Source organism: Hemicordylus capensis, chromosome 1 (genome assembly GCF_027244095.1).
Source record: "Hemicordylus capensis ecotype Gifberg chromosome 1, rHemCap1.1.pri, whole genome shotgun sequence".
Lineage (NCBI taxonomy): Eukaryota > Metazoa > Chordata > Lepidosauria > Squamata > Cordylidae > Hemicordylus > Hemicordylus capensis.
In genome coordinates this window covers 22,974,499-23,118,677 of record NC_069657.1, presented here as the reverse complement: position 1 = coordinate 23,118,677, position 144,179 = coordinate 22,974,499, and the positions used below count along the sequence as shown (strand labels likewise).

Here is a 144,179-nt window from a genome sequence, read left to right as displayed (position 1 = left end):
CACATTCATAATATACAAAATATAACTTATTCAAAGCCAAGGGCAAAGGAAATATCCAAATGATTTTCTTCAAGTAGTTAACCATTTAATCCACTTCCTCCATACGTGATGTGTCATCATCTCCTTCAAGTGGTGGCATCTCTTCAGCAACTGCTGGGCTAGTTTCTTCTGCAGCAGTATCATCTTCATCTATGCCTGTACAAGAATATGAAATCACAGCATTTGTTTTAGCAAGGTATAGTCCACTTTCCCCACAATTATTCTCAAAACAGGTTACAGTAAAATAAAAAAATAAAAGTCACAGCAACATCACCACATTGTAACTAAATTTTGTATCGCCAAAGACTTAATAGGGTTTCAGTGAATAACACATTTCCCCACAGAGCCTTACAACCCTTAAATTTAAATTGAAGTGTTTGAGATAAACTTACCCAGACCAAGTTTGATCATTCTATAAATACGGTTGGCATGTGTCTGGGGATCCTCTAGACTGAAACCAGAAGACAGGAGAGCAGTCTCATACAGCAGGATGACCAGGTCCTTCACAGACTTGTCGTTCTTGTCTGCTTCAGCCTTCTGCCTCAGTGTCTCAATGATTGAGTGGTCAGGATTTATCTCCAGGTGCTTCTTGGCAGCCATATAGCCCATTGTGGAGTTGTCCCTGAGTGCTTGTGCCTTCATAATCCTCTCCATGTTTGCAGTCCAGCCATATGTACTGGTCACAATGCAGCATGGAGAAGTCACCAGTCGGTTGGAGACCACAACCTGCAGGAAGTTGTTATGAGTAGACCTTTATGGAGGATTCTATACAGTTTCAGAGATTACAATATCAATATTTGCTTATGCATAGCATTTGCATAGAAACATTTAGGGTTTCTGGGGAGATACAATACTATGAGAATGCCAGTTTGGAGAGATGTGATTGACCCAGAGTCACCCAGCAAGTTCCATGGTGACTCTGGGCCAGTCATGTATCTCCCAGCCTAAGCTACCTCACAGGGCTGTCGTGAGGATAAAAATAACCATTTACACCATTCCGGGCTCCTTGGAGAAAGAGCAGGATATAAATGTAAAAATAAAACATTAACGTTCTCTGCCCACAACTTTTGATGCTTTGCATCCAGAAGCCTTGCAAAAAGTAAAGCCCCATCCCTGTCATTTCCAATTAGTCCGAGGTCCTAGGACTGGGAGAGACTGCTGCCAGACTTTTAAAAGATGTTGCAGTTTGGGTACAGTACTAGATAGCTGGACCAATAGTCTGACAGTACTTTGAAGTACCTTCATATGATCTGTTCGCTCCCTCAGAGATATTACATAGGTATTAGTTTACCTTCTCTACTTTCTTTTCAAGTATGTCTTTCATGATCTTGCAGAGGCTTTCAAACTTTGCTTTCTTCTCCTCCTGTTTCTTTTTCTCTTCTTCATCTTCAGGAAGCTCAAGACCCTCCTTTGTTACTGAAACCAAAGTCTTTCCTTCAAATTCTTTTAGTTGCTGTACACAGTATTCATCAATAGGCTCAATCATGTAGATAACCTCCAAACCATGTTTACGAAGACGCTCCACAAAAGCAGAATTTGCTACTTGATCTTTGGTTTCACCTACCAAAAACAAAACAGCTTCAGTCAAATTTCACTACCTTAAGTGAAACCCTGTAGAATTCACAAGGCCAATTCTGCCCCCTCCCCAAGTGGAATAACTGCCAATACATGAATGAATACTTTTGACTCCCAATGCCAGTTATAGATACTTAAGGCCACGTACAGCAAAGCCACTACAAGCCCTCTCTGCAATGATCCACCCTGTTGGTCACCATTTACAAGCGCAATTTTTCTTTCCCTCACTCCACTTTGGCCATGGGGCTTCCCAACAATCTTCAGTTATTCAATATTAATACAATGAACATTTAATAAACTGCTTTTCAGCAAACATTCCCAAAGCGGTTTATACATATACAATAAATAAAATGGCTCCCTGTACCCAAAGGGCTCACAATCTAAAAAATACACCAGCAACCACCACTGGATGGATGCTCTGCTGGGGATGGATAGGGCCAGTTGCTCTTCCCCTTCTCCATAGAGAGAACCACCACTTTAAACGGTGCCCCTTTGCTCAGTTAGCAATTCAAGGTAGCAGTGTCTCCTTTAACCACCAAAATCTGCAACTATCTTTGAGAGGAGAGTTCCGCTATAGCTAGAAACCCTATTCATTAGTATCTAGACTATTTTAAATTAGGTGTACCTGTTTAGTTTATTGTATTTACGGTCACTGACCAAAGGAAGTGTACCTGTAATATAGTATACATGTTTCTGGTTTTCCTTCATCCGAGTGCAGTAATCCTTTAGTGACACCATCTCATCCCCAGATGCAGAAGTGTAGTATCTTAATAATTCTGAGAGTTTCTTGCGATTCTGAGAATCCTCATGTATGCCAAGCTAAAAAAAGATTGTATTTTATTAGCTATTGCAAGGCATTCTATCAAAGACAAAGTCTCACATGAAGCCAAGTGCATACTCTGATTCAACTAACCTTAATGTTTTTGGAGAACTGCTCATAGAACTTCTTATAGTTTTCTTTATCTTCGGCCAACTCAGTAAACAGTTCTAAGCATTTCTTGACCAAATTCTTCCGGATCACTTTCAGAATCTTGCTCTGCTGTAGCATTTCACGAGAAATGTTTAGAGGCAAGTCTTCTGAATCAACCACACCTCGCATGAAATCTGTGAAGATGACCTTGATTAATCTATCATTCTGCACAGTGATAATCCAAGTTATTCCTACACACTTTTAAGATTCCAACACTGTACACACAGCTTTCAAAATACCGTTAGAATAGAGGTGCAAAGGAAAATTTAGAGAATTAGTTCTGTTAAGGAAAGAAATTCCTACATAAAAATAAACCTACAGCACTTATTGCTACAAGATGTGGCAACAGCAGGTTCAAACTCATGGAGGACAAGCCTATCAATGGCAGCTAAAATGACACTTCAGGCTTGAAAACCATACACAACCAAGTATCAACCAATTAAGAACTTCTGCCTTCATACCTTCTAGGATGCTGCCAAGAAATATCTGGCTAGTTGCTACTGAGCTAGATGAAATTTTGGTCCGAATTCAGCAGGATTCTTTTTTTAGAAGTTGCTAAGTTTACATGTGCTTTTAAAATGTTACTAGCTGAACCTGCACAGAGCATCTGTGCAGTAGTTTACTTACTTTTAGGAGTTTCATTGGGAGAATTTGATTGGTTGATTGTTTCTTCTACACTCCCCCCCACCTCCCGCCCAAGTCTCTCCCCACTGCCTCCCGCCCAAGTCTCTCTTCCTACCCTCCCTCCCCCCACCTCCTGCCCCAGTCTCTCTTCCTGCCCTGCCTCCCCATTCCTCTCCTGACCCGGCCTCCACTGCCAACTGCCCCGCCCCCCCAAACGCACTCTCCACATCAAGACGGGCACATCTATGAGGATTAAATATATAGACAGGCCCTATGAAAGCTCTAGAGGCAGCAAGAGCTTTCATCTTAGATAGATATTCCTAGCACATGTAGGAGTTATTTACTCACTCAAATATTCAGGAATTAGTTCTTCACAGTTATCCATGATAAACACTCTGCGCACATACAGTTTGATGTTATTCTTTTTCTTTCGGTTTTCAAACAAGTCAAAAGGTGCACGCCTTGGGACAAACAGGAGTGCTCTGAATTCCAGCTGCCCTTCCACAGAGAAGTGCTGCAAAAATATGATTTAGTTAAATTTGGGTGAGGTGGTTAAGTTTATGTTTCAGCTACATGCTACAAATAAAAATGTACTGAGAACTGTGAAGACAGCATGCATTTCTAAACTAAACAGAAACAGTAAAGAAACAAGTCTTGGTTATTGATTTCTCTTCAGAGTATCTGTTTATTAATAAACAAGTCATTTTATACTGCTTGCAATATGTCTTTATAGAGCACAGGCACAAGAGCTAATGCTTAAAAGCAACTCTTTAAAATCTGATCTCTGTACCACTTTATATATATAATCTAAATTCAAATAAAGATGCTTAACAACTGCACCAGGTTTCCAAAGAAGCAGCCATCTTACTTTTACTGCTAGGTGGTCTTCCCAGTCATTAGTCAGACTCTTGTAAAATTCTCCATATTCCTCATTAGTAATGTCATCTGGGTTCCTGGTCCAAATTGGCTTTGTCTTGTTGAGCTCTTCCTGGTCAATATACTTCTCCTTTATCTTTTTCTTCTTCTTCTTGTCACCATCTTTCTTTTCTTCTTCTTCATCAGAGCCAACATCCTCAATCTCTGGCTTATCTTCAGTTTTTTCTTCCTTTTCCTCCTTCTCTTCCTCCTTTTCCTCTGCTTCATCATCACTAACCTCCTTATCACGTTCTTTCTCCACCTGCACAACAGAAATGTAGAGATGACTGACAGCCAGCATCACCTAATTCACAACTCTTTATTGTAATTCTGCCTCTGGAGCAAGAGAAGAGAGATGACCCATCTTGGGTGCCCTGCATCAAGGAGAATGAGAGGAGTAACCCTCTCAATTCTCATGCAAAGAGTACTTGGTTATTCTGACAACTGGTCCAGGAACTAAAGTTCACCCTCATACAAAGATGTGGTACTGAAGTTATCATTACCATAAGATTAACAAACCTTATATTCTAGGCATAGTTTTTGCATAACTAGCCATTCTGAAATGCACCTCAGTATTTCCAGCTATCAGAATTTTTTTTAATCTGATCATAAAAACATCACAGGCTCAACACAAATACATGATACTGCTGGACATTAACTGAAGCCAAGAAGAACAGTGCTCAGAGTGTTTGATGCTGGTTAGGTACAAGACTAATAAGCTTCAAAAGAACACTTACAAAGAGTGTTATTGGATAGCCAATGAACTGAGAATGCTTCTTGACTATTTCCTTAACCCGCCTTTCCTCCAAGTACTCCGTCTGATCTTCCTTCAGATGCAAGATAACCTTTGTACCACGGCCTAGAGGCTCACCTGCAACAGAATTCAGCCACCATTACCAGTCAGACACAGTGTTGTTGTTACTAGCAAGTTTATACTGTGTTGTTAACTAGCAAGTTTATACTGTTCCAAAAGTCAAGTTTAGAATATTTGAGAGGTAAGCATACACCACAGTATATAAGCTGTATCTGCAGAAAGAGTTGTGTCCACACTAGTATCAACTTGAAATTTTAGAACATTAATAAAAATCCAGCCAGGTATTTTAGTACTTCTGCTTCCCTACTATTCCTTACCACATTATTAGACAACAAAAAGACATCATAGTTACTGTGGTTCTAGCAAGACATTACCTACTAGCACTGTGCCTTTTATCACCTGCTTAATAGTGTTTATGAAAAAAATTGGTAACAAACGAACAGCTCTTACCATTGTCCAGCCTGACAGTGAATGATCCACCAGCTGAAGACTCCCAAGCATACTGCTCATCATCATTGTGTTTGGTGATCACTGTCACTTTTTCAGCAACCAAGTATGCAGAATAGAAGCCAACACCAAACTGACCAATCATGGAGATATCAGCACCAGCCTGCAGGGCCTCCATGAAGGCTTTGGTACCAGACTTGGCAATGGTACCCAGGTTATTCACCAGGTCAGCTTTGGTCATCCCTATGCCAGTATCCACAATGGTCAGGGAACGATCATGCTTGTTAGGAATCAGATTGATCTTCAGGTCCTTTCCAGAATCCAGTTTGCTTGGATCTGTCAAACTTTCATATCTGATTTTATCCAGGGCCTACAAAAAGACAGGGATTGCTTTTTCAGTACACAGAAAACTTTAGCAGAGATGAGCCTTGGATTACTAACACCCTTGAGAATTTACTTACATCTGATGAGTTAGAAATCAGCTCCCTAAGGAAGATTTCCTTGTTGGAATAGAAAGTGTTGATAATCAAGGACATCAACTGAGCTATTTCTGCCTGAAAGGCAAAGGTCTCTACTTCCTCCTCCATTGGTTGATCTTGTGTTTGCACTTCCTCTGGCATCTACCAACAAAACAAAACAAGACTTCCAGTACACAGTACTTGCATGGATAACATGTTTAACACACTAAGGAAACGCTTTACTACTCTGACGAGAACATCACTTTCTCCAGAGTGATGTTAAGTTTCATTTCCCTTTCCCACACTGTATCTTTATGATTAGCATTTTTTAAGCCAGTGCATGTTTGTCTCTCATACTAGGCTGTTCATGCTAGCAAATTCCTTGAGCATTTCATTAGTCTCAAAGTTTGTATGAGAATGAGTATAGAGGTGCTTTCACAGTTACAAATAAGATTTAAGAGACAATTGGAGGATCTCCAGTTTAAGTAACCTTCTTTAGACCAGATCAAAAAACCTCCATGTAAGTAATCCAATCTTTTTCAGGTAAGCACTTGCCTAACACAGACTACATGGTGCAAACCACACTGGACATATAATTTTGAAAAAAATATATGTGAAAGTAAGACAGTTTTATGGGTTTGGCAAAATCTGCTACTGTCTGCTTTGAACATCAAGTGAATACTAACAAACTTATACATTATAAGCAATGATTTTTTTTTAAACTGAAGTTGCAATCCGATGCACATTTTACTTGCTGTTAAGTCCCACTGAACTCAAGGCTTAGCTTATGAACAACCAGCTATAGAACCGGGCAGAAGGTTCTACTTTTTATTTCTATCCATTTTAAGAGACATTCCACACACTAAGTACTCCCCCCCCCTTAATTCTAGAAGACCTTCACTGAACTACAGCTCTCGACAAGAGCACACGCCAGCTTTGTCTCTGCTAAGCGTGCAAGGGAAGGGGGCCCTCCCTCGAATCGAGGAAAAAGAAACCGAATGAATGAACCAACCAGCCAGCCAAGACTGCCGTTGCTGCGCCACCTGCCGGCCCTGAAGTGGGACGTCTCCAGGTTTCTAGAAACTGCTAGAGTCTTCTCCGCCCCCACCCACCCGCCGCGCGTCGGTCGCCCCCACCTCTCTCCAGCCCCCTCCCTCCACCAGGGCTCTGACAAGCCCTCTCGCCGACGCGGTGCAGCCAGGGAGGGAGAGGCTTCACGTGCACGCGCCGCCACAGGCAGGGGCGCCCCCTCCTCGCCTTCTCTCCCCCCCCCGCTAGCCCCCACTCACAGACGGTGGGGCTTCACCCCTCCAGCGGCGCCTCCATCCTTTCCCCTCGTCGCCGCCAGCCCATCGGGCGTGAAGCCTTAGCGCAGCCGGCAGAGTCTCCCGCCCGACCTAGGGCCGCGGCCAGGTCTGCAAACATCCCCCCACCTCCGCTGCAAGTAACCTCTATGGAAGCGCGGGTGGGGAAACGAGCTGCAGCCGCCCTCGTCTCCTTCACAAACGCCTCGCCGCGGGACGATGCTCGCCCTCCAGGCTCCCTCCCTCCTCCTCGCCTCCGCAGACACGCGAATGCTGCATTCGGCTCCTCGCGCGGTTCTTTCCCTCCCTGTAACGACCGGGTGGCCTCCCCTCCCCCGCTTGAGGGCTCGCGGATGCGCCCCTTGCCGCCTGCAACGACTCCATCTCGCGCCCCCTCCTGCTGCCACCCGTCACCAGGTTCGCTGGTTCTCCCCCCACCCGTCACCCTGGGGGGAGCGGGGGGGGGTCTCCGCTTCGTGCGGGAGAGCAAAGGTCATCTCCCAAGATAATAATCCCGGGCATTCCCATCGCCGCCTACCTTGATTGAGTCTCGAGTACCGGCAAAAGGATGGTTTGCCCAGAGCGTTCGCCCGCCGCTAATACAACCGCTCCACTCACCACACCAGCTGCACTGCGCGGCGTCCCGGCGTCCCGCTCCTTTATATAGCCGCGCCCCCGCCTCTTTCCAGAACCATCGGGAACCTTCACTTGACAGAGAAGGGAGAGGGCGGGGACTCCTTCGCGTCGTCTCCCGCGAGGGAAGAGGGGCGGGGCCAGGCGGCAGAGAGCGAGGGGAAGGCGCCCTGGAGTGAAAGATTGCGCATGCCCGGCCTCCCCCTCCCGAGTCCGACTCTCAAGCGTTTTCAGCTGGCCTCCGCGCTCGAAAGTAGTTGGGCTACCGCGCATGCTCTCGAGCGCGAAGCCCGGTGGGCTGGGACGCACGCCCCGGGGTTGTGGAAGAGGTACTGCGCGTGCGCGAAAGCGGACTGCCCCGCCTCTTCAAGGCGGGCGAAGGGGGGAAATCCATACAGGTTCGTCCGATTATACTGTCATAACCGTAGCCGTCAATCTCGCAATACAGCTGAGGTCGGGGGAGGAGCTATGAGAGCTGCTTGTGCGGTACCCGCCCTTTTGGAAGGGCGGGACTCCGCATTGTTCCGTAGTAGGTGGCTCCTCCAGGCTTTCCCCTCCCCGCAGTGCCCTCAGAATGTCCTAGAAGCAGCGCGGGGGCGGGGGGAGTCCTTACCACGTGTCCCTTCCTTCCCGTTTGAGAACTGTCTAGAAACCAAGATGTTGCTCTGCATCATCCTTTACGACGAGACGCCATTGTGGCCCCTTTAAAGAGCACAATCCAGAACGCATGTTCACTCAGAGAGAGTAACTCCCACCGTCGTCAAGGGGGCTCATTCTTAGGTCAATGAGCTGTACGCATTTACAGGGGAGTGAGCCCCGTTGAGCACAGAGGAACCGGGCTCCGAATACTAATTATGCGCAAAACTGCACTGCACTGTTCATGCAAACGTGACATAATGGAACTTACTTCTGAGTAAACGTCCCTCGGATTGGGCGTCAAGTTATGACAATTGTATCTCCCTGAGACCTTGCGGGGGAAGCGGGGAGTCTATATCCTTTTCTTTAACCCCACTTGCCAGGGGTTAGCAGGGAAAGTGGGTGTGCAGCTTTGTGTGCTAGAACTACATTTAGAACGTAGGTGGAACCCAGTGACAGCTGGTGTTGCTAGCTGACCTGACAGGGTTGTTGTGAGGACAAACATAACCATGTACCCTGCTCTGAGCTATTCAAAAGAAGAGCGGCATATAAATGTAATATGTATTATAAATGTATTGTTTTTATGCCTGTATTTTATATGTTTTAATTTTTTTTAGCTTGATGTTTTATTGCCTTTTTATTGTATGTTTTAACTTTTTAAAACCGCCTTGGGGTTGTCTTTTAATGAAAGGCGGTATATAAATGCAACAATAAATAAATAAGTAAAATAAAGGTCAGTAGTTATCCCCACACATTGAAACAGGTGCTGTGGTCATTCAGTTACCCCACTTAAAGCCCTTCCATGCAGCAGGACAAAGCAGTCTACTTCAGGCAGCAGCAGCTTCTGAGGCGCAGTGTGAAAGGGCAAAAAGCACTCGCACCATCATGGCCCACAAAAGAACGAGGGCAAAATGGCACTGTGCTGCTTTTCTTCATGCCCTTTTCTTCCTTTCTTGTTAGGGGAGATGTAGAAGTGATCCGAACAAGGAAAAGAGAGATAAAGGGGTGGGAAAGGAGGGTGGGTCGTTTGTTGCTTTGCCCCAAGCTACAAAATGGTTACGTTATGTAACCAGGGTAAGTTGCATATTTTGAAGATCAGTGATGTTCAGTCTTGAGGGTAAGGTTGAAAACTGGCTCAAAGCTTAGCAATAGAACATGTAGAAATGATCAAGTATCTCAAAGTTTAGGCCACCTAAAACAAGACACTTGTCTGTCAACTATATTGCCTCAATTCTACTGCCCCCAAAACTGACCAATCCGAGGGACGTTTAGGAATGTTTAGGATTGGAGAGCATGTGGCTAGAAGTCAACATAAATATGTATATGTTATAAGACACACATCCTATTCTTCCTCCCAAGAGTTTAGGGTCCTGTATGTTTTCGTCCTCCTCCCCACTTTTATCCTCACAACAGTCCTGTGAGGCAGGTTTGGAGAAGAGAGAGAGAGAGTGTCTCACCTAAAGTTCCACAGTGAGTTTCATGACTGAATGGGGAACGCAAGTCCCCCATTCCTAGTCTTAAAACACTAGACCACAGTGGTTCTCAATTGTGTGGGTATTGATTGCAGGAGAAATCTGTTGCACGAGAAAAAGGAGATTAATTTTTAGCTGTGAAGTTAACTAGTGAGGAGGAGAGTTTTGAATACCTTTAGAGATCAAGAAAGGGTTTAATTATCAAAATGTGGGGAGGCTGTGGGCCTCAGCCAGGCCCTGTGGGCCCAAACCCTGGATCTTTTAAGTACATAGCAAAACATCTGCAAGAGAGAGGAGAGAGTGGAAGGATTGTCCATGCAAAATCTGGTATTGGCAGGTATGTCGTTCAGAATTTGTTCCAATAAATTAAAAATTTTCAATCTTCCCCTAAGTGTATTTTGGTGTAAAAAGTAGTGTATTTAGATAATTTAATTGGCAGGGCAAGGGGAGGGGGGAGGGGGGAGAAAGGGAATGAGATAAAAAGTGGGAGGATGAGTGCATTTGTAAATGTACTATGCTTGAATTTGCAGTCCAGAAGGACTGAGTGAGAACTGTGAAGCAAGGGGCATGTGTTGGACTTTTAACTTTTTCCCTTACAGATGCACTATATGTCCAAGCTGGTTGGACATGTCCAAAAATCTTTCACACACACTATTTACATAGTATTCCATCAGTCAGTATGATTCTGTAATCATATGAAATGTTAAGGGGGTCTCACACATGCTGACTTGCCCCCAGCCCCACACACGCCTAGAGATGGCACTGCTTACTTCACATCCCCTTATCCTATTTGGATGGGAGTCCCTAAGGGTGGAAATATGTCTTTTAATGAGGAAAGGTAAATAGGTGAAGGATTCCAGAGTAGATTATGCCAGAAACATTTTGGATGTTATTTCTACAAATGCAATTCTATGCTCTTCTTGTGTTAATAAAACTAACTTCTTAGCTAAGTAAACCTGTGTGTTTTGATCTGTGGCATGCTGATTTAACCTTTAATGCATTTTGACCTTTTGCACAAAGCAAATAAAGTAGTAAGTAAAAGTAGAAACATGTTGAGAAAGAACAATTTTCTCATCTATTTTGCTATTTAAGCCATTTTGAGAACCTTGTTACTTTAACAAAATTAATATTGTCATAAGGAAAAAACAAAACAAATCAACCACACACAGAGACCAGATTAGAGCTATAAGCAACACAATAGCCAGCAGCACATGCTAAACCAAGGCAGGAACACAAATAAATCCATTTTGTTAGAGCATTTCTTCTTCTTTTTTTACAATTTTAAATACTTTTGCACTGACTAATTTCCTCACAAGAAGGTATATTGTTGGGATGGGGAAGGTTTTTCTTACAGAAGTTTGTACAGAAATTTGTACAGTTCTGGCCTATATTGTACTTTGAAAATGACTTTTTTTTAGTTTACAACTCTCTCTCTCACACACACACACTAGAAACAAACACAGGGACACAAATGGAGATTTTCAAGTGAGTTTGGGGCTTCTCTCACATGTGCACACATACAGATACAGGGGGAGGGGAAAGAGAAATACAGTGGCTTAAGCAGGGCAAACAAATACACCCAAACAAAACAAAAAACATTCAGATAAAGGTTGGGAGTTCATATATTTTACATTCCTCAATGGAGAGAAGCCCACAGCCCGCTTCCTTCCACTTCCTCCATTACCATTCATCTGCTAGTGCTTAATCCAAATCCCTGATTCCTCCCAGCTTTCTCCTTCTTGCTCTAAAATTGCAGGTGGCAAGGGCGGGGGAGGAGCACAAGACTCTGCGAGAACCAATCAGGTGGCTCTAGATGCTCTTGCTGGGGGAGGGCTGGAGGACAGGCAGCAAGAAGAGAAGAGTTAACTCTTTTTTGTCTCTGCTGCTGCCAAGGAATTGCCTGCCGCTGTGAATAGAAATTCACAGGGAGAAGAGTTGTTGCTCCTGTAGTCCGGAGGAGCAGTGACCAAGAAGGGACAGGCTGCCAAGCACTGCGGGGCCTGTCCCAGTGCAGGGCCAGGGGCAATTGCCCCGCTTGCCCCACCCTAAGGATGGCCCTGGAAGTAAGGTAAAACACAATTTTCATTCCTTGTCTCAATTACCAGTACCCCTCTCATCCTGATGTGCATTAAAAACAATGGATTAACTACACAGGGCTGTTTCAAATATTATGAACTCACTACATGGATATTAGGAAATGTGTACACCATCATGAGTGCATTTGTTTTGCTACGTGTACGCACCCGGGAGAACCCACTACCAATCAAAGTTCCTTCTCCTACATATATTATTAGAAGTTAGAATTCTAAATCCTTGCTCTTAGCACTGCAGTAACCTCTTCTGGCCAATAGAGGCATGAGGAGTTATGAGAATAGGTCTTTTTTGGTCAGTTAAGAATAGAGATGTACATGAATCATTTTTTGCTATCAATTCAACCTTGAATTACGGTATATCGAAAATTCACCAAAATAGCAATAGCAGTAGCACTTACATTTATATACTGCTCTATCGCCGGAGCTCTCTAAGCGGTTTACAATGATTTAGCATATTGCCCCCAACATTCTGGGTACTCATTTTACCGACCTCGGAAGGATGGAAGGCTGAGTCAACCTTGAGCCCCTGGTCAGGATCGAACTTGTAACCTTCTGGTTACAGGGTGGCAGTTTTACCACTGCACCACCAGGGGCTCAAAAAGATTTGCGGTTCACCCATAGAGAACAATTAGTAACTTTAATCACCCCATTGTTCCCCATGGGTAGGTCCCTTCCCCATGGGTAGGTCCACCCCATTGTTCCCCATGGGTAGGTCCATGGGTAGATCCTTGGTCCTCTTAGACCAAGCCCTGTCTAAGAGCTACATAATGGATAGAGGTGGGGTGTGGGGAGATGTTTCTATCTACCCTCCAAGAAGAAAGGAAGTGGACTGACTCCTCACAGGAAATTCTGAGGAGTCAAGGCAGAGGTCACAAAGCAGAGGTAAGGCAGGGACAGGTATGGAGACCCTCACTAACTACCTCTACTCCCAATGCCCTAAGTTGTCATTAGAATAGTTGGTGCAAAAGGCCAATGCACAGGAACTCCATCTCCTACAGTAAAATCATTCACTAAGCTATTGATAAAAAACAATGCATTGTGTATTAAGTAGACCACAGAGAGCTGCACACTTATCTCCAGAGCAGGAGCAGAAAAATAAGTGTCCTTGGGAGTGCCTTGCTTTGCAATTCACTAGGACCAGGTGCCTCTGAGTACCATTTGCGGGGGAGTAACAGCAGGAGAGAGGACTCCTGCCTGTGGCTTCCAGCGGCATCTGGTGGTCCACTGTGCGAAACGGGATGCTGGACTAGATGGGCTTCTTTGGGCCTGATCCAGCAGGGCTGTTCTTATGTTCTTATGACTCAGCACTGTGCACTATACATGAAGCCGCCAGACAACAACATCAGAAATAAGGAAGTCTGCGTAGCTAAGGTGTCTACAACATTTCTGAAGGAAAGGATAATGCAGCATCCATAGTATAATGCACTCAGGCTTTTCCTTCCCTCCCTCCCTCTCTCTTTCTCTCTTTATGTTTTACAGAAGTAATGAGGTATTTGAGGCCTATTACAGGGGTGAAGCAACCTGCCTAGAGAGGAGGAGGCTGTTGGTTCGAATCCCTGCTGGTGTGTTTCCCAGAATATGGGAAACTCCTATATCGGGCAGCAGCAATATAGGAAGGTGCTTGCTGAAAGGCATCATCTCCTACTGCGTGGGAGAAGGCAATGGTAAACCCCTCCTGTATTCTACCAAGAAAACCACATGGCTCTGTGGTTGCCAGGAGTCGACACTGACTCGACGGAACAATCTTTCCTTTTCCTAATGTGATGTCTTAGGGCAGAACTAGAAGTGTCCCACAACATGGGGGAGCCGTCCATGGCACTGGCAGCAGCCCTGTGTCTAGTTTGGCCTCACACTAATCTTGCACCAGGCAGGGAAATCACACATACCAGTCTGAGGAAAATATTACAGGGACCAGTTGGAACAGTGCTTAGAGCCAGGGGTCGCCCCATGAAACTGAAGGTAAGGAAATTTAGGACCGACAAGCAGAAGTACTTTTTCACACAGTGCATAATTAATCTACGGAATTCTTTGCCATGGGATGTGGTGATGGCCACCAGCTTAGATGACTTTAAAAGGGGCTTAGACAAATTCACAAAGGAAGGTCTCTATCAATGGCTACTAGTCCGGTGGCGATAAGCCACCTCCAGCCTCAGAGGCACAATGCCTCTCAATACCAGTTGCAGGGGAGCAACAGCAAGAGCGAGGGCATGCACATACCTCTTGCCTGTGGGCTCCCCAGAGGCATCTGGTGGGCCATTGTATGAAACAGGATGCTGGACTAGATAGGCCTTGGGCCTGATACAGCAGGGATGTTCTTAAGACCAGCCATCCTCCCCAGCTTTCCTGTCCTCAGAGATTGCAGACACTGTGCAGAAAAGGTGCTGGAACACCACAAGCGGTTGTTTATTCAACACCTCATTTTCTGCAGCCCCCATCACAACATTCTCTCCAGCTCCATTAACAGCACATGCTCTTGCAAAGAATAGGTGCTTTGAGCAGCTGAGGCCTGTCTAGTAGTAGGTAGTAGTTGATTGAATGCTATTCTTCTTTGCTACAAATGCTTTGTACATCTTAGAAACTGGTGAATATCCATACAATGCAAAGGTTTGGTTTTAAAACAACAACCCCACAACAAAATCAGTAGTGCAGAGGGTAGGATTGGTTCCGTCCATCTCATTTTTCCAGACTTCTGCTTACATGCCTGTGCATCTGTAAGCTAATATTTGTTTTATGAATCATTTACAAAGCCTTTTCTATTTTAGTTTTGTTTTAGCTTCAGTTGTAGCTACAGCTAGAAGTACAAGTTTTCCAAGTTTTTATAGTATCATTTATGCTGCTTATTCATAACAAGTAACATTTTATGTTTGGAGAATGACATTTTCCAAGTCTGTTCTGGTCAGTTCTCAATCTGGATATGATCATTTGGAAAATCCTTAACTTTTCAGAGCAAACATTTAATTCCCTTTGTGGGAGTAACAGGAACAAACCAAAAATCAAATTGATCAGATAGTTTTTAATTTCCTTTTGGATAACTGTGATGGAATCAACCGACCAGCTAATATTTTAAAGAATATAAGTGAACAAAGACCAAAATGTTTGTTTATAATTCTAAAGTGTAGATATATTAAGAATATTTATATATTGCTTTTCAACAAAATGATTTACATCAAGGAATGAGAGAATGGTTCTCTGACCCAAAGGAGCTCACAATCTAAACATGTGATTTAATATTTATTACATGGATAAATTAAGGCAGGGGAGGAATAGTCTATTTTTTATTCACACATCTTTTACACTTACGACTATCCACTCCTAAATCCCCAGATAATAGTAATCTCAGCAGATCTAGACACTAAATGCTTTTTGGAAAAAGACATCAGAGTTCCATTAATGGAACCCTGATGAAAATATGGTACTCTGAAATAAGAGATACAATAATGGAATTCCCACTTCACAAGACCTTTGGAGGGGCAAGCAAGGGCTGATTCCATTTGATTCTAACAACACTCCGAGAAAAGTATGTTAGGGTATGTTGACACATGCCTAGCCCAAAGCCACCTCTTGAGATTTATGGTTGAATGAGGATTCCAACCAAGGTCTCCCCAGTCCATGTTCAACACTGTTACTTCAGTAGCTCTCAACATAGCAAACACAGTTGCGAATTGGCTTAAGGGCAAACTGGCTTCTGTTGACACAGCGGGTCCTGCTCAGGCATGTAGCCATATTCTTGAAAGTTCTCCAGCCACAGAACCTGATTCTGCAGCCAGCACAAGAGTGGTGTGGCATGAATAGCAGAAATAGGCAGGACTAGGGCCGCGTCAGTCATACCTCATAGGATTAAACAAACTACTCTGAAAAGGTTTGCAACTAAGAGTTAGCAGATGCTGACACAAAGAGTGTTAGAACATAAGAACCGCCCTGCTGGATCTGGTCTAACATCCTGTTTCACACAGTGGCCCAGCAGATGCCTCTGGGAAGCCCACAGGCAAGAGGCGAGTGCATGCCCTCTCTCTTGCTGTTGCTCCCCTGCAACTGTTATTTGGAGGCATCTTGCCTCCGAGGCTGGAGGTGGCCTGTAGTCACTAGACTAGTAGCCATTGATAGAACTGTCCTCCATGAATTTGTCTAAGCCCCTTTAAAAGCCATCCAAGCTAATGGCCATCACCACATCCCATGGCAGAGAATTCTATAGATTAATTATGCACTGTGTGAAAAAGTACTTCCTTTTGTCAGTCATAAATCTCCTGATCTTCAGTTTAATGGGACGAACCCTGGTGCCAGTGTTGTGAGAGAGAGAGAGAGAGAGAGAGAGAGAGAGAGAGAAAATTCTCTGTCCACTCTCTCTCCATGAACACATTTATACACTTCTGTCATGTCTCCCCATGTGTTCACCTGCAAGTCGGCTGATATAAAGCATAGGGCGCATAATCCACAAATGAGTGGATATTAATACTACAGAGAAACTGGAAAGAAGCAAGAAGAGCAATATAGGCAGCAGTTGCAATGCTAACCATGCTTTTCTGAAAGCACCAGCAAATACTGCAGTCAGAGAAGGCTTTACCTTTTCTGACTTCAGCATTTGCTGGCACTTTCAGAAATGCAAAGGCATGAAACCCACATGCACTCCAGATGGTATCTCAGCAAAACCAGTGCAACTCTACCCACCCACGAGAATAGAGAAGGAATAGCATGCTTTCAATAAGCATGCAGGCATATGTGGTGTCAGAGGCAGCCAGCACACTTCCCACAGTGGCACCATTCTCTCTCTTTTGTAAGTCTGGTGAATTAGGAAGGTGAAAAGAACATATTCAGATACAACTAGAGCAGAGATATGGCACTGCACAAACATTGCACAGGTCACAGAAAAGCATAGCAGATGCTGCACAGAATTGTAGGCAAGAATAAAATGGTTGGTGCTCTAAAGAGCACTAAAGATAACGGCTTATGAAATATGCAAGACAAAGCTACATGATTTGCAGAGTGGGACTACGACTGGGGGGATGTGGCAATGGAAAGTGTAATGGGCATCATGTGTTTGGTATTTGAAATGGTCACCTTTCAGAGGCATGGTCCATTGGGTTGTAACCCAACCCTATGCATAGTTACTTAGCCATGAAGCTAGAATATTTCTCCCACTTTTCAACCAAAAGTTCACTAAAACACTGTTAATGTAGCAAAAGGTGCAAGATGATGGTTCCTTGCCCCAAAGGCACTCACAAGGAGCCAACCACAGGTATAGCAAGAATGTAGTGGGTCCTAAGAACATAAGAACAGCCCTGCTGGATCAGACCCAAGGCCCATCTAGTCCAGCATCCTGTTTTGCACAGTGGCCCACCAGATGCCGCTGGAAGCCACAGACAGGAGATTGAGGGCATGCCCTCTCTCCTGCCATTACTCCCCTGCAACTGGTTCTCAGAGGCATCCTGCCTTTGAGGCTGGAGATGGCCCACAGCCCTCCGACTAGTGATTGATAGACCTCTCCTCCATGAAGTCATCCAAACCCCTCTTATCCAGGTTGTTGGCTGTCACCACATCCTGTGGCAGAGAGTTCCACAAGTGGATCACAGGTTGTGTGACAAAGTATTTCCGTTTGTTGGTCCTAGACCTCCTGGGTGCCCCCCTGCCTTCTTCACCTCCCCCCATCTTTGCTCCAGAAGGGTGAGCTATCACCCAGTTGGAGCCCCGTCTCCCCCTCATGGGCCCAGGGACATTTGTCCCCCCCCATCCTTTGCAATTATGGGTATGCCCCTGCAACCATCAGCCACCGGGGGGATATTTTGCCAAGTGAAACAGTACAGTTGTTCTTGCCCTGCTAAGTATAGGAGAGCCACCAGGTGCCCCTTTGCCCAGTTAGTGGGAGTCCAGTAAGCCCTCCTCGCTGCCCAGGGGTTGAGCACAAGGGTTCAGAGGATTGCAGCCATATTGATAGTCATGGGATTGGCATCCCCTCAGCATTTCCTGGATTAAAACAGGGATATGCATATGCGTATGCATGTGTGTAGGAGGCATAGCATACAATTCTATCAACACAGCCCGAATGGAAAGCAGGAAACATGCAGAACATATTATTCCAGATTACCAGAGCACACGAGCGGAAGCCACACCCTCCAAGGTTTTGCAGATGAACATGGGGATACACCTGTAGAAACTAGTTCTTATGCCAAGCTCTCTGCTCCCGATCAGACATTACCAAGGACTGAACTCCCAGGGGTGTAGATATAATTGAGCGGATGGCAGGGGCGTAGCAAGGTTGGAGTGGGCCCAGAGACAAGATTTTGAAATGGGCCCCTCGCTGATATACACACACACAAACACACTTCACAATATATAGTGCACTCACACTCACATCCCCATTATGAATACGGTGAATATCTAGTTCACAGGGGTCGATCCCGCAGGAAATTACAGGGGGTGCAACAAGAATTCCCCCCATAAAAGATTTCCCCCCTATATAAATATTGGGACTTGGATTTTCTCTCTCTTGCAAATGCACTATGCCAGGGGGTGTCAAACTAAAATTTGGTGGTGGGCCAGATTAGATTCTGATGTACCTCTGGTGAGCCACACATAGCCTTGCGCCCACCTCACACCACCTATCTTCCTCCTCCTCCTCCCTGCTCTTTCTCTCATTCCTTTTCTCCCCCCCCCCTTAAATTAGCTGAATTCACTACTTTTTACACTAAAACATTCAGGGAAAGATTGATTTTTTTTATTTTTAGAAGGAATGTTGAACATACCTGCTAATACCAGCTTTTGCCTGGAAAATCCTATCACTCTTCCTCTCTCCCTTACAGAGGTGTTGCTAGGTACTTAAAAGATCCAGGGGGTGCAACACGGTGCGGGCGAGGAAGTCATGTGACATGCCTCTGGGGGGGCCCTTGAGGCAGTGGGGGCCCGAGACAACCGTCTCCCCTTGCCTAATGGTAGTTACGCCCCTGGCAGATGGGTTCAAAGAACCTGGGGGCCCCAGCTCCTGAGGGCCCTCCAGCTCCACTGCTCACTATTTTCTTCATTATCTCCCTCACTCCGAGGGACCACCAGGGAAAGGGGTGAACACAAGCCCTCTCTCCCCTAGCTACGCCCCTGTGAACTCCACTTGCTATATGCTGTGCATTGTGTACTGTCTAGAGTCATCTACCCATTGAAAAGCAGGTGCACTGGAGATGTAGTTTCCAGACACTCTGGGAAGGGAGACAAAAGACAGTGATTTAGCCAGGACAGATTCTATAAAAGAGGACAGTGAGATCATGGAATGGCTGTCTCGCCAATGATCTAGCACACTGTAATTGCCAATGATGGATATTCCATAGTGCTACCAGCTTCTATCTGCATTTCAAGGGAGAAGCAGAGACCTACAAAAGGCAAGCCATCTGTTAAGCCATATGGGTGAAGAATGCTGTTGAATTTATACACAGCACTTGTGGCTTCCTGTCCCTTCCTTTTGAATAGAGGTAGGGGTGGGGGGAGAGAAGGTGGTAGCCCCCGTGTTCAACACTTGGGGGTTGGCCACATGTTGCTCAAAGCATGTGTTTGGTAAGGTATTTCCAGATAATTACTCCAATAATGAACACAAATTAAGAGATTTTCTGGGAGCATCTAAATGCCAAGTGACATGGTACAATTCCTTAGCACCATCTGCTGACAGAGGAAGAACAGGTTATACCTGCATTTACTTGAAAAGGACAGGACTCCCAAGTTTTAAGATTATCTCTGATTTCTAATATAAAAAAACTTGGAACACACCTAGTCTTAGATTCAGGTAAATACAGTACTACTTTTCAAAGTACTCTATTTACCTGAATTCAGTACTAGGGCATTTCCTTATTTGGTTAGAAATGGGAGAATCCTCTTAAATCCAGAGTTCTCTCCCTTTGGGGTAAATACAGTAATAGGTATAACCTGTATTTAAGGTGGTTGTCTATGTTTAACGGACTATGGGAAACACCTATATTGGGTAGCAGCGATATAGGAAGATACTGAAAGGCATCATCTCATACTGTGAGGGAGATACAGTGGCAATGGTAAACCCCTCCTGTATTCTACCAAAGACAACCACAGGGCGCTGTGGTTGCCAGTCAGTAGGCATCGACTCAATGGCACACTTTACCTTTACTTCAGAGTAGTCTTGTATTCAAGTAAATATGGCATTTTCCCAACAAGTTTTTGCACAGATTGTCAGCCGATGGCAGTAAGAAACAGTACTATGCCCCTTGACATCTGGGGGAAATGTCTCATTGCAATTTGTGTTCATGGTAAAAAAAAAAACTTCCATCTGGATGTGTCCAGAAGCACTTTTAGTTGTTTGGCAATCTGATGGGGCGAGGGTCCCACAGATTGGAACTACAGTAGGGCAAAAGAAAGAGGTATTTAACGCTGTTCCCTTGCTATAATCTGTCACTTTTCCATGATTATTTGCTATGAGAGAGAGCAGCACTAACTGGCACCCCTCCTTCCCAAGAACTTTCCCCTTTGATAGAAGGTGCAGAATGTGGGAAAGGGCAGATCCCAAATTAAAGCCTCCTCTCACCACAGTCCTGATCTGCAGGGACATAGATCTAATATTTAGTCAATACACTTTGAGTAGCAGTTTTTGTGTTTTGAAGGATGCTCCTAAGGAGTTATTTCCAGCCCAATAATATGCCTATCTTAAATTAGGCCACTATTTTAATGTTAGGAAGAGATGTGTGTGTAATGCAGGCAATACAGGTATGAAAAAGCCTACTATATATAGTGAGCCAGGGATATAAAAATCAGGTGGTAGAAGTTCAACTCAAAATGGAGGGATTTGCTCTACAGCACAACAGTTAAGCATAAGAGAACAGTAATCAAATACCAACCAACTATGCAGTCGCATATGATTTTTTATTCAGGATTATTAAACACATGAGCTTAAGCCTAAGTATACAGAACACACAAGTCTTTTGCATTACATCTTAGACATGTTCCTTGTCTGGACTGAAGAGAAACACAGGATTTGCAAGATGCAAGGCAAAAGTCACAATAGCCAGAATTTCTGGCCCAAAAAAGCATGCATCCAGCTTTATACTAATTAGATTATCTTTATTATCGTAAAATCAAGTAGCCCAATAGGATGTATGCTTTCCAGAGACTCATTTTCAACCAGTGGCTTCTGTTGAAGACTGCACTGGACAGATGAACAGAATCAGAACAGTCAAGTACATTTTTCATTCTCAGATCCATTCTTTGTTCTGTGTTATCCAGACAAGAGAAGCCATTTTCACCAGTTTCTTGCACATTTGTGGCCTTATCTTCAAATGACGGCATTGCCTCCAAGACTACAGACTAGTTTCTTCAGCATACCCATCAAGGCCTGTGACAGAACAGAAATATCGGGTCGTTGGAATATCTTCTTACACAGCCATACTAATCCAAGTTAGGAACATAGGAAGCTGCCATATACCAAGTCAGACCATAGGTCCATCTAGCTCAGTATTGTCTACACAGACTGGCAGTGGCTTCTCCAAGGTTGCAGGCAGAAATCTCTCTCAGCCCTATCTTGGAGATGCCAAGGAGGAAACTTGGAACCTAGATGCTCTTCCCAGAGTGGCTCTGTCCCCTAAGGGGATTATCTTACAGTGCAAACACTTCTAGTCTCCCTTTCATATGCAACCAGGGTGGACCCTGCTTAAGCTTAAGGGGACAAGTCATGCTTGCTACCACAAGACCAGCGCACTTCTCAAGAGCTTACAGCGTTTCTAAAACATGGATGGAGCTGCTCTGGGAAGATCATCTAGGTTCCAAGTTCCCTCTCTGGCATCTCCAAGATAGGGCTGAGACAGATTCCTACCTGGAACCTTGGAGAAGCTGCTGCCTGTCTGTTTAGACAATACTAAGCTAGATGAACCTATGGTCTGACTCAGTATATGGGTCACCTATGTACCACACAGAAACCAGTCTTGTGAGAAGTTGTCTACTTATTAATTCTAGCATGTGCAACAAGGTGCAGGGAGAAGAGTCCCACTTACCCAGACCATATTTGATGATGCTGTAAATATGTCTGGCATGTATCTGGGGATCTTCTGCCCTGAAGCCAGACGACAGGAGAGCAGTCTCATACAGCAAGATGGCCAGGTATCTCACAGCTTTGTCATTCGGGTCCACTGCTGCCTTCCGTCTTAGTACTTCAATGATTGAGTGGTCAGGATTTATCTCCAGGAGCCTCACGGAAAGCATATATTTCACTGCATCGTTTGTTAGGACTTGTGCCTTTATGATCCTCTCTGTATTGGCAGTCCAGCCAAATCCACCACTCACGATGCAGCATGGAGAAGTCACCAGTCGATTCGAGACCACAACCTGTCAACCACGGGAGTTGTAAAGATGGACAGCTACATAAACATCCTTGTACAGGAATAAAGTTCCACCTTCCAAGAGTTGCACTTTTAGAAATACCCGATGTACATACATCTGGGAACCCCCAATTAAGCCAGGGTTCACAGATGCATTTATTAGGTGTGCTGGAGACCATTTTAAACACCTGGAAATACACTATTAATCTTTTTGAACTCATGTAACACACTGTTCTTATAACAATAGGACAGAGTTTCCCAGTCTTTAACAAGCGTACACCTTCTGTTGGAAGCCTTCAATTCAAGTACCCTAGAAGCACACATATGCTTACATTTTAACTTTATGGTATGAGAGTGCATGTACACATATGTAAACACACTTAAGTATTACAGTTAGCGAGATGGGCTACTCAGATTAGACATTGGATCCCACACCCCCGTGGCATGATCATAAGCCATCGAATTTCCTCTTTTTTTTTTGGAGCTGCCACATCCATAATTATCTGGCAAACTGAAGTTTATCTGCAATTGAGTAGCTTTGCTTTTTAAAATGGGAGTGCCACAGTGGCATAAGAAGGTCAGAAGAGACCTATCCAACACATTGGCCCCTCAATTTTTTCCACCAGAGAAGCCAGATGTTTTTGCAGCAAAGCCCACTGCAAATGCCACACACCCCTGCCCCATATTTTACTGCGGCTGGTCCCGTCACCACTTCTTGCTTTCTTGTCCACATGCCCTGCTGCCACCACTCCTGCTGCTGCCAGCCCTGCTCACCAGCCAGCTTGCATGCTGGTAAGAAGCTGCATGGGCTCTTTCCTGTTTCCAGTGAGTTCCCAGCATGCAAGCCAAGTGGCTAGGGTGGAGACCAGACTAGGGCTGTTCTATTTACCTCGGACACATGACTTAAACCATTTCACTGTAATGGTTACCCTTTTAAGACTTCTTTGGGGTGGGCAGATCTCAGTCAGCCCCTTCAGAACTGCTTCCAGGGCAATAAGGGCAGAAGTGTTCACTGCTCTGCCCACTCACTGCCTTTCCCCTCAATCCCCCACCCCAACATTCCAGCTTCAGTTAGCATGGCAGATCTTTTTTTGTAAGTTGGTAGAAATTAAACAAGCCCATGGAAGGCCCTCCTACAGAAGACAAACCATCTAAAGAGGCCTTCCCTAAAGAAACTGAGTCAGTCTGTGCTTCCCTATTTGAATGCAGAGAGTCTCATTTGATATATATTATGGGGTGGCAAAGACCCAGCTGTGGTCTTGACATTTATGTCTGCTTTTTGACTTGCCATCTCCCTGTGGATTTGATAAATGACACTTTCTGCACATGAAGGAGGGTCAAAATGCCCCTTTGTTTCTCACACACCTTAGCATTATTTGTGCTCAAAGTGATAGATACTCTTTTACCTCTCCACCCATAATACACAGGCACTCCTGTGCAATAAAGTATATGAACAAAAATTCACTCCAGGTTTTTTTTTAAACTCATCAAAAGTTAGGCATTGTACTACAAATGACTAAGTAACTGCACCAAGGTCTCTCTCTCTCGGTCACACACACACACACACACACACACACACAAAACCTTACTTTATTGACTCTCCTTCCCAGCTCCTTTTCTAGGATTTTGCAGAGGTCTTCTAGCTTTGCTTTCTTCTCTTCCCGTTCTGCCTTTTCCTTGGTGGTCTCTGGAAAGGTCAAACCTGCTCTTGCTATAGAGAAGAATGGTTTCCCCGCAAAGGCCTTCAGTTGCTTCATGCAGTACTCATCAGCCGGTTCGGTCATGTAGATGATCTCTAAGCCGCGTCTGCGGAGGCGCTCCCCCAAAGCGGAATTCTCTACCTGCTTTAAGGTTTCACCTGCCAGAGTTTGTTTATTTAGTACATTTCTATAATGCCCCTTTTTTTTTAAAAAAAAAAGTGTCCCTGGGCGGTTGACAATCTAAAAGCTACCATTAAACACAATATGATTAAGACAATTTAAAAACACAAATAAGAACTCTAAAACCCAAAGCTTTAAGTTTAGAGATGGTCTTTGGTATCAATTCATGTAGAGTTCACGTTTAATGTTAGCAAGTTGTCATAATATCGTAACATGGTAGAGAAGCAACTCTATTAACGAGCAATTTGACAGAGTATGGGAGTTCATGGTAATGGCAAGATATTGTATATTAAATGTTCCATGAACTCAGCTTAAAGAGATTTTTCTTGAAATTGTGACCTTTCCTCAATTTTGATTGAAATGAACTCCCATATTCAAGACCTAAGATAATTCAATATTCCTCTGATGAAAAGTTATTTGAGGTGACTCTAGACTAACTTGTTTGGGGGAACAAAGGAATGGCAAAGAAGATTTATGGGAGTAAGGATTGCGTTACACATTAAATACTTAGAGGTTCCCCCAAAGCTGGCTAATAAGCATATTGCAATCCTATGTGGACAGAGTTGTTATATGATCTCTGGCTCTGGTTGGCTAAAGAGCCCTATGGTCTCTTGCCATGTATTACAATGACCAAGCATTAGAGAACAGCTATTGTAGGACAAAAAGCTCCTTATATTCATGAAACACTTAGAGCAGTGTTCCCCCTGACAAGGATATCCAGATGTTGTTGACTACAACTCCCATAATCCCCAAGCAAAAGCCATTGCAGCTGGGGATTCTGGGAGTTGTCACCAACAACATCTGGGAATCCTTGTTAGAGGGAACACTGACCCAGATCCCCAGAATTGGTCCTTGAATGGTCATAACTTATAGCAGGTTAACTCTTAAGTATCTGGGTATTCTTCCAAACCCCTGAAAACTTGGCCAAGAGGCACCGTTTAATGTGGTGATTCTCTTTATTTATCAGGGAGAGAGTAACTAGCCCTATCCACCCCCAGCACAGGACCTCCAGTGACTGTTGCTGGTGTCTATCTTATGTTTATTTTTAGACTGTGAGCCTTAAGGGAACAGGGATCCATCTTATTTATTTATTATTTCTCTGTATAAACTGCCCTGAGCCATTTTTGGAATGGTGGTATAGAAATAGGATGAATATTTCAGTTGGCCCATTATGTGCCCAATGCAGTCCTCCATCAGGAAGCAGGTATTCTTAAGGTGGAACTGGATTATGGATAAGCATTTTTGACTACTGGTTAAAGCCCATTTTCTTCCCACTAGGATTAGCACCATTTGTTCCAACTGATCAGTTTGACACAAGTTGGAAAAGATCTCGCCAAAAGAAGCTGCAGTCCTATGGATGCTCTACTAGTATTGGGTTTTAACTGGGCCAAACAGTGCTTGGACAATGGATTATAGACTCGGAAAGGAGAATAGAGTAGTCTCACAACTAGAAGAAGTAGTCTTTTTGGTTAACCAATCCTTTAGCCTTAGGCCAGCCAGATGTTTAAACCAAATCAGTGTTGAAATATTGAAGGGCATTAACATTAGCTCATTCAGTGTTTTTTTCCCATGGCTGCTTTGGAAGCAAAATAAGAATATTCCTTATGCAGTTGCCTTTGCCCGTGTGGCGTGGGTGCCATGTGGTTCATGGCAAGTACAGTGGCTAGCAGTTTTTAAAACAAAATCCCCAAGGATCCTCAGGTTTTGTTTCTGTATGTCTGTTGTAATTTGAGAATGCTTGTTCCTTTTTTTAAAAAAAAGAGTTAAACACAAGCTTGTCTGGAGTATACCAAGCCTTGCAGACCTAACACAGATACACATGGGCTATGGGAAGCAGACCTCAGCACTACCATTTTTGTGGCAGGAAGTTGAACTTCAAGGGCCCCCATGGGAGCACCAGTCCCATATCTCTAACCTCTGTCAAGGTCATGTTGCGAGACCCTTCTAGGAGTGCCTCTGCTTTCAGTGAGAAAGCAGCTGGCAACTGGGGAAAGGCCTTTCCAGTGGTGGCACCTGAACTTTGCTATCCCCTTCCAAACTATGTATTCAGTAGTTGCTTCTTGCAACAAAGGAAGCCCATTCTGTTCTCTAGCATTTTACAAAATCAGTTGTCCATATGCTGGTGTGGAGTACTGCAGAGGCAGCTCTTGGGCAGCAGTGTCAAGTGTCAGAAGCTGAGGGGAGAGAGTTTGTTCACTTTTCCTCCTCTTGTGGGACCAATTTCACCCTTGCCCTGGAGGCCCCTGGCCTGCTCTGTCCACCCCTAGCCCCTGCCTGCTTAAACAGAGCTGTGCATTCCCTATAAGCATCTCCCAGCCCCACTTCTAGCCTCTTCCTCACCCAGAGCAGCCTTCTGCCACCCCAAATCTCACCCTGCTTTGCTGCTTGGTGAAGGCTCCCCATTCAGGTCTGTCAAGCCTGGAGGTCCCACCTCTGCTTCTGGTCACAGCCAGCAGTAAAGATGCTGCTGATGGTGCAGAGAAAGTCCTATAGCAGAATACTGCCACTTTGAAAGCTCAGGGTGGCATGGGGGGGGGGGACACGACAGTTTTTAATTGATTTGCATGTTACTCACTGCATTCTTAAGCTGCCTTTTAATAGCTATATTTTGTTTACTGCTGTGCCTTCTACATGATTCCCACCACACGTTAAGGTCATCTGAGGAGGTCCGCCTCCAGTTACCACCTATTCATCTGTTGGCGACTCAGAGGTGGGCCTTCTCTGTAGTTGCCCCGGGGCTGTGGAATGCACTGCCAGTAGAAATCCATAAGCAGAATTCATTGCTGGCCTTAAGGAGAGCCCTTAAAACCTATCTATTTGGCCTGGCCTTCCAAGATGTTTGATTTGTTGTAAATGGTTTTTAATTGCTGTAGATGTTCAGCCTGATTCTCCAGCGTTTTTAACTGTTTATATGTTTTAATGGTTAATTAGTTTTATGCTGTTTTTATAGTTATGTTTTATAGTTATATTGTTCACCCAGGCTTTTAATTAGATACTGTTTTAATTGTGTTGTAATAGTTAACTTCTCGATTTTAATTGTTGAAATGTTTCAATCTTTTATTGGCTGTTTTTATTCTTTTGTAAACCGCCCAGTGAACTTGTGTTCTGGGCGGTATAGAAATGCTTATGTAAATAAGTGGTTTTAGTTGTTTTATTTTGATGTCAACCACCCTGAGCCATTTTTGGAAGGGCGGTATATAAATCAAACAAACAGGGGTGTTTCATCATTGTGTTAGCCACCTTTACGCTAAGTGGATAAGGTGAGCTATAAGTTCCTTACTAAGTGTTTGGAAAATATATTTGGACACCAACTGGAGAAGCCATATTTGCTCCAATTTGGGAAGGTGGCAGAAGCTGCCATTCTCGTGCATCATTTGTCCATGTCACAGAACCACTCTTCCCCCCACTCTGGGAAAGAAAAGGAAAATATGTAAGTGTTGCCTGCACAAATGCAAGGGTTGATGGGAGCTGGTAGTCTCCCAACAGATCTGGGGAACGAACGTTGGGAATCTCTGAAGTACTTAAAGCCTTGCGGAACAGAACTGGTGGGAGAGAGGGATTCAACTACAAGATGTCAGAGTGCAAGACATGAGCACCAGCACCTTATCCTCTGCCTTTAGAATGGTGGTATCCAGTCCAGATGCATGTAAAAATATACAGCAAGGATAGTAGCTTTGGTACTCCAGGAGCATCTTAATTTTTTTAGTCAACATAAATTAGCCAACAACCTAAAGAGCACAACTGTATGTCAACGGCATTAACTTATACCAAATTGGGGGGGGGGGAGGTTGAATATTATATTGGATCTTATTCCAGCAGTTAAGAAAATACTCCAGTTCTACACATATTGTCTAGCTTTGCACAAATAAGTTGATTTAACTATAGCTATAAGGCCCCACATTCTGACCAACCAGTTATCCCACAAAGGGTGAAGGGGGAAAATCAGCAAGTTGGTTAACTTATTACCATTCTTGCAGCAATTAATGCTAGCAAGCTCTTGATCTACAGAACAAATTGTTGAGGGGAAATTACCAGGAGCATAGCTAGGGCAGAGGGACCTGTGTTTGCCCCTATCCCTGGGGGTCCTCTGAGTGAAGGAGATAATGGGGGGGGGTGGAGTTGGGGGACCCAGGTTCTCTGAACCCATCTGCTCAGTTATAGCACCACCCCTTAAAATTACAATATAATATGGCCAGTATGTTTAATGGTAGTTTATATCCAGCTCCTTTGAGAAGTCCATAATGCTGGAGAAAGTTGAAAGAAAGAGGACGACCAGCAACAAGGTGGACTCAATTACATCAGCAATGAATGCACCACTGAGATCCCTTAAAGGCCAAATTGAAGACAGATCATCTTGGAGAAAATTTATCTATGTGGTTGCTAAGAGTCAACACTGACTTGAGGGCACTTAATCATATCCAGTCATTTCCTCACCATTAAGAACTCTGACCCAGAAATCTTTAACCTTAGAACAGTTCCAGTACACATGTAGAATGTCACCTTGCTCACTCCCACATTTCCATGGATCAATATGCAATATCATGCATTGGTACTTAACACCACTCTGGCTCATTTTTTAAAAAATCATTTAGATTGGCACTTAAAATTTTAGTAACATTCCATCTTTGACACCATGTTCTGTCAGTAATATGGTCAACCAGGTTGATTGGCAGTCTGGCTTGCTAGGAATGTTAATTTTTATTTAGTGTCATCCAGCTATACTATATGCAGAACTTTGAGGCAGCAAGGTTCAAGCTCAAGCTGCTTGGAGCGGTGAGGCCTACCACTTGCTCTCTTGACCCTTGCCCAACGTGGCTTTTTCTGTCTAGCAGGGAGACTGTTGCAGGTGGCCTGGTGGAAATCATAAATGCCTCTCTGAGGGAGGGCAAGATGCCTCCTTGTCTCAAGGAGGCAATTTTTAGACCTCTTCTAAAGAAGCCTGCGTTAGATCCCTCAGAGTTGAGCAATTATAGGCCTGTTTCCAACCTCCCATGGTTGGGCAAGGTAATTGAGAGGGTGGTGGCCTCTCAGCTCCAGGCGGTCTTGGAGGAAACTGATTATCTAGATAGACCCATTTCAAACTGGTTTTCGGGTGCGCTACGGGGTGGAGACTGCCTTGATCAGCCTGATGGATGATCTCCAGTTGGGAATTGACAGAGGAAGTGTGACTCTGTTGGTCCTCTTGGATCTCTCGGCGGTTTTCGATACTATCGACCATAGTATCCTTCTGGAATGTCTGTTGGGGTGGGAGGCATTGTTTTACAGTGGTTCTGCTCCTACCTCTCGGACAGATCCCAGATAGTATCGTTTGGAGATGGTTGCTCTTCGAGATCTGAGCTTAAGTATGGTGTCCCTCAAAGCTCCGTACTTTTTCTAATGCTTTTTAATATCTAAATGAAACCGCTGGGAGAGATCATCAGGGGATTTGGAGCTGGGTGTTACCAGTAGGCCGATGACATCCAGATCTACTTCTCCATGTCAACTTTTTCAGGAGCTGGAATATAGCAATAGCACTTACATTTATATACCGCTCTATAGCTGGAGCTTTCTAAGCGGTTTACAGTGATTTTTAGCATATTGCCCCCAACATTCTGGGTACTCATTTTACCGACCTCGGAAGGATGGAAGGCTGAGTCAACCTTGAGCCCCTGGTCAGGATTGAACTTGTAACCTTCTGGTTACAGGGCGGCAGTTTTACCACTGCGCCACCAGGGGTTTTACCACTGCGCCACCAGGGGCATATCCTCCCTAAATGCCTAACTGGAAGCAGTAATGGGCTGGATGAGGGAGAATAAACTGAAGCTGAATCCAGATAAGTCGGAGGTACTTATTGTGCGGTACATATTCACACCTCTCCCTGGTTTCTCAGGTTGAGGCGGTGGCCAGGGGTGCTTTCTATCAGCTCCAGCTGATACGCCAGCTGCACCCATTTCTTGAGATTAATGACCTCAAGACAGTGGTACATTTGTTGGTAACCTCCAGACTTGACTTCTGTAATGCACTCTATGTGGGGCTGTCTTTGTATGTAGTCCGGAAACTTCAGTTGGTTCAGAGTGCAGCAGCCAAGTTGGTCTCTGGGTCATCTTGGAGAGACCATGTTACTCCTTTGTTGATGGAGTTACACTGGCTGCCTATAGGTTTCCAGGCAAAATACAAAGTGCTAGTTATAACTTATAAAGCCCTAAATGGCTTAGGCCCTGAGTATTTGAGAGAACGTCTTCTTCATTATAAGCCCCACTGTCCATTGCGGTCATCTCTGGAGGTCCGTCTCCAATTGCCGCCAGTTCGTCTGGTGGCCACACAGAGACGGGACTTCTCGGTTGCTGCCCCAGGACTATGGAATGCACTCCCTATTGCGATACGATCCTCCCCATCTCTGACAATTTTTTAAAAAAATTTAAAAACCCATCTTTTTACTCAGGCTTTTCCAGCTTCTTAATGTATAGTTTTTAATTCTGTGATTGATTTTTAAATTGATAGTTTTTAATTGTTTTTATATGTGTTTTTAACTCTTTTATCATTGTGAACCGCCCAGAGACATGAGTGTGGGGCGGTATAAAAGTGAAATAAATAAATAAATAATAAAAAGCATTATAGGAAATCTTACCAGCAAGGTAGTATATCAGAGTCTGGTTTTCCTTCATCCGGGTGCAGTAGTCTTTCAGGGACACCATCTCATCTCCAGATACAGAAGTGAAATACCTCAACAGCTCTGACAGTTTCTCGAAGTTCTGAGGCTCTTCATATATGCACAGCTGGAATACCAGAGTACCACCATAATTAATATTGGCATGTTAAGTTGTGATCTTACTGCCAGGGGTTCTCAAACATGGATCCCCAGATAATGTTGGACTCCAGCTGCCAATGTATTTGGCCACAATGGCAGCTGTAGTCCCATCAATATCTGGGGACCCAAGTTTGAGAACACCTGAGTCAAAACAAGGAGACTAGACAGCAGAGACCTTTATGTTTTCAGAGAAGATCTTGTAGAACTTCATGTAATTTTCTTTATTTTCTGCCAGCTCAGCTAAGAGTTCCAGACATTTCCTGACCAGGTTATTCCGGATCTCGTGCAGAACCTGGCTCCGCTGTAGCTTGTCACGGGCAATGTATAAAGGCAAGTCTTCAGAATTCACCACACCCCACACAAAATCTGCAAGTAAGATTGCAAGACATTTGGCTTCTGGTAAGACATGATGCAGCTGAACTGGTGAGTGACTTGTGTCACTTCATGCCTACTCCTAGTATCCATGGACACCCCTCCTCTGACCTGCAGGGGCTGGGACCACCTCCAAACTCTGATGCCTAATTCACGAGGGATTTCTCAACCATTTACTCAATTGAGGAATCAAGTAACTATCAGTAATTTGATTAAGAAAATATCCAGCTAGTATAACAATGCATTAGTATTTTGAAAGGTAACAGTTTTTCTATTGACAGCTCTATAGTTTTCAGTTCTGAGCTTTCACTTTAGGGACTTCAGAAGACTGAAATCTTGCATTAACTGGAACAAGCTTCTCATTCTTATGTGGATTCCACTCTTGATTTTTTAAAGAGACAAGATTAAACAAGTTATAAAACGGGATTAGCCACCACCTAAGTTTTGGAACATGCTATCTGCAGAGCTACAAGGGTTAACCTTGAGATCCAGTAATTAGTGGTATACAGGTGTACTAAATAAAGGCCATTGACAAGTCTTAGGAGGGGCAAGATAGTTGCTTACTCAGATATTCAGGCAGGAGCTCCTCACAGTTATCCATGATTAGCACTCTGCGGACGTAGAGCTTGATATTCTTCCTTAGCTTTTTCTGCCTCACTGCATGAAGGAGACTAAGAGGGGCATGCCTTGGGATAAAAAGGAGTGCTTGGAATTCCAGCTGTCCTTCTACTGCAAAGTGCTGTGTGAAGAGAGACACAAGTCTTGTTGGCTTTGCAAGAACCTGGCCCCGTCTGTTACATGCACAAGCTACACAGTTGCACATACTTCCCAACATTTTACAGATCAATAGGTTCACAGAGGTTGGATTCTCTTTCCTATAGTAGATGGGTCAGCTGGGGTGGTCGGTATTATCTGGAGGAACGAATGCTTAATGTGATCTTGACAAGAAATAGGCAAGAGACTGCAAGATTCTGCACATTAACAAGCTTTTATTGCCTTGACCATCAGGCCTGCAGCAGTCAAGTTCAGTGGTGTTTTTAAAATTAAGTGTTTTAAAGCCACAAACTATATCAAATTTGATCCGTGCTGCCAGAGACATACATGGAAATGACAGTTGTCAGGAACTGCCTGCAATTGGTTCATATTACCCTAATCCTTTCTTCTGTGCAAAAAAAATGACTGCAGACCCCAATGGTTTGGGGGTAGGGATAAAGGGATGGTAACAGAGAAAGCTGTAAATGCAACAATGCCATCATCCATTGTCCATCTTGATGGGGTAGGGAGATACAGTAGGTGTTGCCCAAAACGTCACTATGAGCATTCATCCCCCATGATGGTACTTATGGTCAAAGTTGGTGGGCTTGGCTCATGGACTAGCATGGGAAGGTCATTGTGCACACCTGAGATTCTGCTCATGTTCTGTCTGTTTATTCTGCAATGGCTATTGCAATGCCTATTAGGAGCCAAGCTCTTTTCATTAAAGATATTAGAAAAGAATCGTCTTTGATAAGTTGCCATCACAGGTCAGTATACCTCACTATATCAGTAGTGTGGGAAGCAGGGTTATGAAGTAGTCACCCAGGGCCCCATATTGTAGCACAGCAGTAGAGATCTTGCTAGCTTTGGCCTGGCCAGTAGGATATTGATTTACCATGTACACCCAGCTATTTTTGCCCTGGGTCCTGCACAAGTGAGAGAGGCAGCCTGGATGGGGAGTAGGAAGTTGCATACTGCATGGTGCTTCTGAACCAACCCAGATATAACACTAAATGCAGTGCTCCCTACTTGCCTTTAAGTAGCAGCCACAAGAGAGGAAGAGATCAGCATTGGAGAAATTCAGATGCCTGTGTTGCCACAGGAGCATTACAGTTATAGAATGCATGCAAGTAGGAAAGTCACATTATAATTGGGTCAGTTTTCCCATTTACCTTAAACAAAATTCAATTAGCAGAGCCTAGTCGGTAACCAATAATTAGGAATTGTAGACAGAGGTCTAGCTCAGTCTATGGCAAATGAGATGCTGGCAGTTGGTTTGTCCATTTCCTGGTTTTGCTCTGTACTGATGAAAGACAGAAATGGTCTCCCACAAAGGGACCTTGCATTCAGTCCTTCCAATTCAATCCTGGAACCTAGCTGAAAACAATGGTCTTTTTACCCAATGGGTTTAAACAAACATTTATATACCACTTTTCAACAAAAGTTTCCAAAGCGGTTTACATAGAGAAATAAATAAGATGTCTAGTCATCTATCTAAAAGACCTATGAGAGCTAATTTGCCTGTGTGGCAATAAAGTTACTTAGCTTTGGACATTCTCATTTGAATAAACCGGGATGAAAATCAACTACCAGCATCTCATTGACTAGCTCAGTCTGTAGACAAGCCACAACCGTGATCACAGAATAGGTTCAGCTAATTTAGTTCTGTTTAAGGTGAACAGGAAGTTTGACCTAAATGGCTTTCCTTCTTGCATTCATTCTATACCCAAGTTCCCATGACAATACAATGCCTCCCCTTTCTCCTCACTGTGGAATAGCCTACTTCCCCACCCACCCCCGCAAAAGCTGCTACTAACCCCAGAAGGAAAGCTTCTATTAAAGTTTAATGCACCCCTCAAAAATCCCAGTCCCACTCCCATGGCTTCTACTTAAACAGAGAAGAGTGCAAACAGAAGCAATATGTTAAACATAAGATCTCGTTTGATCCTTTGTATTATTGTGAGCATCTATATGCAAGAGCTTTCTACTTCTTCCTACACAGGACAAGCAGATACTCTACCACTGACCTATAGCCCCATCCCTGGGTCTAGCAATTCACGCTAACAAGGAATAAAGGAATGAGGCTTTTTCCAACAACAATGACTTTTGTGTGTGTGTTCTGCATGATCCCCACTGCACATTAAGATCATCAAGAGAGGTCTGACTCTGTATACCACTAGCTCATCTGCTGGTGACTTCAGAGTAGGCCTTCTCATAGTTGCTCCTGAGCTGTGGAATGTGCTCCCTATATATTATTATGATTATTAATAATGTTAACAACATTTCTAGACCACCCCATCCAAAGGCTCTGGGTGGTGCACCATAAGTTTAATACATTAAAAAAAAAAGACACCATTTGAAACATACTGCTTAAAATATAAACTCAATTTCAACACAATTCAGAACCATTTAAAACCAATTAAGATACTTTAACACAATTTAAAAACCTTGGAAGGCCAGGCCAGACCAGTCAATCTTTAGGGCTCTCTTGAAGGCCAACAATGAGCCTAGACTAGGGATGTGCCTGAACCGGTTCAGAGGCCATGCTGGAAGCCTCCGAACTGGTCCGGTTCCGAGCCGGTCCAGCAGCTCGGCACGGAGGAAGGTTGTAGCTTTAAGGGCAGGGGGTAGTACTTACCCCCCCCCGCTGCTCTTCCCCCCCCAGTACTGTGGTTTTTGTAGAAGTTTCTGGGGCGGCAGCATTCCTCCCTGCCACCCCTGGCCCCGTCGTTAGCCTTCCAGAGCTCAAGTACGCTACATGCATGCGCCCGTGCGCAATCACCACCGCATGCGCTCTGTACATGTCACACATCGACGTGTGACATGTACAGAGTGTGCGCGCGGCGGCGAGTGCGCGCGCCGGAACAGGCGCATGCGTGTAGCGTACTTGAGCTTTGGAAGGCTAACAAAGGGCCACTGCAGGTTGTGCATGTTGACTGTCTCAGGTACAATCCTTGGCAGCATCTCCAGGTAGGGCTGGGAAAGACTCTTCCCTGAAGCTCTGGGGGAAGTGCTGCTGGTCACTGTAGACAACACTGAGCTAGATGGACCAAGGGTCTGACTTGGTAAGGCAACTTCCTATGTTCCTAAAACAGGAAGAATGGTAATAAGATCGATTATAGTCTGATATTCAGTGATGTAGGAGCCCCTGGTGGCGCAGTGGTAGAACTGCTGCCCTGTAACCAGAAGGTTGCAAGTTCGATGCTGACCAAGGGCTCAAGGTTGACTCAGCCTTCCATCCTTCCGAGGTCGGTAAAATGAGTACCCAGAATGTTGGGGGGCAATATGCTAAATCATTGTAAACCGCTTAGAGAGCTTCCAGCTATAGAGCAGTATATAAATATAAGTGCTATTGTAAGTGCTATTGCTATGTAACAAGTGGTTGGAACAGCAAAAGCAGCACTTTTCCATGTAGACATTAGGGGGCTTTGTGTCCCTGCAGGGAGAAAGTACCAGGACTGCATCCCTGCAGCACTACATCACTAATTGAGGCCTTCAGCTTTGTGGCTCCAGGGCAGTTGGCACCAGTCATCTTTCCAATATGCCTTTAAAGCAGTAGACCAAAAAAAGATATGTTTTAAATCAACAGTTTAGTTGGTCCCACATCACCACTTCATGTTTGGGTTCAATACAGGTCAAGCTATTTGATCACTATCCCAAGTTTCCAAAGAAGCAGCCACCTTACTTTTACGGCCAGGTAGTCCTCCCAGTCATTGGTCAGGCTCCTGTAGAGTGCTCTATATTCCTCATTAGTAATGTCGTCTGGGTTCTTGGTCCAGATTGGCTCTCTGGTGTTGAGCACTTCCTGGTCAATGTACTTCTCCAGGATCTTTTTTCTGTCACCAACTTGCTTTTCCTCCTTCTCAAAGCTAGCATCTGCAGTATCTGGCTTATCTTCAGCCTTCTCTTCTCCCTCCATCCTTTCCCTCTGTTCTTCCATTTTCTCTGGAACAATAACTTCCTTTTCATGTTCTCTCTCCACCTGCATGACAGAAACACAGATCAAAGCCAGTGCATGAATCTTTAGTCTAGCCCTGGCTCTGGAAAGGACCAATCCTGGATGATCTCCTGCACCAGAGAATGGGAGTAGTAACCCTTTCAAGGACACCCCTCCAATCATGGTCTAGACGTTGGTGTGACCAGCAAAGTGGCCAGATTTGCAGATAACACTAAACTATTTAGGGTAGTGAAATCCACAATGGATTGTGAGGAGCTCTAAAAAGATCTCTCCAAACTGGGGGACTGGGCAACAAAATGGCAAATTCAGTGTAAGCAAGTGTAAAGTGACACACATTGGGGCAAAACACATCAACTTCACATATATACCAATGGGATCTGAACTGTCAGTGACTGACTAGGAGAGAGATCTTGAGGTCATGGTGGACAGCTCATTGAAAGTCTCATCTCAGTGTGCAGCATCTGTGAAAAAGGCTAATTCCATGCTAGGAGTAATTAGGAAGTGGGTTGAAATTAAAAATGCTAATATTATAATGCCCTTATACAAATCTATGGTGTGGCCACATCTGGAGTACTGTGTACAACTTTAGTCACTGTATCTTAAGAAGGATATTGTAGAACTGGAAAAGATGCAGGGCAACCAAAATGATCAGGGGCCTGGAGCACCTTAAGCTAGGCTACAGCATCTGGGGCTCTTTACCTTGGAAAAGAGGCGACTAAAGGGAGACATGATCGAGGTGTATAAAATTATGCATGGTGGAGAGGGTGGACAGAGAAATTTTCTTCCCTCTCTCACAACCCTAGAACCAGGGGTCATCCCATGAAGCTGAAGGTCAGGAAGTTTAGGACCAACAAGCAGAAGTACTTATTCACACAGCATATAATTAATCTATGGAATTCTTTGCCATGGGATGTGGTGATGGCCACCAGCTTGGATGGCTTTAAAAGGGGCTTAGACAGATTCATGTCTATCAATGGCTACTAGACTGGGGGCTACAGACCACCTCCAGCCTCAGAGGCATGATGTCACTCAATACCAGTTGCAGGGGAACACCATCAGGAGAGAGGGTGTGGACTCCCCAGAGACATCTGGTGGGCTACTGTGTGAAACAGGATACTGGACTAGATGGGCCTTGTGCCTGATCGAGCAGGGCCGTTCTTATCTACTCAGAGACTGCTTGGTCATCTCACCCACCAGACCATACAACAGCAGCAGCAGCAGCTATAGTTCACACTTATACAAGGACATAGTAAGATCAGTGATGCTACAGTTCCAGTTAAGTCTATTTACTGCAGAGCAGTTCTTAACCTTTCTGTATCTATGGACCACCTAGACCTCCAAGCATTACCCATAGACCTCAATTGCATCTATACACTATTTGTGTTGGGCTCCACTAGACACCCCCCCAGTTAAGAACAGGTCCTCAGGATAGTTATTTTCAAGAACTTTATTCTGGTTCATTACCAGGCCCCACTCCATGGATCTCAGGCTAAGAACCCCTGTTCCAGTGAGAGGTTCATATTTTGTAAACTGCCCGGAGATGAAAGTTTGGGGAAGTCTACAAATAAAATAGGTTCCAAAGCATAGCCTTTGCATTAGTAGCCATCCTATCACAGTTAATCTCATGCACTGCATCCTAATCTTATCCTACACCAGAATGCCACCCACCAAGTCCCCTCTAACAGGAAATTTCCAAGTATTGGTATATTTCCAGTTGGGCAACACACTTCACTAGCTCATAGTGGACATGGTCCTGCTGCACATCAGCTGATGATTCCAAGCAGAATTAGGAGTTTTTGAAATTAGTAAGGCATAACATTGATGTGAGAGCACTTACGAAGAGTGTTATCGGATAGACAATGAACCGAGAATACTTCTTGACTATTGCCTTGAGCCACCTTTCCTCCGAGTACTTGGTCTGGTCTTCTGTCAGATACAGGATAATCTTTGTGCCACGGCCAAGAGGCTCACCTGCAACAGAATTCTAGAATTCAGGCACGGCTACCAGTCATGTCCCAGATACAGCGTGTCATTAGCTAGCAAGTTGGCACTGCTTCAAGAGCCCATTTTAGAATCCAAGAGCCCAGCATGTACCAATGTAGCTCCACCTCTGGTGCAGACGGCTGCAGATAGCCATGTCTGCACCACAGTCCATTTCAAAAATTATCTAGCATGTAAGGCCAGCATGATACTGCAGTAATACTTCTGTTTCCCTGCTATTCCTTACCATATTACTACAAAGAGCAACAAGAGATATGGCATCATAATTAGAACTGTCCTAACAAATCTGCTCACACTGTGACTTCTGTAGTTCTCCAGTTTAGAAGTGGTGGCAAGAAGGAGCCCTTACCATGGTCCAGCCTGATAATGAATGATCCACCAGCCGAAGACTCCCAAGCATACTGTTCATCATCATTGTGTTTGGTGATCACTGTCACTTTCTCAGCAACCAAGTAGGCAGCGTAGAAGCCAACACCAAACTGATCAACCACAGAGATATCTGCACCAGCCTTCAGGGCGTCCATGAACTCTTTTGCACCAGACTTGGCAATGGTACCCAGGTTCACCAGGTCAGCTCTGGTCATCCCTATGCCGGTATCCACAATGGTCAGGGTACAATCATACTTATTAGGAATCAGATTGATCTTCAGGTCCTTCCCAGAATCCAGTTTGCTTGGGTCTGTCAGACTCTCATATCTGATTTTATCCAGGGCCTGCAAGAGACAGGGGCTGCTTTTTCAGTATACAGGAGACCTTAGCAGAGGTGAGCATATGAATTCTACCACTTTTGCAGGATATTTACTTACATCAGATGAATTTTTGATCAGCTCCCTAAGAAAAGTTTCCTTCTTGAAAAAGAAAGTGTTGATGATCAAGGACATCAACTGATCTACTTCTGCTGCAAAGGCAAAGACCTCTGCCTTTTTCTCTTCCTTGGAATTGGCCATCTTGAGGTTGACTTCAGCCTAAGGAAGAGATTTGTCTGATTCATTCCATTGCAAACCTTTACATTAAGACTTTTCATACATAAGCTGACATTTTAATTTCTGTTACAAACAACTTAAGCCAAAGCCCATTTAATAGCCCTAAATACAATATTCCTGATAAGGAGTCCCATATAACCCAATCATTCTCAAGATTCATAGGGTCATGTTGCAACCTGGTTTGGGTGTAGTGTCCTAAGACAGTATTATATTACTACAAATATACTGCTGCTTTTCAAAATTATATGATATGAATTAGAACACCTGGAATTTTTTGTATAGGTGGACCTCTGCACATGTGGTCCTAGCAATCATGTTTTCATGTACCTGCAGTTAGGCAATTGACACCCAACTTCTATGTTAATCTCACCACCTAGAGATTTACATATCAGGTAGTATAACAATATGATTGATAGATAAATAAATAAATAAATAAATAAATAAATAAATAAATAAATGTGTGGGAGGAGGTTCTTAAAAGGTTGATTTTTGCACATCTGCAGTTTGGAGGGTGACTAGAAACTACTTCTGAGGTTATTTCCTGCCATCGTGGCTCATGTGAAAAAATATTTCTGTGATTTTTCATGGAAAAGTAGGCAAAACCAGCATTTTGGGGGTATTGCTGGACAGCTGGGGACCCAGCAAGCATGGCAGGGCACTTAACCCTCCCCTCCAATCTCTGCTGTTATTAGGCCCAAGAACAGACTTGCTTGTGAGAACTGCTAGCTCAGAAAATACATTCAGACACTGCAATTGAAGTAGAACCACCATAAAAGGCTCCTCCTAGTAAGCATTCTTGGTGTTGAGCTAGCTGCTCCCATGGCAATGCTACACAGGGAGGGTTATAGGAACATAGGTCCATCTCGCTCAGTATTGTCTACATAGACTGGCAGTGGCTTCTCCAATGTTGCAGGCAGGAATCTCTCTCAGCCCTATCTTGGAGATGCTGCTAGGGAGGGAACCTGGAACCTAGATGCTCTTCCCAGAGCAGCTCCATCCTCTAAGGGGAATATTTTACAGTGCTCACACATCAAGTCTCCTATTCATATGCAACCAGGTCAGACCCTGCTTAGCTAAGTGGACAAGTCATGCTTGCTACCACAAGACCAGCTCTCCTTTCCAAGACAGTTTCTCAGACAGACAGAGAGTTAATTGACATGGAGGGCAACCAATCAAAAATGGAGAGAATAGGCAAATACATTAATGCAGTGCAGCTGCATTTTAGGCAAGGCAGGCAGCTTAGCAGCACTGCCCACAGAATGCAGGCCACGCCAGGCCAAAGGAGGAGCACAGCGGGGCTGGGCTCCTAGTTTCACTGTGACTTAAGTGAGCAAGGGGGCTCCCAAGTTATTCTGAGGGTCCTACCTTGGTTAGTAAAAGGCAGAGAATGAGAAGAAAATCCTATCCTAGCATGGACTTCTAGTGAGTGAGGCTTCACAATTACCCATCTGGCAGCTTTTCCTAGGTTTGCGAACATGGAGAAGGAGAAATCTCCTGGGGGGGGACTCTAGGTGGTGAATGTGTGGTTAGCAAGCAGTAGAGGTGCCCCAAAGCAAAGCTATTTCAGCTCACCAAGTCTCAGCATGAGAATCTCTGGGACACATCCACAGAATGCACTCTTTTCTGGCTGAAGTGAGGTGGGTGGTCCAAGTTAGTGATTTAGCTCAGAAGTGAGCAGCATCGATCCTTGGGATCAGCTCAGTGGGAGACATGGAGTCCTAGATGTTGAGTGGTTGAACACTGAACTCGCCTTTTGAAAGTTTAATACCTTTTTAGGGCAAAAAGCTTTGCTTCTCATTGGAATGGCTCAAGGGTTGAGAGTTCACTATGGGTGTGACTTTTCCCTCGGGGACACTTTCAGGTGATTTACACAGTGAGTAGGAAAAGTGGATCTTATCACATAGATAAAGATAGATAAGAGAATACATACTTCTAGTGATTGAATTTCCCCTAAGGTGGCTCTACAATAGTATGCATACCAATCTGGTTACTTTGCTTCTAGGGTCCTCCCAAGTCTCCAGATGTGCTGGGGACATGTTCAGCCCTTATAGTTAATGTAAATTTCAGGGGAGAAGTACTCTGCTGCAGTCAAAACCTTTTCTCGCCTTCCATTGGTTTTATTCTGTTTGGTGTCTGGTATTGTCAATATACTCTCAAAGGTCCTGGTATCACTTGGGAGACTCATATGCTGGGCTGGAAAGGGGCATGCTCCTAACACTGGTGCATTTTAAGCCCCTATTCTATTTTCTGTCTGAGCTTGTAAGTAACTCTACAATGATACACTCAACATAATGCTGCCCACTCTTAAAGGGACAACTTCAAAAGCAAATTGGTAACTGACAAAGTTTAGCTCTATGCTCCGAAGATCTTCACCAGCATCTTCTTGCAGACAAAACCCTGTTAGAGGCACAGAAGGACACCAGATGTTGCCAAAGCCACCTAACCCAACCTCACCCAGGGGCCAGTTATGTCAGTTATTCATTGTTGCCAGCTACTACATCTGAAGTGCTTACACCTGCACCTCTAAAAGCATTTGGTATCTACAGTATCTTAGATTGAGACTTAAAGATTTACACCAGTTCTGTGAGAAATATTTGTGTTGGGTAGGATAAGGGAGACTGAAGTATTCTTTCAAGTGCCTTCCGCTGACTTAGATAAATTCTAAGTATAGAATCTAATAATCATTGCAGCATCAGGAGTTTCATCAAGGCACTTAATTAGGCAGAGACCTAAATTGGAGTGTAGGAGTTAACTCCCAGTAAGAAGAACTGAAAAGAATATTAAGCAACAAGGGGCATTAAACAACAAGCTACTGGTTTGCCATAAGAGAGTGGCTCACAATATTTCAGACACTTACCACCCACCCCAACAGCAGATACCTGGCTCAATTTCAGCAGTCTAGCGGACTACCACTTTAGAAGACAATTCAGTGTAGAAAGCCTCCTAGAGAGTACACCTGGGAAGAGTATATCAGTTACCTTTGGAGAAACAAAAATGGTATGTATGCCTTAAAGGAGATAAACTAACCTTTAAGTTAGATTTCTAGATCTTTTTAAATTCGAAGCAAGTGTTTTAAAGTCAGCTAGGACTACACTCAAGAGAAACTCTTTAGAATCAAGCTACTGGTGCTGTCATTTTAACTTGTCCTCCATCACCCCCAGACTAATTCTTTTGAAGTTATTTGCCAGGTTAACATCTGAAAAGCACCTGCATGTAACACAGAAAGCTACAAACATACATACTAACTAAGAACACGCTCAAACCACATCACATAACAAAAAGCACAACAAAGAAACCACCACCAGTAAAACATACCTCTAAATGAAACACTGTTACTCAAAGGACAAGCTCCTCCTCTTTAAATACAGAAGAGAAGATAGGGAGGAGCAAATTGAATTAGTGTTTGCCATTTTTGCTCCCTCTCTCCCCCAATAACCAATCAGTAAATTCTGTTAATCAGTAATCAGTTAATTGCAATGCACACCAATAGCCCAATCCTAACCACGTTTGCTCAGTACAGTAGTAGGTGCCCTTGATTTCCATGCTCTCACTACCAAGTAAGACTGCAGTTCTATGCACACTTCATTGGTTATATTGGACATACTGGGGCTTATAACAGGGATTCTTAAACTTGGGTCCTGTTGGGCTACTCATAGGAACATAGGAAGCTGCCACATACTGAGTCAGACCATTGGTCTATCTAGCTCAGTATTGTCTTCACAGACTGGCAGCGGCTTCTCCAAGGTTGCAGGCAGGAATCTCTCTCAGCCTTATCTTGGAGAAGCCAGAGAGGGAACTTGGAAACTTCTGCTCTTCCCAGAGCAAATCCATCTCCTAAGGGGAATATCTTGCAGTGCTCACACATCAAGTTTCCCATTCAGATACAACCAGGGCAGACCCTGCTTAGCTATGGGGACAAGTCATGCTTGCTACCACAAGCCCAGCTCTCCTCTCCTTTATTTCTAGATTATGAGCCCTTTAAGGAAAGGAAGCCATCTTTTTATTCTCTTTCTATATAAACTGCTTTGAGAACTATTAATTGAAAAGCAGTATAAAGACATCATTATCATCATGCTAACTTTGCAAAGAAGCACATTTTAACGTGGTGATTATTTTTATTTAGCAGGGAGAAAGCAACTGGCCCTTTCCACCCCCAGCACAGTACCTCCATTGACTGTTGCTGGTGTCTATCTTATGTTTCTTTTAGACTGTGAGCCGTTCGGGGTCAGGGATCCATCTTATTTATTTTTTATTTCTCTGTGTAAACCACCCCAAGCCATTTTTGGAAGGGTGGTATAGAAATTGAATAAATAATAATCATAATCATCATAATTGCCATCACAACTCTCAATCTTCAGCCATTGTGGCTAGGGATGTTGGGAGCTGTAGGCCAACAACATCTGAGGACCCAAATTTGGGAACCTCTAGCTTCATGTTTGCAGCCTAAGAGTCAATAACAGTGGCTGCAACCCTAAATATCTTTATGTGGAAGCAAATTCCATTGGGATCAGAGATAAATAGGTAAATCATAAGTAAATGTGCCTAGGATCAGGATGTATGACAGGGCTCCACAACTCTGGCCCTCCAACTGCTGTTGGACTACAACTCCCATCATCCCCAGCCATAGTGACCAATAGTCAGGGATGATGGGAGTTGTAGTCCAGCGTCAGCTGGAGGGCTGAAGTTGTGCAGCCCTGCTTTAACTCCCTATCATGACCACTGTGAGGAAGATTGGCCTCTCCAGTTCCATTGGGAGTCCCTGTCAGAATATATTCTCCTCCATTTTGTAGAGCCTGGATAGTAAATCCAGCTGTGCAATGTGACTGGAAGACTCAGTCCTAAGTATAACTTCCTTTAAAAAGCATATGCTTAGGACTGCTGTCTTGCAGTCATATTGCACAGCTGTTTTCAAGCCTCTATGCACTGCATGGGCTGTTCGCACAATGTAAGTCCCTGCTAACTCACAACCCAACCCTATGCATGTTTACTCAGACTGAAACTGTTGTAAATATTGAAAACAATGGTTTTCAAAGCAGCTGACTCCCAGGTAAAGCTGCCGTGTTCACCCAATTATGGCAAAAGCCTGTGCCTGTTTACTCACAAGCAAATCCCACCATTTTCAATGCTGCTTACTCTCCATAAGGGTGAACAGGACTGCAGCTTTAGTTGAACAAACTTGTTTGGTTGATAAAGTGGCTATCCTATTAATTGGGTGGCCTATTTTTCAGAATAACATTTCTAAAATACAAGAACTTGCAAGAACTACTGGTGGCAGCTGCCTCATTGGGGTCAAACTAGATGAAGATGGAGGGATGGGGATGGGGCCACAGCTCAATGGAAGAGCATCTGTTTTACATTCAATCCCTGGTGTTATGGAGATTCATTTCTGGACACCCCATAGAAACTCCAATATGAGATGTCTGGCATGGAGTGGTTGGTGCATACGTAATGTTGCCATCTCCCCAGGTTTTCCAGGTATTATTTTTAGTTATTTATTTATTTATTACATTTATATCCCGCTCTACCTCCAAGGAGCCCAGAGCGGTGTACTACATACTTTAGTTTCTCCTCACAACAACCCTGTGAAGTAGGTTAGGCTGAGAGAGAAGTGACTGGCCCAGAGTCACCCAGCTAGTATCATGGCTGAATGGGGATTTGAACTTGGGTCTCCCCAGTCCTAGTCCAGCACTCTAACCACTACACCACAATTACCCGGATCTTAACAATGCCACCCACATTGCCCTGGATTTCAGCTTTCTTAAAAATAAAAAAATAAAAGTTAAGCTCTAGCCCTTGTAGAAGTGAAGTTATGGAGCAAAACAGCACTGTCATCATTCTGCTCAACCGCTGGACTTGGATTAAGGCAGGATGCTACCTGGGAGAGGTTAACAAGTACAGTAATCCCCTGAGGAATGTTGCCTTTGTTTTTTATCAGCAGGGGATCTCTATCAGGCAGTTGAGAAGATAGCTTGATTTACATACTTTTTATGTAAATCACTGTCTGCCTACCAGGCTGTGTATTGTAATGTTTAAGAGCTCTGGCTTTACATTCTATGCATGCCTACTTAGAAATAATTGTTTCAATCAGATCTTCTCTCAAGTGTGTACAGAACTGCAGCCTTAACTGAGAAGCAGTGCATTTTTTGTTGTTGTTCGATTGCTGCTGTTAATATGTCAAGGAAAATAGGCTGTCAAAGATATCTTCCCCAACTATTGTTGGTAAATATCCGGAGCAAATACAAGTCAACAGGAAAGTGCATCTGTAAATTTGCATAATATGCGAATTATTTGCAAGGCAATTCACGCAATATGCAAATCAGGGGGCCCGGATTGAGAAAGCCATAATGTGGCAGCCCTATGCAAACGTGTATTAGGGTTCAGGAGAAAACCATGTGTTTGCTAAGGCAAAGGAGTAGGCTAGAGGATGAAACACAGAGGAAAGCGCAGGCATGGCTTTCCATTTGCTTGGGGGTCTGCAAAAGGCCCCCAGCATCCACACCAGACACCTCTGTATAGCCACTCTTAACCCTTTCCTGAGACTCACAGGGCCCCATAGCCAGTAAATTTCACATTGTTCCTCCAGACAGCAATCTCACTGAGTCATCTCCTCCAGATCCCCCTAAGCCCCAAAGCAAATCAGGATGCCTCCTTGATACTGGTCTTGAATATCAAAACCAATCTATCTTTTTTTATTCTTGTCTCCTGAAACCAATCTTGGTCACTCAGATAAGCAGATTCCCTAACAATTTTTGGTGCCCAAATTCCACCTCTGTTACTTTGATTTTTAACTTTGTCCTGCACAGGAGGCACTTTCAGATAATCAGTAACAAGAGGGTTTTTCAGGGCCCCTGGAAAGTTCCATCTTTACCCTATAAAACATGCCTACTGGTCCCTTCTCAAATGCACCATCTTTAGGGTTCATTCTCAAGTAGCTTCCCTTCTGGGCTTTTTCACTGAACCCCAGAGTCCTTCCCCATAAACTCCAACTTGACTGTACTTCACTTTGGACAAGTAATTTAGGTCCCTCCCTTCCATACTTCTGGGAGCTTACTATTTTTCTTCCCCCAGATCCCCTTCTTATCCTAGGTATGAATGGATGTGTATATGTGAGTTTTAAGGTATAATCATCTAGGTCAGGAATTTCCTCAAGTAGGCCAGTTTCCCCTGCCAGCAGCCTCTGAGCAACATCTCAGTGTGGTGTAGTGGTTAGAGTGTTGGACTGGGACCGGGGAGGCCTGAGATAAAATCCCCATTCAGGCATGAAACTCACTGGGTGACTCTGAGCCAGTCATGTATCTCTCAGCCTAATCTACCTCACAGGGTTGTTGTGAGGATAAACATAACCAGTACACCGCTCTGAGCTCTTTGGAGGAAGAGCGGTATATAAGTGTAGAATACATACATACATACATAAATCTCTTGAAATCTCAGTGGACCCCAGCTTCCTCTGCCAAGCTCCTTCTCCGGATGTTAAACTCCCTTTAAACTGAAAACAGTTCTCCATTCCACTCATGGGGCTCACCTGGCAAGCCAGGGAGCACCTCTCTCTGGGCTACCTTCACCCAGAAACCATAGCTTCCACTCCATGTACATGCCCCAAGAGTCAAACTATGGCCAGAAAGCCACGCCACGGCCTAGCCACAGAATTAGGAAGCGATTTCTCCCTGACCTTTCCTCTCTAGTTTTTCCCAAAAGTCTGTTTGGGTTTGGCCTTGCTCCCTTCCCTGGAAGTCCAGTGGGACCAGTCTGGGTCTTGTTCCTGAGTATTTTGGGGTGTCTTGACTCCCCGCTTCTTTCTCCCCCAACCCTCAGCAAGGGGTTGGGCTGCCAACGCCAACGTCACTTAGTCTACTCTGTCACTGTCTTCCATGTTCCCCTTGATCCTTTGTTTGTGATTTGTCTCTGACAGTCTCACCTCACCCCTTCTCCTCTCCAACTTTGCTCCACTAGGCCTCTCGTACTCCAGACTGGCCCAGCCTGTCTTGGCTCCCCAGTTCTGTTCTGGGTAGCTCTGACTACTGGTCCACTCCCCTATGTGGTTCTCTAGTCTGACCCACACTGCCTTGTCTCCCCAATGTTGTCTCCATATTTGTCCTACTCCGTACCTCCAGTTCCTTGACCAACCCCCAACTCCTTCTCTGTACCTTTGTTCAAAGCCTTTCACTCTCTGCTTCCTTATGGATCTCTGTACTGCCTCTTCACTCTCTCTAAACCCATTTCAGGCTAGACATTGTTTGCCTTGTCTTCTCCTTGGCCTCCCCACCACCACCACCACTACACTTCAGACCTTCCTGGACCAGGAACCCAAAGCTAGTTGGATTCTCTCCTTATGTACATCCTGCTGACCCACTAGAAGTCCAGATGGGGTCAGCTTGCTCTCACTCCCTGGACTTGTTTGGGAACGCGTTGCTGGTTGGTTCGGTCCCTTATGTAGTCATCTAGTCTGATTCCCACTGTCTTCCTCCACGTAGTGTCACTCTGTACATGCTTCGTTCCCCTCTCTGTCTGATCTTCTGTCTGATCTGTGAGAACCCTAAGTTGCCCAGATGCAAGGTCTAGCTCTCCCTGCTTTCTCTTTGGTGGTTCCATCTCTGATACTGCTTGCCCTGTCTTCCCCTTGCCACAATCCCCCTCTCCCTCTCTCTATAGAGTATACATAGTATAAGCACATATAGCCAGCACATACCGTCAACCATATACATATTCATTTGATTAACCAGGCAATTAAAATGGAAGGTTAAGCAATAGAAATCAGACACGTATTTAATCTTAAGTGTTCTGTGTCATGTGGGAATGGCCCATATGTTCTTCCTATTAAAGCCTCATTCTGCATTACATACAATATATGATATGTTTATTTATTTCATTTATATATTGCCCATCCCAGAACAGCTCAGGGTGGTTAACATACAAAAATTTTAAAATAATACATTTAGATTTTTGTAACATACTCATAATCAAAGACACTTTTAAAATATTTTAATGATAAATTGATGGACTTTTAATTCTATTGTATCTATGTTTGTATTTGATATTGTTTTAATTGATTTTATTCGATGCTGTGTTTCATTTGTTTTATTGTTTTAAATTTTATATTACTTTTACTGTTATGAGCCACCCCTAGCAGTATTGTACTAAAAATAAATAAATAAAATAAAAAGTTGTTCTAGTAAGAATTCATCAGCTTACTTTCCTTTCACTACAACTGGACAAAATTTGGTTCAATTCAAGGTCCACAAGTTAGATCTCTTGCACATCAAATGCTCATGTTCCACCATCTTGGACTGGGGTAGATGACATCATTACAAATGATACCACTGAGGTGTTCCTGTGTGTCACTCACTACAACTATACCAGGTTCAAATTGGTTAGACAGTCCTCAAGTTAGTGCACTTGCGCCTCAAAAGTTCACACGTCCATAATCTTGTATTGGGGTGGATGACATCATCACAATCTACACCATTGAGGTGTCCCTATGTATGTAGCAAATTTGGTTCAAATAAGTTAGACTGTCCACAAGTTAGTGCACTTGCGCCTCAAAGGTTTATGTGATCAGCATCTTGAATTGGGTTGTAGGACATTGTCACAATCTGTGCCATTGAGGTGTCCCTATGTGTTCCTACAGCTGTAGCAAATTTGGTTCAAATCGGTTAAGCGGTTTACAAGTTAGCGCACTTGCGCCTCCAAAGTTTATCCGTCCGCCATCTTGAATCGGTGTGGATGACATCATCACAAACTATGCCGTTGAGGTGTCCCTATGTGTCCCTACAGCTGTACCAAATTTGGTTCAAATCGGTTAGGTGGTTCACGAGTTAGCCCACTTGCGCCTCAAAGGTTTACGTGTCCACCATCTTGAATCAGTGTGGATGACATCGTAACAAACTAAGCCGCTGAGGTGTCCCTGTGTGTCACTCACTGCAACTGTACCTAATTTGGTTCAAATGGGATAGACAGTCCACAAATTAGCCTACTTGTGCCTCCGATGTTCATGCAGCCGCCATCTTGAATGGAAGTGGATGACATCATTACATTCCACACCATTTGGGCATCCCTACGTGTTTCTGCAGCTGTAGCAAATTTGGTTCAAATTGGTTAGGCGGTTCACAAATTAGCCCACTTGTGCCTCAAAAGTTTACACGTCCACCATCTTGGATCGGAGTGGATGACATAATCACAAACTACGCCGTTGAGGTGTCCCTATGTGTTCCTACAACTGTACCCAATTTGGTTCATATTGGTCCAGGCATTACAAACCTGATGTGAGTGGGAGACACACAGACGGACACACACACAGACACACACACACAATGCCGGGTGATCTCATAAGCCTACTGGAAAGTATGCTAAAAACTATTGACATTAACATAAAACTCATTTTTTAAACCATTTAAAACCAATTAAATATTATTAAAAGTCAGGCAAAAAAGATGGGTCTTTAGGGCTCTCTAAGGCCTCCAAAGACAGTAAGCCTCTCATACTTAGGGGGAACATATTCCACAACCTAGGGGGAACAACTGAGAAAGCCTGGTTCCAAGTTGCCATCAGATGAATGGGTGGCACCTGAAGATGGACCTCTCCTGTTGATCTTAATGAGCAATTGAGATCTTGCAGGGAAAGGAGTTCTCTCAAGTATCCTGGACTTTCATGGTGATAACCAGCACTTTAAATTCCGCCTGGAAACATACCTGCAGCCAGTGCAACTGTTTAAGTACAGGCATGCTTCCTATGAGATATTAACACACATCATTGGTTAGGAGCTTGCTTTTAGTATAAAACAGCAGCTGTGTGGGGCCCAATGCAGACATTGGCGAGGAGATGGGTGTGTGTGTGTGTATTCCTTTACTGTTCTCCAACTGAAATCCTTGCAAAAGTTAGTATAGCCCATAAAAGTGCCATTTGCTACAAACAAAGATGTTGACGGGTTAAACACTGCAGTACATCCGCCTGCATTCTCAGTCTGGATCAGGACTCTGCACAGCTGGTATTTTGCACTAAAACCAAGCTCCTAACATTTAACTTTGGCCCGTAGAAGAAGCATTTAACATTTAGTTTGGCCTGGGTGCTTTCCAGATTACACTCTGCAACCAGGTCACGGCAGATCTCTGAAGTATGCTTCCACAATTCCTGTGTTGTGGCACTACAGCCCCTACGCTGACAGCAGGGTGCCCTTCATATTTTCAATGACTTGTTTTGAATTTTATCACTGTGATACAGTGCTAAGATGTCGTGTATCCAGTGTAAAAAGGTTGCTGTTCTTTTCGGGTTGTTAGTTTCCGTGAGACTGCTCCCCCTGCTGTTTAAGTTTCAAATGTGATTTGTCTGAATAGAAGCATTTTGCTGCTGTTGAGCAGCTAAGCTGGAAAGCGCCCAATAGAAGAAGCATTTGCCCTTTTGCCTCATGCACAGCAGAGAATGCCTCTGCTAAGGTAGTGTATGATGTGACATATCTATTTCCAAAAGAGCTAGAAATTTCACTATTACTTGTGGGCAAGAGGGAGGTATTGGCAGATTTGGGATAATCCATAGATTTCAGTTTCACAATAATCTGAAGGAGCAAAAGATAAGGAGGCCACACACACACACACACACACACACACACACACCAAACATTGTCCCAATGTAACTCAATGGAGCAGAATATTTGCATTCTCAGAGGGCACTTGTCAGACAAAGAGGTGAGCAGAACAAATTGAATTCATTGGCGATGAGGGGGGAGGAGGGCTTGAACAAAAAAAGTGGGAAATTTCTCAGCTTGAAGAATACTCCCTCAATATAGTTGCAACCTCTTCTGCTTCTGAGGGGGGAAATGTGTCTAAAAGTCTTTCATTTTCTCACCAACCATTTGACACCTTTATGTTTCTGAGGGGGAAAGCGGTTTGGCACATTTAAGCTCTTGATCTGGCAGGTTAATCCCCCAAATAACATAAAAACAACATGTGTGAACTCTCCGAATGGTGGGAGGGAGTTGCACACTGAATCTGTCCATCTGCTGATCATTATGTGTACACACACACACACACACTCATACAATAAATGCACAACAACCTTTCCCCCCCTCCTCCCCCTCCCCCTGCCACAAGGAATACACTGCTACATTTTGTTGTGGGTTCATACTTGTTGATGCATAATCTCAAACTCCTGGGCAAAAAAGCACAATTACAGTGCTGGTTCTTTTATATTTAGCAGGGAGTAGTAATTGTCTATTCATCTCAGCATAGTTTGCCTCCCAGTGGTTTTTTGCTGGTATCTCCCTTCCTCTTCTTTCTAGATTGTGAGCCCTGACCCTGGCCCAGCTTTAAAATGAAGTAATGACTACATTTGCCTGGCTTGCAGTATGAAACAGATTCACCAGAGGGAACTAAAGCAATACATCCAGATCCAGATGTACAAAAAGTTAATGCTACACCAACACATTCCAAGATACTCATTGTTGTTCTATAAAGTTTTTATTCAACAGTATCACTTCATTTGCTATTCATATATGCCTTGTAATATAATTAGCAAATTATGTTTGCTAGCAAATTAACCAATTAATTAATTTGCCAGAAAACGAAGGAAAACGCTCCCATTGGGAAAGCATGGGGAATTATACCTTCTGACACACTTTGCAAGTTTTTGTGGGTATTGTCTGAGACAGAAAACCTGGATTTTCACTAAATTATGAAGCAACAAACAAGCTATATTTTTTCAGTTTACTTTATTTCAGTCCATGTCAGTACGGTGTTCCGTGAAACTCACTTAAGAAATAGAAAAACACAAAAAAGCTTAAGTGCTGCAGATATAAATAAATAAATAAATATTTCTAAACACATAAACTCTTCTGGACATCAACTAGCAATGAGTGAAAGGAGAGTGCATAGTCATTTTGTGGATCAGGAGGGATGCTTGCATTTGCAAGTCCAGTTCACGAGTGTGTGTGTGTATGTAGAACTATATGCGTATATAGTTCCATTGAGAATATTAGAACGTTTTTGTGATGACATGTATATTTATTCTATGTGCTGTATATTTATTGTTATGCCTTGAATATATTATTATTCAAAAAGATGGGGAATATATTAATAAACTCATTATTTAAATACAGCATTGGGTGCACTTAAGGCAGCGGAGGCATCAAATGGATGTGAGATGAGTGTTGCATCATTAGCACAAAAGCTTTCCACACTGAAAGTTTAGCCCCAAATTTCCACCTCATTGGGATTGTCTTCACTCAAAATAGTCTTTGAGTGATTGCCAAAAGTATTTCCCCCCCTGTATAGGTATTAAAAGCCACCTAATGGCGCAGTGGGGACATGCTTGCCTAACAAGCAGAAGGTTGCTGGTTCGAATCCCTGCTAGTACTATATCAGGCAGCAGTGATATAGGAAGATGCTGAAAGGCATCATCTCATACTGTGCAGGAGGAGGCAATGGTATACCCCTCCTGTATTCTACCAAGGACAACCACAGGGCTCTGTTGTCGCCAGGAGTTGAAATCGACTTGACAGCACACTTTATAGGTATTAAACAAAAGTGTCTGTTTGCTGTACAAAAACAAAAAGGAGGACAAAAGAAGGGATGGTGCAAAAGTAGTGTTATTGCTGAAAACATGTCTGCTTTCTATATTATCTTTGTGAGTAATGGTTTTCAGCATAGGAATCCTGGTTGGTTGGTTTTTTAAGTTTATCATGAATTTCTCAATGAAACAATCAGTAACAGATGTACTTGCCTGAAGCACAACTTGAGGATTTTTCACCATCCTGATCTTCCCTGCAATGCACTTGCCACTGTAGAGAGTTGAGTGCAATGGTGATTCTCTGAGTTGTCCTCTCCCATTTGTCTAGGGCAATGGCAGAACCTAACAGCTCCCCAGATCTGTTTTAACAGCCCTCCGCTACGTCCTGGTCCCAATTGGGGCCACCTTCTCTCCACATGGCTGCACTTTTTAAAAATCAAAGACAAAATGTGATGACACATCTAGATTGACTCAGGGATTGGAAAATTTGGTATCTGCAGGTCAGCAGGAATATTCCTTCCTCTGCATGATCCCCACCACACATTAAGATCAAGAGAGGGCCATCTCCGTATACCGCCAGCTCCTCGGGCGGTGACTTGGGAGTGGGCCTTCTCGATAGTCGCTCCTGGGCTGTGGAATGTGCTCCCTATAGACATTTGTGGCTTAATGTCTTTACCGGCCTTTAAAAGTGCCCTTAAGAGAAACTTTTTCAGCCTGTCCTTTAATAATCTCTGAATGCTTTAAATTGTTAATTGCTGTTTAGATTTTTAAATTGTAATCTTTGAATGTTTTAAATTTTAATTGTCTAATAGTTAGTTTTATTATGTTTTTATTGTGTTTTTTGTAAACCACCTAGAGCCTTTGGAATCAGGTAGCATATTAAATAAATACATACATACATACAATTTTTAGAATTTTTCATTTCAATAATAATCAGGAAATAAGCAGGCGTGTCGGGGACTTCCGGGCAACGGGGGCGACAGGGAGGTACGCTGCCACCCCGATCAACAAAGGACGCCGGTGGGGGGAAAGCGGTGGGAGGGGTAAGTACACCCTCCCTCGCTCTTAAAGCGGCACCCCGCCACCTTTGAACCGCCCCAAAGGGGTTCTGTGCACATCCCTATTCCCAGCCTCTTGCTAAATGATTTCCTTACTATATTTATATCTGTTCTTTCTCCAAGGAGCCCAGAGCAATGCACAGGGATAATTTCGCTCACAACAACCCTGTTAGGTAGGTTATCATGCCGGGAGAGTTGTTTAGATCCCGCTCAGGTTGGATCAGGAAGGTTGAACTCTGAAGGCACAGGTGCACACACTGCTGCCCTGAGCAAAACTCATTCTGCACACGCATGCAAAAAATTAGAGGGCACACTGAAGGGTGTGTTTTGCTTGCGTCTTGCTCTTGCTTGTTTCTGCAGCCTAAGCTTAGCTATGGCCAGTGTGCCTCTGATTAGTATCAGCAGCTTGTAAGGAGGGAGGGTGGTGGATGGTGGCCGGGGTGGGGTGGGGTGGGGGGAGTTGTCTGCTTGCTTGTGTGCAAAGGCCTATCTTGACTTTGGTCCCTGGGCCCAATCCAACTTTGTTATGCCCCTGCTTCCCAAGAAGGGCATTCCAGTTTGGGCATTACCATGGAAGAGGCTTTATCTCTCATGTGGTGGGACAGAAAGCCTGCCTCTGAAGCTGATCTTGGGGCACAGTTCAAAGAGCAGAATATGGTTCTTGAGGTACCCCAGTCCTAGGTCATGGATGTGCACATCAATTGGAAACATGCCCTAGAATGCACTCCAAAAATCCTTTGCAATCTACAAGAACTTTGTAGCAAACAAATCAACAGAGACAGGTTTCTCTAAGGGGAAGCAATTAGAAAACCAGAGTCTCTGAGGATCTCACCACATTTGGCTTCATTATTATGATAGCCAGTAATTAGCAGTGTGTGCCTGTGTGTGTGGGGAAAGGTGATTCAAACCATTCCTCTTTACTGGACATAAACCAGGATACCTAGTTCTCATCTAGATCGATGTGCAATGGGCTATCACAGCATTTTTATCTGCTTGATTGCAGTAGGGGTTTCCTTTTGTTTGTTTTTTTGGCTCCGCTGGCAAAAAGATGCTTTCTTGCAGGTAAATGTTGCAGTGGTTAGAGCAGGGATTCTCAAACTTGGGTCCTCAGGTGTTATTGGACTTCCACTCCCATAATCCCCAGCCTCAGTGGCCTTTGGTTGGGGATTATGGGAGTTGAAGTCCAATAACACCTGAGGACCCAAGTTTGAGAATCACTGGGTTAGAGTGTTGAACTTGGACCTGGAAGACCCAAGTTCAAATCCCCATTCAGCCATAAAGCTCACTGGATGACTCTGGGCCAGTCATGTATCTCTCAGTCTAACCTACCTCACAGGGTACGAACATAGGAAGCTGCCATATACTGAGTCAGACCATAGGTCTATCTAGCTCAGTATTGCCTACCCAGACTGGCAGCGGCTTCTCCAAGGCTGCAGACAGGAGTCTCTCTCAGCCCTATCTTGGAGATGCTGCCAAGGAGGGAACTTGGAGCCTTCTACTCTTCCCAGAGTGGCGGCTCCATCCCCTGAGGGGAATCTCTTACAGTGCTCACAATCAACTCTCCTTTTCATATGCAACCAGGGCGGGCCCTGCTTAGCTAAGGGGACAAGTCATGCTTGCTGCCACATGACCAGCTCTCCTCTGGAACAATTAAAAACTAATAATCTAACAAAGTGATCTTGCAATAAGCCTATTTATTTATTGTTTGTTTGTTTGTTTTGTTTGTTTATTCGATGTCTATACCGCCCTTCCAAAAAATGGCTCAGAAATACCATTAAATGAAAATACATTAGGTAAGACTTGAAATTTAGTCCCTTTTTTTTGGTATTCAGACATGCCTCATACTGTGAGGCCTTAAGCTGTAGCTTACTTAGCTTGTTCCTAAATCTGGCACTGAGGCTAAGCTAGGGGTGTAGCCAACACTGGGCAACAGGGTTCGAAGAACCCAGGCCGCCACCCCCAGGGGCCATGCCTCACGGCCCCGACACCCCCCAAATGTCTGATGTCTGGCGCGGGGGTGTGTGGTTTAGCTCCCCTGCACAGCCCCATTTTGGAGTTAAATGGCCAGCGATGCGTTCACAGCATGACCAGGAGTGGCTCTCCCTGCCTTAAAGGCATGGAGAGCTGCTTCTGGCCACACTGAGAACACAGTGCTGGCCCTGATCTAGTTCTTGAACGGGGCCCTGTGGCCCCATTTGGGAGTTAAATAGTCAGCACTACACTCACAGTGTGGCCAGGAGTGGCTCTCCCTGTCTTAAGGCTGCTCCTGGCTGTGCTGCGAACGCAGTACTGGTCTTGATCTAACTCCCAGACAGGGCCGGCAACAGCCCCGTTTGGGAGCTAGACCATGCCCCTGAGTCTGATGTCAGACGTGGGGGCGTGGCTTTCTGCCCACATCTGACATAGGGGGCATGGGGGGGCATGGTGGCGACTGGACACGGGCCACTGCTGGCATCCCTCCAATAGTGGGCTGAGCCCCTGTGTGGGTCCTCATGTGCCCCTTGTCTGCTATATCCATGCATGGGAGGCATTAAAAAAAAGTGTCAGTAAATTTTTAAAAATTATCCTTAAGGTTACGCCAGGTCCTAAGGCACAGAGAGGCAACCTTAGCTCTTGTTGAACTACAGATCCCATCATCCCCACCCACAATAAATTATCAAATCAACCCCGTCATAAATTGTGGCTGAGGACAACAGGAGTTGTAGTTCAACCACAGCTGGGGAGCCAAGGTTGCCCATCCCTGTCTTAGGGTGTTCAATCTGTATTTCCAGACATTTTCTTTTGCTTCTAGTATCCTAGGATCTGATAATTTCTCTGTTGGACATATTTCCAAGTCTGAAAGCTTGTGGCTGTCTAAAATAAAATGTTTTCTAATGAGTTGTTTGGACTTTTGTTATGATTACTGCAATTGCTGACTTGTAATTTCTGAAATGGGTACAAAGGTCTGAGTTGTTTTTCCCAGCAGTCTGCATGCTGTGTGGCAACCAGGGTTATTTGCATTCTGTAACGTCTATTACATTTTTGGACTTGCAAATTATAGTTGGCTTAAGGTACATGAACTTGGCAGTCCTTCTGCTCTTAAATGTAACTGTTTCCCTAAGATACATACAGATAATACAACCAGATTCACAGTGATGTGATCCGGGGTGATTCACAGTGATGATGATAGATGGTTTCTATCTGCATTCATACAGAACTGCATTCAGTTCTTAGAAGTAATTTGCATTGGTTTGGAGGCTGGCAAAAAAGCAGTACAAGGAAGTTTGCTGATGACTCTTTTGGTTTTTTTGAATTTACTCCAAGAGGTAGTTCTCCTTATTCACAAGTTGAGAGTTAAGAGATACTGCATGGAAGTCTACCATCAAAGGAATAGATTTTCACCTTTGTATGGGAGGGATTCAGTCAAACACATTAGGAAGATAATCCCTCCTAACCCGGCAAGAAGCACCTTTTAAAATGGTGGGCCTTTTGAATTTAGCAGGGGATTGCAGCTACACTACCCCTTATTACTCCAGCATAGCATCCCACCCTCACAGTGGCTGTTACTGGGGCCTCTCTTGAATTTCTTTCTGGAGATTGTGTAAGCCCCTTTGGGACAGAGAAACATCTTCTCATTCCTTTTGCTGTGTAATGTAAACTACTTTGTGAATGTGTGATGTTGAAAAGCAGAATAAATATTCTTCATAATAATATTCTTATGGCTAATGACCAACCGTCAATTGTTAGGGAGACTGCTTGTTAGTAGTCCAGGATGGTTAATGTTTCCCTGATAGGAGTTAGCAAGTGGGACCTCTATCAGACATGTTGCATCAGATAGGAAATCTCATGTGTGACACTGATGAGGAAGAGACAGAATTGGGCATTGATAGGCAGTAAGAAGGTAAAATTTAAATTTAAAACAGTCTTATCAGAATGGTTTTCTTGTCTGGAAAAGTATATTTTGTTTTAATTATGTTCTTATTTTGTTTTTTATTTGCTGCTTTTTAAAAAAAAATATCACCTCTCTTTTTTTTGTTTGGCATCTTTTCTTTATAACCACCTTAAGTGGTGCAGCGGGGAAATGCTTGACTGACAAGCAGAAGGTTGCCAGTTTGAATCCCTGCTGATATGTTTCCCAGACCATGGGAAACACTTATATCAGGTAGCAGCGATATAGGAAGATGCTGAATGGCATCATCACATACTGCACGGGAGATGGCAATGGTAAACCCCTCCTGTATTCTACCAAAGACAACCACAGGGCTCTGTGGGCGCCAGGAGCTGAAATCGACTTGTTGGCACACTTCACCTTTTATCTTTTCTTTATATAGCCTATTGTGTAACTCTTAACACACCAACTATCACTAACCTTCTATGGTTTCCCTTGTTCCCTCCCTCCTCCCAATTCCTTCTCTCAGCCTTCTCCTCCCAAACGTCCAGTGTTTTTGGCTGTGCCCTGTTGATCAAGAAGAGAAGAACCTTCTTTTGGAACCTTCAGGTATTCCACGGCTGCAATGTGTAGCTGCTGTCTGCTTCTTTGGAAGTGTTGTTTTATTCTGGGAGAGAGATCCAGTCCCACCCCCCACCCCATACAACACAAGACCCTCACATTTTGAGGTATGTTTTATGGTCCCTTCCAACATCCCCAAATTCTCCCCTACCCTTAATGAGAGCTTGAGAGGCTTTGAGCCTATCCACACACTGCATTAGCCATCAGCAATATATTAATAGATGTCTGACACATAGAGGAAGCGAAGGAATAGCTGCTTATCCCACTGCTTTGCCACATGTGGAGGATCCCTGCTGTTGCTAAGACAAGACACAGATCTCCCTGACAATTATCCATTTAATTGCTGCCACCAAGTAGACCTTTGTGCTTTAGGCTGAGTCTGCTACAACAGTCTTTCAACCTTCTGTTGCAAAAACAAACTTTGGTAAGTTAGCAAGGCCTATAGGCATGGGGTGGAGTAAACAGAAGCCACAATTTTCTTCAGATATAAACAAGAAATTCATTAAACTCATAAATTCATTATCCCCTGCTAACTTGGCAAAGAGGCACCTTTTAACATGGTGACTCTCTTTATTTAGCAAGGGGAGAGTAACTGGCCCTATCCACCCCCAGCACAGGACCTCCAGTGACTGTTGCCGGTGTCTATCTGATGTTTCTTTTTAGATTGTGAGCCCTTTGGAGACAGGGATCCATCTTATTTATTTATTATTTATCTGTGTAAACCGCCCTGAGCCATTTTTGGAAGGGCGGTATAGAAACTGAATAAATAATAATAATCTGTGCTCCTACTGGCTCTCCAGATCACCTGGTGCAGCTAGGCTATAGAACTGTAGTACTTCTGAGTAGTGTTGCAGCGAAGCAAAGAGCAGGCTAATATTTCCCCTGAACAGTGTTCTAATGTTTTTTCATCTGTATGCGGAATGAGTTTTGTTCTGGATGGCAGTATCAAGGCAGTGCGCACGCACATGCATTCAGAGTGGGGCCTTCTTGATTCAACCTGAGCGGATCTAAAATTAACTTAGCGGACATAAAAAAATGCTTGAGTGCACACACATGCACATGCCTTAGAGGGGACAGTGCCCCTGACCCAAGGATACAGGAAGTCCCTGCTTCAAGTCCCCTGACACTTGAGAGAGAGAGAGAGAGAGAGAGAGAGTGAAAGCTGTGGGTTGACTGAAGACCTCTTGGGGATACAGGCTCTCCCTCTGAGGGTTTGATGTAGGACAGGGGTTCCCAGCCTGTGGGCCTCCAGATGTTGCTGAACTACAACTCCCATAATCCCAGTAGACACGATTGCTCCTAAGTGTCCCTTCCGACCTGCTGCAAAAAGGGACCCTTGGTATACTGAGGAGCTGCGGGGGCTGAAGCGGTTGGGTAGGCGACTAGAGCGCAAGTGGAGGAGAACTCGGTTCGAATGTGACAGGATTCAGCACGTGACCCATTTGAAGGCTTCTGCGGTGGCAGTGCGCGCAGTGAAAAAGAGATTCTGGTCTGCGCGCATTGCAGCTGCAGGTTCACGCTCGGCGGAGCTATCCCGGTTGTGAGGAGTTTGGTTTCTCCTCCTTCTACTTCCAATCAGTCCCCGGGGTTGCTCTGCTGTGATGCCTGTGATAGCTTCTTTGCAAATAAGATCTCCTGTATTCGGGCTGACTTGGACTCCACTATTTCTGCAAGGTCTATGGAGGAGGTGTCCAGCAATCCTTCTTGCAGGATTTGTGACTCCTGAGGATGTGGACAAGCTGCTTGGGACAGTACGGCCTACCACCTGTTCTCTGGATCCTTGCCTGACTTGGCTGCTTCTAACTAGCAGGGAGATTGTTGGAGATGGCTTAATTAATATCGTAAATACATCACTGAGGGAGGGTAGGGTGCCCCCCTACCTGAAGGAGGCAATGATTAGACCACTCTTAAAGAAGCCTTCTCTGGACCCCTTAGCAATGGACAGCTACAGGCCAATCTCCAATCTCCCTTGGTTGGGCAAGGTGATTGAGAGGGTGGTGGCTGACCAGCTCCAGGCAGTCTTGGAGGAAACTGATTATCTAGACCCATTTCAAACTGGCTTTAGAACGGGCTATGGAGTTGAGACAGCCTTGGTCGGCCTGATGGATGACCTTTACCGGGGAATCGACAGAGGGAGTGTGACTCTGCTGGTTCTTCTGGATCTCTCAGCGGCGTTCGATACCATCGACTATGGTATCCTTCTGGATCGCCTGGGGGAGTTGGGGATAGGGGGCACTGCCTTGCAGTGGTTCCGTTCCTATCTCTCGGGTAAATTCCAGATGGTGGAGTTTGGTGGCAGTTGCTCCTCAAAACGGGAGCTGTTATATGGAGTTCCTCAGGGCTCCATTCTGTCACCAATGCTTTTTAACATCTACATGAAACCGCTGGGTGAGGTCATCAGGAGGTTTGGTGCTGGGTGTTATCAGTATGCTAATGAGACCCAAATCTACTTCTCCTTTTCTTCCCCAGGAAATGGCACTCATTCTCTAAATGACTGCCTACAGGCAGTAATGGGCTGGATGAGGGAGAACAAATTGAAGCTGAATCCAGGCAAGACGGAGGTGCTCATTGTGGGGGCTCAGAATCTGACAGGTGAGTTAGATCTCCCTGTGCTGGATGGGGTTACACTCCCCCAGAAGGAGCAGGTGCGCAGCTTGGGAGTACTCCTGGACTCAGGCCTCACCCTGGTATCTCAGGTGGAGGCCATGGCTAGGAGTGCTTTCTATCAGCTTCGGCTGATTCGACAGCTGCGCCCATTCCTCAAAGAGGATGACCTCAAAACAGTGGTGCATCAGCTGGTAACCTCCTGGCTTGACTATTGCAACGCGCTCTACGTGGGGCTGCCTTTGTACATAGTCCGGAAACTTCAGTTAGTTCAGAATGCGGCAGCCAGATTGGTCTCTGGGGCAACCCGGAGAGACCATATGATGCCTGTTTCGAAACAGTTACAGTGGCTGCCAATATGTTTCCAGGCAAAATACAAAGTGCTGGTTATTACCTTTAAAGCCCTGAACGGCTTGGGTCCAAGATATCTTAGAGAGCGCCTTCTTTTACATGATCCCCACCGTACGTTAAGGTCATCTGGGGAGGTCTGTCTCCAGTTGTCACCGGTTCGTTTGGTGACGACTCAGAGGTGGGCCTTCTCTGTAGCTGCTCCTGGACTGTGGAATGCACTCCCAGCAGAAATTCGTAATCTTGATTCTTTACTGTCCTTCAAGAGAGCCCTTAAAACCTATCTGTTTGGCCTGGCCTTTCAGGGTTTTTAATCAGTTTTTAATTGTTTTAATGTTAACCTGGTTTCCAGGGTTTTAATTGTTTTGATAGTTTGTTTTTAAAGTTGTTTTAAATTGGTATTTATATTTGTATCTCTGTCTTAATTGTTTTTAATGTTTTCTGTTTTAATTGTAAACTGCCCTGAGCCATTTCGGAAGGGCGGTATAAAAATCAAATAAACAAACAAACAAACTAATAAATAAATAATCCCCAGCTAGAACTGGATAACAGATCTGTTAGTCTGATAAGATGCTTCTTTGCTTCCACTTGTTTTGCTTGTATATTTGTAAATAAATCAAATATTACAAAAATTTGACTAGTCTCCAATACTTTCTCCTTCCAAGGAAATTAAGCCCAGGTCATCCTGCCCCTGAAATTTCTTAGTATTCAGGAAAGTGGGGAACATGTAACAATATATTCTGTAGAGAATTTTGTACATTTTTGGAGGCAATTTTCATGATTGCAGATACATTTAGTTTAGCCTTCAAATTGTATATATACATGCAACAACAATGAGCATTACCTCAAAAGAAGCAATTAATAGTTGGTTCTTGGAAAAAGCAATCAGCAAACCTCTTTTCATTGTTTTCTGCCAGTCTCCAAACCAAAGCAAATGACTTAAAACAGCTGAACTAAAACCATTTATCATTAATCTGGGATCACACCATTATGAATCCTTTTATAGCATCACCTGTAGTTATCTTAGGGAAACCACCAGCTTCAAAAGTGGAATAACTGGCAAGACCTGAACAAAACACCACTTGAAAATCTAACTATTTAGTATGGCTGTTCACATGACCATTTGGGGGTGGATTGGAGGGAAGGAGCTCCTACTCTGTTAGAAGAACACAAGCAGCACTTTCATTGGGTCTGCAAACTAGGGATGTGCACAGAACTGGCCTGGAGGTCCTTTATGGGCCTCTGAACTGGTCTGAATGACTGGTGGTTCTGCTGGTTCGAAGGTGGGGGGTTGTCTTTAAGGGTGGAGGGGGTGCACTTACCCTCCCTCCACTTTCCCCCTGCCGGTGCTTGGTTTTTCCCCAAGTCCGTTGGGGTGGTAACGTAACTCCCTGCTGCCCCATTTCCCCCTTGACCGGAAGTACCCAGCACGCCTATGGCACACCCGCATGATGTGCCTGACGCACACAGGTGCATCGGGGACAGGGGCAACGGGGCGGCAGAGAGGTACGCTGCCACCCTGACGGACTTTCAGAAAAAATGAGCTCGGGTGGGGGAAAAGCGGAGGGAGGGGTAAGTGCACCCTCCCCCCTTAAAGCAACCCCCACCACCTTCGAACATCCCCCGCCCGGTTCCGTGCACATCCCTACCGCAAACCCAGGAAATAGGCAAGCAAGGCAACCACAGCATCCATTGTTGAAATCAGCAGCTGCAAGTCCCGACCCTCCATAAAAATCCCTCCAAAGGTACCTCTGCCTTCACTGTTGGGGTTTGTAATTATTTAGCAAAGTGCCAAAAGAAGCTGCCCACTCCAGTTACAGAGTAAAGTACTGAGCTTAGTTGTTGCAGTTATTTAAAGAACACGCATGGAGATTGTTGTACAATCTAAACTAAATAGATTTATTGATGAAGTACACTTATTTATTTATTTATTTATTCATTCATTCATTCGATTTCTATACTGCCCTTCCAAAAATGGCTCAGGGTGGTTGACCGGAAGTACCCAGCATGCCTATGGCACGCCTGCATGATGTGATAGGAAACGATCACGTCATGCAGACATGATATAGGAAAGAGCTTTTGAGATAGGAAAGACCTAGTCCTATCTATCAGCTACATAATGAATAGGTAGGGAGAGTGATATGTTTCCATCTACTCTCTAAGAGGAAAAGAAGAGGACTGACTCACTACAGGAAGTACTTGAGGAGTCAAGGCAGGGGTCATAGAGTAGAGGCAAGCAGGAACAGGTAAGGAGACCCTCACTAATTACCTCTACTCCCAGTGCCCCTAGTGGTCATTAGGATAGTTGGTGCAAAAGGTCGCTGCATTGGAACTCCATCTTCAACATTCCCAGCATGCTTTGTGACGCCAGCAGAATGGAAAAGCTTAATGACATCAGTGGCTGCCCTCTGGCCATGAAGGAGCAGGAGGTGGACCCAGTCTTTCTGAAGCTGCTCCAGCTGTAGGATAATAGAATGTGCCTTGAAGAGTGTCATGTCCATGGATTGTAATCCCTGTAGCCACAGCTCTCTGGTTTCTGTGCGGGAGGAGGGCAGGATAGAAGAGTTCTCATGACCGCAGAATCAAGACAGGAGGGCTGTCCTTTCCTCCACCCTCAGTTAAAAGCAGAGTAGAAAAGCTGGATTACCTTGTTTTGAGCAACCTGGGCTGAAGAGATTTGCGTGGGTTCCAATGATCATGCACACACCCTCGACGTTACTTGCAGTACATTAGGAAAACCACTGCAGACCTTTGTACCTGTTTAAGAAATCACAAGTCAGCAATCAAAACAACAACAAAAAGCTTAAGTTATATGTTGCAAGCCATTTTAATCATCACAGCTTTTTAGACTTGGCACTATTTTTGATAGAAACGCACCCAATCTTGGAACACTAGAAGCACAAAAGAACTTTTGGGTATATAGACATAGCTACCTAACATTCCTGGGTCTTAACCTGGAGGATAATATGCAAACATTTACCTACGTTTTTAAATCTTTTTATCTTTTTTTAACCTTTCTTGCACTTAAGTAGCAGATGTCACCTTCCTTAGCACACTCTCCATCCTCAGTATTCTTAGCACTGTCTCTTTTGTTCCTAGTGTCTAGTTTGAAATCCAGCTATGCCGACAAAGCAGAAACCTTTAACTAAATAATATCAATTCTAACTCAATTTTCTCGTCACTAGGGCTGTTCACAAAAACTTTGTAGGACATTCATCCTATCCAACTTTGGGAGCTGTGTGCACTCCAGATTTTCAATTGTGTGCAAGCAAACGAGGAGGAGGAGGGTGGAGTGATTATGTATGTGAGAGGGGCTGGGTAGGATGGCTTTTCCTGCCGTCTTGTTAAAATGCTGGGTACAAGAGCTCCCCACTCCTCCTACCTAGTTGTTTGCTCACATACAAAAAGTTGGGAGCATGCACAGCTTCTGAAACTGGGTAGGACACTTGTGCTGCCGTGTTTTTGGTGGTGTGAACAGCCCTACTAATTTATATGCATGTTTATCTGTGGCTGAATTATTCTCTCTTGATAGGGCACTCGTTTTTTATCTACCTGGAAGTTATATGCACATGGCTTCATGCTGCACGGTAAATGTTGAGTGGAGGCACTTCGAATCACACTCGTGGCATTGAGGGAAGCAGCCCCTCCCCTCTGCTCTTGGGTTTTATTTTGGTGCAAGTTTACATATTTTCCTTTGTGTTTTCCTTCTAGCCAATGGGTGGGGTGGGGAAAGAGAGTACTGAAGAGCTATATCTGCATTTGTAAAGAGAGTATCCTTCTTATCATACTAATGATTCTACTTCAGTGCCTCTCACTATTTGCTCCAGCATTTTCAGAAAAAACTTAAAACCAGCATTTTAAAAACCCGATAATACCTCAAGAAAAGCTAGAATTTGCAAGACAAAGCCCAATTTGTGTGTGGAGTGGGTGCAAGGATCTCGATGGGACTTTGGGGTAAGTTTGGCTGGTGTGTGAACAGACACACTCTCTTCTGAAGAAGCTTCGGGGTAGGAGCCCTGTCTGGAAAACCTCCTGGGTGCTTTCCAGATTAGCTGCCTAACAGCAGCAAAATGCTCCCGTTCAGGCAAATCGCATTTGAAACGTAAACAGTAGGGGGAGTAGTCTCGCAGAAACTAACAACCCCCCAAAACAGCAACTTTCTTAAGCCGGACATACGACGTCATAGCACTATATCGCAGCCATTAAATTTGAAACAAGACATTGGAAATCTGAATGGCAGCCTACTGTCAGTGTAGGGACTGCCAGGGGCGGAGCCACCATTGGGCCAATGGGTTCAAAGAATACGGGCCACTGACCAATCAGGGGCTGCGTCTCGCCTGCGGCCATGTTGGGGTGTGTGTTAAAACTACACTCCCATCCTGAACGTCTGATGTCAGGTGTGGGGGCGGGGTCAGTGGGGCCGCTGTGGCAGCCACACACAGGCCACTGATGGTCCCGCTCCGCCAGTGGGGACTGCAGTGTCACAACACAGGAAGTGTGGAAGCACACTTCAGAGATACGATGTGATCCCATTGCAGGGTCTAATCTGGAAAGCACCCTGGTGAGGCAGTAGGATAAAGACCCCCAAAGAAGACTCAGCTACAGAGTTTGAGACATAATGTTTTCCTGGTCATTATGGTAGGCCTTCCTTCCTTCCTTCCTTCCTTCCTTCCTTCCTTCCTTCCTTCCTTCCTTCTTTTGCTTTGTTAAATATTAAAAAAAAATACAAAAACACATTTCAAATTTCTTCATATGTATCACTACAAGGCCATCAATACGTTAAAAAAACAACTAATACAATCTCACATCTCTATAAATGTTTAAATATGCAAAGCTGAATTCATAATTCAGTACTATAATAATAATTACAATACTATATAATTAAGTACTATAATAAAATACTATAAATACCCTCTATAGAGCATATATTCTCTAATTTTAATAAATAAATTAATAATCATAAAGGCATAATCATAAAGGCATTCAAATCCATCAGATACTTACTGTTCTAATATTTAACAAAAGGCTGTTTCTATCTATTAAAATTTGATTCTGTTTATCTTCCATCTCTTTTTAATCATCTCAGTTGGTTTTAATAGTTGTGCAGTTTGTCATATGCCAGTGATCCAGTCTTTACATGTGGGCTGCTTAGCATTCTTCCCATTTCTGGCTATCTCTAGTTTCACTGTTGTGAGTAATTAAATATTAAAACCATATGCTTTGGGGGGACATGATCAATAATCCCTAACAGCATGACCTTGGGATTCATACTTCGGACATAATCTATCATCCTCTTTTTAACTTTCTGGATCTCACCCCAAAACTTCTGAATCAAAGGGTGTAGCCAGTATATATGTACAAATCCCACACACTGTGGTGTTGTTTTCTATTTCTTCCTCATTGCATTAACTCTGCTCTGCTCCGTGACCTCTGATTTAACTTCCTACAGTTCTGTGACATCATCTTCTAACTTCCCTTGCACTACATTTGGCGTTTCCCACATAGGGACACATTGACGTATTTTGTGCAGATAACTAATTTTATTGCCTTCCCAATGATGGGCTAAGCAACCATATGTACAGGTGAAACTCGGAAAATTAGAATATCGTGCAAAAGTCCATTAATTTCAGTAATGCAAATTAAAAGGTGAAACTGATATATGAGACAGATGCATTACATGCAAAGCGAGATAAGTCAAGCCTTAATTTGATATAATTGCGATGATCATGGCGTACAGCTCATGAAAACCCCAAATCCACAATCCCAGAAAATTAGAATATTACATGGAACCAAGAAGACAAGGATTGTAGAATAGAACAATATCAGACCTCTGAAAAGTATACAGTGTACTGTGCTTGATTGGCCAGCAAACTCGCCTGACCTGACCCCATAGAGAATCTATGGGGCATTGCCAAAAGAAGGATGAGAGACATGAGACCAAACAATGCAGAAGAGCTGAAGGCCGCTAATGAAGCATCCTGGTCTTCCATAACACCTCATCAGTGCCACAGGCTGATAGCATCCATGCCACGCTGCATTGAGGCAGTAATTGCTGCAAAAGGGGCCCAAACCAAGTACTGAATACATATGCATGCTTATACTTTTCAGAGGTCCGATATTGTTCTATTCTACAATGCTTGTCTTCTTGGTTCCATGTAATATTCTAATTTTCTGGGATTGTGGATTTGGGGTTCTCATGAGCTGTACGCCATGATCATCACAATTATAACAAATTAAGGCTTGACTTATCTCGCTTTGCATGTAATGTGTCTGTCTCATATATCAGTTTCACCTTTTAATTTGCATTACTGAAATTAATGGACTTTTGTACGATATTCTAATTTTCTGAGTTTCACCTGTATACTAGGTAAGATGTTTGGCTGTTGGCAGGTGATAACTCCTCACCACAGCAGCAAATGTTAATGGATAATTTATTAGAGATCCAAAAATATCTCTCCAAACTGGGCAACAAAATGGCAAATGCGGTTCAATGTAAGCCAGAGTAAAGTGATGCACATTGGGGCAAAAACCACCAACTTCACATATACGCTGATGGGATCTGAACTGTCGGTGACTGACCAGGAGAGAGATCTTGGGGTCGTAATAGACAGCTCATTGAAAGTGTCGTCTCAGTGCACGGCAGCTGTGTAAAAAGCTAATTCCATGCTAGGAATCATTAGGAGGGGGATTGAAAATAAAAATGCTAATATTATAATGCCCTTATACAAATCTATGGTGCAGCCACATCTGGAGTACTGTGTACAGTTTTGGTCACCGTATCTTAAAAAGGATATTGTGGAACTGGGAAAGGTGCAGAGGAGGGCAACCAAAATGATTTGGTTGAATGAAATGAAAATCAAAATGAATGAAATCAAAATCAAATGAAAGTGCCTGGAGCACCTTCTTTATGAGGCTAGGGTCATCTATGTGAGCCAGCGTGGTGTAGTGGTTAGAGTGCTGGACTAGGACCGGGGAGACCCGAGTTCAAATCCCCATTCAGCCATGAGACTTGCTGGGTGACTCTCTGGGCCAGTCACTTCTCTCTCAGCCTAACCTACTTTACAGGGTTGTTGTGAAAGAGAAACTTAAGTATGTAGTACACCGCTCTGGGCTCCTTGGAGGAAGAGTGGGATATAAATGTAATAAAAATAATAACAATAATAATAATAATTCACCTTGTAAAAGAGGTGCCTAAGGGAAGACATGATCGAAGTATATCAAATTATGCATGGAGTGGAGAGGGTAGACAGAGAGAAATTTTTCTCCCTCTCTCACAACACTGGAACCAAGGGTCACCCCATGAAACTGAAGGTCAGGAAATTTAGGACCGACAAGCAGAACTTTTTCACACAGTGCATGATTAATCTATGGAATTCTTTGCCATGGGATGTGGTGATGGCTACCAGCTTGGATGGCTTTAAAAGGGGCTTGGACAGATTCATGGAGAACAGGTCTGTCAATTACTACTAGTCTGATGGCTGTGGGCTATCTCCAGCCTCAGAGGCACGATGCCTCTCGATACCAGTTGCAGGGAAGCAACGGCAAGAGAGAGGGCATGCACATACCTCTTGCCTGGGGCTCCCCAGAGGCATCTGGTGGTCCATTGTGTGAGGCAGGATGCTGGACTAGATGGGCTTTGTGCCTGATCCAGCAGGGCTGTTCTTATGTTCTTATTTCTCTCACCATGTGCAGTAAGTACCACCACGAATAGTGAAATCCCATGAATACTTACCTGGAAGTAAGCTCTACTGAACACAATAAGACTTACTTCTTAATAAAGATGTATTGGCTCAGCTCTTGGTAATCAATACCTCCTCCTCCATGATTCAAGAAAATGAATTATGGCTAGTGTTTTGAGGGAGGGACAAAGTGGTGGAGCAGGGTTCCCTCTAACAGGGATTCCCATATGTTGTTGACTACAATTCCCAGAATCCCCAAGCCATTGCAGCTGGGGATTCTGGGAGTTGTAGTCAGCCACATCTGGGAATCCCCATTAGAGGGAAGACTGTGGTGGAGGGTAGCAGGCTTGGCTTCTCCACTCACTTTCTAAGGAAATTGCTACTGCCACCCCTTCTTTCTTACATTCCAATTATTATGGATATTTTTCTTTCTACTAGAATATTTAAGATGGTTTACAATAGTAAAATAACAAAATAACATTGCAATAACAAACAATAAGGGAGAAATGTCAAACTACTTAAACACATGAGAGCAGAACAGATTAAAACAACAGTAGCAGCAGTTTGAATCCTGATTAAATATAGCATTGTAAAATGCTATAACATTTTAACAGGTGTCATATCCACAGCCAAGTCAGGTCTGTTCTATAGATCAGGGATTCTCAATGTTGCATCCCCAGATGTTATTGGACTTCAACTCCCATAATCCCCAGCCCTAGTGGTCTTTGGTTGGGGATTATGGGAGTTGAAGACCACTGGGGCTGGGGATTATGGGAGTTGAAGTCCAATAACATCTGGGGACGCAACGCTGAGAATCTCTGCTATAGATCAGTTAGGGTGCTGACAGACAGGACCACTGTCATATCATTAGGAAACCATATTATAATTATTACTGTTACTGTTGTTGTTGTTAAAGTGGATTACATAGAAAGAAGAAGATGGTTCCCTGTCCCCAAAGGGCTCACAATTTAAAAAGAAACAAGACAGACACCAGCAACAGCCACTGGAGAGATGCTGTGCTGGGGATGGATAGGGCCAAAAGCTCTCCCCCTGCTAAATATAAGAGAATCACCCCTTTGAAAGGGGCCTTTTTGGCCAGTTAGCAGGGTGAATGAGGGGATTGTGTTTAGGTGGTCCACGAATTGCTCCGTGGGTCTTCTGATTCATTCATTCATTCATTCGATTTCTATACCGCCCATCCAAAAATGGCTCAGGGCGGTTTACACAGAGAAATAAATAGGCATCCTAAGCATCCTATTTCCTACCATGCTTTTTACTATGGAAGAATTTATAATAGTGTGATCCCAGATAAATAATAAGTGATTTTAGTTTAACTCTTGCAAGTCTTTTACCATAGGGAATGCAGGAATAAGTCTCCTTTTCCACACAGCATATTACAGTGGCAATATAAACAGGTGCTATAGCTCAATGGTAGAGCACATGCACTGTATGCAGAACGCCCAAGGTTTGATTCCTGGTACCTCTGACTAGGACTGGGAAAGACCCCTGCCTGAAACCCCAGGAGAACTGCTGCAGTGCAGACAATATTCAGTTAGATGGATCAGGGGTCTGTCTTGTTGTAAGGCAGCTTCTCCATACATTCAAATCTTTGTATGAATGGACAGAATTAGAAATTACTAAGCAGATGCATCCCAGTTTATTTTTTTATGTATGTATAAAGTGGATCATCAACAGGCCATGCTCAGCATCCACTTTATTGTCTGCTTTAAGCAGAACTTAGCTAGAAAGGAGAGCTCACCAGAGGTTAGCGCCAGAGCTAACTAAGGCTTATATTTTTATTTATTTATCTATCTAACTATCAAATTTGTACACCGCCCCAAACTTTCGTCTCTGGGCGGTTTACAATAGCATAAAACAAGTTAAAAACATGTACAAAAAACTTAAAACAATTTAACGATTTAAAAATAAACCAGAGATTAAACCCCCCAAAATTTAGGAAGCTGAGAAAGCTGGGGCGAAAAGATGGGTTTTCAGGTGTTTTCTGAAAATTGCCAGAGATGGGGAGGATCGTATCTCAGCAGGGAGCGCATTCCACAATCTCAGGGCAGCAACCGAGAAGGCCTGTCTCTGTGTAGCCACCAGATGAGTTGGCGGTAACTGGAGACGGACCTCCTCAGATGACCTCAATGGGCGGTGGGGCTCGTAGTGAATATAGTATATTCACTACGTATATAGCAAGGTTACAGTGGGCCCTGGTTCAAAGTGTGAAGATGGGTTTGGAGAGGCGGGAGGGCAAGCTGCCACCCACCTGGAGGCCCCACCCCAACCCCCAACCCCACTCCCTCAGGAGCCCAGGAACATATATCTCCCTTTTTCAGTTATAGCTACGCCTCTGGTCCCAGCACCAAGGACATGCCAGAAGCCACATTCCTTCCATTTTGGCCATTGTAAGGAAAGGCCTCAGCCAAGAATGGCAGTACCATGACCTGGTGCTACCTGGTAGCAAATTCCTGGAAGTGCGTTCATTCTTGGTTTACCACAGGCGTGGGTTGTCCGGGGGGGGGGCAGGCAAAGGGGCAGCTTCATCCCCCCACCCCCGCTTCGTGGCCAGATTAGATTTCTAATTGCATACAATATCTTCTCTATATATAATTCTCTTAGACGTACCCGTCGCTAATCCCATGCGTGGCAGTTCTCGCAAGAGTTTGTGAGCGAGGGGTGGGGGAGAAGAAAGCGACTGTGGAGAATATAAGGCAAACGGCAAGGCTGGCAGGCAGGGAGAGAAAGCGGCAGCCAGGCCGGCTGGTGGGGAGAGGGGGAGAGAAAGCGGCGGCCAGGCCAGCGTGAGAGAAAGAGAGAGGAGGCCAAGAACGAGGGAGAACTAGAGGCGCAGATGCTCTGCACCCAGGCCAGCTATTATATATATATATATATATATATATATATATATATATATATATATATATATACACTTTGTGTCCATCCCTGGAAAAATTCCTGAGCATACCAATGTACAGGCCCCTAAGGTCAGCAGCCTGTGACTGTTTGTGTTTGTATGTTCTTATTTGATTTTAATATTTTAATGTGATTTTCTGGAATTTTATTGTATTAGCTTTTGTAAGCTGCCCTGGGGTGTGTTTTTGAAAGGTGGTATATAAATTGATTTGAGGATACCATGGACAGATCAATCCAGAATTTTCACTCGAGGCACAAATGACAAGGCTCAAATCATACTTCGGACACATTATGCGAAGATCCAGCTCCCTTGAAAAGTCCATAATGCTGGGAAAAGTGGAAGGAAAGAGAAGAACAGGACGGCCAGCAGCAAGGTGGATGGATGAGCTTGATTATGACAGCAATGAATGCACCACTGACACTGAGATCCCTTAAAGGCCAAGTAGAAGACAGCTCATCCTGGAGAGAATCTATCTATGTGGTCGCTAGGAGTTGACACTGACTTGATGGCACTTAATCAATATAAATTGAACTATAAATAAATAAATAAATAAAGTTCTACCTATTTGCACTGTACACAGATTGTAGGAGTGTTGAATATTACAAGTGAATAAGACTACTATAAGCCACCTTGGGCATCTTAGATCAAAAGGCAGGGTGTACATTTTTTAAAATAAGTAGTTAGTAGTTGAGAGGAAGTTATAACACATGCAAAGCATGTATTTATTCATAACGTGAAGAACAAGAGTGCATCTGAGCATGTGCAGAATACTTCTCTCACATAGTCTCCTCCAACCCCTCGTCTCTCTCTGGAATTCTGACGACAACCTGCACACTCTCGTTTCCCCCGCTTGCTCCCACCTTTGCCTTACTAAGGCTCACAACAGCACACCTAATAGGGAAGCCTTCCCGCCTTCTGCGCATGCTCCTCGCTTTTCCTCACCGCCTCTTGTCTTCACTCATTCTCCCCGCACCCAGAGGACTCCTCCCACTTTCCACCTGAGTCCTGGCCACGCCCCCGCCATCGATGGGACCGCCATCGTATTAGGCAGGGCTGACGCTTGCGCCGCGTCGCGATAAACAGGGAAAGGCCTGGGCTCCTCCCACTTTACGGCGTAAACGTTTCATGGGCTTCCCTTCCTTAGTTTTTGGGCAGACGACGGCGATTTCCCTCTCCGGTGCGCCTGCGCGCTGGCATTACATCCGGGCACTGGGACAGGATGAATGCTCCTTTCCAAGATGGCGGCGGAGGGAGGAGGGAAGGAGATGAACGAGATTAAGACCCAGTTCACTACCCGGGAGGGGCTGTACAAGCTGCTGAGCCACTCGGAGTACAGCCGGCCCAACCGGGTGCCCTTCAACTCGCAGGGCTCCAACCCCGTCCGCGTCTCCTTCGTCAACGTCAACGACCAGAGCGGCAACGGCGACCGGCTCTGCTTCAATGTGGGCCGGGAGCTCTACTTCTACATCTACAAGGGAGTCCGCAAGGTAACGCGCCGGGCAGGGGCGGGCGGCGTTTGGCAGGGCTGCGGCCGTGGGGTGGGGGGGCCCGAGGGGCGCTCGCGGCGGACGGTTGGTCAGGAATGACGGGTGCTCGGCTCCTTGGCTGGGTTCACCTGGGGAGGAGGCGGATGCTTGCCTTGGTGTGGCAGCTTCAGGCACTCAGGAGTTGTCAACAAGGCGTTTCCTCAGGCTTCTGTGGTAAGGGTCCTTCACCTGGTGGCTCTTTCTTTATTGAGTGGGGAAAGCGGGGAGAGAGAGTTTTATGTGGCTCCTTCAGTGCATTGGGGAGGGTGGAGTTCTATTCAACTCAATGGCGCAGGCTGTTCGGACTCTATGGGAATGCATCCTGGGTCGGGGTGGGAGACAGGTGTATGAGTAGACATACACCCCCGCCAGGAACGTTTCAGTGTAATCGACCCTGTCAGAAGGGACCACAAATAATCTCTGTCAAGTGCTTGTGGACTGGAAACTAAATATCTGAAAGTTGCTTGCAGCTGCTGCTTATGCTGTTGGGAGAAGAAAGATAAGGGAGAGTGAATGGAGCTTTTAATCTTCTGGTGATGGTGTGTGTGTTACAAAGAATACTGTTGGCTAAAATTGCTTTGGCAAACCTTGATTTCCGGGGTGTGTGTAAACTTTGTTAAAGGGAAAAGAGAATATTTGTCCTTTGCAATCTGACCCTACTAGAGTTCATAGGGTAAAAGAGATTGGGTATATATTCATCAGTTTTCTGCTGCAAGATGAGGATTGTGTCTTGTGACAACATAACTTCTTGCTGTTGAAGGTGGCAACATATTGTTTGACTTTTCCTGGAAGGAGTGGGTATCTTGCTATGGAAAGTGAGAAGGTACAGTACTGTGGTAAGAGGAAGGTTTTATCTTGGTTGAGGCACTTTTTGGAAAAAACAAGGAGGCTCTTTAATACAAGTATGCTTATGTGAAATAGTGTGAAAGGGTTGGGAGAGCTGTCTCTGATTCAGATAATATGTAATTGCTATTCAACCTGCTTGCTAATATAGTTTAGAAATTCTGCACTTCTGTGTGTTTTAATCAGATATTCATCAATCTGGTTGGCTTAATGTCATTTTAATCAATATGAGCATAACAGACTTGGGCTCTACTAAATTAAATTGAAATGCATGTTTCTTACTTAGTAGATAATGTGATGGATAAACTTTGTCAGAAAAATATGGAAAGGGATAATTGGCTGAGAAGCAGTGAGTAATGACTAACCTAGAAAACCCAATTTAGGAAGACTCCCATATGTGAAGTAAAGCACAAATCTTGTAAATGTATTCTGGCATAAGCCATTTACTTAACAAGAAGAGTTCACTGTTGGAACTAAATAAGAAGTTTGCTCACTAAAATTTAAACTTAGTGGCTTTTAAAAAGAATTTTAGCATCTTAACTGTCTAAAGTTCATAGTGTGTTATGATTCTTCTGCATGAGTCACTGTGCTCTCATACTTAAAATAAAACATCTGCTCATCTTTTTAACTGTCAAAGAATATATTACATTGAGATGTGGCTTTTAAAAAGAATATTTACAGTCAAGCGCCACTCCCATATGGAGCAAACTTAAAATATGGCTACTTTGTGTGTCACTAAGAACTTCTGTGGCAACTATCTCACCTGTAGAAAACAGTAAAAGGAAAAACTGTGTGGAAGTAGGACACAGATCTTGAAGTGTCATCTTGCAACCAGTAAATAGCTACCACAATGCAACCAGTATTTTTCATTTGGTTTCTTATAGCAATTGTTCAGCATCTCCAATGAAAGGGATCATTTTTAAACTGAATGAAAGAGTAAGTACTATTGAGAAACTTACAACTATATCTGAAAGGTACTGTTGAAGACTTTTAAAGGCAGCATAGAAGTCGGCTAGTGCTTGAATATTCTGGCTACTGACTTCTGTAAGTTAAAATGTATTTGAATTGAAAATTGTATTTTAGTTGGTGGCACTCAGACATATAAATAGGCACACAACTGTGGTGAGTAAGAATTGATGCCAAGCAATGAAGTTTTTGTAAAGTGAGTGAGAATTGGTTCTTTACTCTCCCTGTATCCCAACTCCTCCAAGACTGTCTGTTGGCCAGAGATTGGTATGCATTGGCAGGTATGTTACTAAACATGTTGGTGGCTTAATCACTTTTGGGGACACTTGCAGGGCTGTTGTACCTGACAGTTGATGATCTTCTGTAAGTCTGGAAATTGTGTTCCTAAGCAGGGATGTAAAACATTGCATGATTAACAAGTACTAATCTTACCATTATAGTGCAGTAAATATTTACTGAGGTCATCGTTTATTAGTTGGTAATGGGAATAGGGGGCATTAGCCAGTAGTGCTGTACCTCCTTCCTAATTGTGGAGGATAAGCTGAGCTGGGCCCTGCCTAGTGTAAGCCCTAGCTGTCCCTGCTTTGGCCTTACCAAGATCTGGCTCCTGTCTGGGCTAGCCCTGAATCACCTGCTTAACCCTGCCATTGTCAGTAGTGTTGGACAGTGAAAAGGGAGAATAAAGTAGACACACAACTCAAAAATGATGATGTGACTTGCCTGCTCAAGGTCAGTATGAGGAAAGTGGGTTGGAGCCTCCTTTCATCTACATTCTATCTAATTGGAGTTATGAACTTGTTTGCAATTAAATGGCTAGCAATATAACTGTAATAGTTTAAATGAGTACTTTAAAAAAATATTTACATCCTTGTTAGGTAGAGTAACTTTCAAAAGAGCATGAGAGAGATGGTGTTTGCTAGCCAGGTCAAGTAATAGCAGAATGCTAGGCAGTTCTTAAAAGAGACGTTTATACTAAACCATTGTGATTTCTTTAAAGATGTTTGTGTCAAAGCAAAAAACGTGAAACATTAATGTAATTTCGGAAAACTCGGTTTCATGGGAATGTTTGGTTCCTGTGAAAGTTATTCTAAGAAAATATTAAACAAACTGTAGCATTTGTACAGCGCTTTTTGAGTATACAGAGCACTTCCAAGCATTATCTTGATGTAATCCTTACAAGTAATTCTTATAAGTAAGACTTAACCCCATATTGCATCTGGGGAGCTAAGATGGTGAGATTTCCCCAAGATCATCTGGTTGAATTCATGGCAGAAGTGAGATTCAGACCAGAGAAGTCTTGAATTGCAGCAATAACTCCTGTGTTACAGCCACTGTTTTGAGCTAGTATATTGTTGCTGAAGCTACATGGTCAGTTTCTGAAATTGTATTTTATCTTCATCTTTGTTACTTTAAGGCCAGTTCCCACATAAATTGGTTTTAAAATGCTGTTGACTTCAGCAGTTACTTAGTTTCAAGCACTTGCCTGCCAAGATCTATTCTTCTTTAAGCTGGTTCTGAGTTACCAGCTTATATTTGGTAGGCTTTGACCATGAATGATCTCACTTAGCTTGGCCATGTTTGAAAATCACACTGATTATGTGAGATGTATATCATTTCCCTAAATACTAAAGCTGGCTCTGCTAAATCAGGCCCAAGGTCCAAGGCTCATCTAGTCCAGTGTCCTGTTTCACACAGCTGAGGGCATGCCCTCTCTCCTACTGTTACTGCCCTGCAACTGGTATTCAAAGGCATCATTCCAATCTCTGAGGCTCAATTACTAAGAGCTACTTCTAATTTCATAGCATTTTCTGAACCAAATTAATACAACTTTATTAATATCCATAATCAATACACACCACAGAACAAAAGGGACAAGGACAAGTCCCTGTCCCAAGACATTACAACTTAAAATATTTATAGTGTGAATATAACATGAAAGGCTGCTTGAAGCATGCTCAAGAGCTTGCTTGCATGCATCCAGTGGAATTTTCCCCTTTGAACAGCAAACCACCCTGGTTATTATAAACTGCTCTTGAAAATCAAGGAGTTTCTAAAGCAGTATGTGATAAGCATGGTGGTTTGCTATTCAAAGGGAAAGGCAAAAATTCTGCTGGATGCTTGCAAGCCCTGAGCATGTGTAAAGTAGTTCTTGTATTCATATTGTAAACATAAATTGTAAGTTCCTTCGATCAGGGACTTGTGCCTTTGGAAAGTACTATGCATGTTGGTGCTGTATAAAAGGTAACCCTTTCCATTTTTCAAAGGTTTTCTATAAGGCATAAAAGATAGGTAGGAAAGTTCAAGGAATTTGTGAAACCCAAGCCCAAATCCCCCTTGAGTGCAATTTGTGGTTCTTTGGACCCAGCTACCTTTTTAATTGTTCTTACGGATCAGCTTAGGCTAGTAAATGCTTATCCTTTTGTTTATGAAAGAATTATATTTGCAGTGAGCAACATGCATGGCTGAGTCAAGCTCTCATTAAATTCCTAGGGTTCAAGAGTTGTCAGTGTGTTTTTAAAATACTCTAGTATTTGCTGGTAAGAACTGTAGATGAGAGTCGAATAGAGTGAAGCCAGAAGGGGAGCACTTCAATCTTTTCCTAACCTATCTATCCTTAATCTGAAATGCTGCTCTGACCTCTTTGGAAGAAAGCTGTAACAAAATTAATGTAAACAAAGGTCGGGTAACTGATTACAGGCTCAAGGATACAAATTTTATAGTTGTTCTCCCAGTGGTAGACATTGGCATCACAGGACACGTTAATACATCCTCTGTTAAAGGCCTTGTGTTCATCAAATATGTGAAAATTGTACTTGGCTTTTGTTAATGTATTTAAACCATGCCTGCATAGTTTAGATTTACCATATTATCATTGGTGGCAAGCAGTCTTCATTCACTGCTAGCTTATTGTGTGAGGTATGGATCTTCTCGGTTACAGATCTCTTTTGGTAGATTAGTAATACCTGGGCACTCCTGTGAAACTCTCTGTACTTCCTGAGTGGTTTAAAAAGCATAGGACTTCCTGTACCTTTTTAATACATATATGAGGTGGATACTAGTCTAATCCATGCTGATGACTGAAGAGAATCATCATTTCAAATAAATTATTGTAGGTATGTTCTGTGTATTGGTTTTACTCTTGGTCTGAATGAAATAGATGACTTTTCATGGATGTGTTGGATGATTTCAGGTGTCTTGTTAAAACACACAGATATGCTAAAATGTAGAACATTGTTAGATGTTTTATGAAAGGCAGCCAAACAGAATGAAGTATATGAAATTCAAGCATTCAGACTTGTGAGATATCCCTGCTTACTGAGGGTTCTTTCCCTCTAGTGCTAGATTGCCTGTCAAGACAGTCTTTTAATAAATACTGACTGTTGAACTTGCATCTGTTTAGCAGGGCAGTGATTGTGTATGTTCCCAAATATCTGAGCATGTAAGCAAATCCCTTCTTAGTGACTGTTTTGGGGCATGAAGGCAAGCATTTGCGCAAGAACTGTGTTCTTACTGTTCTAGTTTAGTCTTGCTCTCTGTTCTGAAGCTAGATGTGCTTAAGAGCTGAAGTAAATATTCTTGAAGCTGATCTTACACATTATTTGTGAATATTCTATGCTCACAGTGATTGTATTAAGTTGGGGTGTGTGGGGATCAGCTACCTATTTTTTCATCACTTTTATTTCACTGTGTCAAGCACAGCAGCAATGGCTTGGATGAATTAACTTGGTCCCTTCAGGGAATACACTTATTCTAAATGTCTCTGTCTGCCTTTTAAATCTCACACACTCAGCTGCAGCAGCCATTGGCTCCCTTCTGTACTATTATGGAAAAGTAAATTACTGCAGGATTGGGTGACTTTGTCTTGTATGATCTAGTTCTATTTCCCAGCTGCCTGTAGTCAACTGATCCATTCTGTTTTAAAGTGTGCAGTTGCAGTGCAAACACTTGCCCAGAGATTGCAGAAGAGTTTTGCCTTGGATTACTGGGTGGTTTAACAAATATTATTACATTAATAATTAATGTCAATGGCCTGATATGATTAACAGCATTAATGAGCTGATCATATGAGCATTCTGACTTGCCCCTGACTGAAAGTGATTGCTTAATTATCTCTATTTCCTATATAGAGAATAATTGGCTTAACATGAAGTAAGGAGATGCCTGATAAGATACTTGTTCTGAGGTTCGCAGGCAGATTGTCGGCCACTTGAAAAGCTCGGTGAGGCTACAGAATCTCATGCTGCAGGTACATTAACTTATAGCAGGACTGCAGAACTTCAGCCCTTGTGCAGATGCAAAGCGAGATAAGTCAAGCCTTAATTTGTTATAATTGTGATGATCATGGCGTACAGCTCATGAGAACCCCAAATCCACAATCCCAGAAAATTAGAATATTACATGAAACCAATAAAACAAGGATTGTAAATAGAACAATATCGGACCTCTGAAAAGTATAAGCATGCATATGTATTCAGTACTTGGTTTGGGCCCTTTTGCAGCAATTACTGCCTCAGTGCGGCGTGGCATGGATGCTATCAGCCTGTGGCACTGCTGAGGTGTTATGGAAGACCAGGATGCTTCAATAGCGGCCTTCAGCTCTTCTGAATTGTTTGGTCTCATGTCTCTCATCCTTCTCTTGGCAATGCCCCATAGATTCTCTATGGGGTTCCGGTCAGGCGAGTTTGCTGGCCAATCAAGCACAGTAATCCCATGGTCATTGAACCAGGTTTTGGTACTTTTGGCAGTGTGGGCAGGTGCCAAGTCCTGCTGGAAAATGAAGTCAGCATCCCCATACAGCTCATCTGCGGAAGGAAGCATGAAGTGCTCCAAAATCTCCTGATAGACGGCTGCGTTGACCCTGGACTTAATGAAGCACAGTGGACCAACACCAGCAGATGACATGGCTCCCCAAATCAACACAGACTGTGGAAACTTCACACTGGACTTCAAGCATCTTGCATTGTGTGCCTCTCCATTCTTCCTCCAGACTCTGGCTCCTTGGTTTCCAAATGAGATGCAAAAGTTGCTCTCATCAGAAAAGAGGACTTTGGACCACTGAGCAACAGACCAGTTCTTTTTTTCTTGAGCCCAGGTAAGATGCTTCTGACGTTGTTTGTTGTTCAGGAGCGGCTTGACAAGAGGAATACGACATTTGAAGCCCATGTCCAGGATCCGTCTGTGTGTGGTGTCTCTTGATGCACTAACTCCAGCCTCAGTCCACTCCTTGTGAAAGTCCCCAACACTTTTGAATGGCCTTTTCCTGACAATCCTCTCCAGGCTGCGGTCATCCCTGCTGCTTGTGCACCTTTTTCTTCCACACTTTCCCTTCCACATAACTTTCTATTAATGTGCTTTGATACAGCACTTTGGGAACATCCAACTTCTTTTGCAATTACCTTTTGAGGCTTTCCCTCCTTATGGAGGGTGTCAGTGATGGTTTTCTGCACAACTGTCAAGTCAGCAGTCTTTCCCATGATTGTGATTCCTAATGAACCAGACTGAGAGACCATTTAAAGGCTCAGGAACCCTTTGCAGGTGTTATGGATTGATTAGCTGATTGGAGTGGGACACCTGGAGCCTAGACTGTTGAACCTTTTCACAATATTCTAATTTTCTGGGATTGTGGATTTGGGGTTCTCATGAGCTGTATGCCATGATCATCACCATTATAACAAATTAAGGCTTGACTTATCTCGCTTTGCATGTAATGCGTCTATCTCATATATCAGTTTCACCTTTTAATTTGCATTACTGAAATTAATGAACTTTTGCACGATATTCTAATTTTTCGAGTTTCACCTGTAGTAGCAGCCCAAAGTGAGCAGCAAAAGCTTCCCATTACCTATTTGGCTGGAGCAACAGTTGTGGTGGTGGGCAGGCATGTTACACCCAGCAGGCAAGTGAATGACCACACCACCTGCTTGCACACTCAGTTTTGTAAAGATGAGGAGGGAGAGGAAGTGAGGTGGAGAGTGCCACTCTAACCTAGACTTGGGCTGGAGCTACCTCTCTTCTGCGGTGCCTCCAGCAGCACTGACAAGCAAGGGGGCAGCAGGACACTTCACTCTGCCATTCCCCCAGATCTTTTCCCCTAAGGTAGCTTGCTTCATATCTCTCTAGCCCTGGCTGCACATCTCAAATTGCAGACTTGGGCAAGATCAGCATTTGTATGATAATCTTTGGTTTCTGATGTGTAGTGCCTTTCCCCATGCATTTCTGAAGTTACTTTAAGATACGTTTTTGTGTGTCAGGTTCCCACTAGAACAGGGACCTATTTTCCCAATACTTCTAAAGTGTAATGTATATGAATGGCACACAATAACTGTTTGGGCTCATGGTCCTTGAGGGACCCCCTTCTCTCATGTGAACATGCTCAAATACTGAGATCTTCAAAGGGTTTCTTCTCCAGGTCCTGTTTTTATCAGAGAGATTTTTTTTGGCAGTGACCCAGAATAGAGCCTTTTCAGTGCTAGCACCTATGTTGTGCAACACTTTCCTTGGCAGCCCACTAGGCTCCTATGGAGGTTTCTTGTTAACACTAAACTAAGGCTTTCTTTTTCTGAAAGGCATTTGCCTGTTACTGATAGTTTTGGAGTTGATATGGATTTTAATTTTACTGTGGACTGCTATGCTTTCTATCTTGCTGTTGCTTTTATTATCACCTTGAGTACATCTGTAGAAAGGAGATAGATAATTTTAATTATGCATGTCATAAATGGGAACACACCAAAGAAAAGCAGCCATCAGCTTCTGTACCAGCCTTATCCATATATCCAAGCATCCTAAAATTCTTCATTCTGCCTGTACTACCTATATTCTAAGTGTCACGTAATATCCAAAATTGTGAATGAGGCAATGAAATAGTGACTGTATTCAGGGCTGTCATGTTACTGGTGTTCTAAACAGGTGTCTGCTAGGTTAGGGGTTCCCAACCTGTTGTATTCCAGATGTTGCTTAACTTCAACTTATATCATCCCCCAGCCACAATAAATTGTACAGCAGCATCTGGAGTACCACAGGTTGGGAACCCCTGTGCCAGGTTAATACTGATGTATGAGTATGACTTTATTGTTGGGAACTAATCATAAGAACAGAATTTAAGGCTGACAGTAAAACATTAACATAGTTTAATGGTTTATATGCCTATTTGTATACATCAAATCCCATATTGTCAGAGGAGAGAAACTGAACAAATGGAGACCTATATAATACTGGAGGTGTTTTGTCTATATTACCTTCATTTTCACACTAACCTAGTCATATGCCATATTCTTATACGCATCCTCCTCGTGCAACTTCCGTGGAAAGTAGTTAATGTAGCTCTGATTTTCAAAAAGGAATCCAGGGGGGATCCAGGAAATTAGAGGCTGGTTAGCTTAACTTTGGTGCTGGGTAAATTGATGGAAAGTATACTTAAGGAAAAAATAGTTAAATACGTAGAAGAATGGGCCTTGCTGAAGGAGAACCATCATGGGTTCTGCAACTAATTCTCTGGAGTTCTTTGACAGCGTCAGGCATGTGGATAAAGGTGATCTGGTTGACATAGTATACTTGGATTTCCAAAAACCACCTAGAGATGTACGTATCAGGTGGTATAAAAATGTGATAGATAAATAAAAAGCTTTTGACAAAGCTCCCCATCAAAGAGGGAGAGGAGAGCTGGTCTTGCGGTAACAAGCATGACTTGTCCCCATAGCTAAACAGGGTCTGCCCTGGTTGCATATGAATGGGAGACTTGATGTGTGAGCACTGCAAGATATTCCCTTCAGGATGAAGCCACTCTGCAGAAGGTTTCAAGTTCCCTCCCTGGCTTCTCCAAGATAGGGCTGAGAGAGACTCCTGCCTGCAACCTTGGAGAAGCCACTGCCAGTCTGTGAAGACAATACTGAGCTAGATAGACCAGTGGTCTGATTCAGTATATGGCAGTTTCCTATGTTCCTAAAGGCTCTTGAGTAAACTTAGCAGTCATGGGATAAAGGGTCAGGCTCATGAGTGGATTGGTCTATGGCAATTTTTTAAAAGATCTAAAAACCCATCTTTTTAACCAAGTTTTCTCAGACTTTTAAAACTTGTTGGTTTTAATTTTGTGATTGATTTTAAATTGTTGAATTGTGTTAACTTTTTATATGTATTTTAATTGTTTTATGTTAACCGCCTAGAGACTAAAGTTTGGGCGGTATATAAATGTGATGAATAAATAAATAATAAATAAATAAATAACTTGTTGAAGGACAGGAAACAGAGTAGTAATAAATGGACTGTTCTCACAATGGAGGGAAGCAAAAAGTGGGGTCCTCTAGGTATCTATATTGGAACCAGTACTCTTTCACTTATTCATAAATAAATCTAGAAGTTGGGGTAAGCAGCAAAGTGACCAAATTTGCAGATGACACTAAACTATTTAGGGTAGTGAAATCCACAACAGATTGAGGAGCTCCAAAAGGATCTTTCCAAACTAGGGGAGTGGGTGATAAAATGGCAAATGTGGTTCAATGTAAGCAAGTGTAAAGTGGGGAAAAAAACCCTAACTTCACATACAGGTGAAACTCGGAAAATTAGAATATTGTGCAAAAGCCCATTAATTTCAGTAATGCAAATTAAAAAGTGAAACTGATATATGAGACAGACGCATTACATGCAAAGCGAGATAAGTCAAGCTTTAATTTGTTATAATTGTGATGATCATGGCGTACAGCTCATGAGAACCCCAAATCCACAATCCCAGAAAATTAGAATATTACATGGAACCAAGAAGACAAAGGATTGTAGAATAGAACAATATCGGACCTCTGAAAAGTATAAGCATGCATATGTATTCAGTACTTGGTTTGGGCCCCTTTTGCAGCAATTACTGCCTCAGTGCGGCGTGGCATGGATGCTATCAGCCTGTGGCACTGATGAGGTATTATGGAAGACCAGGATGCTTCATTAGCGGCCTTCAGCAATTCTGCATTGTTTGGTCTCATGTCTCTCATCCTTCTCTTGGCAATGCCCCATAGATTCTCTATGGGGTCAGGTCAGGCGAGTTTGCTGGCCAATCAAGCACAGTACACTGTATACTTTTCAGAGGTCCGATATTGTTCTATTCTTCAATCCTTGTCTTCTTGGTTCCATGTAATATTCTAATTTTCTGGGATTGTGGATTTGGGGTTTTCATGAGCTGTACGCCATGATCACAATTATAACAAATTAAAGCTTGACTTATCTCGCTTTGCATGTAATGCGTCTGTCTCATATATCAGTTTCACTTTTTAATTTGCATTACTGAAATTAATGGACTTTTGCACAATATTCTAATTTTCCGAGTTTCACCTGTACACAGGTGGGGTCTGAGCTATCAATGACTGATCGGGAGAGATATCTTGGGGTCGTGGTGGACAGCTCATTGAAAGTGTCAACAGTGCACGGCAGCTGTGAAAAAAGGCAAATTCCATGCAAGGGATCATTAGGAGGGAGAAGGAAAATAAGAATGCTAGAATTATAATGCCTTGATTCAAATCATGGTGTGGCCACATTTGGAGTACTGTATATAGTTTAGGTCACTGTATCTTGAGGAAATTGTGGAACTTGAGAAGGTTCAGAAGAAGGCAACCAATCTGATTGGGGGCCTGGAGCAGCTTTCTTATGAGGCAAGGCTACAGTATCTGGGGCTCTTTAGTCTGGAAAAGAGGCAACTATAGGGAGACATGATAGAGGTGTATAAAACTATGCATGGAGGGGAGAGTGGATAGAGAAATGTTTCTCCCTCTCACAACTAGAACCAGAGGTTATCCCATGAAACTGCAGGTTGGGAAATTTAGGACCAACAAAAGAGTACTTTTCCATACAGTGCATAATTAGTCTATGGAATTCTCTGCAACAGGACGTGGTGATGGTCACTAGCTTGTATGGATGGTTTTAATAGGAGCTTAGACAAATTCACGGAGGACAGGTCTATCAATGGCTACTAGTCAGGTGGCCATAAGCCAGCCTCAAGGCAAGATGCCTCTAAATACCAGTTGCTGGGAAGCAACAGCAAGAGAGAGGGAATGCCCTGTGGGCTTCTCAGAGGCATCTGATGGGCCACTGTGTGAAACAGGATGATGGACTAGATAGGCCTTGGGCCTGATCCAGCACACCTGCTGTTTATGTTCTTGTGTAATGCTGCGCTCCTTCCCAGCTGCCCCTAAGTGGCTCTGGTTCCTGTTAGAGTCTCTGGTGCCAGAACTGCACGAGGAGTGCCATGGTGGAGTGGATGCCACTCCAATGTGCTCGTACAGATTCACTGGCATTGGACATCCCAATGTACAGCACTAGTCATTTTCCTTTGTCTTTCTATTTAAGAAACAAATTAGTGGTATTAAATTGTCCCAGTAGTCTGAGTCAGGGTAGTCATTTTAAGTCTTATTCAACATGTGGATTCTTAGTATCTTAAATGCTTTCCACTTATGTGGTGTTAGAATTGTAAACTGACTTGCAGTATAATGCTTTTTCTTAAAATATACCCCTGTTGACTAGCCATAGAAATATCACTAAACATAGTTGACTAGTCTGCTATCCTATGCACTCTTATTTGGGAATATGCCTTGTTAACCTCAGTAAGACTTGAAAATAACATCCATAGGACTGGGCTGTTTACTCTGTTTTGTAAACTAAGTCAGTATGGTTTATAATGTTTATGGCCATAGTTGGTAGAACCCTGAAGCTACTTCCACAATTCCAGCTTGCATTTTGACTGGCTTAGCTTGTATATGTCCCTTTTCTTCCTTCCTGTACGAAGAAAAATATCCAAAACCCCACTGAATACATGGAAGGCAATGGGTGTGTTGCATAGTTCTGTGAATTGTGTCTGCTGTCTTGGCATTTGGTATGTATGCTCCTATGTAGGAAGTCACTTCTCAAACTGTTGGTCTTTAGTTCAGTCTATTTGGATTGACAGAAATATTTCACCAGTCTGTACCTAAGATCATTTTTTTAGAAAGTGTTGGTGATTCAACTGGGGATCTCCTGCATGCAAAGTGTGCACTCGATCACTGAAGTATGGTTGTTCCCCACAGCTGTTGATTGATACAAATGTTTAGGTGTTGTGTAAATCTCAGAGTACATGGTTTCACTGGACTAGATTCTGACAGAACACTTGTGTGACTTTTTGAGCTCCACAAAGTTCTTTTCAGTTTTGAAAGCAGGGTTGATATGATTTAAATCGCTTCACAGGAAGACTCAACATTAATTATTTAAACCACTAGTCAGGAAAATTATCTTCTATTAAAAGTTCTTTCTTGTTGTCTAATACAACTTTAATACATATCCAGAGATAGATGTAGGTACACACTTCACATAATGCTCTCTCATTCGGGGAACCAGGCTTTACATTTCTTTGTTGCACTGTTTACGTTTCACACACGTGCCTGTCTTAACCACAAAAACTTCATTAAAATATTCCCTTGGGAGGGGAGGGTTCTCTCTTACAACCTGCTGCCATGATAGGTGTTTCTCTTCTACAGAGAGAGATACACTCTAAAAATGTTGCCTCAGGATTGCATGAATATTTGGTATTCACTCCTATTTTCACTTTTTGTCTCCCCCACTATCCCTTGCGTTCAGGGTGGATTTGATTTAAATCAAACTGATTTAAATCACGATTTAAATCACTAGCAGGGTGGATAAAAATCAATGATTTTTTTAAAAAAATAAAAAAAATTGGATTTTTTAATTTAAATCAGATTTTTTTGATTTTTTTAAAAAAATCATTGATTTTTATCCACCCTGCTAGTGATTTAAATCGTGATTTAAATCAAATCCACCCTGCTTGCGTTTATTATAATTTATAACTTCTCGAGTCTACTCTATCCCCCCAAATCCTCCACTTTTTTACCACCTTTGTTGTTGCACTTTGGGGAGTGGGGCAAGCCCTTGACATTTGTGTGTGTTGCTTGTACACCACCTGCAGAATAGGATTGATCAGGTCTATTATCTCTAACCCCCATAAACTGCTCTTAACCTGTTCATAGAATATAAGCTTTGATAAATATTCGTGATACCTTTGACCTAGGAGGTTCTTTTATGAATTGGTTTTTTAAAATAAAAATCAACTCATTAATTTTTTTTTAAATCATCAGTTTTTATCAACCCTGTTTGAAAGTGCATCTGTGCTTACCAAAAGCTGTTGTCTAGTAAACAAATATTGCTGTACAATGGGGGTGAGGGGAGACAAATGCTTGGATATATTTTCAGGAGGCATCAAGCAGCAGAGGGAAAGCGGATCAGTGAAAATTGCCCCTCCCTCATTGTATGAACTCAGTTCCATCTGCAACTTTGGTCTGAATGTCAACCAATGTTTAGTAGCAGGATTGGGAGGGACAGTGCAGTGCTACTCAGTCTTTCAGGTGGCCTGCAGCTGCCTTTGGGCAAGTCCACTTTTAGAACTTGGTTATGCATACCAACACAGAATATGCACACTAGGCTTGTGCCCGAAACGTTTCGGAGGCCATTATGGAGGCCTCCGAAACGTTTCGGCTCCGGGGGCCATTTTGGTGCTTTGGCACTGGCGGGGGTAGTCCTTTAAGGGCGGGGGAGGGTGCACTCACCCCTCCCGCCGCATATCCCTCGCTGGTGCTCCGTCACTTTCAAGCCCCTCGGGGCGGCAGCGTTCCTCCCTGCCGCCCCATTTTTGTCATTGGCTGGAAGAAGTAACCGCGCGTGCACCCGTTGCGGGCGTGCACACGACCGTCTGCCCTGCAGGTGCGCGCACATGACGGGCGCATGCGCGGTTACTTCTTCCAGCCGATGACAAAAACGGGGCGGCAGGGAGGAACGCTGCCGCCCCGAGGGGCTTGAAAGTGACGGAGCGCCGGCGGGAGGGGTGAGTGCACCCTCCCCCGCCCTTAAAGGACTACCCCTGCCGGTGCCAAAGAAACTTCGTGCACATCCCTAATGCACACTCCATGTGGAAGGTGTATTGAGGCATGTGCTTAAAAACTAATGGCTTATAAAACCAACTGACTGTGGTAAAAGGATAATTGACTCTCCTGAATGCTGAAAATCTCAATTCCTTGGGAAAGAGCCTGCATGGTTTTGAAAGTCTAATTCCTGGAACTTTCATTTGCATAAAATTTGCTCAACATTTCCCCCCAAATGTATTGTATACATTTTCCTGATGCCCTAAATAGACTGTTATCTGACTTGGTATGTTGTTCAACCTATTTATACATTTTAAAAAACCAAAACACTACTATCACATTGATTTCCTCATATTACAAATGTTTTTCAGGTAGCAAAGTAAAAGTTTTAGAAATAGAAAAATGTCCCTGGGGCGGGGTGGAGTGTTTCAGAAATGTTTCCATTTTGGGAAAAATTCTACCTCACTTCTCTGTACCTATCCCATATAGGCCAATATTGTTTTCCATTGAAACTCTGGAATTGAGCAGCTACACACCTTGAATAAAAAGAAATTCCTGGTGTGCTCAAGAATAGCTCCTTGTTTTGAAAGAGGATAATCAGTAGTGTGTCTTGAAGTAGTGTGAGACGGTTGAAGTATTACAGAAATGATTTCCTTGATCTTTGTTGCCAATAAACTATCCCATTTATACCAAAAGTTGCATAAATGGTACTTATGAAAGTGCAAAGTGAAAGTCAGGCCATGGCGTTGCCTTCCTCTGGAGCTTATACAAATAAACAAGGGTGTAAGACAAATTAAATGCACCACTTGTATAAACATTGTAAGCTGCAGGGACACCAAGAGTGGAGAATAAGCAAACTGCAGTACTCCATTCCAGCTTTGGTGTCCCTTCAGTACTAGGCATGCAAATGAACTCTTGTTTAGCAAATACCTTTAACTGGCGCCATAGCTATGGTACATATTTTCTCCTTTCAAACAACTTACACTTGCAGCTTTCCCCTCAAGAAAACCAGGAAACTGTATCTTTGTGAGAATACAGAACAGTTTGTGCTATACATGAAAGATCCCCACATCAACATCATACTTAGAATAATTACCTCCTCTTGGTAATATAATCACTGAGCATGGATAAGCTATTATGGTTGAACTAGCATAAATTTGTAGTCAGTACATCCATAGAGACAAACTGATCCTTTGTTTGTCATATAATTGTCTATTTAGCTACCAGCTTTAAGCCTAAATCTTATTATTGCAATGAATAAACACTTATGTGGCCTCATAATTCATATCATTCTAGTAATCTAGTATATCATTCTCCAGCTGTGATAATTTGTTCAGAGCTTGTTGCCTGTTCTAAGAACTTAGGAACAGGATTATACCAAGTCAAACCATAGGTCCATCTAGCACAGTATTGTCTACCCAGACTGGCAGCACCTTTTCCAAGGTTGCAGGCAGGATTCTCTCAGCCCTATTTTGGAGATGCTAGGAAGGGAAGTTGGAACCCTTCTGCATGCAAGCACACAGGTGCTCTTCCCAGAGCGGCCTCATCCTGTTAGGGGAATACCTTACAGAGAGTGCTCACACATGTAGTCATAGGAACATAGGAAGCTGCCATATATTGAATCAGGCCTTTGGTCCATCTAGCTCAGTATTGTCTACAAGACTGGCAGCGGCTTCTCCCAGGTTGCAGGCAGGAATCTCTCTCAGCCATATCTAGGAGATGCCAGGGAGGGAACTTGGAATCTTCTGCTCTTCCCAGAGCAGCTCCATCCCCTAAGTGGAATATCTTACAGTGCTCACACATGAAGTCACCCATTCAATTGCAAACTGGGGTGGACCCTGCTTAGCAAAGGGGGAAATTAATGCTTGCTATCACAAGACTGCTCTCCTCCTCATACATGTAATGGCCTAGTTTGGATATCTTGGCCAAGTCATGTTTGGTCACCATCTATGTCCCACAGACCATCTTTGTATAAATTATCTTCATCGGGGCTGCACAACTTACTAGCTCAGCAGTTCTTGCACTTAAAGTGTCCCTTGCTTGGTTAAAGTGATCACCTCCTTTTCTCCATTCCTGCCATACCCTATATCTTTGTTTGCTACAAATACACCTCTTTCGGGCATGAAACTAAACTCCTTTTTCCCCAGTGGTAGGATATCCTCAGACAGGGTTATGAAGTGCACATGCCCGAGACAGAACTGGATCATGTGACTCTTTGTAGGCGTAGCAGCCTCCAGTTCCAGTTCTGTCTCGCTCGGGACTAGACGCATGTTGAGAGAGCTCTTAAACGTTAGAGACCTTTTCTTTTGATCTCAGCTTGGTTCGTTATCAGCTTTGGTAACTAAACTCCTTTCTTGCCACCCTCTTATTTCTGCTTGGCTGAGGACACTGCAGCAGGATTTTTATTTATTTAACATATTTTTATACTGCCCAAAACTTACATCCCTGGGTGATCTACAACAAAAAAGTTAAAACATTAGTTAAAACAAACAGAGAAATTAAAACATTGGTTAAAATAAATGATAGCAAAAAGTTATAACATTACAACAATTTAAAATTTTAAAATAATATTTTAGAACAATGTTAAAATGGTATTTAATTAAAAGCCTGGGTGAACAGATGTGTCTTTAAATATTTTTTAAAAATTGTCAGAGATGAGGAGGCTCTTATTTCAGCAAGGAGCGCATTTCAAAGTTTTGGGGCAGCAGGGGAGAAGGCCTGTCCGTGAGTACTGGGTTGCTGGCTGGGTGGGTGGGAATGCATGAGACTTAATATACCATTTTCTCTGGAGGCAAAGTCCCTGATGGAGGAAAGACCTGCCCTTGTGTGGGTGTGCATTTAAGCAGGTGGTGGAGGGAAGATGCAGTGAAGAAATCCTTCTGTGCTCCTCAGACACGCTAAGCTCTAAACAGCCAGTTCCAGGTTGGATCACTTCCAGTGCTCACTGCCACATTGCAACTGTGGGATTGAGCTACACATAAACCTGAGAGGATGAGGAAAAGATGGAAACATAAAGTTCCTGGGCAACACCCATTCCTTTGCCCCAGCAGCCCTTAGCTCATACCATTCCACTTCATTAGTTTGTGTGGTTGTTGTTCTGTTTCCATCAGAAGAACTCAAGGAAACATGCAAATTTAAAAACTGTCTAAAATGAAAGTGTTTAAAATAAAAATCTTGGGGGAAATAAACATGCATTTCCTGATGCTGCAACTACGTAGATGCACAGCCTGGTAGGCTTCCCTGGGAAGGTGTATAGATTTGTCATTGTACCTTGAAAAGGCATTGTGCAATTTGGAAAGGCTCTGGTCTCTATTAAGATGTTTTAGTTCAATTTTCATATCCATTACTCTCCAGTTTACCTCTTAATTCTGTGTTCTCCTCTCAGATGCTTCTAGTCTTCTCTTGCATTCTTCTATCTACTGTACCCCTTTCTATAACAGTTGAAGGCTATTTCAATAGCCACCTTCAACTATTATGAAATCTTGCTGCTGTTGTTCATTTAACTTTCCATTGCAGTTGTGGATATAAATTCTGCCTGCATGTTTGTCATCCCTCAAAATGATTTGAAATATCTGCCTCATCTCAAATTTTAACATATACCTGCACTAGTGTATGGTTGTGCCTTGCCTTTACTCTTGACATATGGGGAGAATGTTTAGTAACTTAGGGTCAAATGACTTGTTGGGTTAAAATATGTCATTGGCCTTGATGTGCTTAATTCTGGTTTACTAAACGGATGTCCAGGGACATGATTGAGATCCTGGTGAGTGTGGTCCTGGTGTGTGTGGTGGGGAGCTCTAACCCTTTGTCCCCTTCTGAAGTCTGAATTGGACCCCATGGCTGCTATTTGCCAAAGGAAGAAAACTGATTGGCAGCAGTTGGGCAAATAGTTCTGAGGGGGCTGCCTAGATTGGATCTGCAGGGTGAAAGGCTTAAAGCCACATTCCCTTCCACATGGGATCTTGATTCAAATTTCGCTTCCCTCCCCAAGCAGCTGCATATCAAAGTGTTTTAATGTAATGTATACTTTGGTTCTAAGTTGCTAAACCACTTCCCCAGATATCAAGGGTGAGGGCAAGGTTTCCATATTACAGGTGGTGATTCCAGATATACCCAAACCCTGGCAGCTGTTCTTAGAAAAGTAGCACTGTTAAGAGTATACATTTCACTGCTGAGCTTACTCAGACACTGAGGTTAAAGCTACACTCTGGTGCTTCCTCCTTGCTTGCAGTGAGTGCCACTGATTTCAGTAGGGCTTAACACTGAGTACACATGGGTAGGATGTGGCTAAAGTGTAGATGTGTGGTTAGAGTCTCAAGCTAGGCCTGGGGAGACTTGGGTATAAATGCCTGCTCCATTATGAAGATCATTGGGTGATCATGGGCTAATCACTTGTTCTCAGGGTTATTGTGCAGAGAAATAGGAGGGTGGAGGAACTATGTATGCTAACCTGAGCTCCTTGGAGGAAAGGTGAGGTATACCCAAAGCTGGCCTGGACAAATTTTCTTTGGATCTAGGAGCCAGTCTACAAATTTAGGAGACAGACAATAGACATATGACAAAATTAATTGACTTGGTTATTAATGTTCTGGAGGAGGGTAAATGGGCTTCTTTTTATCCCTTTATTTTTTCTAACAGAACAGAAACAGGGCTGCCTGGGACAACCACATTAACTACTAACTCTACCTCTGGATATCCTAGACTAAGCACCACAGTTAAATTTCTAGACACCAGGGCTCCTTGGCATCTGGGATTAGTCAAGCCCTGACCTAAAGTATGTAAATGAACCAGGTATTTTGTGTGTTGTGGCTGCAGTCCTATGCAAGCAACCTCTCATCAAATCAACCCACTTCCTTAAACTCTAAATTCTAAATGTTATTTGGAGATGATCTTCAGCTTGTACCTGTTACCTTCCACTTTTCCTACTGCATTCTGGAACAGAAGGCCTATTACTGACAACCTCTTGGTTTATCCTCTTCCCTCTGCACTAATTTTATTAACTGGAGGATGCAACCTACAGAGCGGTTTAAAATGTTCTACTTTGGTAAACTAGGATGTGTGGAGAATAAATGTAGTGATTGAAAGATGTGAGGAGGTCAGAGAATGGTTCCACATGTTAATAGTCCTCTGGATCTTCTCTGCCTCTTGCCTAACTTATTTTTATTTTGACATTTATATCCTGCCTTTCTTAGAATACAAGATGGCTTACATGGGGCTCCCAGGTTGCCTCTCATCCAGAGACTGATCCGATTTGCTTGGCTTTAGCAAGTTTGGTGTATCATGTGCTTTTAGACAGTGCCATGAGTAGTCTGTGTACTGTCTACACCACCTAGTAACATCTCTCCAGTTTCAGGCAGGGGTCTTTCCCAGCCCTACCTGAAGATGCTTCGGCCCTACTTGAAGATGCTTGGGATTGAATCGGGGATTTTTGTGCAAGATGTGTTTGGCTATGAATGTGCTATGGCCTGATTCTAATCCCAATAGAAACATTAAATGAAATGCCACGGTTAAGTAACTGTATTGTACTTCTCAAGACAGTACAGATCCATCAAGTACAATAAATACTTAAAATTTACAGGCTACTACGGTAATCTAGTACAGTTTCTCCACAGTAAGTAAAAGGGCAAGTGGATGATATAAGCCCAAGTTACGAATTCAGAAGAGAACATGAAACTTGCTAAATAACTCTTAAATTCCTTAGAGTGAGGCCTAGTTTTCGCTGAAGTGGGCTAACCTGCATCTCTGCTGTACTCCAGACTGCAGGTAAAGGCTCGTAGTTGAATGCTCCTCTGTACAAAACAAAGAACAAAACATTGAAATAGAAAACAAGTCAAAGGCTCCATTCATCTCACTTACAAATAATCTGAATCGTCTATTGTCCAAGCAGTAGAACCCAAGCAATACATTCTTTCCTACTCTAAGACTTCACCATGCATTACTCTGGATAGTGAAATGTTCCTGCCATGAGAACGTATACATTTGGAAAAGGCCTTGAAATTTGTGCTTACTAGAACAGTTTTATGAGCACACATATGCAAACCCTCCCCCCTTGTCAAGGAAGAGCATATAATTCATGAAGAAATGGATGCTGGCAGCAGGTGTTCTGCAATGCTTTATTTAAAGATTAGAGATGACCAAGTTTGAAAACCAGTTTTAAGGTGCAGGTGGAATGTAAACAGCTAACATCATTGTCCTCAGTAGCACTGTTTTGAAGAGCAAAGGAACATTTTACCTTATTTTTCAACATTAAATCGTAACCCAGATGCCCCTCTCCTAAGTCTATGCATAAAACTTCATTAACCAGTCAGCCAAGGACAGTAGCAAATGATTTTATTAAAGATAAAATACTCTACAAGAGAATTAAGCTTTTAAGGCACAAATTTTTTTTTTAAAGATTAGTGCAGGCTTTGAAACTCAGTGGGGGATATCCAGAGATGTCTCACTGGTGATACTGTTCTTGCATGAGTGAAAAAGGAACATTGGGTCTTACCTGTGAAGGGTCCTTCTTCCGCTGTGTTGTGCCTCTGTGCACTCTGCTATAATGAAAAGAGGGGCTTCTCTACCAGAGCAGGTTGAACTTGCTGCCTGCCTGAGAGACTAGGCTCTCCCTCCTCAGATATCTCTCCTTCTTCAGTTCCAGAAGAGGAGTGGTCTGGGGTATCTGGCCTCCCGGGAGGTGGGGGTACCTCAGGGTGGCCCCTTGGTCCCTGCGGGGTTGGGGATGGTTTGTCCCCTGGCCCCTGCGGGATTGGGATTGTAGGCGCTATAGGTGGGAGCTTTCTAGATGGTTTCCTTGGAGAGGCGCCCTCAGTTTCTGAGAAGGAGGTTGAGGGAGAACGGTATCATCTCCTCTTTCTGATTGTGGATGCCCATGGAACAAAACGGCCTCGTTCTCCCTCAGGAATGGGCCCCCTGAGAATAACTGAATCAGGGGAGGAGGGTGAGGAGTCTTTCCTATGCCCCGCTCCAATTGGGGGTGGGGACATCCCCGCTTCCATAGCCAGGGCAGGGGAAAGTGTTTAAAACTCCCTGGCTATCGAACCCCTCAGCCACATGGCCACCTCCTCTGATATTGGTGGCTCTGCACCGCCCTGCCCGAATGGGGGATTACTCACGAGTAACAGCGAGTTGGACCCCTGGGCATCCGCAGGTGGGGCTTCTGTGGCGGCAGCCATTGTGGTTCCTTCCAGGGCTCCGTTGCCCTGGTTTCCCACAGGCGGGATTGCGGGCAGTATCGTGGTGCCCGTCACTGCTTCCACCGCCTTCCCCAGCTGGTTGGCTCCATGGTGGTCTAGTAGCCTTGGGGAAGTAATCCACCAGGCTGCCGCTGTTTGCAGACTGCCCCCCCAAAGCAGGCGTTCGCTCACCTCACAATCTAGTAGCCTTGGGGAAGTAATCCGCTGGGGCTGCTGCTGCTTGCAGACTGCTCGCAAAAGCAGGCGTTCGCTCAACTCGCAATCGGGGGCTTTGTAGTTTTCCGGCGGCTTCCGGCAGCCTTTGGCTGCTCCGCCGCCCCCTGCTCTCTCTTCTTTGCCTTTTGGGCTTTTTTAGTCTTTTTTCTTTGCTCGGCCTCCATAGAAAGGGTGGCACTTTAAGCTTTGCCCAGCGCCCCAAACTGCCCCGGTTGTAGGGCTGGCACTTGCAGTCATTGTCTCCCCTTCTGACACTGAAGCCCTGCTGGCCTCGGCGGCATGAGTGCACTCCATTGCTGGTGTTAGGAAGGTAAGATGGGGAGGAGTAAAAGATTCAAAGTTGAGAGGGAAAGAAGCTTAGCAGCTGAAGATAGACTGGCTGGGAGAGCTTAGACTGAAAGCGACCCAGCAGGTATACACCAAAGAAAGAAACAAAGAAACTAAAGAAGCAAAATTTAGAGGATCTCTCTCTCTGCTGCCGATCCTGAAGGTGACAGGAAAGGAACTGGGGATTAGTGATCAACCTAGCCTCCAAGAAAACTCTGCTGTGATAACTTCCTGTCGATTCTGATAGCATGAAGGAAATACCCCATCTAAAGGATGGGCTCCGATTACGGTGGAAAACATGTTTCACAAACTTGTTATGTCAGGAACATAACCTCTGTTTCAGAGTAGTTCTTGCACTAACAAAAGACTTGGTATAAGAAGTTGCACTTCTTGCACAAGCTCTTCTACCACTAACCTTCTTCCACTAGTGGTTATTCAACATGATGGAGCTCTGCTACCACTAAAATTCATTCTGCATCAATGCGGATCATGCCCAGTAAACGGCCTTTGAGAATGCCTTTAGCTAATGTATGTGTTTAATTTGATCTATAATGAACTTACTGTCGTCTTCAAACACTTAAATAACATGCAGCTCTGTGTATGAGAGATGAAGAGAGCTGCCCAGCAAAGGCCTTTTCCTTTGCTAGGAAGATCACAGTAGATTGGTTTTTTATTCTAACTCTTTGTCCAACTCAAATCTGTTGGCTGGTTTGGGGTGCTCCTGGGCTTTATCTTGGATGGGATTATGGCAGTAACAATACCTGCAGCAAGTTGCTACTTAGCAGCAGAGCTCTCAGAGCAGCTAATCTGGCTGCCAGACTTGGGTGGAGTAGTCTGTCGATCTTGCCAGTGTTGTGTTTGGTAACCAATGTTAAAAATGAAAATAATTACCTGCTCTGAGAGCTTCACTGCTAAGGAGCCACTGATGAGAACTGGCCTGTGGAGAAGGTTGTTGAGAGCATTTTTTATGGAACTTCAAGAATCAAGCCCTGCTTTTGCTTGATCTATCTGGTATGGTGGGCTCCAGAGGCCCACTTGTAAATTATGGTTTGTAAAAACCTGCTTCAAACCAGAATTTCGGGTTCATGTTGAATTACGATTGGCCAGAAAACATGTTAATACAGACATCATGCCAGACCATAGCTAAGCTTCCTTTGCTATGGTTTGGCATGCATTTTGAACAAACATTTTGGCATTTCTTGAAATCAGTTTAGCTGTGTTTCTCCCAAATAGCTCATGATTTAAGAATAACTGACAATTTTGTAAAATTATGTGCATTTGCTAAAGTTGCCCATGTTGAACCTCATCAATAAAACATCTGCAGGTCCACAAATTATTTGCCTGCCACAATGTCTGCAGGGCAGCTTGACCCAGTGAGTGCAGCAAAAGACTTCTCCAGAAGAAACAGTTACTTGCCTGCACTCAAAGCAAAGAGCTAACTGCAAGTCATTTAAAATATTGTACCTGCCTTCCCATTTATGTGTCTTCAAGCAAGTTGAATTTTTTATCCTGCCTTATGCATTAGGCTTGGAGATAGTGGGATTGGAAGGGGCATCATCACAGCAGAGGAGACATAATAATTACATTTTCAAACATAAACAGAAGTCTGTCTGGGTTGCAGTTCTTGGAGACATTTGTGTGTATGGCACTAAATGGGGCCTGAAGCAGCGAGGTAGGCTGGAGCACAAGTGGATAAAGATTAGAATCCAACAGATTATAAAATAGAGCACATTTGAAGATCTTTGCTCAGGTGATATGTGTGGCGAAGAAGCGATTATTTTCTGCCTGTATTGCATCTGCAAGTTTACGTCCGGTGGAGCTATTTAGAGATGTGAGAGGGCTAGTATGTGCCCCTCCTCCCTTGAATCAGAATCCGGAACCATAGATTACCCGCTGCAACATGTTTAATGAATTCTTTGTGGGGAAAATCTCTCGCACTGACTTAGATTCCATCTCCACAATTACTTCAGTGTCTGATGTGGAGGTGTCCAGCGACTCCTCTTGTGTGGTTAAGTTGGATCAGTTCCAGTTTGTAACTCCTGAGGATGTGGACAAGCTGATTGGAACAGTGCGACCTACCACCTGTTCTTGCCCAACATGGCTTATACTATCTGGCAGGGGGGTTGTTGTAGAAGGCCTAGTAGAGATTATAAGTGCATCTCTCAGAGAAGGCAGAATGCCTCCTTGTCTTGAGGCAATTATTAGACCACTTCTGAAGAAGCCTACCTTGACGCCCTCAGAGCTGAGTAACTACAGGCCTGTCTCCAACCTTCCGTGGCTGGGCAAGGTAACTGAGAGGGTGGTGGCCTCCCAGCTCCAGACAGTCTTGGAGGAAACTGATTATCTAGATGCATTTCAGACTGGGTTTCGGGTGGGCTATGGGGTGGAGACTGCCTTGGTCAGCCTGATGGATGATCTCCAATTGGGAATTGACAGAGGAAGTGTGATTGGTCCTCTTGGACCTCGCAGCGGCTTTTGATACTATCAACCATAGTGTCCTTCTGGAGAATCTGAGGGGGTTGGGAGTTGGAGGCACTGCTTTTCAGTAGTTCCACTCCTACCCCTTGTGCAGGTTCCAGATGGTGTCCCTTGGAGACTGTTGTTCTTCAAAATCTGAACTCATATGGTGTCCCTCAGCGCTCTGTATTGTCTCCGATGCTGTTTAACATCTAAATGAAACCACTGGGAGAGATCATCAGGAGATTTGGTGCAGGGTGTTATCAATATGCTGATGACACCCAAATCTGTTTCTCTATGTCAACATCATCAGGAGAAGGCATAACCTCCCTAAATGCCTGCCTGGAGGCAGTGATGGGCTGGATGAGGGATAACAAACTGAGACTGAATCCAGATAAGGCAGAGGTACTTATTGTGTGGGGTCAAAACTCAGGAGATGAGTTTGATCTGCTTGTTCTGGATGGGATCACACTGCCCCAGAAGGAGGAGGTACACAGTCTGGGGGTGTTTCTGGATCCAAGCCTCTCCCTGGTCTCCTAGGTTGAGGCGGTGGCCAGAAGTGCCTTTTATCAGCTTCGGCTGATATGCCAGCTGCGTCCGTTTCTTGAGATAAACGACCTCAGAACAGTGGTACACATGCTGGTAACATCCAGACTAGATTACTGTAACACACTCTATGCAGGGCTGCCCTTGTGTGTAGTCCGCATACTACAGCTGGTTCAGAATGTGGCAGGCAAGTTGGTTTCTGGGTCATCTCGGAGAGACCATATTACTCCTGTATTGAAAGATCTACACTGGCTGCTGGTAAGTTTCCAGGCAAAATACAAGGTGCTATTTATAACCTATAAAGCCCTAAACGGCTTGATTCTGGGTATTTAAGAGAACGTTGTCTTTGTTATGAACCCCATCACCTATTGAGATCATCAGGAGAGGTCCATCTGCAGTTGCCACTGGCTTGTTTGGTGGCTACTCAGTGTTAGGCCTTCTCTGCTGCTGCCCCAGAGCTTTGGAACATGCTCTCTGCTGAAATAAGAGCCTTCCCATCTCTGACAACTTTTAAAAAGTCTTTAAAGATGCACCTATTCACCCAGGCTTTTAATTAAATATTGTTTTAACAGTTTTAGCATTGTTTTAAAATATTTAAAATATTTAAATTGTTGTAATATGTTAACTTTTACTATGCCATGTATTTTAATTACTGTTTTAAGTTTTTTGTTTTTTATATTAAGTAATGTTTTGGCTTTCTGTTTGTTGTAAACCGCCCAGAGACGTGAGTTTTGGGTGGCATAGAAGTATGTTAAATTTAAAAAATCAGTTTATCACTTGATGATGCGGTTCTTAAGTAGAGAAGATATATTGGCTGCACAAATCCAAAGATGCAAATTACAAGTCTCAAATTTTAACCAAGATAGGAAAGTGCTAAATTTCCATGTGTTTGTAGTACATTGCCTAGAGAAAATGTGGTTTTCTGTTTCCAGAATTGTAACACAGTGTGTTACTATTATAACTTATTCTTCCCATTTGTCTTGACATTAAAAATATTGAAACAGTTTTTGTAACCTGTTCCGGACTTCTGACCTTAAACTGTTCTTGAAGTTGGAAGTTGAAATTGTGTTGGCCTGTACTTTCGCAAAAACCACACCTCATAAAATGTTAAATAGGAACTGTTATTTTCTTGCCTTTACAGGCAACCTTAAACTTGTATTGATGAATCTAAATTATCCACTGATATGCTATTGCAATGCTCCCTGTTGCCAGTGATGATCCCTTAAGCCTTAAGAGTTGCATAAATCATGGGCATAATTGATAATTTCCTGTAGTAGAAAAATTGCTCATTAATCAACATAGACTTTTTTGTCTTTCTTTCACAAGTATTGGTATATTAGATAACACAGCATATTATCTAGCCACAACTATTTCTGAAGTGTCATTACGATTCAGTCTAAATATTTCATTTTATCAACACAAATAAAATAAAATAAATAACCCATTTTGAGGCAGTTGTCAGAATAGGTGTGATTGTGATAAAGATGGTAAAGCAGATAAAGTGTCTTATAAACCAGGATAGATTGATTTAAATTGTTTCTCACTGATGGTCCTGAAGTTAAACAATAATGCAAATCTGATCACCAAAACATGTTAATTTACAACTCAGTGGAGAACTTCCAACCTCTAGGAGGGTATACTTTGTGTAGTCTTTTAGATAATTTGATTTTTACTCATTTAGGAAATAGTATATAATTTGTGGTTTTTTAATGTTATGTATGCCCTCATTCATGATTTGGGTCAAAATGCCCTGCATCTCCTTGTTGCATTTTCCGCACTTGACACATTGATCTTTTTATCCAGGTAATATATTTCTTTAGAATATTCCGAAATAGGGTGTGCCCTATGCTCAGAAGCTATTACTGGTTTTCAGTGGCAAAATATTGGGCACTGCAGGAAGCTGTGAGCTAAATAATGCCTCCCCTACCTTAGTGTTTTTCTGTTTCACCTTCTTTCCTATATTGTCTTCAATCCTCTGCTTTGGCCACCACAAAATAACCATCTTATTATCCAACCTGTCTTTACACATGAAAAACAGGCTTAGAAATCGAAAGCCCAGGGGGGAAAACAAGAACTGGTATGAAACTGAAATGAATGTGCCCATGTTTGATTAGTAGGTAACTCCAGTGTGTGTTTGTGTGTGTATATATGGCAACTAAGTGTTTGATGAGATCTCTGTGTGTGCGTGTGCACGTGCAGATTGCAGCTGTGTGTAAGGTTCTGGATCAGGACAAAGTGGTATATATTTAACAGGATATGTAGTGATTAGGAAAGTGAAGGAAATGCATTGCCTGGGTAGGCTGTTGGATGTTAGGGAGAGTAGGGCAAAAGAAATAATAGGATTTCAGACTGATTCAAAGGGCAAGAACCAGGTTTTTGTGCCGTCAAGTCAGTGTCGACTCCTGGTGACCACAGAGCGAGGTGGTTTTCTTTGGTAGAGTACAGGAGGAGTTTACCATTGCCATCTCCCACACAGTATGAGATGATGCCTTTCAGCATCTTCCTATATTGATGTTGCCTGATATAGGTGTTTTCCATAGTCTGGGAAAAATACCAGTGGGGATTTGAACCAGCAGCCTCTTGCTCCCTAGGCAAGTTACTTCCCTGCTGTGCCATTAGGTGGCCAAGAACTGAGTAGCTCTCTTCAATCTAAGTTCTTCTCATGGTCTCCGCCTTACTCACACATTGCCTCTCCTACTGGACCTAGGAATCTTCTTGGGTAGGGCAGAGGATGGAAGAGAGCAAGCCCCCAGAAGGAAATGTTTTGCAACACCTGCTTGTCTTCTAGCAGTGGTGCTTATGGATTGTTCTGAGACTCCTAGTAAGCATTATCTCTCCCCACCCCCACACCACACACTTGAAGTTGTTTTCTTCCTTCTTCCTGAGAGTTAGACACCTGTCTACTGTTTGGGTGTCTATGCTACATGTGATGAAGATGGCAGTTTGAGAAAATGTGAAGATCTTTCTGCTAGCTCTTGATAGCAAAGACATGTTTTCAGATGTTGCTAAACCAGATTAGCAAGTTGCACCATTGGAAGCAAGCAAGACTAATTGCTTTCACATTTGTTGTGCTGTTAGGGAGCATCTTTTGTTTGGTTTTTTACTGTAGGGAAGAGAGAAATCTTGAGCAGAAACCATTTTAGGAGGCCTGCCAAGATCTAGTTGGGTCAGTTAGTAGTGAGACCTCTAAAAATTGGGTCTGGCAATGCATATTTTCCCTGCAATCCTCCTCTACTCTGCTATGGATCCATACTAGGGATGAGAAATCCGAGACCAGTATATGTAAACAAGAAGAGGAATGCGGTTGAACATGTGCTCTGGCCTCAGTGTTCCTCCCAGAGTTTATAGGATATCTTATAGAAATTCAAGTTGTATCCTGTGGACTAATGCAGGCATGAAACAGAGGGTGCAACTCAAGCTTCTCGGTTCTTAGCGTGACTGGGTCAGCTGAAATTTAAATAGTTATTACATGTTCATTAAGTTTGAGCAAAGCTTTGGCTCCAAATATCCAAAGCCGAATCTCTGGCACCAGTCTTCTGGCACTGTGCAGAGTTAGTGATAGTTCCTACCAGTCACCTCTGCACAGTGCTGCATGTTCTCCAGTTTGGTGAGGTCTCTTAAAGAGAAATGGGACACTGCTGAGCAGTGTTCCCTCTAATTTTTTCTATCAATGAGTGGAATGAGGTTGGTTCTGGGCAGCACTATCAAGAAGGTGTACACACACACGCATTATCATTTGCCACTATAGATACAGCATACACACACAACACTTTCCTGCAGAGAAGGAGTTACCTTTCTATTCTATTTATAAAATTATAATATAAAATCTATATCTCTGGGCATACCCTTGGCTAATCCCCTGTGTGGCAGCTCTTGCAAGAGTTTGTGAGCAGAAGCACCTTGGTGATTGGGCAGTGGGCATTCCATCTGCAGACAGGGAGGAGGAGTCTGTGATGGTTAAGGTCAGTTGGAATGCAACTGTTACTGGTCGGAAGATGTTATTGATTGTAGAGGGGGCCTGTAGGTGTGTATAGTGGGCAGGAGTCTGTGAAGAGAGGAGTCGTGAGGGAGGAAGGAGCCCCTTCAGGAGAAGGAGGCTGCCATTGTGTGAATTAGATGAGGAAACAAAATGAACAAGTTCTGTTAACTCAGGAAGGGAGAGGGAAGGAAAGAAAGAAAGGGAGGGGAAGAGTGGAGGAGAGAGAGAAAGAGAAAAAGGAAGGGTGAGGGGCGGGCCAAGCTTGTCGGCATCCTGAGGGGAACAAGCAGCCATGGCAGTGGTGGCAGCAAGGGAGGGCCTGGTCAACCGCTGCTGCTGTTCCTGTAGGCAGGAGAAGGGCTCAGGTCGGGGTGGGGAGGTATCTGGGGATAGGGGGCTGCAGCTTTGCCAGTAGGTGCCGGCAACATTGCAGCCATGACCAAGAGGGGTGAGGGGGATGGAAGCAACAGGATGGAGGAGGAGGAGAAGGACCAGGAGTGTGGCTCAGGTGAGGGTGGAGAGATCTCTTGAGGTGAGGGGAGCTGTGGCAGGGGGTGAGAGGAGCAATCAAGTACTAGCGTGCAGATGCTCTGCGCAAGTTAAGCTAGTATAAAATATTTAATCTATTTATAAAATTGAATGTATAGCTTTATAGTACCAAACTAAGTATGCTAGCTTTTTGGTTTGAAGCTGAGCTCTTAACATTCCATAAAGACAAAATTTGTTCTGTCTGTGCTTTTCTAAAGGTAATATCAACTTGATATAATGATTGGTTTTGACCTATGCATTAGACTCGTGCTTGCTGTACTCTGCTACTCATGAACATTTGATAATTCTTGGAGAATAGTGCTAGATTCCGTCAGACAAGATCTGGAATAACTGGCTCACATACAGAACAAAAACCTTCAATTTATTAACTAGGAAATGTTTTTATAGCTGTTTTTGTTACTTAAACATGAGTCTTTAATAGCCCCCCCCTTTTTCAGAAAATACTACTTCAGAAAAATTCTGAATATCATATTAACTATTGTTCTCAGCAGAGTTTTAACACTCAATGATCTCAAAAATAGTTAAAATATGATCAGAATTTTCCTGAAAAATAAATATTTTCTAAAAAAGGGTGGAAAAGACTCTATTAAAGGCAATTTAACCACCCAAGCAGGCAGGGCCTGGGTGACAGGGAGGGAAGTCTGGAGAGCTCACCAGATGAGAGGAATATGAGAGGAAGCCCAGTCAAAGGAGGAAGCAGGGACAGGGTTGCTGCTTTTATCAGTGTGCTGGGCCGCTCCCTCTTTGTTACTGCTGCTTCTTTGGGGCTTGCTCCAGGAGTGCAGCCACCTCCCCACGCTGCTGCTGACTTGCCAGGTGACTCTGCAGCAGTGGCACTGGAAACAGCCTCCTTCTGCCTTACCCTCTGCCAAATCCCATTCATCCACCCCAGCCCAATTCGTTTCGCTGCTCCCTGAGTCACTGCTAGTACTAGGGCAAGAGAACTGAGTAAGAGGCAGGGAAGTGCAAAGAAAATGAAACCTCCAAGAAAATAGGGCTGTTCTGTGAATTGGGCGCTGGATACTATGAGATTTCAGAAGTCCCTTGAGCCATCTTCCTTCCTCCTCCTCCTCCTCCTCCTCCCCCCCCCCACTTAATTTATTCTTCCCTTGATGGGAGAAAACTTCCCCCTTTCTCTCACTTTTCCTCACACAGGAGGGGCCAAGGAAGGGGCTGAGGAAGGAAGGAGTGGCTCACTAGCAGCGACTTCTCCTCCAGGTTTGCAGTTGGGGCGCAGCACAATGGGAGGAGAGAAAGGAAGAAGCGGCTTGGCTCCACTCAGCGCAGTGGTGTGGGGGAAGGAAGATGTGACTTGGGGTCAGAGGGGAGGTTTAGTTCAGCTTTCCCCCTTCCCCCTGCATGCCATCTTACTCTGTGCAACTGGAAACTTAAAAGGTAGGATCGGCACGGTACCGTGTGGCTTGGCATGGTCGGGGAAGGGAAAAGGCAGCTCCAGCAGCAGCATGGTGAGCACCTGCTGAAAACAGTTGTGTGGGATTTGGAGTCCTGTGCACTCTTGCTCACCTTAGAAGGAAGGTAGCTGCTGAGGCCAGCATAATCTGGGAAGATGCATGAGGAGCACTGGGGAGAACTTCCCATCACTTACCCAGTACTGTAGAACCTATGGGGAATTGGCAGGACTCAATTTCAGGGGCCCCACTGGCGTTGGGGAATGTGCAGCACTGCATGGAGGTGACTGGGAGCAGTTGCCTCTACTTGGTGCAAGGCAGGTGGTACAAAGTGTTCAGATTCATATATTTAGAGCCAAAACTTTGCCCAGGCCTAATGTTTATCCTGCCTTTAGTCCAAGGAGCTTGTGGTGGTGGTCACAGTTCTCTTACCTGCTGCTGCCACACACACTTTATCCTTACAAACTTGTGAAATAAGTTAGTCCAAGATTGTGATTAAGCCAGGATCACCCAGGGCTGGTTGATGCATAATGGCTTATTTTTTGTTGGGATTGGTGCCACAGATGACCACTGAACTTTGCGAACAAGCAGCTTCGCCCCAGCCCCATATCTAAGAGGAGAGCAGAGGATTGCCTATGTTATGTGATGCTGGGAAGGCAGTCTCCAAAATTTAGTGCCAGCTGGAATATCTAGAAAAGAATATCTCTGTCACCTTCCTGAGCTAGGGAGGAAGCCCTGTTGGCTCCCACCTATCTGCCCTTTTCTGCAACTGCTGTCACCACAACCACTGCCTCCCTTTCCTTCTCAGGACTTAAAACCTTAGAATCAGTGGTGCTGAGTGTGCAACCTGGTTCTGCTGCCATCTCTCTTCCCAACAGCAGATATTATGTGAAGCAGTGTTGTGCACTGCATGGTGCTCTCTCTGCTTCATTTATCCCCAACTAAGAGGCAGGGATGGCCTAGTGGAGGTACCTGAAAGGAAGGTGTCGTGCATGCTTAGGGGAAGAAGTAGGAGCTGCACCAATCAGTACATGTACATGGGTGGGGGCACCCTATTATGTGACCTGCAACTGATTTCCACTAGGACATCCCTTCCTCTTAGTTGGGGAGAACACCATGCAGTGGGCAGTGTTCCACACAGCAAGAGTCTCATCCCTCTGAGGCATTAGATTTGCAGACCCCTGCCTAGCACAGTTCCAGCATTGTTGCTAAACAGTCAGTTTGCTGTTCAGAGTGTGCTTTGGGTTTGTGTGCTGCTTCCACCACTTGTGCTAACCATAGTGTGCAGTGATGTTTGAATTGAACAAACTATGGTTATTTCCATACTTCTAAGACTCAGTCAAAAGCTGCAATTTGATGCGAGTTTGATTCTGACTTTGAGGAATGCTGTGGTAGCAGTAACTATAGCTTGCTCAGTTGAGGTGTCATGGCAATTGCAGACAGGAAGTAGAGAGCGGAATTGGCATGTGTATGTGAGTGGAGGGGGGAGCCCACAGCATATACCTGACACCCACACCACAGATTGGCAATGATGTTGGAAGGAATTCAGAACTTGGGCAGGTTAATAGGATGTCTTAATTGTCAGAAGCCTTTTCAAGAAAGCATATTTATATTTTATTTTATTTTTACATTTTTATCCCGCTCTTCCTCCAAGGAGCCCAGAGCGGTGTACTATATACTCAAGTTTCTCTTTCACAACAACCCTGTGAAGTAGGTTAGGCTGAGAGAGAAGTGACTGGCCCAGAATCACCCAGCTAGTTTCATGGCTGAATGGGGATTTGGACTCGGGTCTCCCCAGTCCTAGTCCAGCACTCTAACCACTGCACCACGCTGGCTCTCCATATTGTGTTCCAGCTTTCTAGAGCTTAGATGTGAGGTGCTCTGCAATTCTGCTGATGCTTCCTTCACCTCTGTCATCCTGCACTTCTCCCTGTCTCTGAAGTTTACTTTTTTCTTGCTTCAAATTGCTATTTTTATGCGGCCAGCTCTCCTTCCTCAAACCTCACGTGTGCAAAGGCTTTTCTAGGCCAGCAAAACACTTCTTCTGGACTACTTGCTCTTGGACAGTCTAGCAGTGAGCATTGTCTCCTGCAACTGGAAATTTGCCTCTGGAGGTTCCATCCAGTTGCCATGAAGCTGTTGATGAAACCTATCCATGAATTTGACTGTTATTCTTAGAAACCACTTATAATCTATTGGCTTTGTGATTTTGTTTTGTTTGTTACTTGCTTTGCTTGATGGTCACCATGGACATTTTGGAAAAGAGGGATATAAATCCTGAAGATATATTGAACTGTTTGAAATCTGACATGAGTTTGTGCTGGAAATATACAGATTGGGGAAATGCAAGATAAAGGAGCTTCCCCAGCTTGTGGTAGGGGAAAAGCTTATTGCATACCCAGGCCCCAATAATGACAGAACACGTATAACTGGAAGAACTAGGGCCACCATTATTATTCTTGATCTATCTCTATGTATAATATCAATTATTCCCCACCATGATTTAGCCAATATTAATTGAAAACAGTAACCCAATATATTATTATTAATTCAGTTTCTATACCGCCCTTCCAAAAATTTCTCAACCCACTCCTCTCTCTTTTTTTAGACAATCCAATGACTCAGTTAATTACCCAAAATAGAATAAAACACAATCATGGTCATATATAATTTTAAGGTCAGGCATCAATTAATTAGGATCAAATGAAAATAATAAATATGGAATTAATGTAAATGGTTAAGTAACACACCTAGTTAATTATTATTGATTGATTTAACATATTTTCATTCCACCCAAAACACACATCTCGGGGCAGTTTACAACAAAGCAAACAAACAGAAAAAGTTAAAACAAATGACGACAAATTAAAACATTAGTTAAAACAAAATAAATGATACAGTAAAAGTTAAAACATAATTTAAAATTTTAAACTATGTTTTAAAACAATGTTAAAATGATTAAAACCATATTTAATTAAAAGCCTGGCTGAATAGATGTATCTTTAAAGACTTTAAAAGTTGTCAGAGATGGCAGTTGTAATAAAATAGTTTTAAGGGGACCAACTCAATGAAGGGAAGCATAAGAATAACAAAAATTACAGACCAGCCAAACGGTTTGGTGGTTTTGTTTTTGCACAGAGCTGACCTAATAAAGGAGGTAAGAAAATAAAGAATTAGGGTAGTTAACAGTACCCAGAGAAGTTTTTTGTTTTTAGATAGCACTACTCAAACCTAACCAATAATTATTTATAAAAGGATAAATAGTAACCCATTGAAGAATGATTAAACTACTTAAGAAGGGGTGAGAATTAACCAACAAACTCACTTAAGATAAAGAGAGGGTGCGGAAGTAAGGAAACGAGTACTGACGAAGAAATATTGCCAAAGCTATTAAACTGCCAAACGGTATAGGCAAAGCCCAGCAACTGAAGAAACAGCAATGTTGCAGCTGCAAGGAACGACAGCAGAGCCACCCTGTAGCCTGGGCTTGTACTTTTTGTCTGCCCGCCTCACACTGCAGCCTCTCCAAATGATGGAGCACCTACTCTCGGCAGAAAAGCACAGATCTGGATACACCTGTGCCAGTCCGGTCCGGGGGCCATACTGCCCGCCTGGCTGCTCGGCTGCTTTCCCTGTGGGCAGTGGGCAACTGCTTGCCTTGCTTCAGAAGCCAAACCCACCGCCCACTAGGCAGCCAGGTTGTCCCCACTCAGTTGCTCCCTCCTTAGGCAGCAAACTGCTCACTGCCTTCCCCTAGAGCAACTGAGAATGAGTGAAGGGAGCTGGCCGCTTAGGTAGCTGCTCCTCCACTCAAATTGGCCAGCCCCCTGCTTTGCTGTGAAGTGTGGTAGTGGGGAGCAGTCTTCTGAAGAAGTTATGTATGTTCCACATGAGAGGTGGGCATTAGGTAACTTGGGAGCTACGGATAGCTCCCGTGCTTCTCTGAAGTAGCTCTCCAGGCGTTTGGACTTGCCCCTTCTCTTCCTGCCAGTACTAAAAATCTGATTAGTTGGCTAAGGGGTGGGGGGGTGGGGGGGCATGTCTGCACAATTGTTAAGGATTGCTTTTATTTTCTTTCCCATGTATTTCTCTCCAGTTTCTTCCCCACTAAGCAGCAGCTGCTGCTGCTCTTCCTGTCCTGCAAAAAACAGAATAAAAATTAAAAAGTCTCTAGGAGTTCAGGGGTCTTGAGATTAAAATTCCTTATTCTGTCAATGTAAATTTTTGTACACGCTGCCATTCTCTGACTGGCCGCACCTCCCCTGAGCTGTTACCTCATGCTGTTGTAGCTCCCAAGGCGCTCTAAGGAAGAAAAGTCGCTCCCAGAAGCTTGAAGTCTACCCATCCCTGTTCTGCATGAAGATCTCCATGGTGCTTCATCTGCTGTTGTAACTAAGAGAATAAAATACACTCACTGGGACTTGCTTCTGTGTGAAAATATTTAGGACTAGGCTGTTAACATGGGAGGCACACTAATAATGGCCATCTTGCCACTGCAATCAAGTTTGGGAACAAAGACTATGTGGTGACTTTTTCATAAGTTGTTCCACAGGTTTCTAACACCATAGGGATATAACTGCCTTAGAAAATGTTAAAACCAAGTTGTTTATTACTTTTTACATTTCTAGACCACCCCATGCAAAGGCTCTCAGCAGTGCATGGCTGAGTTAGTTGTGCTTCTTGAGGAGTCTCCTCTTCTCTTGCTTTGTGGCACACTGACTGGTTTGTGTGAGCTTTTTTCTGGAGTTGTGAATATCTTGATGGTCCCTTACGTTTTGTAACTTGCACTCTATAGGACATAAGTATGTGTTGAGGGTCATTCTGCCTTTCTTCAATATATTGCAGACAGAGCAGGTCTGCTCCTTGTCCCCTTTATAGTAATCTGCTTAGACCAGAAGCAGGGCTGGTTGGGGCAAATACATATTTTATTAGATAACTCTATTTCTGAATAGCTTAATCTAGGCACTACAGCTAAATTTCTGGGCGACATGGCTCCAACACCTGGAATTTTTCAAGCCCTGAGAAAGAGCATTGGGGTGGGTGTGTGTGTGTGTGTGTGTGTGTGTGTGTGTGTGTGTGTGTGAAAAGGGCAGTCTTTTGGGTGGAGTGGGGGCTTTTGCACATACAACTTGGACAAAACCACTCATGAAAAGTGGGGAAGTCTCATAGTGTCCCTGATTCAGCACATGGAGCTTCAGTCAAAAGTGGAAACAGGAAATTTCTGGTACCTGTGTCAAAGTGCATAGGTTGTCTGCCATCTCTTGTAAGGTAGGCTTCTGTAATTCCGAGTGACAAAAATATCTGCTTTATCCTAACACTGTACTATGCTGTAGTGCTTTGCTTGGAATCATGGAAAGGAAGGCGTTGAGACATTCAAAGTGCAGACTTGTTTCATTCTAAGGCAGTGGTTCTCAAAGTGGGAGCCTCCAAATGTTTCTGAACTACAGAGGTTGCTGAGCTATGCTGGGGCTGATGGGAGTTGTAGTTCAGCAACATCTGGAGGCTCCCAGTTTGGGAACTACTGCTCTAAGGCCAGCATGGTGTAGTGGTTAGAGTGCTGGACTAGGACTGGGGAGACCAGAGTTCAAATCTCCATTCAGCCATGATACTTGCTGGGTGACTTTGGGCCAGTCACTTCTCTCTCAGCCTAACCTACTTCACAGGGTTGTTGTGAGGAGAAACCCAAGTATGTAGCACACCACTCTGGGCTCCTTGGAGGAAGAACGGGATATAAAATAATAATAATAATAATAATAAGGCATACACCAGCTGGGTCTCACTTTTCAAATTCAAGCAGTGGTGTAAAATGGCATTTTATTCATACTCTGTCAGGATGCCATGTTACCTGGTTGCTTGGGTGGCCCTTTGGAATCAGGAGAAGGGCGTGGCAACCCTCTTCTGAGGCTTTCGTTCCCTTTAGGGGGCAGTGGGGATGAGAAGGGCCCAGGCTGGTTGGATCCCAGTGGGGTTGAGAGGGCAAGGCAGAGAGAGCGGCAGGAAACGGCTCTAGGGAGACAACTCTAGGTTGGGTGTGGCAGGAAACAGGAAGCAAGGTCAGGAAGGGGGCGGGGCTGGAAGTTGGTTTTAAGCCCTGTCAGCTCTGCACTGGGGCATTAAAAGACAAGGCAGCTGATGATGAGGGGCTGCTTCTGAGTATGGGAGCCAGGAGTTCTCAAGGAGAGGGAACTGGCTAAATGCAGCAAGCCAGCTGGAGGACTCAAGTGACAAGCTAGCCTTCTCCCCGGCTGTTCCTGAGGCTGACCTTTGTGGGGGTGCTCCAGTCATTCTGGAGTTCAAGAAGGGCTAGGAGCCCACCTCATCCCCTGGGAGTATGACACCCACTTTGAATAAAATGTGGGTTCTAAGGCTAAAAGCAAACTAAGACTTCTTTGTCATAAATCAGGTGTCTGGAAAAGTATGGGGTGTTTTTTTTGCTAGAGGTCTGTCTTTACAAGCTGCAGTGATGGAACTATGTTGAATAATTTCCCAGTTTACACTTATACTTGCTAGACAGTTCAGGTGTGATCAGAATCAACATCCCTATAATATGGCAAAAATGCAAAATCGCAATTTGACTCAAGCAGCATAATGAAGAGAATGTACACTGATTAACCATCACCACATTAGAATCTCTCCTTAGTAAATCAGAATGCTATTATGCAGTCTGAATTTAGTTTCCAGTTAACTTATTTCTATCAAAGTAAAACTTAAACAAATAGATTTACATTCTGTGTGGCCTGTACTATGGAACAGAGTCTCTGAAATGTTTCCTCTAAACTGAATTTCTCCTTTCTGGGCTTGATCCAGAAGTCCTATGTGCAAATAGGAAGGCTCTACTGCTCACAAATGGGACAGGGAAAAAGTAAGCACCCATCCCAAACTTGAATTTTCTAATTTGAAGAGAGAGCAAGACTTAAATATTTATAGAAGGTGTATATCTGAATCAATGAGCACTTACTTTGGTGGAAGACCTTCTTAGTGAGTTGCTCTAGGACAAGAGTAGGCAAGCTTGGCTCTCGGGCCATTGTTGAACTATGACTCCCTTCATTGCCAGAGCTGGGGATGATAGGAGTCATAGTTCAACAACAGCTGGAGAGCCAAGCCTGCTCCTACTCTAGGATGTTTTCCGTAATGGTATCATGCCGCTTATGGATGAACTAGAAGTGTCAAGTTTCTATACTTATTTGTCATTTAAGAACAACCATTTTGTTTCTTCTGCAGAGAAGAAACCAGTTAATTGTAATAGCTTTTGTGCTTTAACAAAATATTCCAAACAAAAGAATGACTATCTTTATGCATTCATGTAACACCCTTACAAGATGCCCAGTGCTCACTGCTCACTGAAGAGCTTAGTCAAAAGATGGAAATTGATGCAATACAGAGGAGACAGTGGTGATGTGTGTACTGAATGAATGCCTCTTCAGTTATGCCTTCTCCAGTTATCTGATGTCATGCAGATCTTTGGCAGCAAGACTCAACAGCTTGAAATTGCCTTACAACCAGTGGCTTAAAACAAAGTATGCAGCAGAATGTAAACCAAGTAATAATAAAGGAGAAGAGATCCTTGTGTTGGGGGTAGATGGACTACTTGATATAAGTGGTGGGATTGATTGACACAGGTTATACACATATGGATGGAGAAGTTGCCTAACTGCAAAAGTTAGGTAAACATGATATAAAGAGAGCAAATTGCAGCAGGTCTGAGAGAGTCTGTGTTGTGTTACTCTTAATGATTGTGTGAGGATTGTTGTCTCTGCTGCATATCCATTGATATATTTTAATGATGGAGATTGGTCTTCTATAAAGGATGGCATTTAAATTCCTTGAAAACAATCAAAACCAATTTTATCTGGATTGTGATCCGTTGGAATCACATTATGAAGTAGAAAGTGACATCTTTTTTGCACCAAACCATTTGCGTAAAATTAGCAATAATGTAGGAAGAGTGTACCATATCTCAACCACTTGTCCTGTACTGATCAAAATCCCTGGTACTGGTAGACTTAAATGTTTAAAATAGTAATTTATACCCTAAATTGGACATTCAAGTAACTGGAAGTAGAGTTTATATTCTCTCAGTAATCTTGTAGTTCACGATTTATTCCAAAATAAATGGTTAGCAATTTTGAATTAATTTTGGAGTGTTTATTCACTCCACCAACTTGTGTATGCTCTATCCACTTGAACTTGACTGTAGAATAACTTGTATATTGTATCCAGTCTTATGGACATTTATATGGGAAGAAATGGTAGCTGAAAACAGTTTTAAAACAGGTGAGATCTCGTAAAAATCTGGGCAGTATGTGTAAAGCCATACTTTGCAAGAAGTCTGCATAGTTTGGTTAGCTGGAAAGAAGATGGAAACGTTGCTTTTGCTGGAAAGACTATGCCTGTAATTTTGGAGTAACTTTCTTCTTCTAATTTGTTAAAGGACTATAAATGAAGAGTTCACACAGATACTTATTTGCAATGCATTTTCCCAGAAATTTATGTACGTTCATCCATGCTTTCCTAACTTTGGAACAAAAAGTACCATTGTTTTCCAAAACAGATTTCTACTTCCATAACATAGTGAGTTTCAGTTTACTTTAAGTTGACAAAACGATCTTTAGCCTTTTGGCATATTAGTGTTTGCTTAAACTGAATCATTGTACATAGGCATTTGAGTAGCAGCTTGATATAAAAATAAAGCCAATAATAAATAAAGCCATTTTGTCACTGATAGTTAAAACTTCACTGAATATTGTAGCATGGAAAACTACAGTTTAAAAACAAAACTAATCTGGGCAATACTTGGGCTCTTGACAGGATAGAATAGACTGTAATTGCTGTTGTATTTGTATCTATTACGGCAATATAAACGCCAGGACTAGCCGCTTGAGAAATCACTTCTATCCAAAAGCGGTTTTAGCTTTGAATGCAGCAAAATACAGTTTCTGATGGGGTTTTTGTTTTCAGTTTTCAGAGTTTTTTTAGTGTTTCTTTTAGAGTTTTTTAGAGTAATGGGTATATGTGTGTGTGTGTGGGGGGGGGGTATATTGGGATATATTTAGCTATTCTTTGTTAGGTCCTGTAGAGGTTGTTGTAGATTCTCTCAATCTCATTGTTCTGTACAGGACAATGACAATAAAGATTTATCGTATCGTAATATGTTTAATGAAATGCACTGAGTACACATGAGCAGTAATGAGCTGCTGCCTAGTTTACTGTGCCTGGCAAATAAATACAGCAGGTGACTCCCCCACCCACCCATTGTCACTCAGTGTCCATTCAAGGAAAATAATTGTTGAACAGCAGCCTGGCATGCAAATACTAAGCATATCAAGCTTTTCTACCATCACTTTACATCCGTGCTAGGAAAAGGCTAATCTTCTTAAGTTCTGTATGTTGTGCTGCAATTTAAAGACATGGTAGTGACACTGACTCGAGGGCACAACTTTACTTTAGGAGGGTTGCAGAAAAAGGTAGCAGCTGACATGCAGACTTATATTGTGTGAGTGAAAAATATTTTGTACATACAACAGGGGAGGGGTGACTTTACCAATCCCCACTTACTTCTGCAGCCTACTGTACCTCCCAAAAATATATCCTCGGGGACTGTGAGCAGTGTTCTTATAGCAGGGATTCCCAGATGTAGTTGATTACAATTCCCATAATCCTCAGCCAGAGGCTACTTTAGCTGGAGATGCTGGAAGTTGTCAACATCTGGTGATCTTTATTACAGGGAATACTGGTTGTGGAAGGCAGACAGAGCTGCAGAAGGAAAGGGTGATTTGTGAAAATGGCTTCATCCCCTATTTGCATGTGCAAAATGTGTTTGGGTGTGTGCAAGTCTGGATGCCAGCCAGTATCCCTTGGAGTAATGGCACATTGAGTAGCCAGATATTTTTTACTTTGGTTTAAAAGACTTCTCTTTGGGGCTTGGAGAAAGTTAGAACTAGATTATGTGTGTCACAGATTAATGCATGTATTGGTGCCTAGTGGATGACGCCTGGTCTGAAACGTGAGGATTGCAGCACAGCTAACACTAGCAAATATGGTTGACACTGATACTGATCTGATGACTCTAAATGTCATTTTTGTTAAAATTTGTAGTAAACATGAATAGTCTTCTGGTAGTAAACATGAATACTCACCAAGTAAATTTTCACACAAAACATATATGTTGTGACCAGCCTCCCCTCCCTCTAAAGATTTAACCAGAAGTGAACACTTGCCTTGACTGACAGGCTGGTGAATTCCAGGGCTCAGCTAATCAGCGCACCAGGTGGGTGGGACCTAGAGAGCTTGTTGCCAAGAAGAAGGGAGTTGTTGGAAGAAGCTAGGTTGGAGGTGCACAGGAGGACATGTGGCCCTGGAGGTTGGCTGCAGGAGAGTAACTCTGCAGATCCTTGAAAGACAAGAGGGCAGGAAGCTTGAATTCTCATCAGGTGTTTGGTGAGTTCAAGGCAAGGAGTCAGGGCTTAAGGCTTCGGGAAGTTTAGCGTAGGGAAATGTTTTAGTCAGACTTTTTGTTAGGGATGTGTTATTTCTTTGTGTGTGCTTTTGCATATTCCTGAATGACAAAGGGTTAACTTCCATCACTTGTTCCCAATAGATGGGGAGTTCAGGTAGTTTCAGGTATCTGGAGGTCCATCCCCTCTCCCAGCCTAATTGGGGATCAGATCCCCAGTTCCTTCCTGTCTTTGCTCCTGGTAGGAGAGGCATCTTGGGGCTCCTGCCCCAATTATCCTTCATTCTTCTATTTTGGTGAGCTGCTCTTTTCCTTCCCACCCCCTCCCTGTGGAAAGCATTTAGGCATGGACCCTTCACAGGTGCGGGAAACGCTTACAGGCTCCCTTTCAGAGGACCCTGGAGTGGAAGAGAGGGGCAAGGTCAGACACAAAGCCAAGACCACTAAGAAGCATTGCCAGAACAGCACAGAAATAAAGGTCCCGCCATTAAAGGGCGTGAAAGAACAAGACCCAAGCACAAGGCCCCTATGCTGGCTGCTTGCCGGCAAAGTGAAATAATTTTGCTGAAGGTTGTCTGCACCAACTCAAAGGGCAGCAACCAGGACAGCTGGGGGACCACGTGCAGGCGTTCCAGTCACTTGGGTCTACTGGGGGGAAGCAGAGGCTCAGTCCCCCCACCCCCGCCTTGCAGACTCGGAAACAGTGGTGAGGTTTCTATGCGCAGGCTGCGCCCACCTCACAGCTGATCCCTCCCTGTTCCCAACCGTCTTTCATGCCTGTGCTGCAGCAGGCCACACACCAGCGGAACAGGCCACACTCTGGCCAGAGCCCACACCACTCTGCTCCCTGCCCGCCGTGGACAGTGGGGCCCTGCCGCAGGTGGTGCAGCCTCCGCAGCGAGCCCCACAGCCACTTCTGGCTTTACAGCAGCTGCACTGCCTCTGCAACTGCAGTGGACCCCCACTGCTGCTACATGCTGGCAGGTGCTGCCTGCCTACCCGGCAGGCATGGGCATGCCTGCCAACATGTGGGCACCCACATCAGTTACTGCGTTCACATCCCGGCTCGACGTATCTGCAGGATCAATCTGATTCAGGAGGGGTGCAGTGGGTGAAGCCTCAGAATCTCTCACCCTCCGATGGTCTCCCGCCTCACACACCAGCTCATATCCCCGGTGGGGCGATGGTGGTGGCAGCACATAGATAGGTCATGGCCAAATGCTTGCTCAAGCAGCGCCTGGAAGTCGTCCTCTGTTCTGCTGCCGATGAACACACGAGAGCTCATCAGACTTCGGGGGCAGAATGCAGCAACCCAGTCTCACCAGATGAGCTGCAACAGGGTGCAGCCGAGTCCTCGGGACACCACATGGTAAGTCAGTTGCTCTGGGATCAGGAATTCCCGCAGGACATGTCCGAATGGATTGGAGGAATGATGCCGGCTGAGCTGTGAGCAAGCTCACAGGAGTTTATCCGTTCTATTAGGGAGACAGTGGTGCAGGAGATACAGGCTTTGGCACAAACCACAGCACTCCAGATGCCCATCCCAGCTAGCACTCAGGAGGCATCCTGTAGAGAACCTGGATTAACAGGCTGTTGCACACAGGGTGGTGTCAACCTCCTCTGATAGTAATCTGGATGGGGCAGCCCCACCTAGGACTAGAGGTAGTAGGTGCTGCCGCTCATCGTCCGATTTGAACCCAGCTACCCCAGAGCCTGGGCATTCTTGTGTGTGCTGTGGGGACGGGACAAGGGCAGCGGAACCCTTGGGTAGATCAGTTGCAAGAACCACCCTGGCAGTGGATCTGCAGATAACCAAAAATAGCAATGAAACTGATTCAGAGGAGGGGGAGCTCTGAGGGGAAGAGGCCACAAGTTCTGCAAACCCAATTTTGCGAATATTTGCACAAGACATGTACGAGATGGTATTGGCTAAGGCCAGGAGAGCCATTATTGTGGCTTTGCCACTGGCTGAGGTACCTGCTGACAATAGCCAGCCTGCTTTTTCATGGGATGTGCTCTCCTCCCTTAGTCGTCATCAGCTGGTGGTGCTATTTCCCCCACCCCCTTCCACAAGGTTATGCTTTCATAGTGATACAGCCTTGCCTCCACTAAGCAGGTGGGCTCCTTCCCCAAGAGGTTTTATGTGTTACCTAGCGAGGTTATGGCAGAGCTCACTGTTCAAAGAGGGTGATGAACAGCTCAGGGCCTTGGAAAATAGAGCCGATGGCCTACTCCACAAGGCTTACAAGGTGGCTCCAGTTCTATTTGAGCATCAGCCTCCGCATCTATTTTCGCCAGAGCTTCCGAGTTATCGTTGAAAGACCTCCTGGCCAAGTTAGAACCCGGCCAGACAGTACTATGACAAGGGCTAAACATGCTGGCCAAGGCTGCAGCCTTTATGTTGCTCTCCGCAGGGCCTTATGGCTCAAGAACTGGCAGGTGGATGCCAAGTACAAACTCAGTTCGGCCACCATGCCTTTCATGGGGGTGGGGTGAGCTCTTCAGGGATTCACTAGAACCCGTTCTGGTGGAAACAAGGGACAAGAAGAAGGCTATGCCTTCGGGATGCAAGGACGTGTTGGCCACCCCGTAATTACAGTTATTCCTTTCGTCCCTCCAAGCAGGTCCCAAGATTTTGATACCGGAGAACCTTCCGAGTACAGGGTTGCTCTGGGTAGGGGACCAACAACCAGTAGCAAAGGGCAGGATTCCAGCAGGTGCAGCACCAGGCCACCGTGGTGGGAGCACACACTAACCGCAAACAGAACTATCTATCAGTAGGGGCAAGGTTGCAGCATTTTGTTTCCAGGTGGGCTCTCTCAACTCAGAACAAGCGGGTATTCAACACCTTGGCCATGGGATATCGCCTAGAATTGGTAGCCATCCCACGTGATCAGCTCATTGTCTCTCTTAGATCCAGGATACTGATCAAACATTGGTGGATGAAGCAGGCAAACCAGCACCTGCTTCATATCCAGGCCATAGAGCCAGTGCCATTGACAGAATTATGTCTTGGCATTTACTCCATTTTGTTCTAGGTTCTCAAGAAGGATGGAAGCTGGTGCGAAGTCTTGGACCTCAGGTGGCTCAACCAATTCATTTGCAAGAGACAGTTCCGCATGGAATCGCTTAGGTTCATCAGGGAGGCCATGGCTCCAAGTGACTTCTTGGTCTCCAAAGACCTGTCGGTGGCCTATCTCCACATCCTGATCCTGGCTGCCCACAGGTGATTCTTGAGATTTTGCTTCAACCAAAGGCACTATCAGTACAAGGTCCTTCCATTTGGCCTCTCCTCTGCACCCCATGTCTTCACAAAAATTCTATCAGCCGTCATGGCCTACATGCGGGTGGGGGCCATCTGGATATATTTGTACCTGGATGACCACCTCCGCTCGCCATCCCAGGCATTCACCAGGCAGTGCAGGTCATCCAGTCACATGGGTTCCTGGTGAACATGTCCAAGAGCAACCTTCAGTTCTCCAGGATGCTACTGCACCTGGGGGCCTGGTTCAACACTATCTCAGCAACCATCTCCCTACCCCCAGATAGGAGGAAGAAACTCTGCAGACAGATTCATCCATTCTTGCGACAAACCCAGATGGATGTCATTAGAGTTGGCTCAGCTCCTGGGATCCATGATTGCATGCATAGAGTGCCTCCCGTGGGCGAGATTGCATGCACGACCGTTACAGTGAGCGTGGCTGCCATTCCAGAATGATACCATGAACCGCACCAGCAGGATGGTTGCCCTCCCCATGCAGGTGTGACAGTCTCTACTCTGGTGGCTGTCCCTGGCGTTGACAAGGCCAAATCCCCCGAGGAAACCTGACGGTCACCATTATGACAGGCGCCAGTCCTCTTGTCCCCAGAGGAACGGCTCCACAACATCAGTTGGCTAGAGCTGAGAGCCATCAGATTGGTGCTAGTCCTGTTCACACACCTGCTACAAAGGAAGTTGATTCGGTTGGACAACATGACGGCCAAGACCCACATGAACTGCTGGTGGGGTGGAGGGGAACCAGGTCCAGGTCCCTGATGGAGGAAGCCCATCTACTCTTTCAGTGGGCTGAGAGGCACCTGGCTTCGGTCAGGGCAGAACACCCAAACAGCTCTGTGAACGTCCTGGTCGACTGGCTCAGCCGCCAGACAGTGGAGCAGTTGGAGTGGGCCCTCCACCCCGAGGTCTTCAGCCAGTTACAGTGCCTCCTGGACTACCCCCCAGGACCTATTTGTGCCCCCAAACAGCAAACTGCCACATTGCTTCATGCATTTCCAGCACCCTCTGGTGGAGGGCATGGATGCACTCACATCCCCTTGGTCACCTGGCCTCCTGCTAGCCTTCATACCAAAAGTACTGGCAAGGCTCAGCAAGAGAGGGTCAGAGGTCATATTGGTATATCTGGCCAAGGCGCCGGTGGTTTGCTGATATTCTGGCATTGTCCATCACAGCCCTGTGGCCACTGCCACAATGTCCGGACCTCCTATTCCAGGGACCTCTGGTTCATCCAGACCTGGCGTGGCTGCAGCTGCATGCCTGGAGGTTGTGTGTGCAGCCTCAGCAGTGGTAGGGTATCCCAGAGTGGTACAAGACACTATCCTGCTCTCCTGACACTCAAGCGCTACCAGGATCTATCAGGCCACCTGGGCCGCTCTTCTGAGATGGGCGAGGAGGAATAGTATAGAGCTCCTCATTTTGGCATTGCCACAGGTCCTGGCATTCCTACAGGCTGGTCTGGACCATGGTCTACATCCCAATACCCTTAGACGTCAGGCCTCTGCCCTGTTGTCAGTGCTAGAGGTGAAGGAGAGCCAATGGCTCATCCCTTCACCCTCACATCTCTTATTTCCTGTGGGAGGGCAGTCAATGTTGCCCCACTGCCGTTCATACTTTTCTATCCTGGAACCTCAATAGGTTCTTGAATGCCCTCACCCGGGCAGCATTTGAACCCCTTGCCTCAGTGCCCCTTAAATATCTCTCCTTCCATCAAACACTATAAGATTGACTCCTTTGTCACAGAGCAGGCAGCATTTGTGCGCACGGTGCTTCAGCAGGTGGTCTAGACTTGATTCACTCCTGCCCAAATTCTTCACTGCTTTGGTATATCCCTTTGTAAGCCATGATCACCTACTTTGAGGGATTAAGAAATGGACTTCCCATGAAAGGTTCTTTCTCCTCTGAAAGAGGTCATGCAGCCTGCCCGTGCATCAGTGTATTGGTCCATCATGGAGTCAGGGAGGATCCATCCTAGCTACTTGTCAATTCTCTTTGGTACCCTGTTTGGGGTTACTCTGGCCCCTCCTGAGGCTACTTTTGGCCTCAGGGCTTACTTCTGTTCTTGCATGATAACCTATCCTTTGCATGATAACTCCCTGCTGGCTCTAGATGGATCTCCATGGAACACAGCAGGATGTAACACATGGAGCATAACAGTCAGAGTTGGTGATCTGACTCCTGAAAATGCTGGGAGAGGGGGTGGACCTCCAGATACCTAAAACTACCTGAGTTTCCTGTCTATTGGGAGCAAGTGCTTGAAGTTAACCCTTTGTAAGCCATGACCACCTACTTCAAAGGAGAAAAACTTTCATGGTAAGTCTGTTTCTTCTGGTTTTCTAGACCTCCTTAGCTCAAATTGGTGCTTTACTCGTGTGCACACTCTGGGTACTTGTAACACAGATAATGGTCCAGCAATTGTAAGAAGTCCATAATAATGGACTTCAGTATGAAATAGGCTCTGGATGAAAGGAATGCTTTGGCTCCCAGATGTACCAGAACCAGATTCATCCACCCATCTTTTCTTCCTGCTATCTGATTAAAATATATTGTCATTATTCAGAGACCCATCTAAAAAGGTGGAGAATGTATTTCCTATTTGTATTCCCTTATTAACTACATTATAATTGATGTGTGTGTTTGCCTCTGTTGTACATAAGAACAGGTCTGCTGGATCAGCATTCTGTTATCTTGTCCAGCATTCTGTTTCACACAGTGGCCCACCAGATGCCTCTGGGAAGCCCACAGGCATGCTCCTGCTGTTTCTCCTTCAACTGGTATTCAGAGGCATCTTGCCTCTGAGGCTGGAGATGGCCTATAGCCACCAGACTAGTAGCCATTGATACATGTATCATCCGTGAGTTTATCTAAGCTCTTAAAGCCATCCAGGCTGGTGGCTGTCACCACATCTTATGAAAGAGATAATTCCATAGGTTGTTTATGTGTTCTGTGAAAAAATACATTTGTTAGTTCTGAACTTCTTGGCAATCTTACTTATTTACTTATCTGTTACTTACTGGTTATTCTCCCTGCAGGTTGTCTTCTGTATAGCTGTAAAACTATGAGTTTCTGATCATATTTTAAAAAACAACACCAAATCCCAGCTCTACACTCACTCCCACAGTAAACTGTCTTCATGCTCAATGAACTCTTATTAAATTCCTGACATGCAGCTAAATGTGTTAGTGCTGTAGTATGAACAGGCAAGAAGGTGTAAGGTCTCAGCTATAAATACTTGGTTTCATTACTTGTAAGTGCTTGAGATGACATTCTCAAAAGCATCAAATCACAATCAGTGCTTCTGATCCGCTAGCAAGAGATCTAACAAAGATAGAAATTTTTCTAGCTGACAAAAAATGAACTTGCAAGGTGCAAGCCTAGGTAGAAAACATAGTGATGCTCACAGAAGGACTTTTTGCATTTTTGTGGTGCTCTTCAAAGCTGGGCTACCACTAGTGAAAGAGAAACCACTTGAATGCAAGGTGCACAGGGAGTTGCCTATTTGCATATATAAAGGATTGTACAAGAGGCTGTGCAACAATTGCAACATGTAAGCGCAAGTTTGGAACAGGCAGATTTCTTAGTGTATCGACTATGTGTTATGTACTTATGACAGCCCAGCTGCATTTCTCAGCACAAGACTAGTCTGGATGCTGCTCCTTGTTCATTACACAATATGGTACGTTTTGAAAGCAGGTTGTTCACGTGGTTTTAAGTTTTAAAACTGAAGATATGCAATCGATGAAACCTTAGAAATGAACTGGTTGGGACTTCTGGTATTTAGTGATAGGTCATTGTACAAATTTGGGAAAGGTAAGTGCTGGAGCCTATCAAAGCCCAGTAATGGTTTGATACTGAGCTAATTAGATTCATGTTGTCTTGCTATAAGAAAAATATTTCCACATAGGAGCAATGAATATTTGGCTACTTCCTGTCTCCTGAAGTCAGAACCTTGGTCAAGTGCTTATGATATTTTTACCAATGACTTTCTTTCTATATTGCAATCCTTAAAACTGTGCAAAATCCAGGAATAGGGGGAAATATCCAGGGTTCTGGTTGTTGAGAAATGTGAGGTGATGCTTCCTCTAAGGAATCTGAAATGCTTCTCAGCATCTAAAAAATTGACTTGTGTTGGTAGTCATCCAGTGCGTTGTATTGTACTATAACTCAAGTTAAGATATTTTGCCATTGCTTATTTCATGTTGAAAAGTCTATAATTTAGACCAGAGATGTCAATGTTATTTTCAAGTAACTGTTAGGATGCTGCATTGCATGTAAGTGAACTTAAATACTTTGGATAACAGCTGTCCTTACTCTGGAGCAAAGAGTCTTTGCTTTGGAGCAAAGACAACTGCAGATGATAACCATTTAAGCAAACTAATGATTTCTGTTAAGGTTATTAGATAGTCTAATTTATACATGTTGAATATAATGGCCCTGCAATAACCAGGGTGACATTTAATTAGCCACTAACTGGACTGTTGCTTTTTATAGGTTAACATTCTACTTGCAAGCACTGGCTCTTCTGGGAGGCTCTCATTTAACTGAACATGCATTCCTGACATGTTCTCATAATATGTGTATTCTGGTTCAGCTTTGATTTGCACTCCCCTTCATTATTACCGTTCTTAAAATACTGAGTAAATTCTAAATGTAATTACTAGCATGTCCAGGTTAGCTGCACATAACATTGGGCACTTCAGTTGCACTGCAGTCATGTGATCAGAGGTAAAAGGCACTAAAGAGCTAAATGGTCACAGTAGTCTCTTAATAGCAAGGATCAAATTAAAAACAGGCCTTCCATATTTTAATTAGTAAATTGGCAGCAGTTGTTCATGTGCAGTGAGAGCAAGGCAACTCCCAGTGTGATGACATGATAACCTGAGGACGTGTGCCTGAATATTAAGAGGGAAAGAGTGCTCAGTATAAAGCTGCCATTTTTTATGTCAGTCCCACACTGAGCAAAAGATCTTTCCACACAGTGTTGGCTTCTTGCTACTTCTCCATCTCTCATGATTGACCAAGTTTATCACAAAACAAAGTACAGAAGGTTTCGTTCACCCTGCTGTACAAATGAAACATTGCTGAACTCCATAGTATCGTGTTGTCTTATTAGAAGCACAGTGTGCTGTGCCTGTTGGATGGTTATGACTTCCTAGGAAGCACTTCCTCTGAAGTATATCGAGAACCAAGAAAAGGCAATTGTGCTGTGTTTGCTAATTGTGGAATTGTTTCCAGCTGGAGCCACTGTCAGAAGTTTGGTAGACACACTGTTTGGCAGACAATAGGACATGGATACCAGTCATTCTATGTTCTGTTCCATACAGCACTTTGCCCAAAGGCGGTAATCACAGGAGTTAGCTGTGCACAGTGTGTTCCGTGTTAAAAATGTTATGAAGTCAGATTGAGTTATCTCAGGTCAGTGCATTCATGAAGTGTTTTAGCACTTTGCAATAGCAATAGCAATAGCACTTACATTTATATACCGCTCTATAGCTGGAAGCTCTCTAAGCGGTTTACAATGATTTAGCATATTGCCCCCCAACATTCTGGGTACTCATTTTACCGACCTCGGAAGGATGGAAGGCTGAATCAACCTTGAGCCCCTTGGTCAGGATCGAACTTGTAACCTTCTGGTTACAGGGCAGCAGTTTTACCACTGCGCCACCAGGGGCTCATTTACCAGTAATATGGAAGGGATGCCTGTTTACTGCTTTCCTCCTCTTTCTCCAAGCCTCTAGTAAAGTTGTGCCATCGAGTCGATGTTGACTCCTGGCGACCACAGAGCCATGTGGTTTTCTTTGGTAGAATACAGGAGGGGTTTAGCATTGCCATCTCCCGTACAGTATGTGGTGATGCCTTTCAGCATCTTCCTAAATCTCCGCTGCCCGCTATAGGTACCAGCAGGGATTCAAACCGGCAATCGAACCAGCTGTCTTGCTCCCTAGGCAAGTTATCTCCCCACTGCACCAAGCCTTTAGGAGGGAGTAAGATCAAGACATTACTTGGAATTCAGTTCTTAGTGGGGAAATGTGCTGCTTTATGCAGTAAATTGGAAATGGCCAGCTGGCAGATTCAGCCTCTTAATCAATTTTATATGTAACCCGTATTCTCTACCACCTTGAATCAAGGTGCAGCAAGAAATTTGTTTGTGTTTATTTGTGAGGGAAACAAGAAAATGTTCTAAAAAAAAATAGAGGAACTTTGCACTGTCGCAGCTCTCATGGTTTTGTGCCAGTGCGTGCAGGGGCGTAGCTAGGGGAGAGGGGGCCGTGTTCATTCCTCTCTCTGGCGGTCCCCCAGAGTGAGGGAGATAATAAAGAAAATTGGGAGAGCTGGAGCTGGAGGGCCCTCAGGAGCTGGGGCCCATGTTCTTTGAACCCTTTTGCTCAATTATAGCTACGCCCCTGAGTGCGTGGGCTTCCTATGGATACTGTGGAGGGGGGAGAGTCAGTGGGCTGCTCTGTATTACCTTTTACAAGTAATATACTTAAAACAACCAGGGCTGCCTGAGACAAAGATCTTACTAAATAACGCTGCCTCTGAAAATCCTAGTCCAGGCACCACAGTCCAGTTTTTTGGTGCTATGGCTCCTTTGCACCTGGGATTTGTCAATTAGGAAGTCCTTGCTTCTAGGTGGTGCCAACTATCTTTTGGAGCTTCCTGTTAGTGAGGAGGTTGGTTTGGGTGTGGTAAAAGTCCTTAGCCCCTTAGATGACCTTCAGAAGAATAGTGGCCTTTGAATATACCAAAGCTGCCTATCCCTGTTGTAAATGACTGTAAACAAAAGCCAGACTCGGTCTTCATTTTAATTGTGTAATGTTACCATGGTTGCTCCATTCAGTAGACTTATTCTGTTGTAAAGTGTGCACGAATCAAGTTGCTAATCCTTCTTTCAATCTTTTTACAGGCTGCTGACTTGAGTAAACCAATAGATAAAAGGATATACAAAGGAACACAACCTACATGCCATGACTTCAATCATTTAACAGCCACAGCAGAAAGTGTGTCTCTACTAGTGGGCTTCTCTGCAGGCCAGGTGCAACTTATAGATCCTATTAAAAAAGAAACTAGCAAACTATTTAATGAGGAAGTAAGTAGAAGTCTTCATCTTGGTGCATGCAAACATACTTGAATTTTAGAAATTCTTCTTTATGTTGTAATTTTATTTTTCCTTTTGGAAACAGTTTACTTGAGTAAATGTAGGAGAATCACTGTGTATAGGAGAAACTTTGAATTTTATGTGTACCATGAAATAGTCTTTGGCAGAATTACACTGTAGAATATAGGTGTGTTGCTTTTCTCTTCCCCCTATTGCAACTCCCCACTCCCAGTTCACTGTCAGGAGCATTGTATGGCATGGCATACAATAATACACTCTGCCCTGATGTGCAGACATAATGCTGCTTCATCTCCTAATCTGGTAGGATTATGCATTCCTCTTTCTGGCTATCATGTGTATATATTTCTCCCCACCCACCAAATGCTTATAGTTTTGGAGCTAATTATAGTTGGCATTCCACCTTGCCACCTGTCTTTGATAACCATTGTTAAGCTCAACCCACAGTTTGCAGTCATGGTTAGAAGCAGGTTTGCAAACTATGGTTAGTGCAAATGCAATGCTAATCCCAATCCAGAAACTGGGGGGAAGCCTGCACAAGAAGGAAGAGAACCATCTTCTTTCTAACCATAATTATGAGATTACATGTGCAGAGTTAGATTTGCACTGAGACTTTGAAGGAAATCCCCCAGACCTCTGGAATTAACCTTTTACCCAGAGCATTCTCTGAAGCAGATAAATGAAGGAATATCCAATTTGATGCACATCTGTTTCACATACAGTATACAGCTGTATACACTTGTGTGCAGTTTTGGTGGAGCTTACTTTTCTTAGTTGCATGTGAACTCCTAGTTAGTTCAGGTTCTCAAGAGACACACTGTCTGAAACCAAAGAGCTCCTTTTAGGCAAGGCCTTGAGTTTGTGCTCACTTAAGGCTTCTTCAATCTCTTACATTGAACTGCGTGCTCCTGTGGCATCTTTGCAACTTTCTTCGGTTTCAGAAGTCTTTACCTTGTACTGTGGAGAGACTGCTGTTAGATGCAAGTCCAAGGAATCCTTGAAACCATGAAACTAGTGGAGCAGTTCTTCAGATCTTGGCCACTGCCTCTACAGTGATTACCTCTGAAGGAGTTTTAATCAGAAATGTAAGACAATTGTCTCCAAACTCTGCTCCCCACCCACCCTGATCTCAAGATGGAAAGCTGACTATCCACACATCAGCTTCCAAGAATGAGTTATCACGATACAATCAAAAGTGTGCCACAAATATAATGTGTTTATTTGTCTTGGTAGGTGGTAAGAAGAAGATATCATTATGCAAAGTATTGTTCCTTGTTCTAAGCAGAATATTCAGTTATAGGTCTACAGTATGGTGTCCTGGCTTTAATGCCTTATGCATAACTGTGTGTCTCTCAAGTTGCAGTTGATTTTTGCATTCTCTATTTTAACAGGTTGAGGGTTTGTGCTTGAAGTAGGTGCAGCTTTAAAAAATGGTCCCACTTGATGTTAGGATGCTGCAAAATGAGGTTTTTGGAACATCTGATAACAAAAAGGTCTCTTCTGCATCAACCTGTAAATACTTTAGCAGTTGGCTTCAGAAACTCAAGCAGATGCAGAAGAGCATACAAAATATATTTGTGTGTTTGATAGTGTCATATTTTTGACAATGTAGGACACTGTCATGTCAGTAAAAATGTTAACTGGCAAGCTAATTTAAATTCCATTGAGTTGCAGTTAATCTGGAAAGTTTTTTGCACAAGCCTCATTTGGTATAGATAGGCCTTTAACTTTCTACTGGCAGAAACATTTTGATGCCTTAAAGGCATATTCCTGAAAGAGGGTTATGGCTGCATGTGCAGAATACCGTAGGACAGGCAAGACTTGAATTGAAGTTCACTCTGTATCTACTTCATAAACTTTAGAAATATGCTACCTCTACAGAGGGTGCTAAGCTGGTCCTCAAGGTTTCTTTGGTGAGCAAGTAAAATAATAAAATCAGTGTATAGGAAGCTGCCTTGTATTCAAGCCATTGGTTCATTTAGGTCAGCACTGTTGACATGGACCAGCAGTGGCTCTTCAGGTTGTCAGACAGGTGTATTTTCCAGCAAGATCTGAAATCTATCCCAAACCTTGGATTCCAGTCTTGGTTTATTTCAAGGAAGTTAGAATAAACCAAGATTGGTTGTGATATCTGAATTGACCAGTCTTGGTTGTGTTCAACCTCAGTTGGAAGTAGAATTCTTCTAAGGCTCATGTGGGCATAGGAGGGGGAAGCATGTGTTCCCAAGACTTGGGTGCTTGTGTGGAGCTAAGGTGTAACCATGGTTCTGTGTTGCTTTGATTTTTGTAGGGTTTCCCCTATATTGTGTCTACAGTCCTGCTCCTTAGTGTGCAGTTCTTTTGCCTTACAGTTTCGCTTCCTACCTCCTTAGTTCCCATTTGTATCTGTGACTCTTTACTGTCTAGGATTCCTATATCCTGCCCTAATATATATATATGCTTATATTCTGTTTCTTGCTTCAGGAGCGTGGCTCTTGACCAAACTGTTGCCCATTCCCCTCTTCTTACAAACAAAGCATTTATGTTGGCTATAGCAACTCAATGAAGTTGTATGCTTTGCACAATTGGTCATGCTGCTCTATATCTTGTATCAAATAAGATGGAAGGACATATTTCTGGGAATGGGGTTCACATTTCATACCTTAGTGTAGCCTTTGTATCAAGAGCAGTCAGTACTAGTGAAACACCACTGCATCCTAGTTGAAGCCATCTGATACTATTCCAGAGAGGGAAGGACATGTAGCTTTATAGCTGGTCACAAGTAGCAGGTATTGCCATCTGTTTTTTCCCTTTTTTTAATTGCCATGTTTGGATGGCTTGGTATGGTAGAATAATTATAAAATCCAGTTGATATGCAATTACTGCCCCCAAACAATGAATCCATAAGCCAAATGACATTGGTTCTTCACAAGAACCAAGTAGAAGTAATTGAAGGTAGAATCAGCAACAGGAAAATCTCTATCATTTGCGGATAATTACCTTGAATGTTTGGACTTCGATTCTAGGAATACAATATTTTTTCTGTGGCTCAGGCCCCTGACTTATCCAGAGATTGGATCTCTTCCCTATCCTGGGATCAGTATCTCAGAATAATTTTAAGTCCTGCTTACTTTGTGATCACAATTACTTCTGTCTGAATAATTTTTGTTTTCTTCCTATTTTCACTTTAGTACAATAGAGCTATAATACTAGATGATCCCATTATTACCCAGATTGCACACTTTCTGGTGGATCCCTAAAGCTAGGTTTGTTTTTTCAAGGATGAATTCAGTAAGTGTCTTAAAGTTTCTTGTTCTCACTTTACATCTCTGGCAGGCCTATAGGTGAGTAGCCTTTCATCACAGAATGTAAAGCTTCCTGTGCCTAGTTCTGTTTATTTATTTATTTAGCTTAAATTATTTAAGGGAGACCTCTTATAACTTGCTACATATTTGTTTGGAGCAAGGGACATAAACTTTGTTCACAAGTAGAATTGTATATCTTAAAATACTTACAGGAAGCAAATTAGTACACACACTAATTGAAAACTGCAATGCTGAGATGGCTCTGATGTATACCTGTTTTCCTTTGTTTTTCAGAGACTAATAGACAAGACCAGAGTAACCTGTGTAAAATGGGTGCCCGGTTCAGAAAGTCTCTTCCTAGTAGCTCATTCAAGTGGCAATATGTACTTGTATAATGTGGAACACAATTGTGGTACCACAGCCCCACACTATCAGCTACTTAAACAAGGAGAGAATTTTGCAGTCCACACGTGCAAGAGTAAATCTACACGAAACCCTCTGCTTAAATGGACCGTAGGTGAGGGTGCTCTGAATGAATTTGCGTTTTCCCCAGATGGGAAATTCTTGGCATGCGTTAGCCAAGATGGCTTTCTTCGTGTATTTAACTTTGATTCGGTGGAGTTGCATGGTACAATGAAAAGCTACTTTGGAGGACTGCTGTGTGCTTGTTGGAGCCCAGATGGAAAATACATTGTAACAGGTGGAGAAGATGACTTGGTGACTGTCTGGTCTTTTGTGGACTGTCGAGTGATAGCTAGAGGCCATGGACACAAATCATGGGTCAGTGTTGTGGCCTTTGATCCATATACCACTAGTGTAGAAGAAAGCGATCCAATGGAATTTAGTGGCAGTGATGAGGATTTCCAAGACCTTCTTCATTTTGGAAGAGATAGAGCAAATAGCACACAGTCTAGGTTATCAAAAAGGAACTCTACAGACAGTCGCCCAGTAAGTGTAACATACAGGTTTGGTTCAGTAGGCCAGGATACGCAGCTATGTTTATGGGACCTAACGGAAGATATCCTCTTCCCACATCAACCCCTCTCAAGAGCAAGGACACACACAAATGTCATGAATGCCACAAGCCCACCTGCAGGAAGTGGTGGAGCTAACCCAGGAAGTAATGGAAACAGCATCACGACACCTGGAAACTCTGTACCCCCTCCTCTTCCACGGTCAAATAGCCTTCCACATTCTGCAGTCTCCAACTCTGGCAGTAAAAGCAGTGTCATGGATGGTGCCATTGCCTCTGGTGTTAGTAAGTTTGCAACCTTATCACTACATGACCGGAAGGAAAGACATCATGAAAAAGATCACAAGAGAAACCATAGTATGGGACATATATCTAGTAAGAGCAGTGACAAACTGAACCTAGTTACTAAAACCAAAACGGACCCAGCAAAAACTTTGGGAACGCCGCTCTGTCCCAGAATGGAAGATGTTCCTTTGTTAGAGCCTCTTATCTGTAAAAAGATAGCACATGAAAGACTGACTGTGTTAATTTTTCTTGAAGACTGTATAGTCACTGCTTGTCAGGAGGGATTTATTTGCACATGGGCAAGGCCTGGTAAAGTGGTAAGTTTTAATCCTTAATGCTGCATCAAAGAAGTAGAACTTGAATAGGTCGTTTTTCTCCAAACATAACTGAATGTTGATTATAAAATTTCTTTATGCTTAATGTAAAAAATTATTTCCTCAGAGCCATACTTTTGGATACTGCATGCCATATTTCTGAACAATTTGAAGTGTCTAGCTCGGGTAAAGTTCTTTTAAAATACAGTTGCCTTCCAGCCAGAGATGTGTTGTGTATCCAAAGTGTCAGTGATAGTTTTCCTATATTTTCAAAGCTATTTTTGTATAACATGATTGAGACAAATCTAAAAATCAGTTCATGAGGGTAAAACTGTAAGGGCATTCAGGACTATAATATGGTTGCAGCTAGGGTAAGCTGTTGCCTGGTGTAATATAACATGCATTTTAGACAATTGAATTTGGAACACTTGCCTGGCAGAAATCCATGACGCAGGATGTGTTCTCAATCCCCACCCCCCCAAACAAAAGGCTAGTCATAGTACTGAGAGTTTTTAATTCTCCTTCAGTGATTATCTCAAGGACAATTTGTAGTGTCTCCATTTAAAATTTAAATAAACTGGTATTAAATATGCACTGTAGTATTCTGACTTTTAGTATCAATCTCCTTCAAGCATAACTGTGTAAAGGTCATGTTAAAAAAAAAGAGAGAAACCCCCTAGTAGAATGTATCGCACTCATTTTTTTCCTTGTCACTTTTAAAGTACTTTTATGTAAAAAGTATTTTTAACTTATGCATTTTCCATTAAATCCACAGGCTTCAATGTGGCACTAGTAATGTTTTCTTTCATGCTGAAATTAGCTATTTAATTTTTAGCACCTTTATACTGATACAGTTTGGTTGATCTTTAAAGATGCATAGTAACTTGTAGTGTATGGCCAGGATACAAAAAATCCTGAGGTGGCTACTGTGGGTGCACTGGATCATTTTGCACTTGCCCTGCCAAAAGGTCACCCATGTTAGCTTAGGAACCCTTTTGATGCAGCACCAAACAAAGGCTGCGGTTCAAAGCAAAAAGTCCAATACACTTATGGAAGTGCTTTGTGCATGCACACAGGTTTCTGTGGATTCTAGCCAATGAATGGACTAGTAATGGAACCCCTTTGGCTGATGGTTGTCTTTTTGGAGACTTGGTGTTAAGCAGTCTTTTGATATCTCCTCGAATGTCAACCATAAGGTACTTGAAAGTTATCATTGGGAACTCCTGGAGTGCACAGATTACAGAAAACATATGCAAGAAGAGATCGGCATTTCTTCCAATAAAAATTAAGGCTCACTCTACAAGTGGAGTGTGCAGCTTCACAATTTCTCTAAAAGGTAAAATGAGATTTCAACACTTAAGTGAAATCCTGACAGATGTGCTAATATGTGCTATCTCTTGTACATCTCAGTTTGGATCAGCTAAATCTGGAAACAGGTGGTATTGTTGGCGGTGGGGGAGAGCAAATTCTGATAAATGATAAAACTGCATTTGTTCCTGTGTTCTAAAATCATGGAAATGTTTAACTTTACAGATATGGATTGATGAGGTAGGCTATCCATGACAGAGAATATTGCCACCCTGCTTAATCATTAGAAATTCCAAAGGAACTTAATACTGGCCTGTTAGCCACTTCAGTTTCTGCTAAGGCTCTGTAAAGGAGCTATGAACTGTACCAATTAAACACAACTTGCATTTAGTGACTGTTTGATTTGGAACACATTTCAAATATTTCAGAGATAGAGTATGCAGTATCAAAAGCTAGGATTTATGTTTGGCCAATGCGGAAATCTTTACTAAAAGGTAAGTTTCATGCTGATGCTATTCACTAGATCTCTGAAAACTAATATCGCACACTGATGTAAATGCCATATTGTTTAGGATGTGTTTACTTAGAATGGGTTTAAAATTACTACTTTTTCCTTCTTAGCAGTCAGTGGGCTCACTCAGCTGGCCTAAACTAGCAAGTTTGGTGATATGTTTACAGGGCTCTGGCCGGGGAGGTATTTGTGCCAGAAAGTTGTTAATGAGCATCTTTTTTGTTTTATAGGAGAGCACTTATTAAACTTTATACCTATTTAACAAGACTTCAAAAACACTCATGGTAACATATTTTTTCCTCCTGGGGTTATAGACTTCATACTTGTGTCTTGCCTTAGTTTAGTCCTGTAATTAAGTTGCATTCCCTTGAAAGTTCTTAAAGCTGCTTCCTACCTTGGTTGCCATTTGTCCCTGAGATTCTTAGCAGACTGCTTCCGTTGCCATTTTCCTCTGCTAAAAGTGTGACCCACCCTTTGCCAGAATATCTCAGTTGGGTAGAAGGGCCCCAAACTTCCAGCTTTAGGAAAGACTGGGCCAGAAGACACCACCAGTTCTGTAGCCTGAAACCTCACTGCTATTCAGCTAGCCATATCTTTTCCCCTTTCCCATCTCTTTTGTGTTCGATCGGTCTGGTGCAGCCAGGTTAGCAAGCGGTCTGTTCCTACAGAACAGGATTAGAATGGACACTCATTCCTTAGAAAATAAGCAGCTTTGGTCTGGCCTCTTATTTGTCTTGGCTGCAATTCCCAAACATAGTTTCAGCATTGGGATCCCATAGGGCAGAAAGATGCACTGTCAAGACAGTAAGAAGACTTACACTACAAGCCTTAGGACTTCCTGCTTAGCATTCTTGCCATGTCTTGCATTTCCTCACTATCATTTTTTCTCTCTTTCCAAGTATGATTTTAAACACGTGTTCAAATGTAAAGTACTGTGTTCCAGTACTGTAGGATGAGCCCCTGTCTCATTACAGCAAAATATTCAAACTATGCTAATTTAGGGGGAAATTGCCTATTTCTCTCAGTAATAACTTTGTGAAAATATATGCATTGAACTACTGGGAAAAGACAAAATACATAGAACATCTCTTGGCCATTGCCTTTCAATTATGTTCGGTAGAGACAGCAGGAAGATGCTTGCATTTCTTTGCAATGCTATGTTCACATCTAGACTTCTGTCAAAGGTGTTGCCTTAAATGACAGACCCTACCCAGATCATCTATATTACTACTTGTAATTTCAGGGAAATTTGCCACTTATCTCAAAAGCTCATGGTAAAAGTGGACAATTTCAGAGGAATAGCTGAGTGAAATGGCAGCATATACCCTGGCAGAGTAAATGTTACCACTTTGTACAACAAAATGCACATGAAATTCAGAATATTTATTTGAACTATATTGTACAGAAAAATCTAGATTTAAATTATAGGACATCTTTAAGTTTTCCAATAAATGGCAACTGTAGTACAGCATCATGTTTAAGTGAGCTCTGTTTTTGTTAAAGTATTTACCAGACATTTTGTGCTAAATTCTCCTTGTTGGAAAAAGTTTATTTGTTGCACAAAGTGCTGCTGTTGGGAACTACTATGTTGTTGGGAACAATCCTATGTTGTTGGACATAATTTTGAATTCAGGGATGGTTTTGAAAGAGATGGATCAGTGTTTTAATTTTGAGGTTGTCTTGGTAAAATGTAAAACACCTTGAAATATAAGCTCTGCAAACAAGTGTTTGGTGATTCCTTGAAATATTGCCATACATTGTCCATTATCAGGATGAAATAAACCAGTTTAAGAAGGTGCCCATTCAAAGAATGGGCCAATTACTTCTGTGAAGCCAGGAGAGTGTAATTGCCTTATAATGTGGGTGTCCGGATCAGGAGGGAATGATTGTTACTAAAGACTTTTCAGAAATACTTTGTTTTAAATGCTTGATCTTTTGGAACTCAGTTATGTACTTGAAAAGACTGTGTCTGCCTCCCTCCTATCACGTTCAAGTTACTAAATTTGCATTCAGAATACCTGCTGGCCTGCTTGTGTTAAGAGAGAAAACCAGCTAACTTACTGTCACATAACTTGTGTAAAGTTTAAAGAAAGATTTTTTTTCCTGAATCTATGGAATCTGTATACATGAATATGTTAAGATTCACACGTTAGGTGATACTGTACAAAATTGTAATGATATAGTGAAAAATCAGCAGTAAAATTCATATGTATTCTTTATAAACCATCTACTTTCTTGACAACTTGAATAAATTTCATAAGAGCCTTTCTAACATGACAAATTGTTAAACTAAATTGACTGTTGCAATAATAATGAAGCTTTAATAAGTATTGTTGGTATATTTATAATTTTAAAAAAATCCATGTTTGTTTCATACTGCTTATTTTTTAGCATTTTATGTCACTGTTTCAGCTGAAGAACCCTACTAAATACTTGACATTACAGAATAATTTACTGGGGTTGTCCTCTGTATACTGACGTTAAATAAAAAAAAGTGTGACTGAACTGTAAAATGTAGATAACTCAGTAGTGCTTCTCATGCCTGAAGTTTGAAATGTTGATTTGCTACAAATTGGGACTTATCTCCTATGCAGTAGGCACCTTCCTGAACAAATCGCCACTGTGAAACTGTGCTTTTGTATTTGCCGATTTATAAATAACCCTAAATTTGTGTTCAAAGTTTTGAATTTAAGATCTATTTCAAATGTTTGCTTAGTTTTTACCTCCTAATATTGACCTGTCACATAATTCATGTCCATTGGAACTGTTATAGGTACCATGTTGATTTAATTGAAATAATGTGCAGTGGGGGGTTTGATAAATTGGTGTTTCCAGATTAAATAACAGCCAATAGTAAAATTAAGATCATATTGTAAATCCATTAAAGAGCTATTGGAATGAAGAATTGATGCTTTTTGGATTCTACAGGAGCTTTTTCATTGGCCAGATTGTTTCATTAACACCATTTAGTGAAGCGCATCAGGGTTGCTAACTGAATTTGATCAATGGCACATACAGATGATCCAAAGCTAGCTCTAAACTAAATGAATGACAACCCAATGTATGTCTAGCCAGTTAATCAGGTAGACTGCCAATACTGTCAATTGTTACTGTTTGTGCTGATTGAACTAGACAGTGTTACATGTTTCCCTAAAGCAAGAGTTGAAACTTTTGAAGTAGTGGAGAGATGTCTTTCCCAGACCACTGCTCTCCAAGTTAAGCTTTAAAACGCACCTCCTGACCTTAGTTTCCGAAGTCTTTCTTTGCAGTTCTTGTCTTGTGACCCTATTCCTTTGTTTTATTAACAAATCTCCCTGCTTAGTAAAGTGGTCCAATGGGGTGAGTTTCTGAGCAAGGAATCTCTCTGGAAACACAACATGAAGAAGAAAATGCGAGGTACCTTCTGAAATGTGACAGCTGACTTTAGATGTTCTTGAAGTCTTTCCAGTCAGATCACTTTCATTTCTAGCCTGGCTTTTAATTTGTCAGAATTCCCCAGAAATGGCAAGTAACAATTATCTGTTCTGACCTGTTTGATTGCTAACTGGGTCATCCCTGGTCCACTGGGCAACTTGGAGAGCTTGCAAAGTTCTTACATTTGTCAACACATCACTAAATTTTGTGATTGTGCTTTTGAGTTGACAGACATTTGCTAAATCAAGTCTTGGCCATTATTTAGTGGGGTATCCTACTACACACACACACACACACACACACACACACACACACACACACACACACCATGGCCATATAAGGGGGCTTGTTATGACTTGTGTTATACATAAGTCTAGTTAATGTAGGATTATTCTCTTGTAGGAGTAACACATGCAATATATGGTTTACACATTGAATATGTGTAATCTGTTGTTGTTTGATTGTTTGTTGAATTTATATACTGCCTAATATAAAAATCTCTAGGTGGTATACAGTTATAGCTAGTGAGCCAACCACTATTAATGTACTTTTTAGGTTCACATCGACAGATTATGTATTGAAAATGGAAATGTGAGCAGATTCAGGGTATTGGGGGTAACTTTGTATCGTGTTCCTTCCAGATGACTTGCATTTTAAAGATTCCCAATCTTCTGTAAAAAAAAAATATATTAGCAAGTCTTGTATAGAATTGCTTCTTTCCTTGGTTGGAACCACCAAGAGAGAGAATTTTATCTTGCTATATTGGTTGCTGCTAGAGAAGGGAACCAGTAACTGGCATTATGCTTTGCCTAGAATTTTGCAGCTTTTTCAATTTAAGCTTTAGTTTGCTTATCCAAGGACTATACATCTGAACAGTGCTTCCATGTTTTTTTCATTGTATTTGAAAAGGAATAATTAACCTTGATCATAGTTGGCAAAGTAATGTCTAAGGCATGATCTGGAAGTGGAACTGCTGAATCCCTTTGAATATGCAGCAGTGTGTGTGTGAAGGGATAGATATGGCTTGTGACTGGATCATCCTAGACTTAAGCTACTGTCTACCTGAAGTGAAGCCTGCTTCTGATTCAGGAGTCTTGAGCATACCCAGTGAATATTAACTGCACTCCTTTGCTTTTGTTAGTTAAGAATGCCAGCCTTCATAGGGTAGGCTCAAGAACTGCTACTGATTATGTGCAAGAGGAAATATATTCAATACTGATGGGAAGAGAACAGTGCAGAAGGTCAACCTTAGCAGGTATGAGTGTCAGGAAGAAATGTGTGACTTGCATTTTGACTGCTAAGGAGCATAATGTGGATAAGATTTCAGTGTTCTGATTTGGACTTCATAGCAGAAGCAGGGGGAAAGATCCAGTGAAGCACCACAATGGCTTCAACTCAGAAAGCTGCAAAAGGTTAAAGTGTTATATTTGATTTTGAACCTTCCACCTAATCTGTGCTCATGCTTGCAAACTTGTACATACAGATCTGGGGGGTGACTCCTGGATGAAAATCTTTTTTGTGCAGATTGACTTAGTGAGCAGGGTATATTTAGAGTACATGTCAGAGAAGAGCTAAAATCACAGAAGCTTTTCTCCATAGTCATTCACTTATCTGCTTCCTCAGCGTTGCTGTTGGAAGCAACGATGGTGTTTGCCAAAAAGTGATCCCAGTTCTGATTTTCTTTAAGTTGATAGTAGCATGCCTATTAAGGCAGAACAGATGTTTGTGCAGGTGTTCTCCCCCACCTTCATGTTCATACTTAAATTGCAACAGTGTTTTATGTTGAGCTGTGCATTGAGAATTGATAAAGTCAAACAAAAGGCCAGGTTTTTTGCAATTCCTTAGTGGTTTGTTTCATAGACTGTTGTACTTGCCTTCCTGAAAGCAAACTTTTGCCAGGATCCACCTAATCACAGTCCATACTTGAATTAGTTACCAGTTTCAGCACGGTTAGATTGAATCTTATATATGTGTGTAGCTTGCACAATTAGAGCTTGACACTTCAGGATGGTTACTCATTGAGTGTTTGTGTATTCCACTGGGCAAACTGCCAAGCTTTTTATATCTGTTTTTAAAAAACTGGGTGAAGGCAGACTGCACATGGTCAGTATCAAGGGTGTGCACAAATCAATTTCTGCAATTCAATTTGAGGTCAGCTTGGCCAGCTGTCTTGACGAATCAGCTAAATTGATTTGGATGATTTGAGTGCCATTTTGAGAAACGTTTCCCCAGCAAAATAGGCCTCAAAATGGCACTTAAATAACCCTGAAATGGGCCCTCTGTTTTGAGGGTGATTCAGTTTGAGGTCAAATATGTTAATTGCCCCAATTTGTCCCACATTGATTCAACCTCAAATCAAGTTGCACACCCTGGTCAGTATGACTTCACTCTTGCTTCCAAAAACACATTTAGAAGGAAGGCTTATGGGAATTAAATGGGGTCCCAACTAAAAAGCAGAACTCTGAAGAGCTACCTGAAGTGCACCCATGATCCTGCAAGTGTAATGGGATCTTACTTTTTTCCTTGAGGGGGACTCCCTCAAGCTGTATTGTGCATTGTTTGTGAAATAACCCCTCCCCCCCACCACCATTCTTGTTCATATCTTGGTGGCTAGAGCCCATGTTTTTTTGCAGAAGGTCCCTTCTGCAAAAAGGGGTAATCTGTGAGAAGCATCTCCAGCTGAAAGATTTCGGGTAGCAGGGATGGAGAAGACCTTGGAGAGGCACAGCCAGTCAGAAAAGGGAGTGCTAAAGCAGACAAACTGACTTAACTTAAAGTAAGCATGCGTGTTTACACAAGTACAGAGAAAATGTATAGAACATAGTACATGGTAAGGATTACAGCATTCTGTAAGCTGGATATTTTCATAGCTTCTCAGATAGAAGCATGGCCTAGACTCTTTTGGATGCCATATTTGCAGTTTAAATTAAGATTGGTCAGAGAATAGAGTTTCAGTGCTTTGAAGCTTCCCTATGACTGACACAGAAGCAGAGCATCAAGCAAGTTCAGCAAGTATATGCACATCTACATTATTTATATAGACCACTGAATTCAGTTTTGCTTGGTGCAGAATTGTAATGGCAGCCCAGCCCATCAGAACTAAAAGTAGAATTCCCTTCTTCAGAGGCTGTATTGTAGTGCTGAGATGGAGAGAAGTGTTGTGGGGGAAGGAGACCAGATGGATCTAACTACAGAACAATCTAAACTCTTGCTGTGTTGGGCTGTTCATTTTAGCATCTATTCTGCCCAAGATCAAAATCTGGGGAAGTCTCACTCCTGCAGGAGGTACGCATAGCATATGTCAAATTTTTATGTCACATTTATTAACTACTACCTGTGGGCTTCTCAGAGACATCTGGTGGGCCGCTGTGTAAAACAGGATGTTGGACTAGATAGGCCTTGGGCCTGATCCAGCAGGGCTGTTTGTATGTTCTAATTATTGCTAATGTTTTAGCTTATTCAGAGTGGGTGCTTTCTCACAACTCCTATTGCCATTTGAATCCAGCAGTTTTTCATGTCTCCAGGACTGAGAGTTTTATGCTGGTGAGCATGGTGTGGAATAAATCTTAGTGTACCATACCTGGGACTAGCAATATTTTCTGTACCTGTAACAAGGAATGCAATCTTTGCTTTAAAAAAAAATGGCACAGAATTTTAAACAAAGAACATAGAGTCTGGTGACATTCAGTCTGAGGATGACTTCTGTTTTCAGAAGTGTAGAGTGTATTGAATGTTTGGGGCAGAGCCAATAAGAACTCCTGTAGATGGAATTATTAATTCTGTTACAATTGCTCTGGGGTCTTGAGCTTGATTGACCTTGAGTCATACCATACTGAGGTAAGAAAAAGGTCTACAAATCAGTGTATGATGGAAGATGAGTTTGCCCTATCTACACTTAAAGTGCAACAATACCATTTAAGGGTTAGGCATGCTTTTTAGTAATGTATGAAAGCATGGGGAAAGGCAAACCCAAACCTCTGTTTATTTCCTCTAAAGCCTGACTTGCCAGCCTAGATAATAACTTTGCTTCTGATTGAGAAATTATTCCTATAAATGCTCATTAAGCTATAAATCGATGACAGACCAGCTTACTTATTGAACATATGACTTGATAAAGATGAAGTCTTAATGGGTTTATCAAAGCTTGCAGTTTAAAAATACTAGCTGACATCCAGACTAATGTTACAAGCATCAAAAAACTTTCCACATGCACAACAGGGGAAGGGTGACTTTTTTTTTCTTATATCCTTCCTTCTGCAGCCACTGTGTCTCACGAAAATGTCCCCGAGGGCTGCAGAGGGAAAGAGGAATTGGCAAAAATTGCTGCCCCCTTGTGCATGTGGAATACGTTACAGCATGCATGTTAGTCTGAATGTCAGCCACTTACTGGAAATGCTGGACTGTGGGGGAATTACACATCAGATCTTGGGTGGAGTCTCTTGCTAGTGTTCCTCTCCATGGTTTGTTTGCCAGCAAGTGCATGCCCCAGTAAGGGACTGGCTTCCCTGAACTGCTGTTAAAGGTAAAGTGTGCCGTCAAGTCTATTTCAATTCCTGGCGCCCACAGAGCCCAGTGGTTGTCTTTGGTAGAATACAGGAGGGGCTTACCATTGCTTCCTCTCACACAGTCTGAGATGCCGCCTTTCAGCATCTTCCTTTATCACTGCTGCCCAATATAGTACCAGTGGGGATTCGAACTGGCAACCTGCTTGTTGGTCAAGCATTTCCCCTTTATCCCACTTAAGGTGCTACTGTTACACAGAGTCAAAACAGATGACATTGGGTTGGTTAGTCAGGTAGATCTTCAAATCAGAAGGGCTCGGTTGTGTCATTTGAAATGGCAGGGAGAAGTCTTTTCCAACCCCCAGTTCTGCACTCAAGGAAAATGCCCAATGGGTTGCAGTATTGGTCTTTGTCACTGGAATAGATCAAGTGGCTTAGAGAAACCCTCACCTTCTGTCTGAAGCATCAGGCAGGCAGATCTAATCAGAATGAGCATCTTTGCCTGGTATGATTACTCATGATTAACTTCTGCTCTTTATGGGTGCAAACTGTGTGCCTGCAAGAGCATCAGTACTTTGGGAGGAAGAGTGGCATGGGATATGTTGCCTTGACCTCCTCACAATCAAGGATGCCTGATGCAAAGATGACCTGTAGCTCCCTTTTTCCTAGTGCTTTAATATCCTAGTTTTAGAAAAATTTAAGGAGTTTGTAAGATGCAAGTTAAGACCTAACCTTGGAGCATACTCCTGTTTTTCTCTAAGCCATGTAAAAATAATCAAGAATTCTGCAATTCCTTTGACTAGCATTTGTATTTCAGCATAAACTTTCATAAACTAGAGCAAACTTTGTCAGATGTGCTAGGGTAACAATGCAGCCGATGAAACGGGGTTGTAATCCAAAAAAGCGTATGCCTCACTAAAATCTGCTCATCCCTAAAGTTCCCCAAGACCCCTGTTTTATTAGAACAGCCAAAAGCGGAATTCTAACCACATGCTAGATCTTGAGTGTTGTCTTCAACTAAGCTACCAGGTAAAGAATTAAATCATTCACCTAAGATTATTTAACAAGTTCATCTTCCAGTTGTAACTCAGAGTATGCAAGTTCACTGTGCACTGAAAGTCTGCAAACGTAACTGTTTAGAAAGCTAAATGTTGGGTTCTTTTGCTGGATTAATGTAAATTGCTTTGTTTGCAGGGTTTATTGCCATCCCAAAACCAGGCCAATTCTCCAAGTGGAACTGTAGTATAGCCATCACACTCCTGCTAGCAAATCTTTGAACACAGAACAAGAAGTAATGGCATTGGAACCAGGAGCTGCTGTTCAGCCAGCCAGAGAGCATCACAAATTCTTAAAGGCAGAGTGTAAACTTGGGAGTTATGTGAATCACATAGTGTTCTACTATATATATATATATATATATATATATATATATATATATATATATATATATATATATATATATGAGTTCTTTTTACAGCTAATATTTTTAGGCTGCTTGCCCAAAGAAGAATTTTGCTTAAAAATGCTTCTTTTGGTGTTGCAATTTAAAATAGTAAAGCTCTTTTCCTTATAGTGTAAAATAAAATGTTTCTTAAATCCAAATAAGTTTAATGGTTATATAAATTAGAACTTCACAGTTGTTGGGCTTTTTGCACTGATTTTTTTTTTTTTTTTAAACCAGAGGTGGTTAGCCTGGAATGCTCTCATGGGAAATGAAAGTCATAACTTTCTGGCTTAACAAATGTAATTCAGGAAGATGGATGCTGCAATCATAGGGTTTTTTCCTTGAAAAAAGAAATATTGTTTGCACTTAAATAGCTTAATGCTAATAGAGAATTACTTTGAAATGGGTGCTTGGACGCCCTGTAAAAGCAATGTTATGGAGAAGAGATCCTTTGTATCTATTAAACAACTTATTTTAATAATGTTTTCAACTACAATCAGATCTGTATTATATGTGTAAATAATGTAATTCAGTGGTTGGGGAGAAATCAGTCATGACACTAGTAATTTTCATCACTTAAGAAAATGATATTTCTAATTCAGAAAATACATATTAAACTATCTTGAATATGCAGTTTTGTTTACTTTCTGTTTAAATTAAATCAATTTTGATGTAAGTTTTTTGAATGGAATGTGTTTGGTGCAAACATGGGCTAATCTTGTAGAACATACTCCTTTGAATAACGCTGTGCTCAGGTCCACTAGTTATTTAATAGGGCTTGCCTTTTTATTTGGACACACTTTCATTTCCCTACACTTTATTCTGCACACAGTTCTTTTCTCAATATACTTTGCAGAACACTGCACCAGTTCTTAAAATAAGCCTGTACACTGGGGTTTTTTAAACACGTTAGGCATCTAACAGTGATATAGTATCGCCAATTTTCGTATTAGGAATGCATAGCTTAACATATTGGTTAATGCTACTAGATATTTTTAAAACATTGTATTGAAATAGATTAATACTACAGAATAATGTGCCAAAGTGTGCAGATTACCTGTTTCAAAGGGAATGATGCCTTCTGTTAGATCTATCCTCTAAGAAGGTAAACGCTGATTGATTAGTTACTATTAAACAGACTTGGCTACACTAAAGACTGGAGCATCCCATCCCATTTTTCCTTGAAGAAAATGCTCTGCTGCTGCTGGATTCTGCCGTGAGTGGGAAGTAGTCCACCCCCTCAATATCTGAAGCCCTGCCTTCTGACTATGCGCGTACCTAAATACTCTTGGCTGAAACAGGCACACAGGCTACAATCTGCAGAGCCCATTTAGGCTATGTACAACCTTCTGTGCTCACAGCAAGGCTTAGGACTTATCAGGGTCAGTTCCGGATTTCCCGGGGCCCTCGACAAACAGCCCTCTTTGGGCTCCTTCCTCTTTGGTCACCTTGTAGGTTCATGAGCCAAGCCCACAAATTTTGGGCACTGGTACCATCTCAGGGTGTGAATGCTCATAGTGCTTTCCCCCAGAGATGGAAAAAAGGTGATAGCATTGTTGCACACATTGTTGCACTTACAGCTTTCTCTGTGTTAACACCCCTTCTTTATCCCTATCCCCAAATGTTTAGGGTAAAATTGTAGTCACTTTTGCACAGAGCAATGGGGTAGGGTAACAATCAGTTGTACTCTCTCCATGGATAATCTCTGGAGGACATTTCTGCCAACTTTCTTTTCCATTCGTCTGATACCAATACAATTTTATAGCAGTTATTGTGTGTCAAAAATGTAATTCAAAATTTGGCCGCTGCAGGCCCAATGGTCAGGACAAGAAAAGCCTGAGACTGAAAGTATTGCCATGCTTTCCCCTGTTTACCATCTCTAGGGGTGTAGGCCTTGTCAAAAAATCAGTGAGCCTTCGTTCTCAACTTGTACCAACCATCTCAGCTGGCTCATGCACTGTTGGGGAATATTTGGGGGAATGGGAGAGGTGACAGTGATACTTGACTGAGAGGGTTGTTGTGTTGCTACTTCCTTGGGGGGCTGCCCCCCCCTCCCCGCCCATCACCAAACAGGAACAATCACTGAGAGATGCCTGCATTACTATAGGACTATCTCCTAGAGGCTCCTGTATCAACTAGGGCAAGTTCCGTTGTGGATGAGATAGGAGAGGTGAAGAATGTCTCTCTCAGCAGCACAAAGGACCATCAGCTGCCACTGCATAATGCTGACATAATACTAGGCCAAGAATGTGTGAGTGAGGAAAGGTCTGATGTGAGACAATGGGTACTGTATTTACCCAAATAGAAGATGACTCCTGAATTTAAGACTGGTTTCTAACATCAAAGAAGTTACTCTTCGGTTCATGTAAATACTGTAGTTAGGTTGGGGACAAGCTTGAGCACTTCCCGCGCCTGGCTCTTGTAAGATTTTCTAGTTAAACTACCAGTTGCAATGACAGCTGAACCAGCAAGCTGTTGGTTGCATTTCCTATAAACCACAGTTGCGTACAGCACATTGATTCTGGTTTGCAGAGTGCATTCACGCCAGTTTCCTTGTTTGGATATGAGGAGAAACTGTTCTTTAACAGACCACTAAACCTTATATAGAGCCAGGCAGACAAATAGGGGTGTTCAAATTCCGGTAGTTTGGATCCAGAGTGCGATGTCTGGACCAGGCCAGCATGCGCAACCGCTAGTCCTGTGGCTAGCTGGATTGTAAATGCTACAGCCAAGTCGATATATCTACATCCTATTCTCACTATATGGTTAAATCACATTTTGAATGTCAGGCT

The 144,179-nt window shown here is 43.3% G+C and overlaps 3 protein-coding genes and 1 long non-coding RNA gene across 11 annotated transcripts in view; 1 reads left to right on the top strand and 3 right to left on the bottom strand.

Moving 5' to 3' along the window:
* LOC128331955 (heat shock protein HSP 90-alpha) overlaps positions 1-7,841 on the bottom strand; it is an 8,355-nt gene extending 514 nt beyond the window's left edge. The window contains exons 1-11 of the mRNA XM_053266073.1: positions 7,685-7,841; positions 5,846-6,004; positions 5,388-5,754; positions 4,861-4,994; positions 4,077-4,385; positions 3,557-3,722; positions 2,528-2,718; positions 2,286-2,433; positions 1,331-1,599; positions 432-765; positions 1-195 (exon numbers count right to left, since the gene is read on the bottom strand). The exon at positions 1-195 is cut by the window's left edge and continues 514 nt beyond it. Of these exons, the coding sequence (XP_053122048.1) occupies positions 86-195; positions 432-765; positions 1,331-1,599; positions 2,286-2,433; positions 2,528-2,718; positions 3,557-3,722; positions 4,077-4,385; positions 4,861-4,994; positions 5,388-5,754; positions 5,846-6,004 (2,187 nt within the window). The 5' untranslated portion in view covers positions 7,685-7,841 and the 3' untranslated portion in view covers positions 1-85. The remainder of the gene's footprint in view (positions 196-431; positions 766-1,330; positions 1,600-2,285; positions 2,434-2,527; positions 2,719-3,556; positions 3,723-4,076; positions 4,386-4,860; positions 4,995-5,387; positions 5,755-5,845; positions 6,005-7,684) is intronic.
* A 12,982-nt stretch (positions 7,842-20,823) lies between these two features.
* Positions 20,824-42,025, bottom strand: LOC128340900 (heat shock protein HSP 90-alpha-like). Of its 2 annotated transcripts, none has more exons than XM_053286706.1 (11): positions 41,885-42,025; positions 38,851-39,009; positions 38,394-38,757; positions 37,881-38,014; positions 35,771-36,067; positions 31,894-32,068; positions 31,133-31,323; positions 30,778-30,925; positions 23,880-24,148; positions 21,967-22,297; positions 20,824-21,311 (listed from the first exon to the last, which is right to left on the bottom strand). In XM_053286706.1, exons 2-11 carry the CDS (start codon positions 38,989-38,991, stop codon positions 21,277-21,279), a joined length of 2,085 nt encoding a protein of 694 aa, XP_053142681.1. In that variant the 5' UTR covers positions 38,992-39,009; positions 41,885-42,025; the 3' UTR covers positions 20,824-21,276. The 2 variants fall into 2 exon arrangements, with proteins under 2 accessions (XP_053142681.1, XP_053142682.1); XM_053286707.1 differs by having other exon boundaries at positions 41,907-42,018.
* A 20,956-nt stretch (positions 42,026-62,981) lies between these two features.
* LOC128347178 (uncharacterized) lies at positions 62,982-72,837 on the bottom strand. 2 transcript variants are annotated; one of them, XR_008317420.1, is made up of 3 exons: positions 72,508-72,837; positions 63,668-63,777; positions 62,982-63,556 (listed from the first exon to the last, which is right to left on the bottom strand). It is a non-coding gene; the product is annotated as an uncharacterized LOC128347178 (long non-coding RNA). The 2 variants fall into 2 exon arrangements; XR_008317423.1 differs by having other exon boundaries at positions 72,559-72,837.
* A 2-nt stretch (positions 72,838-72,839) lies between these two features.
* WDR20 (WD repeat domain 20) lies at positions 72,840-141,359 on the top strand. Of its 6 annotated transcripts, XR_008317400.1 has the most exons (5): positions 72,840-73,103; positions 125,143-125,325; positions 128,931-130,211; positions 136,583-136,696; positions 141,138-141,359. XR_008317400.1 is itself a non-coding variant. In XM_053301253.1 (4 exons), exons 1-4 carry the CDS (start codon positions 72,840-72,842, stop codon positions 141,189-141,191), a joined length of 1,782 nt encoding a protein of 593 aa, XP_053157228.1. In that variant the 3' UTR covers positions 141,192-141,359. The 6 variants fall into 6 exon arrangements, 4 of the variants coding, with proteins under 4 accessions (XP_053157228.1, XP_053157253.1, XP_053157242.1 ...); XR_008317403.1 differs by lacking the exons at positions 136,583-136,696; positions 141,138-141,359 and adding an exon at positions 126,294-126,437 and having other exon boundaries at positions 128,931-129,065; XM_053301253.1 differs by lacking the exon at positions 136,583-136,696.
* The last annotated feature ends 2,820 nt before the right edge of the window (positions 141,360-144,179 follow it).

What these genes read in the sequence shown, in the direction of transcription:
- LOC128340900 (XM_053286706.1), bottom strand. Translation starts at nt 38,991, where the DNA reads ATGGCCAATTCCAAGGAAGAGAAAAAGGCAGAGGTCTTTGCCTTTGCA. An exon ending in GCTCCTGCCTGAATATCTGA is followed by an intron (nt 31,324 to 31,893) that starts GTAAGCAACTAT and finishes TCTTACTTGCAG; the next exon opens with ATTTTGTGTGGGGTGTGGTG. An exon ending in TGGGAAGGAGAGTCAATAAA is followed by an intron (nt 22,298 to 23,879) that starts GTAAGGTTTTGT and finishes CGTGGTTGACAG; the next exon opens with GTTGTGGTCTCGAATCGACT.
- WDR20 (XM_053301253.1), top strand. Translation starts at nt 72,840, where the DNA reads ATGCTCCTTTCCAAGATGGCGGCGGAGGGAGGAGGGAAGGAGATGAAC. An exon ending in TCTACAAGGGAGTCCGCAAG is followed by an intron (nt 73,104 to 125,142) that starts GTAACGCGCCGG and finishes ATCTTTTTACAG; the next exon opens with GCTGCTGACTTGAGTAAACC. An exon ending in GGGCAAGGCCTGGTAAAGTG is followed by an intron (nt 130,212 to 141,137) that starts GTAAGTTTTAAT and finishes CTTTGTTTGCAG; the next exon opens with GGTTTATTGCCATCCCAAAA.